Consider the following 121,896-nt stretch of genomic DNA (forward strand, 5'->3'; position numbering starts at 1 on the left):
TATTCTGGGGGCCAAGAAAGTTTTGTGAAAATTATCAAATGGCAACTTTTTTAAAAAAAAACACTGGTCAGGAAAGAGTTAAAATATAAAACAGTAAATGGTAATAAATGGTAATATTAAATGGTAATTGCTTATCAAATAAATTCAGCTTTTCTGAGCATAAAAGGCTTCTTTCAAAAACATTCAGATATCTTACCAACCCCAAACTTATGAACAGAAGAAGTGTCAGCTGAGATGTAAGCATGTCTTCACTTCTTGTGTATTTGGCTGCGCTTTTGTTTAGTCAGATCACCTTTAACATGAAATGCCTTTGCAGGGCCCGATGACTCAAATCCGCACTGTGAGCATTGGTGAGAAAAGACAACCTGTTAACCACACCACTGTCAGCAAACCACACAGCAACAACACCTCTGCTTCCAAACCTACCACTGGAACCAGGTAACCTGTCCGCTGAGTTCATGGCTTCATCATATTTTTGGAGCCTTGCTTCACAGCTAACGGAAACTATGTGAAATATTTCCCCAGGAAACCGCGTGGCGAAGCCAAGAAGTGCCGAAAGGTGTACGGCATGGAGAAGAGGGACCTGTGGTGCACAGCGTGCCGTTGGAAGAAGGCCTGCCAGCGCTTCACTGACTGAGCTTTATCCTTTAGCCCACTTCAAAACGTGCTCTTTTATTGCAGCTGTTCCACGGATTAAGCCCCGATATCTCCTGCACAACTCTCACAGGGGACTTGATGAGCTGAGATGGTGTCCGTCTGAGGCGTGTGGCCTTTTAAATGTCACTGATTCCTCAAGGCCACGAGGGGGTGCTCTTTTCCTACTGCTTCCATAGTGGAACAATGAGACTTTTATTCAGAAAAAAAAAAACTGATAAAAAGCTAAAAAGAGGAAAATACTTTGGAAAAAAAAAAAAAAAGCTTTTTGGCTTTTGCTGCATTGCATAGTAAGGCAAAAAAAAGTTACTTTTTCATAAGTAATCCAGAAATGAAACATTCAAAGCAGATTTTTTCAGGCAGTTTATTATACTTTGATGTTTTGTGAGCATTCTGTGGAATACAGCTAACGATTTTCCATGATTTTAAGTGTGGCAGACTTTATACATAGCAGTTTTTAACTGTTCAAAACTCTGTAAGCTACTTTGACTGGGTATTGAGTATTTTAAACAGTTAACCCTCTCACACCAAGAAACTCAAATTCATTTATGGACATCATTTACTATTTCTGGATTTACCGCTTTATTTTGCCTACAAGCACTTTTAACGGCCATGAAAATCATTTTCCATTTCGATAAAGCAGAGTGCAGTTTAGCATCGCGACTGGCGCGTTCATGTCCGCGGTGAGCGTTTCGCCAAATAGTCAAAAACTGTTTCGACACACATTGCTAAAGTAATACCTCTAAACAAGAATGAGCCTTTCAGAGAGAGGCCTCGGTGTACTTCAGCGCGAGTAGTTGTAGTGCAGGAATGTATAATGGCCTCTCTCTGCTCTTACGCACCGAAACTATTCTGTCCCTCACAGATCAACTGCCTCTTTATAAGCTATGAGGTTTATTCCTGTCAGTCCACAGTATTAATTCAACGGCAGGCACTTTAACCAGCCACACGTCATCCCAGCAGGACATCCCAGTCTAATGTGATTCAGAAATCAAGTGTTTTCCACACAAACACACCTTCCTGCATATGTCGGAGTCTTTGTGGCAAATTCGGGCCGCATTGTGCTTCCTAAGAAATTATTTTCTTCTCGTTCAGCTTATGGATATTATTCACATAAAGGAAACGCTTGCTCTGATAACATGTAGATGTCTTCCACTGTGCTTTCTTTTCATATGGAGGTGATCATGTGATGTCTTCATGTAAACAGGCACACTGTGCTGTCTGACCCTCTCAATATGAGCCAAGCAGCTCTGAGCTGTTACACTGCCAAAAAAATGATCGGCTTTGTATTTTTTCCATTACAAATATCTAAAAGCGCTCAAGATGCATTTACTTAAAGGGATAGTTCACCCATAAATGAAAATTTTGTCATAATTTAACCACCCTCATGTTGTTCCAAACCTGTACGAGTTTCTTTCGTACGTTGAATGCAAAAGAAGATATTTAAAAGAATGTTGGTAATCAAACAGTTGACTTCCATAGCAGGAAAACAAAATACTAAATGGCTACCTGTCAACTGTCAGGTTACCAACATTCTTCAAAATATCTTCTTTTGTGTTCAACAGATGAAAGAAACCTGTACAGGTTTAGAACAACTTGAGGGCGAGTAAGTGACAGAATTTTCATTTTTTTTGGGTGAACTATCCCTTTAAGAATGGAAATGACTCGATATCAAGTCTTAAGGTGATGATACGTGGGGCAGCTTTTTGAGCAATGTTGCTTGGGCACTTTCCTACGGAAGAGGATTAGGGCCAAGCAATAATAAAAAAATAAAACCATCTCGAGATTAAAGTTGTTAAATTTCGAGATAAAATGTTGAGAATAAACTCGTTAAATTACGAGAAAAAACTCGTTAAATTACGAGAAAAAAGTCGAGATAAAATGTTGAGAATAAACTCGTTAAATTACGAGAAAAAACTCGTTAAATTTACGAGAAAAAAGTTCGAGATAAAATGTTGAGAATAAAGCTCATTAAATTATGAGAAAAAAAGTAGTTAAATTACGAGAACAAATTTGTTAAATTACGAATTTGTTCTCATAATTTAACGACTTTTTTCTCGTAATTTAATGACTTTATTCTCATAATTTAATGAGTTTATTCTCAACATTTTATCTCGACTTTTTTCTCGAAATTTAACGATATTTTTCTCATAATTTAACGAATTTGTTCTCGTCATTTAACAACTTCTTTCTCATAATTTAATGAGTTTATTCTCAACATTTTATCTTCGACTTTTTTCTCGAAATTTAACGATATTTTTCTCATAATTTAACGAATTTGTTTTCGTAATTTAACAACTTTTTTCTCATAATTTAATGACTTTATTCTCAACATTTTATCTTCGACTTTTTTCTCGAAATTTTACGAGTTTTTTTCTCGTAATTTAACGAGTTTATTCTCAACATTTTATCTCGACTTTTTTCTCGAAATTTAACGAGTTTTTTTCTCGTAATTTAATGAGTTTATTCTCAACATTTTATTTCGACTTTTTTCTCGAAATTTAACGAGTTTTTTCTCTAAATTTAACAACTTTAATCTCGAGATGGTTTTATTTTTTTTTTATTGCTTGGCCCTAATCCTCTTCCGTACTTTCCCATTGAGAATTGGGCAACACATTTCGATCTAAAGTATCCAGATAGAAATTTGTTGCCAATTCTCAATGGGAAAGTGCCCAAGCAACATCGCTCAAAAAGTTGCCCTGTATCATAACCTTTAGTTTCTGAAAAATATATTTAAATCCAGAAAAAATATTCTTGTTTTACCCCACTTGTTTTAAGCATAAATTCACTTGATGTTTTTCTGAAATAGTCAATGTATCTTGATTTAAGAATGTTTAGACATTTGTACGGGAAAACAAAAATACTGAGTTAGAAAATCCTGTTTTTGCAGTGAACCCATGAAACACTGACAGTGATTGGACATGTGAATGTGATCTGCATCATTAAAGGGATAGAGTTCACCCCAAAATTTACTGACCCTCATCTCCTTCCAAACCTGTATGAATTTTGTGAAATATGGACCTTTTGGACCCCATTGACTTTCATTGTATGGACTAAAATGACATTTTTCGAAATATATTCTTTTGTTTTCCACTGTTTTGGAAAGACATGAGGACTGATGAGGAAATTTTGGGTCAACTATTACTTGGAGGATATTAAAGGAATAGTTCGCTCACTCATTTTTCAATTTTGGGGTGAATTATTCCTTTGAAAAGAAACTCTAATTCCAATCCTAACACTTTGTGTCAAAACATTTATTTTTCACCTTCCAGGTTGAAGATTAAATCTCGTTTTTTTTCGTTTTATCAGACCAAACAAAACTGGCAATCAAAATGTAGCTCCCAAAAATGTAGCGGTTTCAAAGAAACAACTGGGCAAGTGCGTAATTACCAAATGACCGACTCTATCTGTCAAAGTATATTGTCCAATCACGGCTTAGAGCAGCTTTGTCTTTCTTTCCCAGCGGTCAGAAAGGAAAGAGCGTCCCTCTCATGATCATAACCTTCACTAAGTGCCAATGAGAAGAACAAGAGGGAAAAAATGTATAATTGCACTAACTTGTACTGCACAAAACGTATATTTTTATGTACCGTTTTTATACGCAGAAATTGAAGTTTTTAAAAAGCAAAACCGCCGTGCTTCTCTTCATCGGGTCAGGGACGGGGTCTTTTCTCTGACCTCGCAACTATAAGCTTACGTGGCGGTACTTTATGGCGGCGTCGTGCCGGTTCGGGCCTCGCAGCGCGCGACGGTGAGTTTGTGACTGCAGGCTTTGGCAACTAGCCTTTCAAACTCATTTCTAGGGAACGTCACTGTCTTGATTTATAATAAAAATCGTTTCTCGTGTTAAACATTGTTTTTCTTCATAGGAAAAAGAACCATGACGATTTGGATTTTAGGCATCGAAAACCAGGCCGTCAGACAGTGACGCGTTAAATGCGTTCGTCAATTTCATGGCTGCTTTGCCAAGACTTTGATAATATAATATAAAAACCGTAAGAGTGCTTTTTGTTTTAAAGAATGAATATAATATCGTTGTATATTTTGGGGCTGAGGGGAAACGGGGGAAAAAAAGAAGCATCAATGAATGTAAAATCTACAAAATGAATAGCGGCTGTCTCACACAAATTTCTTTTCGTTCTTTTATTTTCTTTCATATCAAGTAGTTAGAACCACTCAGTGTTTTTTCCTTTCGTTTTCATTTTCAGTTGGCGCTTACATTGATGCCTTTTCATTGTTATGCGAGTGTGTACATCATGGTGTATGTGTGTATTATTGTGAGGCAGGACGGACGTTGCTATGTGGATCATTGCGTCAACCTGCCCTGCACATTCCGATAGATGAGTTCGTCTGAGCTTTTGTCTGTCTGTCCCCTGTTATTCTAACTTCACTGACTGCCTGTTGCTTCTTCAGCCAGGATATTAAGCTAAACAACCAAGAAAATGTGTAAAAGCTCCACTTAGTCTCTTTGTAACTTTCGAAACACTTCAGTGTTTAAGAAGCATCTTCACAATAATCCTACTATTCTATACAGCTTTAACATACACCATACGATTCAAACTCTTTCTGCCTTGTTTAACTGTTGAGGTCTTGTCATTGTCAAGCCCTTCCCTTTTCCATTGTTCATTGGTTGAGATTTGATGCATGTCTTGTATCATCTTTGTACTATCTTGCTTTATTGGAACCATTATTGTTTTTCAGAAGTTGATAGTGTCCAGAGTTGAGTGAATGAACGAGAGGATGGAGGTTTTTCTGGTGTTGACTTCGGTTTGTTGGTTGGTTGGTTGGTTGGTTGGTGATGAGAGTGTGATTTCTTGTGGCTGTAATGTGGAGATTGAAATAAACATGGATTTCAGAAATATGTTTGATTGGAATTAAATTTTTTCTTTATTTTTGCAGATGTGTGTGTTGTTCTAGTGCAGTTCTAAAAATAAATCTCCAGTAAATGGTCCTCGAACATCACTCTCAAAGTTTATTATGCCCCTTTTCACAATAAGTCTCTGGTGTCTCCAGAATGTGTCTGTGAAGTTTCAGCTCAAAATACCCCACAGATCATTTATTATAGCTTGTCAAATTTGCCCCTATTTGGGTGTAAGAAAAAACACGGCATTTTTGTGTGTGTCCCTTTAAATGCAAATGAGCTGCTGCTTCCAGAAGAGGGAGGAGCTTTAACAGCTCACGCTTCGGTTGCTCAACAACTACAAAGCTGGAGAATCTCACACAGCCAAAATGAGGATTGTCAGTAACGGTGTTCAGCCTTACATTGTTCAAATCAGAGTCGACACTGATGGAGAGACTCAGGAAGAAGTTACAACTTTTAGAATGAAACTGGACGTTTCTGAACGGTTAGTGGATACATTTATGTAACGTTAGTTGCTGTGGAGTTGATTCAACTCATCCACTAGCATGTGCTGTCATGTTAATTCTTTTGTGCAAAAACCGAATGGACGGCCACTATATATAGCGTACCTGTTTGCCAAACAGAGCCATACACACCAGGCTAACGTTTGTGATTGCTAATATTTTTTCAAACATATCACTCAGTCAGAAACGCTCCTTTTTTTTAGCAATTGAGCTTGCCAGGGTCAACTTACAGGCTAGACTCTAAATAGTGTTCAGTGCTCGTCTGTGCAGCCAACGACAGAACAGTTGACATGCTTTTCTCAAACTTTTGCCATGGCGTTAGAACTGATACACCGTTTTCACTTGCGAAAACAAAATGACTGCGCCATAGGTGGAAACGTGCAGATTAAAGGGACAGTTCACCCAAAAATGAACATTTGATGTGTATCTGCTTACCCCCAGGGCAGATGTGGGTGACTTTGTTTCTTCAGTAGAACACAAATCATGATTTTTAACTCCAACCGTTGCGGTCTGTCAGACGTATAATGTGGGTCAATGGGAACTTCTTTTATAAGAGTAAATAAACACTTGCTTAGACAAATCCAAATTAAACCCTGTGGCTCGTGACGACACATTGATGTCCTTAGACACGAAACGATTGGTTTGTGTGAGAAACCGAACAGTATTTATATAATTTTTTACCTCTAATACGCCACTATTTCCAACTGCGTTCAGCACTCGTTTAGTGAGGTCTGATCATGCTCTGACAACGGCACTGATGTCTCACGCTTATACTTCAATGAGTGCTAGACATTACTTCTGGGGACCCGATGTGAATAGGTGTTTTTTTTTTTACAACTAATAGATATCACCATTCTTCCCCAGTTGATTGATTACATTAAGAATTGCAAAAAGATTTTGTATTGCAAGTTATAAATAAAATATGCACTAATTTACATACAAGTCTAGAACAAAAATCTTAATATTGGATGTCCGGTTCAAAATTCGTTTAATTTTTTTGACAAGTCAAAGGTTTTTACAGAAGGAATTTTGGATATCTATTTTTATTACTCCATACATCAAAAAGTACTATCAACAGCCAGGAAAAAAATAATTTTTTCACCATTTTTTTAGGTAATAAAATGTATAAAATCAGGCAAATTATATATGAACAAATCCCTCAGTAAAAACCTTCAGAATATAGATAGGTATAAAACTGTAAAGTTTGGTGCATGTAAATTCTGCTGAAGTGGAGATTTCTGAGAGAAAAAAAAAAAAACTTCATTTTGAGAAAACAGCCTTTAAAGATATTTACTGTAATTGAAATCAACAGATGCAAATAGATAAAGTGCTATAAAAGATACACTTTATACAAAAGTGTATTTTGGATGTTTTCTTTCCAAGAGTCTGAAAAAACACTTTATGAAAACATGGAAAAAGTAAGATTTTCTTTGTTAATGTATTTTAAAATGTCATTTATTCCAATGATGGAAAACTTCATTACTCCAGTCTTCAGTCACATGATCCTTCAGAAATCATAATATGCTGATTTGGTGCTCAAGAAATATTTCTTATTATTATTTTAATAAAATCAGTTAACATTTTATGTAACTTAAAAAAGAAACATTTTAAAAAAAATCACTTTTATAAAACATTAATGACTACTCACACTCCAACAGATTAACCCTTGAATGAGGTATTAAACATGTACACGAAATCAGCAGTTCAGTCATAGATGTTCCCCACCGATTACATTACTGCATCTTTAGGGAATATTCATCACTAAATCTTGGCGGAAAAGGAATCATACGGGTTAAATTCCCTGGTGTAAGTAGGATGTCATTCTCCTCCAGTCCATTAGGTGGCGCTGTAGTTCAGACCAGCAGTGGGATTGTCCAGCACTGCTACTCCTGCAGCCACACCCCCATCAGCATGCTCAGAGCTCTTGGTCCTCAGCAGGTGGCCCACACATTCATTAAACACCATGTCTTTGCCTTTCCTGTGTGAGAAAAAGATGCAGCGATTTGCTGTAACGCAGTGAATCTTAAAGATGTTTGTACAATAAAAACTGAGAAATGATCCCACCTGACATACGCTCCAAACACGCCCAGTTCACTCAGACAGGAGTTCAGTCTCAGAGGAGCTCCGGGCCTGAGCAGGTAGTTCTGGACCGGGACGGGCTGGATCTTGTCCATCAGGATGTAGGCCGTCCTCTCACTGGAGTTCTTCAGGTTCTCCAGCACCTCACAGATCTCATTGCCGTAAATGTTGTTGCCTGTGACATAGGAAACCTTTGAGCAAGCGTTTGAGATATATACGTGAGTGAGTACACAGGACGTGACATGTGACCACTCACCTCCTCCCTCCCTCTGAGGTTTCAGCACATACTGATCTGGATTGGCCAAAGCCATTGCTACGGTTTTATCACCTTCTTCTCCCTGTGGAAAGACAGGTCGACCAATTAAAATCGGTTTCATAAAAATAAAATTAAAAAATACAGTTTAGTCAACAGTGGTACTCAATCCTGCTTCTGACGTTCAAGCTTTCTGAAAGTTTAGTTCCTACCAAGGTTATCATATCATTAAATAATAATTAGTAAAATACATAAAATTAAGTTTTATGTAATTTCTGTGCCATTATTCGGTCCACAATCAGCTGAAAACAGCCAACAAGCAGCAGATACAGTACACTGGGTCTCATTCACTAATAGTCACGTTATTGAATTTAACGCAGATGAAAACGAGGCTGTGAGGGATAGATTCAGTCTTTACACTACAGGTGCTGGTCATATAATTAGAATATCATCAAAAAGTTGATTTCTTTCACTAATTCCATTCAAAAAGTGAAACTTGTATATTATATTCATTCATTACACACAGACTGATGTATTTCAAATATTTATTTCTTTTAATTTTGATGATTATAACTGACAACTAAGGAAAATCCCAAATTCAGTATCTCAGAAAATTAGAATATTGTGAAAAGGTTCAATATTGAAGACACCTGGTGCCACACTCTAATCAGCTAATTAACTCAAAACACCTGCAAAGGCCTTAAAATGGTCTCTCAGTCTAGTTCTGTAGGCTACACAATCATGGGGAAGACTGCTGACTTGACAATTGTCCAAAAGAAGACCATTGACACCTTGCACAAGGAGGGCAAGACACAAAAGGTCATTGCAAACGAGGCTGGCTGTTCACAGAGCTCTGTGTCCAAGCACATTAATAGAGAGGCGAAGGGAAGGAAAAGATGTGGTAGAAAAAAAGTGTACAAGCAATAGGGATAACCGCACCCTGGAGAGGATTGTGAAACAAAACCCATTTCACAAAGAGTGGACTGCAGCTGGAGTCAGTGTTTCAAGAACCACTACGCACAGACGTATGCAAGACATGGGTTTCAGCTGTCGCATTCCTTGTGTCAAGCCACTCTTGAACAACAGACAGCGCCAGAAGCGTCTCGCCTGGGCTAAAGACAAAAAGGACTGGACTGCTGCAGAGTGGTCCAAAATTATGTTCTCTGATGAAAGTAAATTTTGCATTTCCTTTGGAAATCAGGGTCCCAGAGTCTGGAGGAAGAGTGGAGAGGCACACAATCCCTGTTGCTTGTGGTCCAGTGTAAAGTTTCCACAGTCAGTGATGGTTTGGGGTGCCATGTCATCTGCTGGTGTTGGTCCACTGTGTTTTCTGAGGTCCAAGGTCAATGCAGACATATACCAGGAAGTTTAAGAGCACTTCATGCTTCCTGCTGCTGACCAACTGTATGGAGATGCAGATTTCATTTTCCAACAGGACTTGGCACCTGCACACAGTGTCAAAGCTACCAGTACCTGGTTTAAGGACCATGGTATCCCTGTTCTTAATTGGCCAGCAAACTCGCCTGACCTTAACCCCATAGAAAATCTATGGGGTATTGTGAAGAGGAAGATGAGATACGCCAGACCCAACAATGCAGAAGAGCTGAAGGCCACTATCAGAGCAACCTGGGCTCTCATAACACCTGAGCAGTGCCACAGACTGATCGACTCCATGCCACGCCGCATTGCTGCAGTAATTCAGGCAAAAGGAGCCCCAACTAAGTATTGAGTGCCGTACATGCTCATACTTTTCATGTTCATACTTTTCAGTTGGCCAAGATTTCTAAAAATCCTTTCTTTGTATTGTTCTGAAGTAATATTCTAATTTTCTGAGATACTGAATTTGGGATTTTCTTTAGTTGTCAGGTATAATCATCAAAATGAAAAGAAATAAACATTTGAAATATATCAGTCTGTGTGTAATGAATGAATATAATATACAAGTTTCACTTTTTTGAATGGAATTAGTGAAATAAATCAACTTTTTGATGATATTCTAATTATATGACCAGCACCTGTATATATTCAACATTACTGTTTTGCCTGCATTTGCCTGCACAAGACAACTTCTCACAAAAAAATTGTGAGAAGCTTAATTCACAACATGCATCTATACACAAAAATTTGGTCTTAACCTAATGTTAATGAAATTATGTTATGAAAGTTAATGAATCATGATTTGATCATGAAATTGATTGTACACAGAAATTCCGCACAAATTCATGCATATGCAGAGTTATGGCAAATTTACTCTGCAAAGATGGCACAAGAAGCACTTCCAAAATGGCATTTAGGTGTCTTTAAACAGACTGTTTAATGCTGCTCAGAGGTGGCATAAGTGCATTTACACATCAATCGCAATTGTATACTTTGATACTAGGGGATGAGGTGGGTCAGAGTAGGCATAATTTAGTCTGGTTTTAATCAGGATTGCATCTTTACACTGAATTTTGAGCAGGCACAGAGCGACCTTAAAGGAGTAGACCACTTTTAAATACACTTTTCCTGATAAATTTACTCACCCCCATGTCATCCAAGATGTTCATGTCTTTCTTTCGTCAGTCGAAAAGAAATTAAGGTTTTTGATGAAAACATTCCAGGATTGTTCTTCTTATAGTGTATTTCAATGGCTACCAACAGGTTGAAGGTCCATATTACAGTTTCAGTGCAGCTTCAAGGGCTTTAAACGATACCAGATGAGTAATAAGGGTCTTATCTAGCAAAACGATCGGTCATTTTCGAAAAAAATACAACCGTTTATGCTTTATAAACAAAATATCGCCTTGAACGTACTTTCCGCTTCCGCATTCTTCATAACGCTTACGCTGAATGTCCTACGCCTTCCCTATTCAACTTACGGAAAAAAACGAAACTGGCGCCGCGTTCGTTCCGTAAGTAGAATAGGGAAGGCGCAGGACATTCAGCGTAAGCTTTATGAAGAATGCGGAAGCGGAAAGTACGTTCAAGGCGATATTTTGTTTATAAAGCATAAACGGTTGTATTTTTTTTATAAAATGGCCGATCGATTCGCTAGATAAGACCCTTATTACTCATCTGGTATCGTTTAATTAAAGCCCTTGAAGCTGCACTGAAACTGTAATTTGGACCTTCAACCTGTTGGTAGCCATTGAAATACACTATAAGAAGAATAATCCTGGAAAGTTATCATCAAAAACCTTCATTTCTTTTCGACTGACGAAAGAAAGACATGAACATCTTGGATGACATGGGGGTGAGTAAATTTATCAGGAAAAGTGTATTTAAAAGTGGACTTATCCTTTAACTTGGCTATGTAAAGATGCCTTTAGTGAGTGAGACCCACTGTTTCTTAAGGGATGGTCACACTACACCGTTTGTTCCAGTGACTTCCATTCATTCGAATGTGGGAGACAGGAAACACAAGCTTTTTGCTGCATTCCAAAGTTGAAGTTTGGTGAACTCGGACCCGCAAAATCACGTGAAGACGTGTGACCAACGGAAGATTGATACGCCACGTCATGAGCTCTTAGCTGAATTAAAAGAAAGCAAAATATTTTTATATTTTAGATGTATTATATGTTCATTTTGTGTTTTTAGAAAAGATGCCACAAAGTGTGGCGTAATATAATATACCAAAGAAAATAGTGTGTGCTCTCATGTGACCACAGCTTTACGATGATAAGCCATCTTTCCATAAATCTCTATACTGTAGGTTTATGACGCTAGAATTTCTAACTTTGATACGATAACTAGAAAAATATCGATATTTGATACCATGGGGGAAGACTGCCATATACATTTCCATGTGGATATTTTTAATATTATCTCATAATTTGCACTAGGCAATCAATATTTTCAAGCTTTAAAAAGTAACAGTAATCCATATAAATCCAGCGGTTTAATCCAAGTCTTCTGACGAAACACGACCGCTTTATTTGACGAACAGATTTTAATTTAGGCTTTTATTTGCATATAAACATTCATCAATTACCATTACAATTATCTCACTTAAATCATTGCTAACTCAATGTATTTGTGTTTTTACAATGAGGTAATTGTTGCAAAACTACAGAAATTGAATAAAGTAATCAAATTTATAACACTGGATAGTCTTCATTGTATAAATTAAATATTAATCATAATATAATCCTTACAATTAAAGTTACAAAAGTTATTCTGTCAAGAGCAGTGAGTGATTTTCTCTTTTTCTTTTGTTCTTTGATGAACATTAATGACAGACAGCAGCAGGAATATTAGGCTGCTGTCACTTTAAGACCTTTAAGATGTTACACATGCTATTCTTTCCAAACCGTTAACGTTCATTTAAGACATAACCAACTATGTTTACATGAATACTTGCCAAGATGGGCATTTTGACAATTTTGTGTGCATTTGACTGTTTAAGCGCAATAAGCTGTGGAAAAGAACTCAATTTGGTACTCGTGAGCTGTTTGAGAGGTGGATTTGTGTGTACGCGCTTTCAGTGTGAGAGCAAAACCTGCATGCAATACCCACAATCCCGCGCTGAAATTAAGGCCCTGTAATACCAACACTATTCAACTGGAGCGAATGAGATGAGTGAGTGTGTCGACTCAATGTCGGAGAGGAGAGAGCAAGAAAATGGTATCAGTGTATCAGTACTGCGGAAAATGAGTATTGGAACTATTTCAGATATTTCAGTATCAATACATTTCGAAAAATCAATATTTTTGACAACACTACTATACTGTGAGTGTTCTGTTGATAATAGAGTTTGGTTGAAGTGCTTCATTAGAGTTGGATCTAATCATAGGATCTTATCTACTCAAGCAGGATTCAGCACCACACGTCAACAACGTTGTTCCTCTACCATGTCCAGGGTGTACAGCCCAGCGAAAGTGGCCCGAATCTGAGCAACTGCTTCAGGTTCATCAGAGAAGAAGCGCTCCAGAACCCCCGGCCGGGCCAGTTCCTGCTGCACCTTTTTAGTTCCAGCGAGATGGGTACTGATGTCGGGACACTTCACCGCCAGAGAGCGCTCCATCATCAGACGGGCCTCCCAGCTCTGAAACATACGCCAGGTTACGGGTTTCATTCCCAACGAACACTCAAATCATTTCTGAGAAGAGGAAAACAAAGCCATGTCCTCACCTTCTCTGAGGTATAGTTTTGGGGCATGTATCCGTTACGGAAGTAAACAATGGCAATCTCACGGCCATCTCTGCAGGGTGAATTGAAAAATTAGGTCTTCATTGACATGTTTGTGTACAGTTGTTGAAGCTGGAAAAAATAATCATTTTGACTAAACATTGCTGTCATTTCCAACACATTTCGAATGTGTTACACAGAAGAGAAACGCGTGACACTGAATCACAATCACTCACACAAAGAGCCTCTTGCTCTGATCCAGAGATCCGGTTCTGCAAACATCTTCAAACTGTCTTCTTATTACAGGGATATTTCTGTACATATAAAACAAAAAGATCATCACTATTGTTCTTGGGCAGAGGAAAAAGTAACAGATGCTTTGCTTCACAAACACCACTAATTAACATTAGCTGCTTCACAACAGAATTATATACATTAGTACATGTTGCTCATGACTGGTTCTCAGTACTTACTAATGAAATAACACTAATGTAGTTATATAGTAGTTACATAGTAACTAATGTAAAATAACTTGACACTGAATCCTGATTATAGCAAGACTATCTGACTACATACTGTACCTTTTCCACAGCTCATTCTCGACGTATCGATGGTCATAAATATTCCTCTGAACATCCTCAACCAGAAACATTACCACTGCCCTGTAAGGGACAACATGAAGAAATGACCACTTTATCAGTTCCATTACAAAGTAAACACAGATAAACCAGCAGTGAGTGAAACACTCATTTTCACATTCCAGTTTAAAACAACAACAGTGTCAGTAAAGACATATATAACGTAACAAAAGATCAATATTTTAAATAAATGTTCTTCTGAACTTTATCCATCAATGGCCCTGTTTCCACCTGGTATTAAGATGCGTTTTGATCGATCGGATCACAAGTGGATGATGCTAAATACAGGTGTAAACGGGGTTTAAAATGTTTTGAGCTTGTCCACTTCCAGAGGTAGTCGAAAACGCATCGATCAGCCACTAAAGACCGCCTACTCTTCACCTAAACATTAGCATGTAAATATTATGGGAAGCGCGCTAGCCAGACGGGATTTAATCTTTTGTCAGATGACGACCCAAGTTTGGTTTGAAGACGAAAAACGTATCAAGCACAATGTTCTTTCACCATTTCACCATGTTCGGCCGGTCTTGCGGCTGTCAGAGTGACATTTACCCGCCCATAGACCCACCTTCCCTCGAAGAAATCAGCGGTTGAAAATGGACAAAAAAGATGGATTAAAATACCAGGTGTAAATGTGTGTCTCCCTCATCTACTTGTGATCTGATTGACCAAAACGCATCTTAATACCGGGTGGAAACAGGGCCAATATGAAGCAGCTGTTTTCAACATTGACAATAATAATGTTTCTTAAGCATCAAATCATCATATTAGAATGATTTCTGAAGGATCATGTGACACTGAAGATTGGAGTAATGATGCTGAAAATTCAGCTTTGATCACAGAAATAAATCACATTTTTAAATATATTCAAATAGAAAACAGTTATTTTAAATTGTAATAATATTTCACAATATGACTCTATTTTTTATCAAATAAATGCAGCCTTGGTGAGCATAAGAGACTTCTTTCAGTAACACAGAAAAATCTAACCGACCCCAAACTAAAGTTGAACACACCTCTCAGATCCATAGAGCTCCCAGGCCTTGGCCAAACCTCTCGCCAGACCTGCTGCTGGGTTGTTGTCGAGAACACGATTACACTCCTCTGGCAGGTTTGCGACCTTCAGAATGTGTCTTACAGGATTGAGAAACAGTTTGTCACACCACTGACATTAAAGGATTACTTCACTTCTGAATGAAAATTTCCTGATAATTTCCTCACCCTCATGTCATCCAAGATGTTCAAGTCTTTCTTTCTTCAGTTGAAAAGAAATGAAGGTTTTTGATGAAAACATTCCAGGATTATTCTCCTTATAGTGGACTTCAATGGCCTCCAAACAGTTGAAGGTCCAAATGTCAGTTTCAGTGCAGCTTCAAAGAGCCTACGTCACGCGTGATCTTTCTAAAGTGATTATGTCATGCGTGCAGATCTCAGAGCTAGTGCAAGACGAGCATTTGTGGTTAAAAAGTATATAACTTTTTTTTTTTTTTTTTAGAAAATGACTGATCGTTTTGCTAGATAAGACCCTTATTCCTCGTCTGGTATCGTTTAAAGCTCTTTGAAGCTGCACTTAAACTGACATTTTGACCTTCAACTGTTTGGAGGCCATTGAAGTCCACTATAAGGAGAATAATCCTGGAATGTTTTCATCAAAAACCTTCATTTCTTTTCAACTGAAGAAAGAAAGATATGAACATCTTGGATGACATGGGGGTGAGTAAATTATCAGCAAATTTTCATTCAGAAGTGAACTAATCCTTTAACCCTTATATGATAAACATCATTTAGTCACTTAGTAATAAACCAGTGCATCATTTTAATATAAAATCTCCTCTAGCGGAGTACATTTTTAGAGCTTTTCGAAGATAAAATTTACCATTTATCTCAGACTTACCGATGGACATCTGGTGTCCGTGAAGCAAGACCGCCAAAACTCGCGGCAATAGTGTTGATTTCAATCTGCTTTAGAGAAGTCCCACCGTCTGGTCTGTGGTCCAACATGTAATCGGAACGATTCAGGCCCAGCACTATTGACTTGGGGAAGATATGAGCTATAGTTTAAATAAATGTCTAAAGAACATTTACAATTAGGTTATTAACATCACATTTATAAGAAGTCAGCTGTACTACATGTATAACAGAACATGAACAGTGAAGTAAATGTTTCTAATGTGTAACATGGTATTTTTTTAAACAAAAAATTAATCAACAAACCGCTGGTAAATCATTATACCTGGTGTGGATGTTCCTGTTGAACTTGTTTGTATATGCTGAAAAGTCTGGCTGTAAAATCGTCAACTTTGATAGTGCTGTTGAAAAAAAGAAATATTACACCAAAATTATTATTAAATATTGAGTTCCAGCACTACATGGAATTGCAAAAATACTAACAGAATAAGTTAAAAAGTTAAAGGTGCAATATGTAAGATTTCTGTCCGCTAGAGGCCTATTCAAAACAAAGGCGTAGCTTGATGACGCCAAGTTTGAGCACGGAATCTTGGGACATGTGATCTTCACCTCAACAGACGGTGCAGAAGAATAGGGATAGGACTAGGGAAGAAATCATGTTCATGGATGTGATTATTAACGTTACTGTAGTATGAAGCAGAACAGGAGTGAGTGTTGTGGAGCTGAACGAGGAGCTGGAGCAATTGATCAACACACGCCTCACGAGCAGCAGGACTTTTATTATGACACAGTCGCCGGCGCCACTTCCGCTTTTCCAGTCATGAGTATGAGGTAAAACAGCTCTGTTTATCATATTAGAGACATTTGAGTGTGTTGAAAATGATGTTATAACGTTACTCTGTGCGTTCGCTCGGCGGCTGCCGTGAGACACTGTTACACACTGCAGTAAGATAGATCGATTTTACAATATCATATTAAATGCTGGATGGCTTGTGTTGATAAATGGCATGCAATTAAAACGCATTTTATGATTGAGAAAATTCTGTATTACTGTTACTAAAAATAAAGCTGCATCTGATTATGCTATGTTAGCTACTTGACAAAATAGTGTTTTTCTCTGAGGCATGGTAAAGCATGGTACTCGCAAAAAAAACCAAGAAAATTAGATTTAAACAATAAGACTAAATGTGTTGAGCTATATAACAACAATAATTAGTTTTCTGTCTATAAATATATCAAAACAGTTGTTCCCTTGTCTGATAAAACATGTAATATATTCAAGCGTCTTTGGTGTTTCCATGGTTTCTACAAAATTAAACCGGAAACCGAGGGTAACGCGGGGTGACGCAACTGACAGGCAACTCCTCACACGTCCCGGAGCCTTGGGTAAAATTGAAATTTTCTCACAATTTACAAATAGTTGCAAAGATTTGGGATATTGTAAGTACTCAAGTGAACAAAATATATAACACTGGTCTAGTGGTTTTTGGATATTTTACTGCAAAATTCTTACATATTGCACCTTTAAGTTAAAAAAAAACAATCCCACGTCTTCCATTGGTTGGACAGACAGATAGTCCCGCCCCAAACTCATGCCATTTGCAGAGTCAGTGTTAGTGTCATGATTTCACAAATAATCACAGCAATGTTCTGCATATTAAGATGGGATTTTAACAAATATGACACATTTATTTTAATGACACCATTAAAGTGTGGCAATAAGAAACTTGCAATTAAACAGGGCAGGATTACCAAACTTTATTGTCAGCCAAAACTCACTGACCTAATATATTTTCTTGAATTATTAACTTAAAATCTCAGCAGATACTTCAACAATGTAACAACAACACATTTACATGTTCACGATTCTCTGCAAATGCTCAAATGCTCACATGAAATGCAGGTAATTAGAGTTTTATTTTGATTCCTTTTATTTATTTTACATTTTTCTGATTGGATTAATTATTAGATTTTCATTAACTCACAAATCCCCTGCAGTTCCCTAGTTTAGGAAAACCCAACAACAGAGTAACTCTATCATACCTGGCCAGAGTTTCTTCTAGAAAGGTGGGGTCCTGACTCACCCGGTCCACCAACCGGTTAAAATGTGTCTGTACTGCCAGTGCCTGATGAAAGAGTGCTGTTGGCACCGGTGTGGGAAACAACGTGAACGGCGCATAACTCACCACCTGTCAACAAACACACATTATCATGGCCTGTATCTACACCAGCAGAGCCCTTCAGTCACTCCTGATTCTTTGAGCGAGGGGTATTTGACTCAACGGGGCAGAACTAACTCTCCATAATCCAGAAACAAAACACGGTTGTAGGACAGACAGAATTCCAGACGTGACTGTGAATTAGCTGCAAACTCTGTGACAAGACATCACATGTTTATTTGAAATCATTTTTTCCTGTATTTATGGAATAATGTCCATCTAGGAGTCTTGGTTAGACATCTTAGATCTGGGTTAGGTCTGCAGCACCACCAATATATATAGCACCATGCAATATAGATCTAAAAAAAATAATTATTGTTCATATGAAACAATGACTTACATCAGAAGAGTTTGGTGTTTCTTTGGTCCGCATCAACACCCCATGTAAAAGTGCTGTGTCTTTTGCAATCTCTTGTATATTTTTGACCAGGTTTTCATCTTTCAGGACATCCTCCAGTTTGACAGACATAGCAGAGAATCTACAATCGCAAGGAAACACATTGTAGTCATTACATATGCTTCATGCCACATATTTTCCCAAAAAATCTGGATTTTTAGGGAGATACAGACTTTCAGATAACGTTAGATGTTTTTCTTTTATTGGAAAGATTATATCAAACCATGATATCAATGTTATTATGTATATGTTTATAATAGTAAACTTCCATTTCTCGGACTTTGTGCTGTGAGAAAAGGGAAGTGACTTTACAGTACGTTAATTAGGTCTGAGACTGTACACGATATAACAGTGATGCAATGATCAGATCTCTACTCATCATGACACGGCACAACTGCACTGCACTACTGTTATAGACAGCACACTAAATGTCAACACTAAGTTAGCTCGTGTTAGTTAGCTGTTGAGTTATGGCATACCTGGTGTTCGCGAGCTCTGTTTGGTCACTGCTGTGGCACTGAAGGTCCTTGTTTACAGTGGGTCTGAGGATTATTTAGGTCCAGTTCACCTGCTCAGGTTGAGATGAGTCTGGCAAGTGATTTCAGGCGTGCTAACTGCGGTGCTGCTCGTACACTAACAACAGTTAACCAATCAGTGCACAGAACGCTGATGACGCTACTGTCCACGTGCGCGCGCAGCACCAAGTTCATATTATGCAGAAGCTTTTGGTCTTTTTGACCGTAAAAACTGTAACCGTAACTGTAAAACGGGAACGGGACACCAAAAATCGTATTTTTCCCCGGAAAACGGGCTAGTCTGGTCTAAATCAGAGAGTGAGCAAGCTTCATGAAACTTCGTGAATATTATTTCAAATCAGTGTTTGTTGGAGCGCGATAATACAAACATATATTACGTAGATACTTCATGTTTAATGATATTTGATGGTTTAAGAAAGTGGTTTGTAGAAAAAAAAGAAGTGTTTAATGCACGTTTGGGCTGAGTTTCCGTTGCATTGACACACGTTTGACCAGCAGGGGGCGTGTGGAGTTTCCATCACTAAAGCAGAGAATACACACTAACAAGAAGCGACACTCAATAGAACGTTCCATTGAAACACCGGCGCCCAGCAGCAGCCCTGCGTTTCCGCCATTTGGGGGTGAAAACGAGTCTGCAGTCTACTAGTTTCTATGGCAACATCAGCTGCTTTGTTAAAAAAAACTACATTAAAGCTGAAATCCAACCTGAATGATGACAACACAGAATAAAATACTATCACTAGTGATCATCAAATCCTTTTTAACAGTTTATTTAACACACTTTGTGTTTAAATCTTCCACTTATTTCACAAAACCTTTTTGCTCTCTAGAAACCCAGTCAGTTTGGGTTAAAATTCTTTAAAAGGCTTATAAACACTGAATTATTACCAACATATGAAATTAAATTACGTATACATCAGAAAAATTGGGAATGTTGGACAATAAATATAAGAATATAACAGCTTGATTTTGCAGTGTTGTCTAATGTCCGTTAAACTGTCCAAAAGCGTGAATTATGGGATAACGGACACATCATGTATTATAAGATCATTATGTTTGTAGCGTGATCCATTAAAATGTACAATATATAAATTTGAATTCAGACCTAGATATTATTATATTACTCCACTAGGTCTGAAATATATTGTTTGCTGCAAACATGATGATCTTAAATTTATTAATTATTAATTTACTATTAATAAATGTGTAAAGTTGCATAAAATGGAAATACTCAATAAAGTAGGCTAACTACGTTACCTCAGATGGATGAATGGTTGGATTCCACAACTGGTAAAATAAAACGTATATGAGACAATACAGCATTTACTGTAGGAGCCATACAATTGACTGGTGACTTAATTTAAAAACTGTTCTATTGCGCTTCTGATTTGGCAGTGAAATTCGCCGATTTTGGGTGCGTAAGATGTGAAGGATTCAATGGTCCAGTTAGTATTTTCACCCCATAATGGCGGCCGTGCTACCGGAGCGCCATCTAGTGGCTGTTGCCCAAAATATATCAGAGTGTCGCTTCTTGGGTCCTAAGCTCTTTGACTAAAGTGAGCTGCTGCTGGATAAGAGCACGACACCAAGCGAATCAACAGAATAAAGGCTGCTTTTTCACTTCACTGATTATTTTGAAGATTATAAAAATGCTTTTGTTTAATTTACTTTTTTTTTTTTCTTTTTTTTTTTTTTTGACAAAATTTCACATTCATAAATGCAAGAACCCAACTTTATGTTTTTGTTAACTGAGGTAAAATTGTACATTGAAGGTATCAGAGACTCCTTGAATAAGAAAGCTAAAGATTTGTGAACTATACAATAGTTTTTAATACATGCCTGTATGGGCACTTTTCTTGATTTATGGATTATACAAATAAATTAGGATGATTATAAGGATCAAACAGAATTTTTTTTTAATAATAATGTAGGCCTATGAGTCTTCATGTATTTCTAAACCCTCTGTAATTGTTTCTCTTTGTGAGCTTTGGTTAGAGCAGCTTTACGCACAACTGCCAGCCAGCATGGAGAGACTTCAGAGTCTTCAGCAGCTTCAAGCACCTCAACACTGGCTTTTTTTATAGCTGCCCTTTTACTACAATTAATTTGTTTGACAGAAACTTTCTTTAAAAAGCCTGTTTTTTCTTTGCTCTCAATCACTCACAAATCTTTTGATGGTTTGATAATCTATTCAATTATTGCTAAATATTAGTTGTTTTTATGCCTTTTGCAAGCCATTGCACAATTTCGTGCTTTGCAGCTTTAGAAAGATCTTTCTTCCCTATATTGCACAAGAACTTGCTTAATATTGTGGAACAATCTTTTAAAGTAGGTTTTCCTACCAGAAGACCTGGGAAACTATTTAACAAACCTGTCTGACACTGATAACAGTTATCTAAAAAGATATAAGAAAATAAAACAAACAAACAAACACTTTCTTTGAAAACAAAAAGTCTGAATTTTTATTGTACTGAAATCCTATTGTACTGAAATGTCACTTCCATAATAATCTGGAACACAGTATATAGGCCTAAGTATATAGTGTGTGTGTGTGTGTGTGTGTGTGTGTGTGTGTGTGTGTGTGTGTGTGTGAGTTCTCACTCCTCCACTGACGGATCCTTTCCATTGAATTGATTCCATTGAATCCTTTCATCTGTCTGCGTTGGTAATGCACTTTTACGTCGTTGTTTTTGGTGATTAGGACATCCGCGACATGCACACTTACGCACCATTTTTAAAAATATAGCAGTACCAAAATACAAACAATGTAGAATAGCTTGAAGAAAAAGAAGAAGAATGGAATCAATTCAATGGAAAGGATTCCGGAAGAGAATACAATGCTGAATAAAGTCGTAGTTTTTGTTATTTTTGGACCAAAATGTATTTTTGATGCTTCAAAAACTTCTAACTGACCCACTGATGTCACATGGACTACTTTGATGATGTTTTTATTACCTTTCTGGACATGGACAGTATACCATACATACATTTTCAATGGAGGGACAGAAAGCTCTCGGACTAAATCTAAAATATCTTAAACTGTGTTCTGAAGATGAACGGAGGACTTATGGGTTTGGAACGACATGAGGGTGAGTCATTAATGACATAATTTTCATTTTTGGGTGAACTAACCCTTTAATAAAGGTCTTCTGAAGTGAAGCGATGTGTTTGTGTAAGAAAATATCCATATTTAACACGTTATAAAGTAAAATATCTAGCTTCCGCCAGACCGCCTTCCGTATTCAACTTCATGGATGGATGTACTGTCTTCAGCTTCATACTTGTTGGTCCCGTTCACTGCCATTATAAAGCTCAGATGCATCAAGATATTTATTAATATAACTCTGATTGTGTTCATCAGAAAGAAGAAAGTCATATACATCTAGGATGGCTTGAGGGTGAGTAAAGCTTGGGGTAATTTTCATTTGAAAGTGAACTAATCCTTTAAGTTTATTATTTTGACCCCATCAGCAGATGTTTATAATTGAAACTCCCTTTATTCTGAGCAATTCAAGACTTAATATCTTCAGTCATTTTTCTTCTCCAGTAATTGTATCTTGATTTAAGAATGTTTGGATATTTGTGCTGGAAAACAAGGCAGAAATACTGAGGAAGAACATTATTTCTTGCAGTGCAGGCAATTCGACCAGAATTTTTACGCAGGTAGTGGGAGAAAGACGTCGACATTTTGGATTCGGACGGCAATGAAATGACTGAGTAGACCCTGTTAATGTTAAAAATACCTTGAGAGTGAGATTTTTTTAAATGATTAAATCAAAACAGGACGAGTCAGAAACTATCTGGTGAGCGCAGGATATTTCCCTCGGATCTCCAGCTGTGAAGAATCTCTCGACCGTATCACAGAACACAGTGTTTATACTCTCAGGACGAATCTGATGCACAAACCGCCTTGCTGAGACTCACATTATGCTCGACTTTATGTGTGTGTGATGTAAATTAACCCGTCGTCAATTCATGAAGATATCTGGGGACGTTCCGCCTTTCAGCCCCTGATACATGGCCGTGTTCCAGATCTGCGGGCAGAGGTCAGAGGTCTTGGGTCAGAGGTCAGTACAGGTGTGTGTGAGTTTGTACCGGTTGTCCCTGGTACCATCTGGAATTGTTTTTCTCACTGTTGGACAGACTGAAGGAGGCGTCAAACACGGGGTCGTACATGTTATTATCCACCAGCCCATGTGACTCGGTGTACAGGTTTGTTTTCGTGAATTGTGGAGACATTCCATAGGTGTTATGATTTTATACTGTACAAACCATATTTTCTATCACCCAAAACAAGTATATTCTGTATATATGCTACTACTAATATAATTATTATGCAAGTGACATATGCAGGATTTCAATACAATAAACGTTCAGATTTTTGGTTTTCAAAGACAGTGTTTATTTTATTTCTTATATCTTTTTAGATAACTTGTATCAATCTCAGACAGGTTTGTTAATAGTTTGACAGGTCTTAATGGAAAACTTCTAAAAGGTTGTTCCACATTATTAAGCAAGTTCTTGTGCAATATAGGGAAGAAGGAAGATCTTTCTGAAGAGGAAAAGCACAAATTTGTGCAATGTCTAGCAAAAGGCATAAAAACAACTAATAATTGGCAAAAACTGAATAAAGATCAAATATCAAACTATCAAAAGATTTGTGAGTGATGTGTCACTGCCCCATATGCAGGGCGGTCATTCGGGGGAGTGTGCGTGCATTCATGTCCTGAAGAGCAAACACACACACACACACACACACACACACACAACAACACACTCTGTTGCACTGCTGTGTTATTAGCAAGAACCGTATGGTCTTTTAAAGGATAAATAATGCTGAAAAATACTATTCAAATGGTGTAATCAGCTTCCAAATCAGCATCAGAGATCTTTAAAAAGACTTATTACTTGATATTTGGCTAAACATTAAAGCTACAGAGGTACAAAAGTCCACTTTACATCCAAAGTTGCAATATGAAATATTAGCATCAATTTCACAATGTTTTAGTATTTCGTTTTTCCCATGATTGAATGACAGCATCACTTCATCTGTGAGAATATCTGCACAAAAATGTACTTATTTGATTTGTGATTTAAAAGAAAGTGCATAATTTAAATGATTTTATGTAATAGAAATCCTAAAACTGTTAATTTTCAGGTTTAAATGGGATTTTAAATCCCAGATTTTAAATGTGGACTTTTGGATCCCACTGTACATTAAAATGTGTTACATGCTTGTAAGTTTCTGGACAGCAGGTTGATTTTGTGTCATGCCAAAGTAAACAGCTTTTTGAGAATTTAAAATCTTAAAAACATAAAAATAGAGTTTATCATATTGTATAATAATCTTATTTTATTATCAGTGTATTGACACATTGCACTTATATTTTCATGAATAAAAATAATTTGCATTGCACTTCTTTGTCAAATCTCTGCTTCTGTTACATATTTCCTAAAACTCTTCTTTATGAATCATAGAAATACTTACGTTTTAATCTTTACAGATGAGGATATAACAGTTGAGTGGAAGTTATGCACTAAGAAAACATTTGTGAAGAATAAAGTGCTTATAGACAGATGCCACTTACCAGAAGTCCTCAAATTTGATTGGCTGAGCTCCGATACAACGGTGCTGAAGAAGAATTCAGCCTTGTCACATTAAATATTAAATATTAAACCATCATGTGTTTCCTAGTTCTGTTTGAATGGTTGCTTCCATCGATCCATCAGCAACTTCCACATATAATATGTATGTTTAACCCATTTGGTGAAGTCCACGTGATGGTGTTTTTAATAGAGGTTGCTGGTCTAGTAAAGTTTATCAAACATTCACCTGTTCAGTTTTCACTACATCAAAAGGTCAATCTGTCCAAATTCAGGTGGTTTGTCTTCGTCTGGCATCTCAGCTGAGACCTGTCCACTATGGGTGACCCTACCAGTACTGAAGTACCAGTGGCGTAGCTCTCAGCATCACTGATGCACACAAGCCCTCACAGCACGTCAAGCTGCAAACCATGTGAGGGACCCTAACCTACCCTATCCTAACTCTTTAAAAGCATCCGCATGTCAACCAACCGCTCAAAACTAACTAACAACCACGAAAAACCACTCGGAAGAGTCCAGCAACCGCAGAGCGACACGCTAACAACTGCTCAGAAAACCTCGGCAAACGCATGTCAATAATCAGGAAACCACACAAAACATCCTAACGACCACGGAGCACCACGAAAAACTGCTTAGAACAACCTGGAAACCGCATATCAATGCATTGACAATCATCAAAAACATCCCACCATCCACACAGCAATGAGATAAATCTTACTCTACAAACTGAAACTTACTCTACTAAAAACGTACTGTGTCACTATAGACTATATACAGTATGTACATACGGTGGCCCGGCTGTGATGACTCAGTGTCTGGGCTTCTTTCTCGGCGGTTCCTCTGGCAGCGGCTCTTCACTGATGTCCACATGGACACAAGGAGCGGAGCTTCTTCTTCTGGATGTGGAGAAGCTCTCAGTGACGAGGACGCGTCCATCGGGCTGCTCTGTCTCCAGCAGTGAAGGCCGCTTGAGAGTCTCCCACAGGCGCTGCTTGATCTGCAGTCCCAGCTCAAGGCTGTAGGGACGGTGCCGACCATAGCGTGTCTGTATCATGGGCTCTGCCACAGAGCGGTAGATGTCCTGGTAGCCCTGGACGCTGCAGCCGTGGATGGAGACGGGCTCTTCCTGCGGACACACGTCCACTGAAGAGACTGAGGCTGCTGGACGGACGTCAGGAAGGACAGCAGCGTTCTTCAGGTAGTGTTCGGCCACACTGCTGGATCTTCGAGCTTTGCCAGAGATGCAGCTGTAAGTGTGATCTAACCTGCTTACAGCTGCCAGGTATGAAAGCTCACTGGACTCTTGAGTGGAAGATCCCCCCTCCACCCAGAATCCCCTCAGGTGTGTGGGAAGAGTCCTGGTTCTTCTCCGGTGATGCTTCTCCATGACGATGATGAAGAAACACTTACTGAATTGGACAGATGTCAAGAGCTTGTAGCACGTGTGATCAGGGACAGTTGTGTTGATTTCAAATATAAACTCAAGCTGCTGGACTGACAGAGAATGTTGAGGATCATTTAAATGTAAACAAGTCTTCATATCAGCATTAAGTCAATTAGAGCTGCTTGAGCTCCATGTTACATGTACAAAATACTGCTATATTACCATTAGCATCTTCATAGAGTTGCTGGCCTTTATATATATATATATATATATATATATATATATATATATATATAATATTCATTTAAATATTATATATATATATATATATATATATATATATTCATTTAAATGTAAACAAGTCTTCATCAGCATTAAGTCAATTAGAGCTGCTTGAGCTCCATGTTACATGTACAAAATACTGCTATATTACCATTATCATCCTCATTACCATTCAAAAGTTTGGGATCGGTAAGATTTTTAATATTTTTAAAAGAAGTTTTGTCTGCTCACCAAGATTGCTACATTTATTTAATTAAAAATACAGTAAAAACAGTAATATTGTGAAATATTATTACAATTTAAAATAACTGTTTTCTATTTGGAAATATATTTATAAAATGTAATTTATTTCTGTGTTGGAAAAGCTGAATTTTCATCATCATTACTCCAGTCTTCAGTGTCACATGATCCTTCAGAAATCATTTTAATATGATGATTTGCTGCTCAAGAAACATTTATTATTATTATCAGATGTTACAAAACAGTTGTGTACAATATTTTTTTTCAGGAATTCCTTGATGAATAGAAAGTTCAAAAAAACAGCATTTATTCTGAAATACAAAGCTTTCTGTTAGCATTTATACAATACCGTTCAAACGTTTGGGGTCGATTTAATGAATTTTGCTGAAATTTTTAATTTCTTTGAGAAGAATTCTCAAAGAAATGAATACTTTTATTCAGCAAGGATTGCATTAAATCGATCAAAAGTTTGAACAGTAAAGACATTTAAAATGCTAACAAGAAGCTTTAGTATTTCAAATAAATGCTGTTCTTTTGAACTTTCTATTCATCAAATAATCCTGAAAAAAAATATTGTACACAAATATTTTGTACATCTGTACACAATAAATGTTTCTTGAGCAGCAAGATCAGCATATTAAGAATGATTTCTGAAGGATCATGTGACACTGAAGACTGGAGTAATGATGTTGAAAATTCAGCTTTTGCCAACACAAGAATAAAATACATTTTAAAATATTTTCCAAATAGAAAACAGTTATTTTAAATTGTAATAATATTTCACAATATTACTGATTTTACTGTATTTTTAATTAAATAAATGCAAGCCTTGGTGAGCAGATGAAACTTCTTTTAAAAGACATTAAAAATCTTACCGATCCCAAACTTTTGAATGGTAATGAGGATGATAATGGTAATATAGCAGCATATTGTACATGTAACATGGTGCTCAAGCAGCTCTAATTGACTTAATGCTGATATGAAGATTTGTTTACATTTAAATGAATATATATATATATGTGTGTGTGTGAATGTGTGTGTGTGTGTGTGTGATAGGGCTGTCTATATAGGCCAGCATACTCTATGAAGATGCTAATGGTAATATAGCAGTATTTTGTACATGTAACATGGAGCTCAAGCAGCTCTAATTGACTTAATGCTGATATGAAGACTTGTTTACATTTAAATGATCCTCAACATTCTCTGTCAGTCCAGCAGCTTGAGTTTATATTTGAAATCAACACAACTGTCCTGATCACACGTGCTACAAGCTCTTGACATCTGTCCAATTCAGTAAGTGTTTCTTCATCATCGTCATGGAGAAGCGTCACCGGAGAAGAACCAGGACTCTTCCCACACACCTGAGGGGATTCTGGGTGGAGGGGGGATCTTCCACTCAAGAGTCCAGTGAGCTTTCATACCTGGCAGCTGTAAGCAGGTTAGATCACACTTACAGCTGCATCTCTGGCAAAGCTCGAAGATCCAGCAGTGTGGCCGAACACTACCTGAAGAACGCTGCTGTCCTTCCTGACGTCCGTCCAGCAGCCTCAGTCTCTTCAGTGGACGTGTGTCCGCAGGAAGAGCCCGTCTCCATCCACGGCTGCAGCGTCCAGGGCTACCAGGACATCTACCGCTCTGTGGCAGAGCCCATGATACAGACACGCTATGGTCGGCACCGTCCCTACAGCCTTGAGCTGGGACTGCAGATCAAGCAGCGCCTGTGGGAGACTCTCAAGCGGCCTTCACTGCTGGAGACAGAGCAGCCCGATGGACGCGTCCTCGTCACTGAGAGCTTCTCCACATCCAGAAGAAGAAGCTCCGCTCCTCGTGTCCATGTGGACATCAGTGAAGAGCCGCTGCCAGAGGAACCGCCGAGAAAGAAGCCCAGACACTGAGTCATCACAGCCGGGCCACCGTATGTACATACTGTATATAGTCTATAGTGACACAGTACGTTTTTAGTAGAGTAAGTTTCAGTTTGTAGAGTAAGATTTATCTCATTGCTGTGTGGATGGTGGGATGTTTCTGATGATTGTCAATGCATTGATATGCGGTTTCCAGGTTGTTCTAAGCAGTTTTTCGTGGTGCTCCGTGGTCGTTAGGATGTTTTGTGTGGTTTCCTGATTATTGACTTGCGTTTGCCGAGGTTTTCTGAGCAGTTAGCGTGTCGCTCTGCGGTTGCTGGACTCTTCCGAGTGGTTTTTCGTGGTTGTTAGTTAGTTTTGAGCGGTTGGTTGACATGCGGATGCTTTTAAAGAGTTAGGATAGGGTAGGTTAGGGTCCCTCACATGGTTTGCAGCTTGACGTGCTGTGAGGGCTTGTGTGCATCAGTGATGCTGAGAGCTACGCCACTGGTACTTCAGTACTGGTAGGGTCACCCATAGTGGACAGGTCTCAGCTGAGATGCCAGACGAAGACAAACCACCTGAATTTGGACAGATTGACCTTTTGATGTAGTGAAAACTGAACAGGTGATTGTTTGATAAACTTTACTAGACCAACAACCTCGATTAAAAACACCATCACGTGGACTTCACCAAATGGGTTAAACATACATATTATATGTGGAAGTTGCTGATGGATCGATGGAAGCAACCATTCAATCAGAACTAGGAAACACATGATGGTTTAATATTTAATATTTAATGTGACAAGGCTGAATTCTTCTTCAGCACCGTTGTATCGGAGCTCAGCCAATCAAATTTGAGGACTTCTGGTAAGTGGCATCTGTCTATAAGCACTTTATTCTTCACAAATGTTTTCTTAGTGCATAACTTCCACTCAACTGTTATATCCTCATCTGTAAAGATTAAAATGTAAGTATTTCTATGTTTCATAAAGAAGAGTTTTAGGAAATATGTAACAGAAGCAGAGATTTGACAAAGAAGTGCAATGCAAATTATTTTTATTCATGAAAATATAAGTGCAATGTGTCAATACACTGATAATAAAATAAGATTATTATACAATATGATAAACTCTATTTTTATGTTTTTAAGATTTTAAATTCTCAAAAAGCTGTTTACTTTGGCATGACACAAAATCAACCTGCTGTCCAGAAACTTACAAGCATGTAACACATTTTAATGTACAGTGGGATCCAAAAGTCCACATTTAAAATCTGGGATTTAAAATCCCATTTAAACCTGAAAATTAACAGTTTTAGGATTTCTATTACATAAAATCATTTAGATTCTGAACTTTTTTTTAGATCACAAATCAAATAAGTACATTTTTGTGCAGATATTCTCACAGATGAAGAGATGCTGTCATTCAATCATGGGAAAAACGAAATACTAAAACATTGTGAAATTCATGCTAATATTTCATATTGCAACTTTGGATGTAAAGTGGACTTTTGTACCTCTGTAGCTTTAATGTTTAGCCAAATATCAAGTAATAAGTCTTTTTAAAGATCTCTGATGCTGATTTGGAAGCTGATTACACCATTTGAATAGTATTTTTCAGCATTATTTATCCTTTAAAAGACCATACGGTTCTTGCTAATAACACAGCAGTGCAACAGTGTGTTGCTGTGTGTGTGTGTGTGTGTGTGTGTGTGTTTGCTCTTCAGGACATGAATGCACGCACACTCCCCCGAATGACCGCCCTGCATATGGGGCAGTGACGCAGACTGGCTGCGCAGTCTGTGCAGACGACCAGATGACCACAGGGGATGAAGACCATGGAGACGAGTTTGTCCATGCAGACCTTACAGGTCCTCTCTTCCTGAAGCTGTCTCAGCTGTTCCTCTGGACTCAGATCTGATCGCACTGAAAAACACACAAATACACAGACATTTGAACTCAACCTGGGTCAATTCAGATGATTGATTGAATGATCAGTTCCATCCCAGAGGCTACAAGATAGAGAGAAGATGAAGATACAGCCACACACACACACACACACACACACACACACACTATAAGTGCAATGAGAGCATGTTAATATGGACCTTTCTCCCTGTCTGAGACTTGCGTTCTTGGCGTTCGCGGACTCTCCACAGTCTCTGAGGGAACAAACCATCCACACGTTAGAGGAGGGAACGGCACTTTATCATTTCTTTTTTAATGAACAACACATGGCTCACAATGTAGGTTACGTTAAAGGATTAGTTCACCTAAAAATGAAAATCCAGTCATTAATTACTCACCCTCATGTCGTTTCACACCCGTAAGACCTTCATTCATCTTCAGAACACAAATTAAGATATTTTTGATGAAATCCGATGGCTCAGTGAGGCCTCCATTGACAACAAGATAATTAACACTTTCAATGCCCAGAAAGCTACTAAAGACATATTTAAAACAGTTCATATGACTACAGTGGTTCAACCTTAATATTATAACGTGACGAGAATACTTTTTGTGTGCAAAAAATAAGAAATTACAACTTTATTCAATATAAATTAATATCTAGTGATGGACGATTTCAAAACACTGCTTCATGAAGCTTCGAAGCTTTACGAATCTTTTGTTTCGAATCAGTGGTTTGGAGCACATTTCAGACTGCCAAAGTCACGTGAACCATTGAAATTTCGAAACACTTATGACGTAATGAAGCCTCGTTTACTGAAATCATGTGATTTTGCCGCTCCGAACCACTGATTCGAAACAAAAGATTCGTAAAGCTTCGAAGCTTCATGAAGCAGTGTTTTGAAATCGGCCATCACTAGATATTGTTGAATAAAGTCGCTATTTTGTTATTTTTGGTGTACAAAAAGTATTCTCATCACTTTATAATATTAAAGTTGAACCACTGTACTCACATGAACTGTTTTAAATATATTTTTAGTAGCTTTCTGGGCCTTGAAAAAGGGAATGTCATTGCTGGCGATTCGCCCTCACTGAGCCATCAGATTTCATCAAAAATATCTTAATTTGTGTTCTGAAGATGAACGAAGGTCTTACGGGTGTGGAACGACATGAGGGTGAGTAATAAATGACATTATTTTCATTTTTGGGTGAACTAACCCTTTAAAGGACTAGTTCACACAATAAAAATTAAAATTCTGTCATTATTTACTAACTCTCAAGTCACTTCAAACCTTAGTAGACGTTCATACTCAACACGTATACAAACTAGTGCTGTCAAATCGATTAATTGCGATTAATCGCATCCAACATAAAAGTTTGTGTTTACATATGTGTGTGTGTATATATATTATTATATTTATATAAATGTATGTGTGTGTTTCTCCTTTTGTGGTTCAAAAAAGAAAGAAGGGCATGTGGGCATTAGGCCAGGGTAAATAGTAAATAATGACTGAATTTTCATTTTGGGGTGAACTATGCCTATAAATAATGTCTTCTTCTACAGCATCATGTGAAAGGGGTAGTTCACCCAGAAATGAAATTTCTGTCATCATTTACTCAAGAAGATATTCTGAAGAATGTCAATAACCAAAAGGTTTATGGGCTTCATTAACTTCCATAGTATTGGAAAAAACACTATGGAGGTCAGTGGGGTCCATCGACTGTTTGGTTATTTACATTCTTCAAAATATCTTCTTTTGTGTCCAGCAGAAGAAATTCATACAGTTTTGGAACAACCTGAGGGTGAGTAAATGATGACAGAGTTTTCATTTTTGGGTGAACTATCCCTTTAAACATAGGTTTGATCTGTTTTGAAGGATGGATGAGTTTGGAAACACCTGGTCTGGGCTCCCCCGTCTGCCTTTCCTCCTCCTCGGCCTGCAGGACGTCGGTCACCAGGTCAGAGACTGTGGTGTAGTGTGAGCCGGTGAGCAGGTAGCGTGACTGCACCAGGCTCTCCACTAGTGAGCGCTGGAAACCCATCTGCAGCACCGCCTGCACCACAGGAGACAACATGGCTGCCGCCACTGAGCTCTGCCCACCCAACACCTCTGCCAGCAGGAACAAAACAGGCCAAAGGTGTCTTTAAGGGTGTAGTTATTCGCTTAATGTAATAAAATGTACAAAAAAGGTCTTTTCTTGGTCCTCACAAGTAGAAATGTAAGCAGAGCTTGTGGGTACAATATATTATTCACACTATGATGTCACTTTGTAGGCCAATCGGCAGTTCGCATCACACTGGTGCTAAAAACCCAATAGGATTTTTCCATAGGCTTTTGGATTATCTAAAAAAAATAAGTTTTATGATCAACAAAATACATGATACGTACATGTTTTGTCCATCAAGATAATTTTCACAGATGAACACAACTTTTATGAATTCTGAAGCCTAAATGAAGTCACCAGAAGTAAAAAGCTAAAGGTAGCCCATAAGCGAACTACACCACGGTCGCATGACTTCAACGTCACCAATACTAAGCTTCCGCCAACTGTTTATCTAAAGACATTTTCCCTGAAATTATGAAATACAATAGTTTGTAAGAGCGCAAGAATAAGCATACTGAGGCTGTAAAAGCGGACTGAGTTTACCTGTTCGGCGTGATGGCGTTTAATGTCACCGACAGCCTCTGCAGTCCGATTTAGCCACTTGTTAGCAACATTTTCAAGACATGTAACAGCTTAAAAAAAATAACGCGTGGGGTAATACTGATGTATTTTATGTCTTAGAATAAAACATGAAAGTATCTTAAGCTTGTGTTTACCACGGCCCTTATTTCAGCCATTTATACCTGAACCGGAAGTGCTAAAATGCTAACTCGCTTCCGGGTTTTGGCCTACAAAAATGAGTCATAGTTCCACAACTCTGTTATACAATCATTTAAAACTTTTCTCCTTATATAGAACCTTTTTGGCATAAAGTATCTTTAAAACCCCAGGGTTTTCTATAAGAACCCGGTAACACTTTACAATAAGGTTCATTAGTTAAACATTAGTTAATGTATTAACTAACACAAACTAACCATTAGCAACACATTTGTTGCTGTATTTACTAATCTTTGTTAACGTTAGTTAATGAAAATACAGTTGTTCATTGTTTGTTCCTGTTAGTTCACAGTGCATAACTAATGTTAACAAGATTTTAATAATGAATTAGTAAATGTTGAAATTAAAGGTGCCCAAGGATGCTTTTTCACAAGATGTAATATAAGTCTAAGGTGTCCCCTGAATGCGTCTGTGAAGTTTCAGCTCAAAATACCCCATAGATTTCTTTAAATTAATTTTTTTAACTGCCTATTTTGGGGCATCATTAAATATGCACTGAGTTTTTCAGCACGCCGCCCCTTTAATTCGCGTGCTCCCTGCCACACGAGCTCTCGATTATATTACAGCACATTTACAAAGTTCACACAGCTAATATAACCCTCAAATGGATCTTTACAAGATGTTCGTCATGCATGCTGTATGCATGCTTCGAATTATGTGAGTAAAGTATTTATTTTGATGTTTATATTTGATTCTCTATGAGTTTGAGGCTGTGCTCCGTGGCTAACGGCTAATGCTACACTGTTGGAGAGATTTATAAAGAATGAAGTTGTGTTTATGAATTATACAGACTGCAAGTGTTTAAAAATGAAAATAGCGACGGCTCTCTTGTCTCCGTGAATTCAGTAAGAAACGATGGTAACTTTAACCACATTTAACAGTACATTAGCAACATGCTAACGAAACATTTAGATAGACAATTTACAAATATCACTAAAAATATCATGTTATCATGGATTATGTCAGTTATTATTGCTCCATCTGCCATTTTCGCTGTTGTTCTTGCTTACCTAGTCTGTTGATTCACCTGTGCAGATCCAGACGTTCTGCCCTTGTCTAATGCCTTTCATAATGTTGGGAACATGGGCTGGCATATGCAAATATTGGGGGCACACATATTAATGATCCCGACTGTTACGTAACAGTCGGTGTTATGTTGAGATCCGCGTGTTTTCCGGAAGTCTTTTAAACAAATGAGATTTACATAAGAAAGAGAAAGCAATGGAGTTTGAAACTCAATGTATGTCTTTTCCATGTACTGAACTCTTGTTATTCAACTATGCAGAGGTAAATTCAAATTTTGATTCTAGGGCACCTTTAACATTAACAAAGATTAATAAATGCTGTATAAGTGCAGTTCATTATTAGTTCATGTTATAACTAATGCACCTTATTGTAAACTGTTACTAAAAACCCTTTCTTCTAAGAATAAGAGCAAAATATTGCTTCAGGTCATTTATTCTGTGATTTATGCAAAGAATCAGTTCAGGTGTGTTTGTTTACCAGCAGCGTACAGTGATTTAAAGCTTCAAAAATCACAAAAGACTAAAAGTTAGGGTAACACTGATCATCATCATTGTTAGTTGAAGAAAAGGAGATGTGGGTGAGATGAAAACTGTGAGAGCTGGAAGAATAACAACAACTCCTGAGGAGCATAAAATGCAAAGCAGCATAAAACACAGCCTGATATTATCCTGCTTATTACACGGCTCTTTGCACAAAAAATAAATACAGGAAATATTGATTTGAGTTGAAATAATTTTATTTTTTTACTGTGGAAAGACAGAAATGAGCACAGCTATGTAGCAAACACGGATTTCCAGGACAAGCAGTAAGTTATACTGTGTCAGGGATGGACAATGGTTATTATTCAGAAATATCTGACTGCTGAATGTTGTGAATGACCAATCAGAATCAAGTATTCCAGAAAGCCGTGTAATAAACACACATAAGAGTCTGTTGATCCATTGAACACATGCACTTCTCACAACAATGAAACATTTTATGAGACTTTCGAATTGCAGAGAATCCATAAAGTCAGGAGTTTTCAAACTGGGGCCTGTGGACACCCAAGCGGAAATGTATGTCTAATATCTATTTTGTTTTTGTACACAGCATAAATGGATCTGGACATTAAATTTAACTGTCATTATACTTGTAGGGGGATCATCATATTTGGGTGTCCTTAGCATTTAAACATTTGAAAACCCCTGCACTGTTACACCTTTGAAAAGAAGTCATGGCGCGACTCACCTGATGTAATGTTTCCTGCAGTTGATGACAGAGATCCACCCTTTAAAACAAACCAAAACAAAACATTTAAAGCCCATAGCAATCATAGCTGATAAACTGATGGTTAGGTGCATCAGTATTACTTACCACTCTCTCATTCATGTTGAAGTAAGACTGCTGGATATTGCTCACATATTCCCGTCCTCTGGATTGAAGCAAATATTCACATCTTTGGAAGCACATGATAGACCAAATTAATAATGAGCATACATGCACTGAAAACAATAAAACATCATCCATTTGTATTAAGCAATACATGTTTGTAACATTCCCTTTAGTACTTGATTACACAGTATTGTATTTAAAGGGTTAGTTCACCCAAAAATGAAAACTGTGTCATTAATTACTCACCCTCATGTCATCCCACACCTGTTAGACCTTCATTCATCTTCAGAACACAAATTAAGATATTTTTGATGAAATCCGAGAGATTTATGACTCATTGACAATAATATAATCAACACTTTTAAGGTCCAGAAAGGTACTAAAGACATTGTTAAAACAGTTGACGTGACTGCGGTGGTTCAACCTTAACGTAATGAAGCGACGCGAATACTTTTTGTGCGCAAAAACGAAACAAAAATAACAACTTTATTAAACAATAACTTCTCTTCTGTGTCATTCTCATACGTTGTTTATGTCCAGCGCTTCCAGGATCTACGTCAGAATGCCGACTCGTTATTGGCTGGCTCCTGCGTCAGTATCACACGCATGCGTCGTGCTGCTCATGTGACCAGAGCCGGCCAGTACTGAGCCGGCATTCGCACGTAAACATGGAAGCCTTCACTGTGGCAACTGCATAAGGATAATGACAGGGAAAAAAAGAGATTGTTGAATAAAGTCGTTATTTTGTTATTTTTGGCGCACAAAAAGTATTCTCATCACTTTATAACATTAAGGTTGAACCACTGCAGTCACGTAGGCTTTTTTAACAATGTCTTTAGTACATTTCTGGACCTTGAAAGATTATATTGCTGTCTATGGACATATACCTCCAATTTGTGTTCCGAAGGTCTTAAGGCACCAAACCGACAGCCGACGGCCAAGTAGCACGTCCGTTCTGCGCCTGCGTAAGATAAAATGCCTTTCCATACCAGCAGGTGGCAGTAGCTGAACAGCCAATCAGAATGATCAGACGGACCGACGAGCTCCGACGCAGATTCAACATGTCGAATCGGCCGAAAAAAAGCAGACGAGGACCAACTTCAGCCGACGGTGCGGAAGACACTGAGAAAACTTAGTCGGCCGATGAACAAAAACTGCCAGACGGCCGACCGTCACCGGCTTGGTGTGTTCCTGCCTTTACGGGTGTGGAACGACATGAGGGTGAGTAATTAATGACAGAAATTTCATTTTTGGATGAACTAACCCTTTAATGTGGGATAAAAAACTTCCTGTTTAAAGTAGAAAGAGAATAGAAATAATTCAGCACTCACTGTGGAAACCATTTGGCGTGTTCCTGCCAAGGGTCATCACCTGGTTCCCAGTTCCTCAGACCACCATCACAGAAGAAACACTTCACATTGTCACCATGACCTAAGAAAACAATCTCTTGATATTACTATCTTCTAAAAAAACACTATATTATTTATTTTAAAGATACAGAGTACAATATATAAATCATTTTTGCCATTTCTTATCAGTTTTGAGCTCCACCTTAAAAGGTGCAATATGTAAGATTTCTGTCCGCTAGAGGTGGCTAGAGGCCTATTCAAAACAAAGGCGTAGGAATCTTGGGACATGTGATCTTCACCTCACAGCCGGTGGAAAATAATCAGGATAGGACTCGAGAAGACATCATGTTCATGGATGCGATTATTAACGTTACTGTAGTGTGAAGCAGAACAGTAGCGAGTGTTGTGGAGCTGAACGAGGAGCTGGAGCGATTGATCAACACACGCCTCACGAGCAGCGGGACTTTTATTATGACACAGTCGCCGGCGCCGCTTCCGCTTTTCCGGTCATGAGTATGAGGTAACGCAGCTCTGTTTATCATATTAGATACATTTGAGTGTGTTGAAAATGATGTTATAACGTTACTCTGTGCGTTCACTCGGCGGCTGCTGTGAGACACTGTTACACACTGCAGTAAGATAGATCGATTTTACAATATCAGATTAAATGCTGGATGGCTTGTGTTGATAAATGGCATGCAACTAATTTTAAAACGTATTGTATGATGGAGAAAATGCTGTATTACTGTTACTAAAAATAAAGCTGCATCTGATTATGCTATGTTAGTTACTTCACAAAATAGTGTTTTTCTCTGAGGCATGGTAAAGCATGGTACTCGCAAAAAATCAAGAAAATTAGATTTAAACAATAAGACTAAACATGTTGAGCTATATAACAATAATTATTTTTCTGTTAGTAAATATATCAAAACAGTTGTTCCCTTGTCTAATAAAACATGTAATATATTAAAGCGTCTTTGGTGTTTCCATGGTTTCTACAAAATTAAACCGGAAATCGAGGGTAACGCGGGTATGACGCAATAGACAGGTGACTCCTCACACGTCCCGGAGCCTTGATTAAAATTGCAATTTTCTCACGATTTACAAATAGTTGCAAACATTTGGGATATTTTAAATACTCAAGTGAACAAAATATATAACACTGGTTTTTGGATATTTTACAGCAAAATTCTTACATATTGCACCTTTAATGCTCTTTATCAGTAATAAATTTAAAGGATTAGTTCACTTTCAAATAAAATTTTCCTGATAATTTACTCACCCCCATGTCATCCAAGATGTTCATGTCCTTCTTTCTTCAGTCAAAAAGAAATGAAGGTTTTTGATGAAAACATTCTAGGATTTTTCTCCATATTGTGGACTTCAATGGACTCCAAATGGTTGAAGGTCAAAATGTCAGTTTCAGTGCAGCTTCAAAGAGCTTTAAACGATACCAGACGAGGATTAAGGGTCTTATCTAGCAAAACGATCATTCATTTTCTAAAAAAATAATAATAATTTTATACGTTTTAACCATGAATGCTCATCTTAAACTAGCTCTCTTCTTCTTCTTCTCTATTAGAATTCCAGCAGTGAGACACTGCTAAGTGTATTACTGCCCTCCACAGGTCAAAGTTTGAACTAAATTGTCATATACAATATGCTAGTGCAAGTATATAACAATAAGTTCAAACTTTGACCAAGAAGAGAGCTAGTTCAAGATGAGCATTTGTGGTTAAAACATATAATTTTTTTTTTTTTAGAAAATGAGTGATGGTTTCCGTAGATAAGACCCTTATTTCTCGTCTGGGATCGTGTAGAATGCTTTAAAGCTGCACTGAAACTGTAATTTTGACCTTCAGCCTTTTGGGCTCCATTGAAGTCCACTATAAGGAGAATAATCCTGGAATGTTTTCCTCAAAAACCTTCATTTCTTTTCAACTGAAGAAAGAAGGACATGAACATCTTGGATAACATGGGAGTGAGTAAATTATCAGCAAATTTTAATTTAAAACTGAACTAATCCTTTAATGTGGTCAAAACATGTTGAGAATTTTGAAGTTGACAGAATTAATTGTTTTGTTCTTTACTGAGAACAAACAATGATATGCCATTTTGAATGCATATTATTTGTATAAGAAATAGGCAGAAACACACTGTTGCTTTCAGAATAATGAGCAGCACGCGCTGCTGTGAGGCTGGGCTGCACTGCGCTCGCGGCCTCTCGTTCATTCCGTTCATTCACAGTGCGCATGACCGCCGCGCGCGTGACTGTGAGCGCAGAAAGCAGAAGCAACTAAGTTTTGGTCCTGTGATGAACCAAAACCACATACAATCCCAATACATTTGAGTTGCAGTTTCTTTTCCCAAAACATCCCTTTAGCCAGAGACACACCTGTATAGAAGAATCCAGCTCGCGCCAGAGCATCGGGCTGCACTGATGCTCCTGTGGGCCAGTTCTGGTAGGTGGACAACCTGTTGTCCTCTGACTCCATCTCCGGATACGCCGCCTGCCCGGACAACACCTGCTCGTCCACGGTCAGCCGCTGCAGTTGACTCAAGAGCTGCCCATCCACAGAGTCGGACGAGCCCAGCGGAACATTCCCCACATCCCTGCCCATCATTAAGCCGCACGCGGGGAAGTGCCTCTCGTGCTCCCCGCGCGGAGTGTCTCCATGAACCCAGTGCCTCAGGATCCCATCACAGCAGAAGCACTGCACCGTGTCCCCGTATCCCAGATAGTGAAAGCCAGCCCGGGCAAGCTCAGCAGGGCTCACGGGCGCATCTCCGGGCCAGTTGTGGAAAGTCTGGAGTCTTTCCTCCTCACTCCGCATCCCGAGCCGAACCCCCGCCTCCATCCGCGCGCTGCTCTCGCGCTCATGTCCACGATCTCCCCTCATCCTGCTCACCTTCCATAATGGACTGTTCAAGTGTGCTCCAGCTCCCCCTTCGCTGGCCATATAGCCTATTATTCCCTGTAACAGAGCAGCGTTTACTATAGCACACACATTTCCAGAATAAGCAGTTGTTAAAATGATCTGCCCTGTGGCCAAGCCCTGAATAACATGTACAATAGACGCCTTTCATGGGGATTTTTTTTTCTTCCAAATTTCACATGTGGCTGGCTTAATAACAACCTAGTGGGTATACATTTTAAAGTCAACATGAAATTAAAATGGACTATTTGTATGAAATATAGCGTGTTTATTATAGGCCTAAATGATTTATAATAATTTAAACTTAATTTAAAATGTTACAACAAAAGCATAAAATAAATACATTTTAGGAAACAGAATTCTCCTTTACATTATTATTATTATAGCAAATTCAGGGGCCGGTTGCATAAACCACTTGGACTAGTCTTAAAAGTTAAAGGATTGGTTCACTTTTAAATAAAATTGTTCCTGATAATTTACTCACTCTCATGTCATCCAAGATGTTCATGTCTTTCTTTCTTCAGTCGAAAAGAAATTAAGGTTTTTGATGAAAACATTCCAGGATTTTCTCCTTATAGTGGACTTCAATGGACTCCAAACGGTTGAAGGTCAAAATGACAGTTTCAGTGCAGCTTCAAAGGGCTTTAAACGATACCAGACGATGAATAAGGGTCTTATCTAGAAAAACGATTGGTCATTTTTAAAAAAAATACAACTGTATATGCTTTATAAACACAAAATATTGCCTTGAACGTACTTCCGCTTTCAGCATTCTTCAAAAAGCTTACGCTGTATGTCCTACGCATTCCTTATTCAACTTACGAAAAAAAGTAACTGGCTCCGCGTTTGTTCCGTAAGTAGAATAGGGAAGGCGTAGGACATTCAGCGTAAACTTTTTGAAGAATACGAAAAAGTGCAGTTTTGGCAGAAGCACTTGGAAGGCGAACGTTTGTTTATAAAAAGTATATACACTTGTATTTTTTTTTTCGAAAATGACCAAATCGTTTCGCTAGATAAGACCCTTATTCCTTGTCTGGGATTGTTTAAAGCTCTTTGAAGCTGCACTGAAACTGTAATTTTGACCTTCAACCCGATGAACCCCACTGAAGTCCACTATAAGGAGAATAATCCTGGAAAGTTTTCATCAAAAACCTTAATTTCTTTTCGACTGACGAAAGAAAGACATGAACATCTTGGATGACATGGGGGTGAGTAAATTATCAGGAAATTTTTATTTAAAAGTGTACTAATCCTTTAAGACACTATTTTTTTCTTGAAGAGTGGTCCTAATTTTTTAAAGTCTGTTACATAAAAAGGTAGATTGGAGTAATTGGAATAGGGAAAATAACATTGATTACCCCTTGGTTAACTGCAAGTTGGTCAAACTAGTTCTTAAGGCACAGTCTTAATATAATGACTAAGTTTATGCAACTGGCCCCAGGGCTTTGGAAAGTAGTTTTGGACTACATCTCCCACAATCCCTCACAGGAAGTCCGTCATATGTTGACGCCAAACAAAATGGCGGCTTAGTGAAACGCACAGGCTTCGCAAGCGTCTTGATTCTGATCCCTAAAGTAAGTAACTGCATGAAATTTCTTCTATTTTTTAATATCAGCACAGTTGACGTGTTCTTAATAAATTTGTTTTACTCGTTATAGTCTTGTTCTGGTTCTTAAAGGTTTTGTTTATTGAAGGCAGCAGGCCATTGCTGTGTTCAGAGCTGCGCCTGTGTGGAGTTAGACGATATTATGAAAACTCCAGTGCGTTTTGTCATTATTGCACGTGTAATTGTATAGTTACATATTTCAGCTGTGTTTTAATGACTGCACTTAATGTAATATGACGAATTTTGCCTAAACAAGCAGTGTTGTTTGGAAACAAACATATATCCAAAATGTATGCGTGATATATAACAATTAGTCTTGCACTTAAAATCAGATTAGCTGTAACTTGTCTCATAAACATGCGTCACAACATAATGCATCTGGCCTTGTTTTCCTCCTCTGTCCAGATGGCTGGCGAGTCTTCTGACAAGAAGGAGCTGGACAGCGCAGTGAAGGAGCGGGAGGCCCGTAAGCGCAGTCGCTCTCGCTCCCGAGACCGCGATCGGAAGGGATCTCCGGGCAGAGAACGCAAACGGCATCGGTCTCGTGAACGCAAGCGCTCCCGCAGCAGATCCAAATCTCCAGACCGGTGTGTAGGGCTTTATACTCTCCTTTTCTCATGTGATTGATGATAATCACTTGTAATCTAACTCTAGCTCTGCTTATCTGTTTTTAGAGATCGTCGTCAAAAAGACAAAGAAAGAGACAGAGAGAAGGACAGAGACAGGGACCGCAAAGACAGAGAGAGAATCAGGGACAGACGGGACAAAGACCGATCCAAGAAATCAAGGTTTGAATCATACTTGCCTCACAAACCTTTTCAGGGCTGAACAATAAGGATGTCAAGAAGATGCTTGCAAATTTGAATGTTTTTGGTGATGTACTGAACATTGTTTTTGCAAAATACTGCGGCTTTACTTGTCACCAAGGTCACCAGTTAAAGTCCCCCTGTAGTCAATAATTTTATTCCTTAAAACTCATATTTGATCACCAAAATGACACATTTAATGTTTTTTCCTGTGAAAAAAAAAAAAATCTTCATGCCTTAAAATAGCTTGACTGTAACTCTACACTCTTGCCTGGTTTAAAGGTGCCGTAGAATGCGTTTTCAAAAGATGTAATATAAGTCTGAGGTGTCCCCTGAATGTGTCTGTGAAGTTTCAGCTCAAAATACCCCATAGATTTTTTTAAATAAATTTTTTTAACTGCCTATTTTGGGCCATCATTAAATATGCGCTGATTCAGGCTGCTGCCCCTTTAAATTCTCGTGCATAAACAGAGTTCACACAGCTAATATTACCCTCAAAATGGATCTTTACAAAGTGTTCGTCATGCAGCATGTCAAATTGCATAAGTACAGTATTTATTTGGATGTTTACATTTGATTCTGAATGAGTTTGGTAGTGCTCCGTGGCTAAAGCTAACATTACACACTGTTGGAGAGATTTATAAAGAATGAAGTTATGAATTATTTATGAATTATACAGACTGCAAGTGTTTAAAAATGAAAATAGCGATGGCTTTCTTGTCTCCGTGAATACAGTAAGAAACGATGGTAACTTTAACCACATTTAACAGTACATTAGCAACATGCTAACGAAACATTTAGAAAGACAATTTACAAATATCACTAAAAATATCATGTTATCATGGATTATGTCAGTTATTATTGCTCCATCTGCCATTTTTCGCTATTGTCCTTGCTTGCTTACCTAGTCTGATGATTCAGCTGTGCAGGTAATCGCTGCACATTGGTATCATTTTTTGCAACATCGGACACATAACAGTAATTAATATGATTAGCCTTTTGCTTAAATATTGGTGCTTTTCCACTGCGTGGAACGACTCGGTTTGGTTCAGCACGGCTCGGAGCGCTTTACCTCAAAAGAGGTGGAACTATTTAAAGGTGCAGTAAGCAATTTCTGAAAATCTCTGTTGATATTTGAATTCACCAAAACAAACTTAAAAGGATCACACCCTTATCTTGATAGCTCCGCCCCAAATTCACAAACACACTATGCAGCACAGGCACCTCCCCCCTAATGAGTTGACACGCCCCTTACTGCTGATTGACTACAAGTTTGTTTTGGTGCTTGGTCTGATCCGCTTTCAACAGCGTTTCTCAGATATTGCTTACTGCACTTTTAAGCGAGCCTTCCCATGCAGTGGAAAAGCGCCATATGTTATCAAACAGCTAATAACAAACAGCTAAGCGCCATATGTTATCAAACCCCTGTATGTATGTGTATATATTTATATATTTTGTGTGTATATATATATATGGGCAATATATCGCATGCGATTCTCACGCGCATTTCGTCAGTAAAGCCGGTTCCCTGATTACCGTTAAATCGCCATCACCTGCTTTCAAATGGAGCGCCATTTAACAGACAGAGCCGTAGTTCACTGATAAGCCACGCAATATCACGTTCATATCGCAGATGAATCGCCTTCGATAATGAACACGATATTTGCGTGGCTTATCAGTGAACTACGGCTCTGTTTATTAAATGCCGCTCCATTTGAAAGCAGGTGATGGCGATTTAACGGTAATCAGGGAACCGGCTTTACTGACGAAATGCGCGTGAGAATCGCATGCGATATATCGCCCATCCCTAATAAATAAATATATATATATATATATACACATACATACAGGGGTTTGACAAAATGTGAACAACACCCATTATTATAGGGGTTAATTTGTATAGGCTACAGTGAAAAAAAATCTGTGTGTGTATATATAGATATATGCATACAATGTCTAGATATTTTAAATATTTAAATTAAAATAATGTAAATATGTTAGTACTTAGTTATAAAGTGTTTTTTTTCTTCTCTCAGGAGCAATTCTCCAAAATCCAAGGATTTGAAATTAAAGAGGGATAAGGATGTGAAAAAAGAGGAAGATGAGGAAGATGAGAAGAAGAAAAAGAAGGTGCCCTATTAGAAGACATTTCAAGTTTGAAAGTTGTATATTGTGTACTTTTTTGACTTGGACTTTTCTGCAATCTGTTTCAGGTGCAGCCTCTCTCTCTTGAAGAGCTGCTTGCAAAGAAGAAGGCAGAAGAAGAGGCAGAGTCTAAGGTAAAGTGGTTCTATATATTCATGCAAATTAGTGCACTCCATTTTTTTTTTTTCTTAAACATATCCTCCTGTTGCAGCCCAAGTTCTTGTCCAAAGCGGAGCGAGAAGCTGAAGCCATCAAACGGAGAGAGCAGCAGACAGAGGAACGCCGCAGACAGGTGGAGGATGAGAGGAAGAAAAGAAGAGTATTTCAGGACATTGGCAGAAAGATGCTAGGTGAGAGGCTAGAACAAATAATAGCGTCTGTAGAAACACGGTTATACTTTTATTATTGGAGTTTTGTAGCATTTAGTTTGTCTATTAGCTTTGAAGCCATCTATATGCTAGTGCACTCCTGAATGTTGACTATAATTTTTGGTTTTTATCTTTTCTTCTCATCATCTTGCTTTATCTAATTTGCAGAGGATCCGCAGGAGCGTGAACGGCGGGAAAGAAGGGAGCGGATGGAAAGAGAGAACAATGGGAATGATGAGGATGATGGACGGCAGAAGATTAGAGAAGAAAAAGACAAAGGAAAAGAGCTGCAGGCCATTAAGGTGATGAGTTTGACACCTATTCAGCAGGAGAAAACACTAACCAATTCTTTAGATCTTTGTCTTGAATGAGAGTAATCTTAAAGGCAAATAAAATAGTATTTAAACTAGGGCTGTCAATTTAGTGTGTTCATTTAATTAATTAGTTATGGGGAAAAATAACTCGTTAAAAGTGACGCATGTAACGCACCCGCCCCAGACCTACGTAGGTCATCTTACATTTGATAAAGTTGATTGGTGACGAACATGAAGCAGGGCAACAATCACCGTGTGATGGAGCCTATAGAACGCTGTTATATGCCCCCAAAATTCAAGATATCAGAGCAAAGCCCGTTTTTTCTCATATTTATATCATGATATAAATCACACGAGTGCTGTTTTTGTCCCAAATACCCAAAGAGTGCAAATGTGATATTGATTTTATACAACAGTTCAATAAATAAGTTAACAGGGTCCTTAAAAAGTCTTAAAATGTCTGAAATAAAGTTTTCCTAATAAAAGGCCTTAAAAAGTATTAAATTGTCTTAAATTCTGATTCGATGGGTCTTAAATAGTTTTGGTCACATCACCGCAAAAAAAAAAAAAAAAAAGTCTGATGAACTCGATGACAGTTTACAATCATTGAACAGACTGAAGAATGTTTTTCCCGCTATGGATACTGCATCATCAAAGAGAACTGAGGGAGCAGAATATAGGTCGAATTACAGTTAGCTGACCAGTCTCCTGGCTTTAAAACGGGTAAATTAATGTTTATTGAAAAATGGCTCGAGAATGATGAGTCCATGCGACCACAATTCGCCTGTCTTTTAAACTTTTGACAAAATCACACCGGAACATTCAAATCTGCGTTTGCGCTGCGCTGAGCCAGAGAGAGCAGTTAGGTATGAAACAGCTTCACAAACAGTCTTGTCAACAACACAGTCGTTATTTCTGTGTAACAAATATTCATATTATCATAGAAGAATGGGGATAAAAGTGTATAGTTCGTATATATAAACCCTAGGACTGTCAAAATTAACGCGTTATTAACTCGTTAACGCAAATTAACGCAGCATGCATTTTCTGTTTGACCCGTGGCCTAGCACGTAGTTGGAGAAATGGAGATGCAGCCATAGGGGGCATTCACGTCGCATCTAAAAATGCGTGGAAAGTGCAGACGCACCGCTTTCATCTTATCCAAAGCACCCGTGGCGTCTGTCGTTGCTATGCAACCATGAGCTGCATTCTCCACAATGATGAGGAAGTTTCAGCAAAGGATAACCCCACAATGATGACAATTGTTATTGTTCTTTCAAACATTTGAAAAAATAAATAAATAAATAAATAAAAAGGCAAAGGATAACCCCAATTGATTTCTAGCCCTTGCATTAGCTCTACTACCAGATATATTTATGCAGATGAGAAATAAAAACCCGCCCTGTACAGCTATGATCAGCTGTTTGGTTGAGCTTTAGATGTTTTATGGAAATAATGTAAAGATACAAATTATTATTATTTTTTTTAATTTAAGTTTTTATTGGAAAAAGATACAATTTCACAATATCAGTTTGACATTTGTCACTTTTACAGCATTTCAAAGAAAAAAAAAAAAAAAAAAACTGCTCAAAGGTCTTCGACAAAAACCGATCAATATATCTCGTTAAATTATATTCCAATTTTAGCAAAAACTATTTACAAAAGAAAGTGGGTGTAGACACAATATTTATATAAACACAAAACATATGATCTATAACAAAAAAATATTTGGTTCAATGGGGGTTATAAACTCAATCCATTTAGACCAAAAATCAACAAACATATCTTTTTGGTTATTTATACAGAAAGTAATTTTCTCCATAATAAAAATACTTCTTACAATGTCAATCCATTCCGGTATTTGTGGTGGGTTAGGTTTGTACCAGCATCTAGTAATAGCTTTTTTACTTGAAGCAAGAATAATTCTGTACATATATTTGTTTTTCTTAACCCAGGAAACCATTGACACCTTTCCCATGTAGAGTGCCTCAAAACTGAAATCAACTGAAATGTCTAAAATTTTTTCCAATACATTATGTATATCTTTCCAAAAACTTTTGATGATAGGACAACCCCAAAATATGTGAAAATGGTTAGCGTCCTGTGAGCCGCAAAGTCTCCAACAATTTGAGTTGCCCAGAAATTTATTTTTCTGTTTTGGAGTAATGAAAAACCGAATAGCGTTTTTCCAGCAAAATTCTCTCCAATAAGAAGAACGAGAAGCTGCCCATTGAAATTCACATATATTTTTCCAGTCTTCAGTTGAGATGGTGATACCACTTTCTTTCTCCCATCTCTCCTTGATGTACAGAGATGAATCTCCTTGCATATCCATCAGAGCTCCATATAGTTTAGTAATAGTCTTTAACATTGGTTCAGCCTTATAAGCTGAACAGAATATTTTAACTAGAGGACTCTTAATTGGATCTTCATCAGTCCCCTTTTTAATTTTCTGACAGAAATGATGTCGGAGCTGAAGGTATCTGAAAAAATCCTTGGACTCTAAATTAAATTTTTCTTTTAGAGAATTAAAGTCTATCAATTGCCCTTTATCTATAATTGAACAATAAGCAGTGATCCCTTTCTTGGCCCATAGTCTAAACCGCATGTCTAAAGTATTTGGTTTAAAATCCGAATCATATGAAGCCCATTTCGTAAAGATACAAATTAAAATATGCAATTAATCACAAGTCAACACATGACAATCATGCAATTAATCGTGATTAAATATTTTAATCGATTGACAGCCCTAACAAACACTGATGTCTAAGCAATCAAAATAGAGTGAATCACCTTTTGAAAGTAACTATTTTATCAATTACATCGTTATGCCACTAGGTGGTGATGAGACTGTTTAAAAATGTATTTTGCATTGAATCATTCATTCAAGAAATTTGTTAAAAAAAAAAAAAGTACTTATAAGTCATTGAATTATTCATTCAAAGCAATTAGCACTTTGTCAGAACCTCTAGTAAATGTTTTGTTTAGTAGTCTGTTCAGAATTGTGGGAGAATCGTGATCTCTGTTTGAAAAAAATTGTTTCTTAATTTATCCAGAATCGTGCAGGTCTAATATATAGGCTATCATGCGTATTTCTATCGCAGGTTTGGTCTTAAATTTCATATACGGTGTTATTAAAAAGGTCTTAAAAAGGTCTTAAATTTAACTTGTTTATATCTGTAGACACCCTGGTTAATATTGTTATAATATAGACAATTTTGTCTACTTTTGCTCAGATTTGCCTGTTATTCCTTGTGGGGTGTAAAATACTGTAATATCTCTCTTTCTTTGTAATCTAACAGTTACTTTTCATGAGACCGCCTCAATGAAGTATGCGGTCGACAAATGCGACCTCCGGAGGACGCAGCCTTCGAAATGAGACGCAGCTATTGACTTACTCATTTAGACATTTACCGCCACCTACTGGCAGTTTTAGTTTCTTATTTAGAGTATTATTTTCATTAAAAAAAAAAATATTTCATTTTTTCATATTAATAAAAATCCTATTAAAGGTATAGTTCAACCAAAATTTAAAATTTTGTCATCATTTACTCACCCTCATGGCTGTTAATGCCTAAAAGTTTGTGTAATAAATTCTATGTTGAATCAAATAAAATATTTTTTTTTTCTAAAGCTACTTTTTGTAATGTCTATTTGATGCTTTTCTCATTTAACACAATAATGACTTTAAGTTACTCAGTTAAATTTAATGTGCAATTAAATTAGATTAATCGCCACATTGTGTAATTCGATTAAAAAATGTAATCACTTGACAGCCCTATTTTAAACATACACCTATATTACCTATGCCAGACCGGGTATTGGTAAAAATGTAGAAATACTAGATTGCACAGAATTAGCAGAGTGTGTCAGGTAGAAAAAGAGTTAAGTTTTTAATATTGAGTAAACTGTTACTAAATATGCCTTTGGGTATATGTAAAGCAAATGTTGGCCAAAGAAAAATCTATGAAATTCATTTGCACGTTTAGAGCAGTTTCTGCCCACAGAATATCATCTTTCCATGTATTTTTCCCTTTCCCTGCTGTGCATTGAAGTGCATTGGGTGGATATGTGTCTTTGACAAATAGTGAACCGATACTTATTTTCTCTTTAGGAGCGATATCTTGGTGGGATGAAGAAACGGCGGCGTACTCGCCATCTGAACGACAGGAAGTTTGTCTTTGAGTGGGATGCGTCTGAAGACACATCAACCGACTACAATCCAATGTAAGCATGTATTGAGACACCTCAAATTACTGCACATGAATGTCCAGATTATTTTTTGTATATTTTATTGCATTGCATTTGGTCATGACTTCCTCAGGTCACTCGTTTTACATATGTATGTATGTATAGTATATGTGAGAGAGGAGCTAAAGAGTTAGTTAACAACACAAGGCTGTTTGTGTTTAGCTATAAAGAAAAGCATCAAGTTCAGCTGTACGGCCGAGGCTTCATCGCCGGCATCGACCTCAAGCAGCAGAAGAGAGACCAGTCCCGATTCTATGGAGACCTGATGGAGAAGAGACGAACACTTGAAGAGAAGGAGCAAGAAGAGTAAGATCCACACACTTCATTCAGTATTCAGTATATACCTCATTTGGGCTCAGTTTTTTTTTTTTTTTTTTTTTTTTTTAAAGAAATTAATACTATTCAACAGGGATGCATTAAATCATTAATATCAAATGTGACTAACATTTATAATGTCACAATTTTCTATTGCAAATAAATGTTCTTTTGATATTTTGAGTCTCGAAAAAAGCATCACATTTGCAGAAAAATATTTGGTACAACTGTTTTCAACATTGATAATGATAATAAAAGTTTCTTGAGCATCAAATCATCATATTAGAATGATTTCTGAAGGATCATGTGACACTGAAGACTGGAGTAATGATGCTGAAAATTCAGATTTGACATCACAGGAATAAATTACATTTTAAACTGTATTAAATAGACAACAATTATGTTAAATCGTAAAAACAGCAATTTTGTGAAATAATTTATGTTTTCAACAAAAACACCCAATGACAGGGTTGTATGATACAAGGGAGAGCTAATGCTTCCATTATGGAAAATGGAAATTATAATCAAATGTTCAGTTTTAATGATATGATATTAATTATGTAATTTCACAGACTGAGGCTGAAGAAAGTCCGAAAGAAGGAGGCTAAGCAGCGCTGGGATGACCGACACTGGTCTCAGAAGAAGCTGGATGAGATGACAGACAGAGACTGGAGAATTTTCAGAGAGGACTACAGCATCACCACCAAAGGAGGGAAGATCCCCAACCCCATCCGCAACTGGAAGGAGTATTCACTGCCACCACACATTCTGGAGGTCATCGAAAAGTGTGGCTATAAGGTCAGTGTGTTTCTGTTTGCTGACATGATTAGATTGTTCTGCGAATGTTTAAAAATGCTCATGACGTATGGCATCCATCCATGTAAATGTGTTTTTGTATATATTAAAAATGTTTTCTTTAAATGTTCATTCTTCGTCAGGATCCTACACCTATCCAGAGGCAGGCCATTCCTATTGGTCTACAGAACCGCGACATCATTGGTGTGGCCGAGACTGGTAGCGGTAAAACCGCCGCCTTCCTCATTCCCTTGTTGGTCTGGATCACCACTCTACCTAAGATTGACAGGTGAGCTCACTTTTTTCTGTCACACTTTTATGTGCCAACACATGTTTTGAGGAATCAGATAAAATATGGGAAACTTTGTGTGTGTGTTTGACTGTAGGATTGAGGACTCTGATCAGGGACCTTATGCTGTAATTCTGGCCCCAACTCGTGAGCTGGCACAGCAGATCGAGGAGGAGACCATAAAATTCGGCAAACCGCTGGGGATCCGGACAGTAGCCGTGATTGGTGGAATATCCAGAGAGGATCAAGGGTTCAAACTCAGGATGGGTTGCGAGGTGAGTGTAAAATACCTTCCATTAGCCAATTGTTATTAATTATTCATGTTTAATCATTTTATGCTGCTGTTGTCAGGGTTATTACGCTTAAACATTTTGTTACTTGAAATAAATATATATAACTTATTTCGGCTAGTTGCCAAAGCAACATTTTCATTTAGTTTAACTTGTAGTAAAATAACTAAAACTGAAATAAGTTGCTAAAAAGTATATAGACATTAAAAATAAATAAGTAAATAAATAAATAAAAATGACGAACAACATTACTAAAATGAAAACAAAAAATACAAAAATAAAAACTAATTAACAGCATCTCTATATTTAGTGATATTAAAATAACACTGGTCGATGTCTGTATTCGTAATAGGGCTGTCAAAAAAAAATTCCAATTTCAAATATTCCTCGAATAAAAAAAAAAAAGAAAAAAAAGGCACATTCGAATGTAAAACCCGTGCATTCGAATTTTTGCACTGTCAAGAGGAGCGCAGGCCACGATGGCCTAACTGAAGCAGCTTGTTTATGTTATCCAGTACAGCGTGGTGCAGGGTGCATTAATTGATAAATATAAGGATCAAAAATGAGCGCGCTGAAGTTGACGCAAGAAAAAAAAAACTGCGCTGTCTGCTATGGCCAACCAGTTCACGGCATATGCAGTCAGACCCTAAGCAGTGCTGAAAAGGCATCAGGCCTTTGGAGCAGATGGATATGTATGAAAGAGAAGCTACGCTACCCGCTGACAAAAACCCTCTCAGTTGGTGGCAAAAACAGTGCGGTATGTTTGTTTCCACATATTGCGCAGCTGGCAAAGATACTTGACCATACCTGCCACAACGGTCAGGGGTGCGTTTCCCAAAGCGAACTATGGTCGCAAGTTCCGTCGTTACCAAGAGAGTTCAGTGGGACTTAAGGCCATAGTTGACTAACGATGCTTTCGGGAAACACACCCCCAGAGCTGAGCGCGTGTTTTCATCAGCTGGAAACATTGTCAAAAAAAAAAAAAAACCATCTGGTGTTTTGACGAGCAATATGTGTAGTGAGCGGATTGTTTCTGAATGGCAGGTCGCTATTTTGTGTTCATGTAGTACAAACATTACGCTGTCTGTTGAAGCGTGTTTTCTCAGTTTAGTGTCGTGATGTACTTACAGTTTTTATGCACTTTTAAAAACAGTTGTTTGAAAAAAAAAAAGTGAATTTCATTTCAATAAAAGATGCGATGCTTGATTTGGTGTATATTTGCTTATTGCGCTCGCTTGCGCTCTCTTATGGGCATAGCAGACAATAAAGTACTTTTTCCTCTAACATTAAGTATTGCCTTTAGAATTCGAATATAATTCGAATTTTGCAAATATTTCAGAAAGAATTTCGAATTTAGCTTTTCAGCCATTTTGACAGCCCTAATTGGTAATAGATAAGCTCACTGTAGTTGTAGATCTGATGTGTTTTGCTTCCTCATTCTCAGATCGTCATAGCCACACCTGGTCGTTTGATCGATGTGTTGGAAAACCGATACCTCGTCCTGAGCAGGTGCACGTATGTAGTACTGGATGAAGCCGACAGAATGATTGACATGGGCTTTGAACCCGACGTCCAGAAGATTCTGGAGTACATTCCTGTGACTAATCAGAAGCCAGACACAGATGATGCTGAGGACCCCGAAAAAATGATGCAGAACTTTGAGTCAGGCAAACACAAATACAGACAGGTAACAGATACTGAGTTATCACAGTTTAAAAAGGAAATAACTGATTCTGATTCCCCATTATGAAATGAAGTCACATATTCTATTGCTTACTTTAGTTCCCTTTTTCCTCTTTTAATTTCATATTATTGCACGTCCCTTCGTTTTCTCAGACGGTCATGTTTACAGCCACTATGCCTCCTGCAGTGGAGCGTTTGGCCAGAAGTTACCTCCGACGGCCTGCGGTTGTGTACATCGGCTCTGCTGGCAAACCACACGAGAGAGTGGAGCAGAAGGTCATCCTCATGTCTGAGGGTGAAAAGAGGTCAGAGCGCACACGTCAACTGTAACCCCTCATATTCAAGTGGAAGCTGTCATTAGAAATATACTAAACCTTTTCTTGCAAATGTTCTTGTGTGGTAAACAGGAAGAAGCTGCTTGAAGTTTTGGCAAGTGGCTTCGAGCCGCCCATCATCATCTTCGTTAACCAAAAGAAGGGTTGTGATGTGCTGGCTAAGTCTCTGGAGAAGATGGGAGTGAGTACACAGTGTTTATTACTGTCTGTAATTCTTTATAGAAATAACTTTCAGTCAATAACTCTCAATCGTTCTTTTCCTCTCTTGTGCAGTACAATGCTTGTACACTTCATGGTGGTAAAGGTCAGGAACAGAGAGAGTTCGCCCTGTCCAACCTGAAGGCCGGAGCTAAGGACATCCTGGTGGCCACAGATGTGGCAGGCAGAGGTATCGACATCCACGATGTCTCCATGGTCCTCAACTACGACATGGCCAAGAACATTGAGGGTAAGTCCGACATCATTTCTGTCACTTTATCCATTAAACCTTTTTCCCTTTAGAACTGTTAAATTGTTATTTCAGGGGACATCCTGTTTACTGTGCCCATTTTGAGGATTAATTTTTAACGTTGCTTTTCTCAGACTATATCCATCGTATTGGCCGAACGGGTCGTGCTGGAAAGAGTGGTATGGCGATGACATTCCTGACCAAAGAAGACTCTTCTGTGTTCTACGACCTGAAACAGGCCATCTTAGAAAGCCCCGTGTCCACTTGCCCGCCCGAGCTGGCCAATCACCCAGAAGCCCAGCACAAGCCCGGCACCATCCTTACCAAGAAGAGGAGAGAGGAGACCATCTTTGCTTGAGCCAAACCCCTCACACATGTTGTTGTTTTTCTTTTGTGCATCTTGTGACTGTGCTGTTTCTTCTCACCAGATTCTTCATAAGAGACACTCAGTAATGCATGGGATCATAAATCACCGTTTTCTGACAGATAAACCAGTGATAAACAAGTGTAGAACTCTGTGATGAAACTGCGGTAGAGAGAAATCATCCCTTGACACCATCAGATGGACAGTTGGTTAAACGTAAAAATGGTAGAACAGCACACCTCCTTTTGTTTTTTACACATTACGTGTAATTGTGTTGTGTAATTTTTAAATTGTGTAAAAATACCAATTCATTAATGCATTTGTAGATAACCCCATTTCAGTCAGAGGATGAGTAAAACTGTTCATTCACTCTGTGGATTAATAATAAAGTCCTTTAGACTGAATAATGTGTTGTTTGAAGTTTATTTGATTATATTTCTCTAGCACAAACTTTGGTACAGCAAACACAAGATGGAAAGATTTGATGATGGAGAAAATCAGTAGTGACAAAGTCCCTTTCAGCCAAATTTACAACCCGTCCATTCACCTCAGCCTTTCCGACATTACGGTTCATACCCCCTATTCTCTCATCTACATGGTTAGCAGAAAAACGACCAACTTTTATCTACATCTTCCATCTTAACTCCTTCCTCAGTCCATATAACCTTTTTCTGAAAGCGTTCATTCCAGGTACACTGATCTTGCATCACCTCAAGAACCACTCTTTTTTTTTTCTGAAACCAGGAAAATGCCCACTACCAAACTATTCCTGAACAGAAAGAATAGAAGGAAAACTAAAAACAAAAACACCTCATGGAAGAGCATTTTATTTTGTTGTTTAATACATTCAGGACAGAATGAGCCAGTGATGGTTCTGTAACGTCCAGTCTATAAAATCGAACACAAGTGTGAGGCGAAGCCCAACTTAATGCTGCACATATGTTCTGAACTAAAACGCCCTTAAACAGTACCCATGAGGTAGCCATACCTCTGGTAGAATGAGCTCTCAGCCCTTCCAGAGGACCAAGACCCATGCTATTATAACCTAATATAACCGCTTCCACCACCCACTGGGACAGGCACTGGCGTGAAATAGGTTTACCCTTATTCCTTAGTGCCTTCATTCTGTTCACATAGTGATGCAAAGCAAGGACAGGGCACAAACAAAGAAGCCTCTCATCTTCCGATGAGGAAAAAGTCGGTGAATGAAAAGCCAGTAAATCCACCTGCTTACAGGTGAGAGCTGACTCGCTCACTTTAGGCACAAAAGCTGGATTAGTTTTGAGAGTTACTTTAGAGTAATCCGTAGCAAACAGCATACAAGTTTTGAACAAAAAAAGCATGAGGTTCACTAACCCACTTAATAGTCAATAGAGCCAATAATAAAGCAACCTTTAGCAAAAGGAGCTATAAATCAATACTCTCTATAGGCTCAAAAGGGGACTGAGATAAGGCATTAAGGACCACAGATTCCACCGCAGAATCAGTGGCTTTGAAACCCTGTTCTATCGCTGCACACCTCCATACGAGCTGGTGTTGACCTATGGTGTTTCTGTCAATCGCCACATGGCATGCAGAAACTGGAGCCAGATATACATTATTTCTTGTAGGATAGCTTTGCCCTTGTTTAAAAGCTCCTGCAGGAAGTAAAAAACATCCACAACTGAACAGAGAAAAGGAACAATGTGTCTGTACGCACCATTGCTCAAACAAATTCCATTTCCCACCATACGGAGAGCACTTTGAAGCTGCTTTTGCGCTCTTAATTGTTTCAATCACCCTTGGAGGCAAACTCATAATGCTTAAGTCTCATGGGCCAAGCTAAGAGAGCCACTTTGTCCATGGCTGGGTGAAAGATCTCCCCACGCAACAGGAGAGGCCTAGGCTGGTCGCATAGGAGTTGAATATCTCTGTCAGCCACAACTTCCCTGGCCAGTTCAGGACTCTTCTTAGAATAGGCATGATCAGACTCAGTGGAGGAAATGTGTACCACAGTGCATTTGGCCACAGGTGAACCAGAGCATCCACACCCATAGGCACATCATCTCTCACCAGAGAGAAGAATAGAGGGCACTGAGGGTTTTTGTGCAAGGAAACGAGATCTATGGCAGCTCGGCCGAACATCTCTCACAACTGGCTCACTACCTGAGGGTGCAGAGTCCATTCCCCTTAGAGAGCATTTGCTCTGGATAGGAGATCCACCCCTGCATTCATTATTCCTGGCATATGCGTCGCCCGTAATGAATAAAAATGCCTCACATGATCAGTTTCCGGCCAGACTGTAAAGCTGAGGGTTGTCTGATCTGATCAAAATGTGGTGGTTCAGTAGGAACTGCACAAAATTTTTCAATGCCAGAAACATTGTTAAAAGTTCCTGGAAGTGCATTCTAGATTGAGACAGGCTATTTACCTTTCTCTATCCTGTCCTCACACACTGCACCCCAACCTGTGAGCGATGCATCCACCTTTCTCAGAGAAACTGGCCCCAGCAGAGTCCCAGACTCGAGAAAAGAACAATCTCTCCATCTCTCCATTGAGCGATCTCTCCATTGACAGAGAATGTGCATGCAGAATGCGCAACACGTTCATGAGTTTGCAATTACATATAATCAGATATAGTAATAAAATATGCATATTTGGTGGGCTGTCCGAGGAGAGTGCTCTGAGTTCAGAATTTGGCCCAAACCCAGAGTACTCCCCCATCCCTGGCTAGGATAGGAGTGAGGAGTTAGGGTGGAGGAGGGATGCTGTAAAAAACTGTCATGGAACAGAGGTAAGTCAGCTCTATATATAAGCTTCCTCTTGCATTGACTGGATAGATAATCTGAATGTGCTCCTTCCGAACTTTGTTAATAAAACATAATTTCATGAGTTTGTACTTGCAAATATTTAGATAGAGTATAAAATATGCCACGAGTTGGCAGATTGGCATTAATGAGGAGATTGTCTGCTTGACTGAGAGGGCTCACTAAGCATCCAATGGGAGCCTGCAGCTCATTGCATTGGACAGCTAAGCCCCACCAGCAATTAAACTCGGGGGTCCGAGCGATTCCCAACTGCCTAAAAGGAAGGTCTCGCACAGCATCTGACGAAAGCCTGAAGCTCACAACATCACACAGGTGTGCCCTATCAGCAGTCAAACGGGTGCTAGTGATTTTGCCACCCGACTGGAGGGGTCTTTCAGCATCTGATGGGAGCCTGCAGCTCACAGCATCGGACAGGTAAGTGGCCGGACGGGCACACAAGTCTCCAACCTCCAAACCGGGAAGGCTTGTGCAGCATCTGACGGGAGCCTGCCTGGGCACAAGTGGTTTTAACCGCCCGACTTGAGGGCTTGCACAGCATCCAACAGGAGCCTGCAGCTCACACCATCAGACAGGTCAGCCCTGCCAGGCACCGTACGGGCACACAAGTCTCCAACGACCCGACTGAACGTGGGTGCTATAGGTTGAGTGGAGGGCAAAGAAGAGTTTGGCTTTTCACTTGGCGGAATCTGGGGCGCGGTCCAGGCTTGCTGAAGGCATACTGCTCCAGCCCTGTGCACTAAAAGGGCATGATCTTGTGCAGAAGGAAGGCGGTGATGCTGCAAGATGAAAGTTTGGGGCCCTATGGGTTTTGCTCACTTGATTGGTCGCTCTGGAGGCTGGAGTGGATCTAGGAGTTGGCTGACTGTAGGGAGACATATAGGTTGCACAACTGTGCTTTGTTCAATCTTCTTGAAAAGTGAACATCTGAGTTAATTAGTCCTCAGTCCGATGTCCACACGATGTAGCCGGGGGCTTGGCAGCGGTGTCTTTAGATCAAATTAAATGATACTAAGCATGGGCATTCTGAATTTGTACTTCCTGGGGTGTTTTTTTCTGTGAGGTTCCACAAATCCAGAATGGGACAAAGACCTCCTACTCTCTTGGGAATGACAAAGTACCAGGAGTAAAAGCTGCGATGGCTGTCACCCAGCAACACAATCCAAATTGCTCTTTTGCTCAAAAAAGAGGCTATATCTTCCTCTAAAATTTGAGCTGACTTCAGCACACTGTTGAAAAGTGGTGTTTTTACAGCAAACTGCACACCCTGATTTATTGTGGATAAAACCAAAGGGTGTTCTGTGCGACAGCACCATCCAGCGGCGGAGCTGGGATTTGCAGTTCTGATCTGAATAATTTTGTTTTTGTGTTTTTATTTTCAAACATTGCTGTGCCCTCAGTGCACTGCCTGGATGCCTAGGGAATTTGTTAATTATTTTCACACCACACATTCTTTTGAAAACTGCCCTCTGCTCTCCATGTAACCCCATGGGTGGAGGGAGAGAATTTCTCTGTGGGGCACTGGGCGAACTGGTGCCAACTTCACACTTGAACTGGTCGTAAGGTAACATTGTGATATTTCTGAGAAAATGTTTGAAAGAGAACCATCAAAATTCAGGTGCCACTCCCACATATACATGCATCAAAGTACCCAGAGCAACTTTTTTCTATTTACGGATATGACGAGACAGGCACAGGTGAGTGACATATGTATGCAATTTCCCATGAAAACCATCCCGTCCAGTCTAAAATATAAACACTTTTAATAGGCTTACCATAGTGAATCAGGGTAAGACAAAAACACTGTTTGGAAGGATTGATGTATTGACTCATTATTTAATTGTTTATTTTGAACAAAAAAAAATGTACATAGTGTAACTTTAACATTTGTTAATGCATTAAGACAGGTGTCCTGGGGGAGTTAAGCCAGAATGACTTGATTAGCTGGATCAGGTGTGTTTCATTAAGGTTGAATCTAAACTCTGCAGGGATGTGGCCCAGGAACTGAGTTTGACACCCCTGCATTAAGAACTATAGTTTACATCTTTAAATTAACCAACATTAATACAGGCTGTAAAGCATTAACTTATGCTTATAGAACTTCAAAGTAACATGTTACTGGTGCTTTCACACTAGCTTATTTGGTGTAGACCAATCAAACTTTTCGTTACATAGTGAGAATGAAACAGTTGCATAGACTGGTGGCAGAGATGCTTCAAATTATAACATTCTTATCACTGATCTGCTTTCTCAGTTTTTAAACTTTCTCTGTAATAATCTGAATGGTGTTCTACATAAGAGCTGTTGGTATTTTACCACAGGGAGGCAGTGTGAACTGATTTAACAATGATTTAAATGGCCAAATATTGTATCTACATACAACATGTACCATGTTAGCTTTGGACTACTGCTGACTTTCCTATGCAAGTGACACTTTGCAAATGAACTTATTGTCCCTATACATATCAATAGTAGAACAAACAACAAATCATGAACACTTACAGAATACATGGTAATTAAATCAAATTTGTATGTCACATTTTACAATAACTCACTTGATGAGCCTCTCCTTCACAACACATTTAGTTTATTCTTAATAACAGACAGACTCTAAAATCATTCTCCACATTCAGACGAGCCTTGTACTTAGTCTTCTTTGCAGCCAAAGTGAAGAACGATAGGTAAGTGGATGGAAATGGGGACAATATTCTCATGGCCTTGGCAGTGAGTTCAGGATACTCGTGAGAGGGAGGGCCAAAAGTGTGCATGAGGCCCCTGCTGAAATCAGACCTTTACAGAATTAGTCCAACAGCTGCCTTATCAGTAAGGCCACTTGTTGCAGCTGGGGCAAAAGGATCCCACACCCATTCCCAGGCATTTGAGTTCACAAGTGAGGTGAGAGGTAACTACCTTGGCCAAAGACAAGTTGTTTGTGTGGAAAAACTCAGTAAGATGGGGGAACATTGCTGTTTTCTTCATGAAGGCAGTGATTTTGTTGCTGATTAGATACTTGCCCAACACTGGTTGCTGATAGATGCATAGCCTCCTTGGATAGAAAGGTTTGGACTGTTGAGCAAGCTGAATATAGCAGTAAGATATGCCAGTTTGGTTTGTACATTCTCATAAATTCTGACATCTAACTGCGTAGCTCAAACACACGTTGCAAAACTTTCCCATGAGAGAACCATCACACTTCTGTGTGGTATAGCAGTGTGTCACGCCCAGTGTTCATTTCCCTACAAAGTTGTCTAAGCATATGTGACTGCATTGCTCTTGACTCCACAAAATGTCCTTGCCACTGCACCATCCATTCATTTTTCCCAGCCTCAGTCACGAAAACATCCAGGAGTCTTAATATTCCTCACTCGTTGTCCTGCCAGGCATCTCCTTGCAGAACAGAAAGTCCTCCCAGAAAATCTTCTCTCCCCAAGGATAGTGAACCGGGCCACACTGGCGATGTCTGTTGATTCATCCAACTGAATAGAAATGTCAGGTATTATCAGACTCAGAGAGATGATGGTGAACCCAAGTGTAGGTATTTATTGAACACAACACAATGACAACAGGTGAGAATGAGAAACATATGGTAGATTGGCAGATTGCAATGATGATAATAGACTGGATGTCTTTCTCCATGTAACAAAGGAGCACACACAGAGGATCAGAGGAGATACAGGAGAACACAGGGACTGGACTAGGAGATTGCTGGAGACTAGTAAGTACCACAAGAAAACATAACAGGTAAGCCTTACAGGTAAGAGAGTTTCCAATGGAGGCCAGATACTGAATGGTGGTGTGTGCTCCTATAGGGACTGGGATTACGATGAGGATGAGGGACAGGTGCATGTGATTAGTACTCTGGGGAGTGAGAGGGCTGTGTATGTGTGGTGGGGGAGCCTGGCGTGAAAATTCCTCACAGGAATACAATCTATCCAGTAGCTGACTGAATGTCAAAAAGAGTTCTTCAATTCTCCTCCTCATGGTGTCATTTGAAAGACGTACAGATTTCAGCTTATTAATTGCCTCTGTGCCAAGCATAACTACACACATTTCAGCGGTCGCTAGAGTTCCTTTGCTATTGTGTGTGTTTCTTACTTTTAGCAATCCGTTGAGCTGTCATAAAAGAAGCCTTCTGTGCTTTCTCTGAAGCTGTGGCCAGGTTCACCATCCATGTTTTCCGGTGGATGCATTCCTTGCTCTTTCAAAGGAAAAAAAAAAAAACTTTTGTTTTGCCCTTATATCCTGGGTGCTTTGTAATCAAATGGCACTTTAACTTGGCAGGTTTCTTGGCTTGGTTTGCTAGCACCTGAAGACAAAAGGAGCATTTTGGTCTCCCTTCGCTGTTCTCAATAAAACCAAGCAAATATAATTGTCACTGTATTTTCTCAAGTTAGATAGGTCTTAGCTTCACTTGTGGAATTCAAATATTTCTTCATGCTCGCCAGTTCACGAGTTGACACTTACAAATAATCAGATAGAGTAAAAAAGTATGTGTATTTGGCGTCCTGTCCGAGGAGAAGGTCTTTGAGCTCGGTATTTTGGCCCAAACCCAGAGTATTTCCCCTGTATTTCTGATTGAGGAGACGGGGTGGTGGAGGTATGCTGAAAACTGTTGAGAAATATAGGTCACTTTGTCACAACATAGTCGACTGTGTGTGTGTATATATATATATATATATATATATATATATATATATATATATATATATGTCTCCACTCATGCTGATTGGGTCGACATATTGATTGCTGATTGCTGACTGCTGGTTGGAATGATGTGATGATCAGTTAGATCATTTGAACATATTCCTCCCGAACTTTGTTAATAAAACATCATTTAGCAGCAGGAACGGTTCATTGCATTCTGATTGAAGAGGTTTTTTCATGAGTGAAATGAGTGGTTCATCACAGATTGTTATAATATATCTCAAACTCTCAATCATATCACAGTTTCTATTGGCCCAAAGTTAATGTGGGTGGGAGTAAAGAACACAATATGCTTGTTTTATTGGCTCAAATGGTCCCCTTTTGTAAATATGCACTTTTTAACAATACAGTACAATTTTATATTTTATAATTCAAGGCAAGAGAGTAAAGGTTATGCATATTTGGCATGCTGTCCGAGAGGAGGGCTCTGAGCTCAGAATTTGGCCCGAACCCAGAGTACTGCTCTCTAAAACTCACTAGTATCGGTGTGATTTACATAAAACTTAGATACGATCATGTTAATCCACGTTGATAGATGTCAGTGCAGCGTCTTCTGACAACACTGTGGTATCACTACTTAAAGCACACAATGTGAATGCTAATGCTAGCTAAAGAACTAGTGGTTGATTACATGTTGTATACTGACTGTATACTTGTATGTATTCATGTTATATAGCAACTTCATGTAAAGCGTCCTTGGGTTCCTGAAAGGCGCTAAATAAATAAAACATATTATTATTATTATTACTGAATACACCTTAATATCAAGGTATTTGGATAGGAAGGGATGTAAAATTGAGAGGGCTAGGTGACATATTTTGTTGAAAGATTATGATAGGCATAATGGGCACTAAATAAGACCAAGAAAGTGTACTAAGATGTGCTTTGAAAGACAAAACAACAGTGATGCATAAAGTGATGCAAAAAACACTTGCAATGAAATGTGAGCAATGATCAAACAATTTGAGACACAACTGGAGTGTTAAAAGTACATAAAATGTTTTTTGTTTTTTTATTATAACTAGTGCCATTTTCTTTAAATAGAAAGCATATACAGCATCAGGCAGGATTTTATTTTTCATGTAGTCAGAAAGATGAAGGGGCGAGAGAGAGAGAGAGAGAGTGTGTGCCTACATCACGTCTGAGGACCAATTAAGTGTCCATTGCAATTATTATTCTACCTAGTGCATTTATTGCATTACAAAGAAGACATCAAAAAAGAAAAAAAAAGAAAAAAAAATAGTGCAATATCTTTTTCTCTACTTACACAGAAGAGGAAGTGTTAATGTTCTAAGGCGTTTTCTTTCCATGTTTGTATTGCATACAGAATCGAAGACAAAGGACTCAAATTATACCCATTGGAAATATTGTGCTTCTTAATACCTCAGAAAGGAAAAAAAAATCTACTTTGTTATGGATGCTGTATTGGTCCGCTAGAAAACAATGCAATGCCATAACAGATAAGGGAAAAACAATGTATCATGTACATTTACATGTATTAAGACATGCAAACCTAAAATAGTAGACCTTATACAGTACACATCCCACCAAAGCTCTTTTACATTGTGGATAATACACATCGTCTTAATATCAGTCCAACTACAACAATGCAAGTTCTTGCCTTATAAAAAAAGTAGCTGAATTCATATCCTACTGGTCCTGATAAATGCTATTTAAAAGAATGTCCCAGGTAAAAAACAAAAACAAAAAAAAACAAATTAGGTTCTATTGACTGTGCCAATCTCTCAAAAATCTCATGTACAGTAATGGACTTACAATAGAATAAGTCTATATGGCAAAAAAGCAGAAATGTGCAGCTTGTATTTTTGTTTAAGTGCTTATATAAAAAACTTTTGGTAATTCCTCTGAGTGGAGTGTGAAAGTTTTACATGATCATGACAGGAGTTTAATATTAAATATAACTTTACATAGACAAAGTTAGTAAGCAATTTTTCTTTCACTAGTCTATGTATAAAGTTTATGCATCATGTTTACGTCTTGTGGCTTTACTTTGGAAACTGTTTATCATTTATTCGGTGTAATGCCTTACCCCTTAGACTCCCATTGTAAGTCTATTACTGTATGCATTTTTACAAACTTAGGGATGAGTTATAATTTTCAACATGTCACAGATTCTGTCAGTACAGCTGAACTTGAACTTGGAACTTTCCTTTATTACATCAATCTAAATATGTGTTATGGTTAAGCGTTAACAAAAAACAATAACAGTGGAGGTACTGAAGCTCATGAGATTGAAAAGGAGCTTTTTCGAAGAAAATGAACTTTGCGGCAGCAGCCCAATTGTCTGTGTTCAGTATAAAAGAGGGTGAATTGTCTTACTAAATAGAATAATACTTACAACAAGAATCAATGCAATACTAAAGTAGATCAGAAAGAAACGATCAGATCTCATGCAACACTTGCATAGAATTTTTTTTCAGTCATGCTCTGATTTTCTTTGTTTTTTTTAAATATAGAACAATAGATTAAAGTGAGACATGTTAATAGCAAATAAAGATGCAGTACACTAAAAGAGAGGATTGGTCAAGGCATTTGTTAAAGTGGACTTTTACCCTGACTTCCACACCCCAGAACATGTACATTTCCCATGACCCTCTAAACAGCCTATGCAAGGTTTTGCTTCAAGATCGGTGCTGTAAACACAATGTTCAGGACTGTGACATACAATCTATGTCAGTTTGATCTTATGTTAGAAAGGCAAGAGATACAATGACTCGTCTAATGACCTGAGATCAACACGTGACGTGGGTTGTTAACAGGTAATTGTGTGATTTCTTTAATCTGACATGGAAAGACTCTTTTAGTCCTGAAACATACCCTACATACTCATACTACGTGAACTCATATGCTTATAGCTACATAATTTGCATTACATTCTTAGTATTGCCACAAGGGGCACTGTACCTGTGCATTAGCATAAACTGTCTTCTTCTATGGTAAGTTTTCTCTTTCATGTCAACAACTGTCAAGGATGGAGCAACAGTTTGAAGGTAATTGAGGTCTGATGCATTTTGCGCTCTCACACTTGAGTATGTTTCAGGCTTTAGCATTTACAATGTCAGTGTAATGAAGTAGTCACTAGTAGGTGTTGTTTCCCCTGTTTGGATTTCAGAGTATTTCAGGCCTACACAAAAAACCCTATGATGAACATACTATGGTTGTGATGTAATACTACTCAATCTTCAGAATAGGCATCAATTTTGGTCGATAAGACAAGTCTTTACAATCTAATATGAGGGAGGATGTTTCTAAAAGTGCATTCTGGGAGTGTACGGATCCAGTACAATCAACGCAACACAATCAATTGAGGGACAGTCAATTCAGCACCGTCCCTCTGGAGGACAATACATTAGTGCTGAGGGCAAGAGGTGTTAAGGCATGCAACTATACATTCACTCAAGTCTCTGTGCATGTTTGGAAAGAACTGTGTAGTCTACGTTAAATCATACTTTAATACACATCCGATCTATAAACAATGCGTTAAGGTTAGTTGTAAAGAAAAATAAGGATTTCTCTTGCTGGATGGCGATGTTTGGATATGTACTGAAATCTAGAGGCCATCACAACAAATTAACAAATCATTTATTTAGATGTTTTAATTGCAAGTTTTCTCGCAAAAGACCCAAACCAATAACTACAGCGCTACATGAGAGTGTACTGCAACTTTATGCGACTTCACATAACCGTACAACAACTGACGTCACACATACTTCAATGCGCCTCACGTCAACAATCTCTGAGTGAGAGCAATCCTGACTTTGTAAACATAGCAACATTTGTGAAAAACAATACAGATCCATAAATACAAAGTAAAGTAACGTTCTAAAGAATTATATTCAGGATCTGGTGAAATTTCATTCGATATATATACACTAGCTATTCTTAGATGCGTTACTAATATTCTGTTGCAGATTTTAAATTAAACAAAAAACTGAGTAGATTTTTCTACTCATACTTAAAGTTTTCTAAAAGTCCTGTTTCAACCCTAATGTGCAAATAGTCCTAAATAGTTGTATTTGAGACATGCAGTGGTATAGATATACAGGTAAGTATTAAGGCCAGTTTGAATTGTCCTACACTGGATAAACCTTAGCCTAAGCTGCTACAGGTAACATCCGAGTCTAAGGTCATGATAATGAGAAAAGGGAGAAACTTTCTTGGATTTGGTCGTAACACAACCTGGTTGATATATGCTAATGTAATCACCAATAAGGTCATTAAACTAGCTAGCAGTCAACGTATCATCAACGCAAGATGTGACGCTATGTTTTTAAGTAGGCCGCGGTAACCGCCCCCTTAGATGCCCAGCGCCTCGGAGAGGAAAGAGTGGCGAGAAACAGAGGACAGAGGAAGATCACTCGCTAGTTAGATCTACGTTCTTCTTGGTAAAGACAAAGTCCTTCTGAGGCAGTTCACTCGGCGGCCATTTTGGTAATGCTAGTACAACTCCTATCTACTTAAATAGGGGTAACGCTTTGCCAAACCTTTCAAATGTTAAAATCACCCAAAAACAGTTACACAATTTTATTTTAGCTTCTTTAGCTTTATAAATCAGGGTAGCTAATCTAGCTAATTTGCATGCATATTCTAGACAAAACAGAAGAGGATGCGTTTGACCCCTTTAACTGAAAGACGCCATTTTGAGTGTTATGATTTCTCATGATTCATTTATTCTTTTCCTTACACTGTCTCTGATAAGTTCAACCAATAGATGACTTGCAAATGTGTAAAATGGTAAAAAGTATGAACCTAGACCAATTTTCAGCTGTCAAGTCACAGAGGAACAACATAACTATCCCAAAACGGACACCATCATCTACTTCTATAAAAAAGCTAGTATATGGGCACTGTTGGGTGATAAAATAACTCCAGTTTTCAGTCCTTCTCATTTCCCAGAAAAAGAAACCAATGACACTGACCTAATTAGGTTCTTTCTTTATGCGGCAGTACGGAAATGCAGGAAGATCGACTGCTTCTCTTCATTTTGGAGTTGAAATTCACCTCATGTGCAAACCCAGACTATAGTCCCAATAATTTTTGTACTCTACGACAGCAAAGCGTAACCCTGATTTCCTTTCCTACATATACCGCATTTACATGGTGCTTGTGCAAGCGCCAATGTGTGCTACATCTATGAATGTGACCATGAAATGACTGTTCATGTCCGTTGCCTGAATAATGTTCAGAGGTGTACCAATAAACAACTGATAATGGTAAGACTAGAGGGCATGAACCAAACAATAGTGAGTAATATGCACATTTACAAGAGCGCTAGAAAAAAAAGAAGCCATTAAAGATGCAACAAAATGCTACAACATCTTTCATTGTGACTCACATCCCATGCTATAAAAGTGCTTTTCATTTTCCCATAATGCCTTCTGTGCTCATTAGGTTAAGGGAGAGTGTATAATACGCAAAATAATAAAGTAATATTTGACTCGGGTGGGGTAAGGGTTTCTAGAGGAAGCTCAAATATTGTTTTGATATGAACATGCATTTGATCTTAAAGGAGAAAACTGCCCTGTCTTTAAAAAGCAAATGTAGTGCAATGCCTCAAACAATAACAACCACATAAGCTTAGAAAACAGGAAATTTTCGTCAACCATAGGCAGCTTTATCCAGCAACACACATACACACACATTGTGCGTTTCCAGTTCCTCACCAATTCCCATCACCCCGATTCACGACCCAACCCTCTCTTCCAGACTCCTGCAGGCTGACGGTCAGTAGTTGTCTCTCGGCCAGGCTCTCACGCGCTGGCGGTTGTTTCGTTGGTTGTGTCCGTCCTGCGAGTCTCGCTGCTGCAGGAGTCGGTCCTGTGACTCATGTCCATTAGCGTTGTGGATGCCACCGGGGTTGTTACGGTTGGGCGGGTACACGTCCCGGTACGGGTGAGAGTGGTGGTGGGGATCGTAATCATCTTCCTCTTCTTCCTCCTCCTCCTCCTCCTCTTCTTCCTCGTCCTCCGGGGGGTGCAGGGAGCTAGAGCCGCCTCGGCGGAGGGAGCGAGAGTCACTGGCCTCGTCGGAGGGCATGAGGCTGTCCTGCTCCCCCTGCTCCTCCTCCTCCACTCCCCCTCCACCCCCGGCGGGCGACAACTGCTGGTTCTGAGACAGAAAGAGAGAGATGACCACTCTAAACCATACTGAGGTCAAGTTTCCTCTTTCTGTTTCACTCCAAAGAAAAATGACTCATTTAGGAGATTGGTATACACATAAACACATAAATATAAAACATGTAATGTGCAGTGAGGTGGGGAGAAGTCTCCCCAATGACATCAGGAAATTTGAAGTGATTACTACGGCTTTGTTCATACTGCACACAAATTGGACTAACTGTCCAAACTCTGTGAATGTAGTTTGGCATGGGGTTTATCAGATGTGTTTTACTGTTCAGGCTGAATTGATTTGAGTGATTAAAAAAAAACGTACATATATTTTGTGGCCTGTCTGAACAAAGCCTCTTTGGTTGCTGAGATCTGAGATCAAACTGCTGTGCATTAAAGATTGCTACGCATTTTCCTCTGGAGCAAAAAGATTCAGGTTAGTTTTAGAAACAAGGAGGTTGCATTCAAAGGGAAGTTAGAAGGGTTATCACATTCACAAAGCATCAGTCTCTGTGGTCAGATACAGCCTGTTTTCCAAAGTCATAAAATCAATGTGTTTCATTATAACGCAGGAAAACAAGCAGCTGTATCTGCTTTGTGAACCCATCTTATGTAGGTCCTATGGTGTTAATATCAATCAGCAAGGTGCAAAAACAGAACAGTCTGAGATGACTGTGTGTGCAGCTCGTTCTGATGACAGCAAATTAAGCAAAAAGTGTAGGGGGGAGGTGCATAACACAATAGAAATCATAGAAAAATAGGCCTTGTCAAATGGAAAGTTTGCACTGCCATATGGGATTTTACATCATTTGACAGAAAAAGTTTAAGGAGTGAAATGGACAGCTAGAAAGTGAAAGAAAGCATGTGGCTACTGCCTTGAATTTAATCCAGTTCAGTTCTAAACTCCAAACTATAGGCACGCTGCCTACACCTTTAGAAATGTTGCCTACACCTTTAGAAACGTTGCCTACACCTTGAAATGTGCCACCCACCCCGTTATAAATGCTGTATACAGCTTAAAAACACTACCTACACCTTTTAAAGCATTGCCTACAACTTTAAAAATGCTGTCTACAGTTTTAGAAAAAGCTGTCCTTTAGAAACATTGCCCACAACTTGAGACATGCCACCTACACTCTTACAAATGCTGTTTATACCTTTATAAATGCTGCCTACACCTTTAGAAAAGTTGCCTACAACTTTGGATACACTGTCAACAGCTTTACAAATGCTGCCTACACCCTAAGACTGGCTGCCTACATCTTTAGAAAAGCTGCCTACACCTTTACAAACACTGTTGACACCTTCAGAAATTCAGCCTAAACTTTACAAATGTTCTCTGCAGCTTTAGAAAAGCTGTCAGCACCTTTTGAAACGTTGCCCACACCTTGAGACATGCCACCTACACTCTTACAAATGCTGTCTATATCTTTACAAACACTGCTTACACCTTCAGAAATCTGGCCTACACTTTTACAAAGATTCTCTGCTGCTTTAGAAAAACTGTCTACATCTTCAGAAAAGCTGCCTATACCTTTACAAACACTGTCTACACCTTCAGAAATGCGGCCTAAACTTTTACAAAAGTTCTCTGCAGCTTTAGAAAAGCTGTCTACACCTTTAAAAAAGTTGCCTACACCTTGAAACATGCCGCCTACACCCTTACAAATGCTGTCTATATCTTTACAAACACTGCCTACACCTTCAGAAATGTGGCCTATACTTTTACAAACATTCTCTGCTGCTTTAGAAAAGCTGCCTACACCTTTAGAAACATTGCCTACACCTTGAAGCATGACACCTACACCCTTACAAATGCTGTCTACAACATAAAAACACTGCCTACACCTTTAGAAACATTGCCTACAACTTTAAAAATGCTGTCTGCAGTTTTAGGAAAAGCTGTCCTTTAGAAACATTGCCCACAACTTGAGACATGCCACCTACACTCTTACAAATGCTGTTTATACCTTTACAAATGCTGCCTACACCTTTAGAAAAGTTGCCTACAACTTTGGATACACTGCAAACAGCTTTACAAATGCTGCCTACACCCTAAGACTGGCTGTCTAAATCTTTAGAAAAGCTGCCTACACCTTTACAAACACTGTCTACACCTTCAGAAATTCAGCTTAAACTTTACAAATGTTCTTTGCAGCTTTAGAAAAGCTGTCTACAGCTTTAGAAAAGCTGTCTACACCTTTAGAAAAGTTGCCTACACCTTGTGACATGCCGCCTACACCCTTACAAATGCTGTTTATATCTTTACAAACACTGCTTACACCTTCAGAAATCTGGCCTACACTTTTACAAAGATTCTCTGCTGCTTTAGAAAAAACTGCCTACACCTTTAGAAACATTGCCTACATCTTCAGAAAAGCTGTCTACACCTTTACAAACACTGTCTACACCTTCAGAAATGCGGCCTAAACTTTTACAAATGTTCTCTGCAGCTTTAGAAAAACTGTCTACATGTTTAGAAAAGTTGCCTACACCTTGAGACATGCCGCCTACACCCTTACAAATGCTGTCTATATCTTTACAAACACTGCCTACACCTTCAGAAATGCGGCCTACACTTTTACAAACATTCTCTGCTGCTTTAGAAGAGCTGCCTACACCTTTAGAAACGTTGCCTACACCTTGAAGCATGACACCTACACCCTTACAAATGCTGTCTACAATTTAAAAACACTGCCTACACCTTTAGAAACATTGCCTACAACTTTAAAAAAGCTGTCTACAGATTTAGAAAAACTGACTACACCTTTAGGACATTGCCAACACCTTAAGACATGCTGCCTACACCCTTACAAATGCTGTCTATATCTTTACAAACACTGCCTACACCTTCAGAAATGCGGCCTACACTTTTACAAACATTCTCTGCTGCTTTAGAAGAGCTGCCTACACCTTTAGAAACGTTGCCTACACCTTGAAGCATGACACCTACACCCTTACAAATGCTGTCTACAATTTAAAAACACTGCCTACACCTTTAGAAACATTGCCTACAACTTTAAAAATGCTGTCTACAGATTTAGAAAAACTGACTACACCTTTAGGACATTGCCAACACCTTAAGACATGCTGCCTACACCCTTACAAATGCTGTCTATACCTTTGCAAATGCTGCCTACACCTTTAGAATAGTTGCCTACAACATAGGATACACTGCCTACAGCTTTACAAATGCTGCCTACACCTTAAGACCCGCTGCCTACATCTTCAGAAAAGCAGCTTGCACCTTTACAAACACTGTCTACACCTTCAGAAATGCAGCCTACACTTTTACAAATGTTCTCTGCAGCTTTAGAAAAGCTGTCAACACCTTTTGAAATGTTGCCCACACCTTGAGACATGCCGCCTACACTCTTAGAAATGCTGACTACACCTTTACAAATGCTTTCTATATCTTTACAAACACTGCCTACACCATCAGAAATGCGGCCTACACCATAAGACCTGCTGCCTACATCTTCAGAAAAGCTGTCTACACCTTTACAAATACTGTCTACACCAGGGGTGTCCAGAGTCGGTCCTGGAGGGCCACTGTCCTGCAGAGTTTTGCTCAAACCAGCTCCAAAACACCTGCCTATAAGTTTCTAGTAGACCTAGTTAGACCTTGATTAGCTGGTTCAGGTGTGTTTAACTAGGGTTGGAGCCAAACTCTGCAGGACAGTGGCCCTGCAGGACTGAGTTTTGACACCCCTGGTCTACACCTTCAGAAATGCAGCCTACACTTTTACAAACATTCTCTGCAGCTTCAGAAAAGCTGCCTACACCTTTAGAAATGCTGCCTACACCTGAGGATACACTACCTACAGCTTTACAAATGCTGCCTACACCTTAAGGCCCACAGCCTACATCTTCAGAAAAGGTGTACCTTTACAAACACTGCTTATACCTTCAAAAAATGCAGCCTACACATTTTACAAATGCTATCTATAACTTTACAAACACTGCCTACATCTTTAGAAACATTGTCTACAACTTTAAAAATGCTGTCTACAGTTTTAGAAAAGCTGTCTAAACCTTTAGAATGTTGCTCACACCTTAAGACATGCAGCCTACATCCTTACAAATGCTGTCTATACCTTTACAAACACTGCCTACACCTTAGGATACACTGCCTACAGTTTTACAATGCTATCTATACCTTTAGAAATGCTGCCTACACATTTTACAAATGCTGTCTATACCTTTCAAACACTGCCTACACCTTTAGAAAAGTTGCCTACACCTGAGGATACACTACCTATAGCTTTAAAAATACTGCCTACACCTTAAGACCCACTGCCTACATCTTCAGAAAAACTGCCTACAGCATTAAAAACACTGCCTACAGCTTTAAAAAGCCTTCTTTAATTCTTCAATCCAACTTATTTTGCAATTTGGAAGTAAGCTAAGTAAGCGAGACTTATGATTCATTAGCAGCTATACTGTAGGTAAATAACTAGAAGAATAACAAAGTGCAGTACACGGTAAAACAAGTTGCGCTAAAAACTAGTGTTTATAATTACGACACTACATTACAATTAGCTAAAAAATAACTGGGAGCAGCTGACACCGGAAGCCAAATATATTCAATATACAAATGGGTGTGCCTGCTCTTACATTAAAAATAACGTGGATAAATGTGCGACCTACATGTTAACAAACGCTGCACACCCTTAAAGACGTGCTACCTACACCTTTAGAAAACCTGCCTACATCATAAGATGTGCTGACTACATATTAAGAAGAACATTTAAATGTGGATTCAATGGACCTTTTAATGCGCTTTTGGAGTTTTCTTGAACATTAAAGGCATTTTAAGGCCTGCATAACATAAAGCTTTTGTATTACTACCTTTTACCCAACTTTGCATTGCCACATTGAAACATAAAACTGAATGCGCTACATGTCTTACCAACAACAGCATAACAAAATCATATATTTGCATATATGATTTCCTTTTTTCAAATTAACTGTTTTTCCAATGGGATACCAGATGGCCATTTCCATTTGGAGGGTTTAAAGGAATTGGAGGATGTAAAGAATATCAGGGTGGGGTTTTGATTTACAGTCAGAGTGGGGAAGGCAGATTGACTGTCTCACCTACTCACCGCAGGTTTGTAAGCGTTCATTCAATTAATTCCTGTGTTTCAGAGAACTGCAAAGATGTCAGGCATGAATGAGACACAGAACAGACAGATTGAGACTTACAACATGTCAGTATTACAAGTATTTGTGGACCCAAGACAACTAAAGGACAGAGTGAAAATATGGAGTGGAGGAAAAGACAGACCAGACAAATGTTTACAACTACTTTCCTGTTGGACAATTATAATCAATTCTTTTAAATTACATATCTGATTTGTTAAATGCAAAGTAGGACTGACCAATTATTGCTTGCATGAAATGATTAAAGCAGAACAGATCTGTCACTGGAGTGACATGTTTTGAATAAACAGGGGCTCCAAAACTCAACCTTTATTTAGCAGTTTTTATTTACAAATGAAAATGCATTAAAACAAAGTTCCACAGTTCCTGTCTACCTTTAAAACTGTGCCCCATACACCAGTGAAAATCAGCTGTGACCTAAACCCATTTTCTGTGAAACTGCAACATCCTGACTTTTGAGGTCAGCTGTATAATTTAAATTTAATTAATTTCAAAGGATCTTGAATAAAGTGGATACAGACATGAATCCACACGTCACAGATATAAGATATATTTCTCAAATCTGATACATATGGCATTTTATATTCTCAATGATTATGTTTAGCACAGTCTCTGGACTACTTTCCTGGCTGATCGATGAGGAAACATTCTGTACTAAGTCTGGTGGACTCTGGTCTAACTAGGTCAATGCATATATGACTGCAAAACACAAAACTTGTTCCTTTTCATGAATGTATTCATCTGCATGATGAAATTTAGAAGAATATATTGAATATTTACGATATATTAATGATGACTTTGCTCATATTGTGAATGTCACATTTGAATGTGCCATTTAAATTTCCTTAAATATGTCATTGCACTAGTTCTGAAAGCTGCTTTGATTATCTTGAGAGCCAAAGGCACATGAGAACTAACATATAGTTCTTCTATATATCTTCATATAAAATGCTCTTTAAATGTTTCGGCCCATCCACACAGAGCCACCTCACCTGAAGACTGGAGATTGCCGAGGGTGGGGTCATCAGATTTTGCTCCAATAGGGGGTTAATAGGGGTGGTGCCTGGCAGATGAGTGGCACGCCAGTAGACCTCCAGATATTCAGCGAGGTGCTCACAGGCGTCCTCCAACTGGTTCTCGTCCAAAATGACATCAAACATCTCCTGATGGGGAGACAGGGTGGAGGAGAAGATGACATGCGGGGGATGGAATTAGAAGATATTATATAAAATATCTTATGATGGTGGTCAGGTGATGGGAGATGACGTTGAGCGACAGGTAGGATAATGGCTCTATGGAACAACATGCAACATGACTTTTGTCAGAATGTGGTTTGGAAAAGCAAGCGTTTGCATCACTAACTGTAGCAAGACCAGTCTTAATAAGTTTAGTTTAGAACTAAGCAACGTATGGGGTTTCTTTAAAAAGTTGGAGCAGTCAAACAAGTGAGAATGAAGAACAAACATTTAAAATTACACCAGTTCACTAACAATGTGAGACACAAATTTACCTTCATTTCCAAATTAATACACAATAAAAAGACAATGTTGTCAGAAAGATGTGCCCTAAATGAAATGCTCTAAAACCTGCAGTTCTCATACAATCCTAAGTCAGTCATTGACAGTTTTAGTGAAAACAAATCTAACTTCACTTTATTTAGGGCTGTCAGAGTTTGATAGGTAATCAGGTCTATTTAAACAGAGGAAAAACAGCCAAAAATATAAATTCTGTCATCATTTTCTCACCCTTGAGTATTTCCAAAAAGTACTTGTTTCTCTTTTCAGTGCAATTGCAATGAATGGGTACTTTCAAGCTTCAAAAAGGAAGCAAAAGCACCACACAAGTCCTGCATATGCTATACTTCAAGTTTTCTCAAACCAAACCATAGCTTTGTGTGAAAAACATACAACAAAGGTTGTTATTCACTGAAAATTACGAGCCAGATCAACCAATCCATAACAAAGATCACTGAAAAAGATTTGTAAGTCATACTTTTATGGGGCTTTAGTATCTTTCTTAAAACTCCAGTCCCTATTCATTGTAATTGCCTAGAAAAGAGCAACCAGTACAGTTTCTCAAAATATCTTCCATGTTCCACAGAAGAAAGAAAATCATATGTATTATGAACAAAATTAGGGAGAGTAAATAATCATTTTTGGACAGCTGTTCTTTCTATACCCTTTTGGGTTTATATTCTAGACAAGTGCATTGCTGTACACCAGGGGTGTCCAATCATGCTCCTGGAGACTCCATCATACCTGCCAAGAAGTTTCTAGTGTTCCTGAAGACATAGGTTGCATCCCAAATGATACACTGTGTACTTATGCACTTATGTACTCATCCATGTAGTGTATGAATGTTATAAAGTTATTTTGTCATTCAACATTGAAGTCTAATAGCCCCTCCCCCTCCGCTACATAATTACAGCTGCGACAGTTGAGTGCATGAAGTGTCCAACATTCCACACTTCATTTTTTCCATTAATTCAGTGCATTATCCGGGTATTTAAAGTGCACTTTTTCTTTTTGGAATTTTCTGCGAAAAACGTCATAGAATAGTGCATAAGTACGCGGATTGGGACCCACCTATAGGCTGTGTTCGAAATCGCCCCCTATACCCTTAAATAGGGGCGATTTCAAACACAGCCCTTGATTAGCTGGTTCAGGTGTGTTTAATTAGGGCTCGAGCTAAACTCTGCTAGAAAGTGGCCCTCAAGGATCAGGACTGGACACCCCTGCTGTACATGCATTACTCATTTATCAAGTAGCAGGACCCATCCCATAATGTACTATGGCAGCCTAGCTCTTTAAGACCTTTTCAAGTACCTTTTATACTAAAAAGACAAAACTATCCAATTATATTTGTGAAATGGATCCTGACAACATTTACTAACACTAATGTTGAATCTACAATGTTCTTAAAATCTTGTAACAGTTTATAGAGATGTGTGTGCATGTGTGTGTGTCTGTGTGAACTTACAGGAGGACACTGAGCCAGTTTATCTGCTGCCATCATCTGAACATTGAGGTGTTTGCTCTGTGATTTACCCCTCGACTTTATCAACCGCTGCAGGACCTGCCAAAAGAGAGGAACAATGAGAATCAAAGAAAGAGTGTTAGCTTTTAAAATGAATGATCTGTTCTTCTGTCAATAGAGCTGAAGATATTTTTGAGAATATTTTCAGCTATTCCTTGCAACAGTGCACATGTGATCATGAGACTCACCTTTGGAGAGGTGACCTTGACATACACTATGATGGGAGCTAGCGAGGTTTTAGCTAGCTGTGCTGGATGGTTAATGGTGTCCGCATCCAGAACCACCAGTTGAAGGGTTTTGGCCAACTCAAATATTCTCTCGATCTCACTCTGTACCTCCGCTGGGTGCACAAACACACAAACAGCACCCACAAAACATGAAGCCAGAGAAAAAAACGCTCGGTTTTTATTTTTGAACATTTTTTCATACCTATTCTCACAATTTTGTCAAGACCTTGTTAACCAGCTAGATAATGTAAATTGCAATGTGAATTTGCAACAACAGTTTCAGTGCATCAAATAAAAACAATTGTTAAGTATGCAATTTGATGTTACGGCCTTCAGCAAATCTTATTGTTGAGCTCTGATGGGTGTACAGTATAGCAATTTTTTAGTGAGTTAATGTTCTCACCCAAACTGGTCCGTGTGTTAGACCTCTCCATGATAGGTCTTTTGTTGAGAACTGATCTCTTGGCCAAAGAAAGGTCAGCGGTCACTCGGGTTATAGAAATCCTGTCAGCATAACAATACTTCAGCCACTTAATGACATGAAAGATTGCAGATCACTGAATATCCTGTCTCCAGCATAGTAATTGATTATGATGTGCCAATTCTATTTTATATAACTTATAGTTGGGTCTGTTCCTCGTATAAAGCTATCGTATGGCTTTAGAAGACATGAAATATAGTCACATTAATTGTATGAACTTCTTTTATAAATGTTTTTTGGAGCTTGTCATTATGCTGTCACCATTGATTTTCATTGTAAGTACATGAGTATAAACAACGATTATTCATACACATACACTAAATTAATTTTTTTTAATGTTTTTATAAAAGAAGTGTCTTAAGTTTACCAAGGTTACATTTATTTAAGAAAAACAAAACAAAACGTAAAAACAGTAATATTGTGAAATATTCCAAATATTCCTCAAGAAACCATTTTTATTATTATTATCAACACTGAAAACAGTTAATATTTTTGTAAAAACCTGTGATACATTCAAAAGTCTGAGTTAAGTAAAATACTTAATAATAATAATACTTTTATTCAGCAAAAGACAGATAAAAGACATTTATAATGTTACAAAACATTTATATTTCAAATAAATGCTGTTGTTTGAACTTTCTTTTCATCAAAGAATCCTGAAAAATATTATTCCACAAAAATATTAAGCAGCAAAAAAGTTATCCACATTGATAATAATAATAACCATTATTAATAATTGAGCACCAATATTAATTGATAAAAAATTAAGCATCAAATCATCATTTTAGAATGATTTCTGAAGGATCATGTGACACTGAAGACTGGAGTAATGATGCTGAAATTTCAGCTTTGATCACAGTGATAAATTACATTTTAAAACATTAAAAAAAAAATAAAGTTATTTTAATTTATAATAATACTTCACAATATTACTGTTTTAACTGTACTTTTGATCAAATAAATGTAGCCTTTGTAAGCAGAAGAGACTTCTTTAAAAAATAAAAAACAAAAAACATAAAAAAATCCTAATTATTCCAAACTTTTTACCGATAGTGTATATCTTATACATATACAATCGAGAAATGTGCCAAGATGTCTTTTAGAGCTCACCGTCCATCAAAGCGATGTTTGAGAAAGTCAAACAGAGCTTTCTGCATCATATCTGTCACCTGTCGACAGACACGACACATGAGACAACAGATTTCAAAGACGAATTCAGAGGGTTGTATGATGTCTTGTACTCACCTCATAGCCCTTCAGTGAAGGCCCAACCAGAACCACAGGCCTCATGGACGGCACCACATCATATGGAGGAATGTGTTCAGTCTAATTGAGAAAGACAAGAACGGCACTGTCACACAGAACCACAGCATCAAGTGCAACCAGAACAAACCGGACTTAAAGCAGTATCAGTAATGTATCAGCACAGACTGGTAACAATGCTGGAATTGTCATGCATATATATTTTCTGAGATGCATAAAATGTTTTCAGATACTTTCCTACTGTTTACATTAACTAGAGCTGTCACAGTGCCAAGTGTGAGCCCCCAAATCACCTATTTTCATTCACTAAATAAAATTATTTCGGCAGACACTACCGTTCAAAAGTTTGGGGTTAGTAAGATTATTTTTTTAAGGCTAATAATTTTATTCAGCAAGGACACATTAAATTGATCAAATAAAAAAATGAAGCAGCACAACTGTTTTCAACATTGATAACAATAATAAATGTTCCTTGAGCATCAAATCATCATATTAGAATTATTTCTGAAGGATCATGTGACACTGAAGACTGAAGTAATGATGCTGAAAATTCAGCTTTGATCACAGGAATAAATTTCATTTTAAAATATATAAAAACAGCTATTTCAAATTGTAATAATATTTCACAATATTACTGTATTTTTGAATAAATAAATGTAGCCTTGGTGAGCATAAAACAGAACATTAAAAAAATCTTATAAACTCTAAATTTTTGAACAGTAGTGTAAGTGTATTTTTGGCCATTTTGTGTGTATTTTTGGCAGTGATGCCAAAACTGGGGCTTCCTATAAATATCTTGTTAAATCATTTGCTCAAATATGTTATATCCTGTCTGAGTCTGACCAATCGCAAGCAGAGATTATCATACGATATCTAACACATAGCCATATCAATACACCTACCTGCTTAAGCTTCTGTTTGGCTTTTGAAAATGAGAGAACACATCAGAATCAGCATTCAGAAAATAGTAGAAGAAGAATTGCTTATATTGTACTGTACTCTGAACTTTTACAGGTGTCATCCTACTGTATTTGACAGTGGAAGCTTAATCTGCGACAGAATGTGTCATGCATTATGTTAAGAAGAGGAGGAAAGAATAAGAACAAAAGCAAGGGAAGAATAAACTCACTGATCTTCAGCCCTACTGATAGTTTGCTCATTTGGGGCAGCATTCCCAGTCACACACTTCCCCTGCAAAGCAGCATGGTGCCCAGGCCCTGTCATACTCACTCTCACCTGCAGATGGCGGCGTGGATCTCCAACCTCCTGATACCATATCGCCCAGGCTTGAGGAAGAGTTACCACTTTTCCTGCGGAGAAAGAAAAGCTTCATCAGCCTATGACACCACATGCCTTCACAGAGCTGGTAAGCTATCTGGATATTACCAGAATTGTCAGCTTTATTAAGACTAAATATTGTCATAGTCATACTTTTGGCATCTGTAGTCTGTAATCTCAGTTTGTATAGCTAGACAGAATGCAAAAACAATACAGTAGGGGAACAATACATGACATGCTGCATGTGCTGAGATTCTAAACTGTGCAATCAGAGAACAATTTGCTTTCCCATAGGGGAAAAAGGGGGCTGATTTGTTTTTACACAGTGTTAGGTGTGAGTAAATCTTAACCTGATACTAATATTAGATGTGCAACAAAAATTGTACCTTATTCAAATGATTAACCCTGTAAAGCCTGACACACTGTATAAAAATAATAGTAAGAAAAATCTAGTTTTATTCAGAGGCCCAAACTGAGCAAAAAAATAAGCAATTTTCTGCAGTTGCTGATATTTATTTGGCCAAAAAAAAAAAAAAAGAAGGATGAAATTATGATAGCTTGCAAATTAAATCAAAGAGATCTTTATAACAGTATAGCAGATACTTAAATAAAATGCATATGAATATCAGTTACTCTATTTCTCCTAATAATACTTCTTATTAAGATGATATTTAAATGCTTAGTTTTATGATGAGAATTACAGAGAAAGCTCTGTAATTTTTATTGTAGGGGCAAAACATATAATGCAATGCAATACAAAGATTATTGAGAGATGGAAAAAAACATTCCTCAAAAGCCAAATGTATCATATTTAATACTCGCATATTAAAATTATTTTTCTAAAAAAAAAAAAAAAAAAAAATTAAGCTATATTATCAAAATAGTCAAGTAAATCTAAGTTGCTTCAGTCCAGTAAATGTTCATCTTGAAATATTTATAACAATATGAAAAGTTATTCTTACATTTACTTTATAAAACTTCACAGCAAAACGACACATGAACCATGACCTGAAGAGGGATGTTTTTACAATTATACTAAAAGGCGTTTTACTTGGTAAGAGTATAAACTATCAAGCAGACGACAAAAGGAATGTATTAGATTGTGTACAACAGGCTTTTACAAAGCTTTGATAATGTTGGTTATATAGATGCCTTAGAAATATGTGTATAAAAATATGATACAGTAGGCATTATAGGGTTAAGAAAAACAGAAGAAATTTGATAACACTTTACAATAGTTAAAATTACATTACATTACAACGTAGGGCTGGGCGAGTATCGAAGCTTTTTCACGCGCATTTCTTCATAAAGCCGGTTCCCTGATGTAAATGCCATCACCTGCTTTCAAATGGAGCGGCATTTATAGACAGAGCCGTGCCTTAGAAATATGTGTATAAAAATATGATACAGTAGGCATTATAGGGTTAAGAAAAACAAAAGAAATTTGATAACACTTTACAATAGTTCAGGGAACCGGTTAAAATGCGCGTGACAAAACATTATCGCCCAGTACAACGTAATATGAATTAACAATGAGCACATTTACATGCACACCAAAACCCCAGAGTATTTCAAAATATCAGCGAGAAATTTGCACAAACTCATTCTTCTCTCATATTTGAAGTTTCTACAAATATTTCTTAGGTCAAGAAAAAGTTGGAGTTTGTGATATATTTCTCCTCCCTTAGCGCAAAACACTCTCTGTGGCTGGATGTGCTTAAATCTGCCATATAAGAACACTCTTCTGTCACATATTACACATGCACACTTCAATAAACCAACAGAAAGGAGGCAAAAATCTAGCTCTGTCAATCGGCTTATTCTTAAGCCGTTTATGACCTTACGTCAATAAAGGCAAATATCTCAGGTTACAACTGTAACCCTTGTTCCCTGAGAACGGAACAAGACGGTGCATCACAGGTGGGGACATCCTTATTGCAATCCAATCCTTATTGGTGCTGCGTCATGACGTAACTAGTGATGTGGCTTGTGACGGTGTACACAGAAGCTACAAAGGGACGCCGGCACACAATAGAGTCAGCTTCTGATAGGTTGAAGCAAGTCGCTCTCAGGCATCCAATGGTGTGGCAAAGGGACGCAGTGTCTTGTTCCATTCTCAGGGAACAAGGGTTACAGTCATAACCAGAGACGTTCCCTTTTGAGGGATCTCGTGCTGCGTTGTATGACGACACTAATGCCTGTCCTAGTGTGACACTGTCCAGGCAGAGCTTAGGGCGAGAGCACCTGTGTACCTGGCGTAGAAGGAAGGTGCAGACTATAAAACCTCATGTACGTAAGCAGAGTGGCCCACCCCGCCGCATCACATATCTCCTGCAGGAAGAGCCCAGAGAGCAGGGCTTTAGAAGAAGCCATGCTTCTGGTAGAATGAGCCCTTATGGCCAGAGGTGAAGGCATATCACACACCTGGTAGGCCAAAGAAATCGCCTCAACAATCCAGTTGCTGATTGTTTTCTTGGAAGCCAGTGATCCCTTCCTAGGTGACCAAAAGCATACTAGTAATTGGTCTGACTTCCTCCAGTGAGAAGACATCTGAACATATCACTCTAAGGCCTGCACAGGGCAGATTGAAGTCTTTCTTTTTCACATGCGGTGGAGGATTGAAGGCCTGAATGATCATAGACTGAGCCATGTTAAAAGGCACTTTAGGCACGAAGCCTGGTTTAGGATGCAGGATAGATTCCACCCTCCCAGGAGCATATTCCAAGCAGGGAGAGGAAATTGAAAGAGCTTGAAGGTCCCCAACTCTCTTGAGGGACGTAATGGCCATCAGAAAAGCTATCTTTAGCATGAGATACTTCTCAGATGCTGACTCAAGCAGTTTGAAGAGGGCCAGGGATAACCCCTCAAGAACCACAGCCAGATCCCAGGCTGGTACTCTGGTATGAGCCGCAGGCCTCATCCTCCATGCTCCACAGGTCCATCACTTAACGGAGTGTGGAAAGTCACAATTAAGTGTGGATGGGGTAAGACCAGCAGAGAAGTGATCTTGAAGGAACTCCAGCAAATAGAACTCTATAGTTGAGCATAGTCTCGACCACTCCGGCTGTGAGACCATCCTCTAGGTACTGAGCCACCTTAGGGGCCAGACCCACAGTTTCCACAACTCTGGTCGAGGGTGATATATTGTGCCCCCAGCCTGGAAAAGCAGGTCCCTTCTGAGGGGAATCTTGCACAGAGGGCCTGCCAGGAGTGATATAATGTCTGAGGACCATACTCAGGCCGGCCAGAACAGGGCTACCAATAGCTGACTGACCCCGTCCTGACATACCCTCTCTAGAACTCCCAGGAGAAGAGCAATCAGGGAAAATGCATACAGACGCAGCCTCAGCCACGTCTGTACCACTGAGTCCAGCCCCAGTGGGGCCAGAGGTGTGAGAGAGAACCACAGCAGACGAATATTAATAGATCCACTTCCGCTTGGCCAAACCTCTCCTATATCGACTTCATGGGTGGGGTGGAGTCTCCATTCCCTGGGCCTCAGCCCCTGCCTCAACAGGATGTCTACTCCCAAATCCCTGGGGACATAGATTGCTCTGAGAGACAACAGTTTCCCCTGGGACCACAGGGGGATATGGTGCGCCAGTCTGCAAAGAGGGCACGAACTAGAACGTGGTGGCCCCTGAGGCCTGGGAGAAAACTCTTCAGAGCCCTGAATACAGCCAACATCTGTGCCACAGATCTTCCACGAAAGATGATGGTCCCCCCATAGACCCTTTGAGAAGGGGCCATCCATGACCGCGCCCCACCCCGTGAGGGATGTGTCTATCTAGTTGATTTTCCATCAACACTGCGCTCCCAACACTGGGCCTTGGGACAGAAACTAAGGCTTCTTCCATATCACCAGGGAACAAAGGCATCTACACGTTACTCTGATTGCCTCCTCTAGCAAAACCCCTTGATTTTCAACCACCACTGCAGGGGTCTCAGGTACAAAAGGCTAAAAGGTATAACGTTGCATGCAGCTGCCATGAGCCCGAGTAACTTCTGAAAATGCTTTACAGTGATGGCATGGCCTAGCTTCATCCTGGACACCGTGGCCAGGATGGTCTCGATACGTACAGGAGACAATTGTTCCCGCATCGTAGTTGAGTCCCATACCACCCCCAGGCTTGTTGTTCTCTGTGAAGGTGTCAACATGCTCTTTTACTTGTTGAGTCTCAACCCCGAGACCTGAACTGTAGTCTGTAACATTTCTCTACAGTGCGAAGGACCTACTGAGATACATTCGCAATGCCCTTCCATGCCTCCAAAAAAAATCTACTAGGGGAATTAGCCTCTCGAGGCCAACCTCGGGTGCTTTGTTTGTGTTGACTTCGGTACCCTGAAGCGGAAGACCAGCAGGGAAAAAACTAATTTGATTTTCGATGTGCAGACGCAAGCACTTCACTGACACTGCAGCGTGCATTCACTGGAAGCTGATGTGTCCCGAAGTGTACTGGAACTTGTATCCCGGAGAGACAGGTCTGCAGCCCGACGCAGCTTTTTAATGTCATCGGACTCAACCCTCTCGCCCTCATCAAGGTCCCTTAACAGGTCAGCCTGGTACTCCTGCATGATGGCTGTAGTGTGCAGGCACGCACCAAAATGACCCACCGCCATATATGCTTTTCCCACCAAAGTAGATGTAGTGCGGCAGGGATTGGTGGGAAGCATTTGGCTTTGAGGGATGACGCAGCGTCAGGTGAGCCTGCAACACGTGGCATCGTCCCATAACCTTTCATTCTAGAGGAGAACAGTCTTTTCCATGATCTACACAACTTATTATGCAGAATGGCAAGAATGGAAAAGAATGGTAAGCCCCATTCTAGCTTATCTAGTTTACTTTTCTTTTGCGCTTCCTGCTTCTCACGGGGCCACTCGATATTCAACTTTGCCACAGCGTGAGTCACAAACTCCACGAGTTTCTCATAAGCAGAGGGATGAAGTGGCGAGTCTTCAAACTCTATGCAAACGTCCTGGGTGGACATCCTCAGATGCAGACAGCTCAAGCATCAAGCCCCCGTCCTGGGTGGAAGAAACCGCAGAGCGGGCTTCTGTGTTGGGATCAGGAGCGTGAGAGCTGTCTGATGTGCATGAGACTGCTGCGGCACTTTCTCAGCACTCCTCAGCCAGCTCTGATGCTCCAGATCCCGACGCGGAAGCCCACTCCATTTGCGATCCCCACAACATCAGATGCTGCCTCGGCGGACTCGAGACCCAGGCCACGGAGAGCGCAAGCCTGGCCAGCCTCATCGAACAAGGCCAGGCGGGAGCGGACCACTCTGAGCGGCAGCAACTCACAGTGCGCACAAGCAGCCCCCTCAAGAGCTGCCCATGCATGCTCCACTGTGTACACACAGCTCGTGTATGTCCCCACCTGTGATGTATCTAGGGCAGCTTAAACTGCTTTTCACTCCCCATTATATCTTTTTCTTGTTTTATATATATGCTTTGTGTTACTGATACAATCACTCCTGTCTAAGGATGCACAAACACCAAATAAGACAGTTTCACAAATAGTGCTTGCTGAAGAGCAGAAGCTGATGCTATTGTGTGCCGGCATCCCTTTGTAGCTTCCGTGTATGCCGTCACATGCCACGTCACTAGTTACATCATGACACAGCACCAATCAGAACTGGACTAGTTTCACACATGCTTCAGATGCTTGCACGCCGAAGGCGTTCCCCAAAGTGCCATCATACGACGCAGTGCGAATTCCCTTGAAAGGGAATGGTTTAATGCATTTACATGACCACACGCTTTGTCAGATTATTAAGCATAATCGGTTTTAGAAAGTGCATGTAAACGCACTCAGTGACAAATACCTCTAAATCATGTATTAATCTTATTTAATGTAAATTTTAATATTTACTATAACATAATTAAAATGAAAAGATGTATTTGTTAGTATTATTTGAGATAACATGAACTTACAATTAAAAGTTGTTTTTATTAACATTACCGACATTAACAAAAACTAACAAATGTATTGCAAGTTAATGTTAGTTAATGCATAACTAATGTTAACTCATGGGGCATTATTGTAAAGTGTTATCAGAAATGCATATAAAATGTATTTTAACTGTATTTTTGTCATGCATCCAAATGTAATCCAACTTTTTCATTGATACAACTTCTGAAATAGATATAGAATACAGTTGTGCACAATCTTGGCAGAGAGAGAGAGAGAGACCTCTGTTGTTTTTGCTCCTGTTTGAGTCTCATGGCCTCCAGTCGGAGGGGGCTGGGAATGAAGCTGATGTCTGCCCCCTCTTTCACCAGCCTTCCAATCCACCAGTCATTATTGTACTTCTGCAACACAAGGAAAAACACACTCAGCACTATTACGAAGAGCCATTATGGTATTATGGGCATTGTTAGCCAATAGAACTGACCAGCAGAATTTTCCACACATTTGTCTGCATGTATTGTACGTGCAGCTCACCTCTTTAATGTGCAGAAAGTCTTTGGCTTCAAAGTTTATGGCAGCACCCTGAACAGGACAGTCCTCATCTAGAGCCCCGCAATAATTCACATTCGTCTTCACTGCGAACGCTACAGGTTTGGACTGCCAGAGAAAGAAATGTTAATAATCACACAGCAATGTGTGTGTGTGAGGCTGCTTTTTAATGCTAAAAATATGCCATTTGTTAAACTCAGTCATTTTTCGAATCTATATAATCTAGATAAGAGGTTTTCAATCTTTACAGACTCAGGGACCTTCCACCCAAACTCTCAGTCAGCCCATGGCCCCGATATTAAAAAAGCTAGATTATCTCAATACCTGCATTTTAACTGTATAAATAATTATCTAATATAAATAATGCATACAAGTAATTAAAATAGAAAATAACATTACATTATATAATGCTTACCAGGTGATTAGTTATGCACATTCAATTAGAAAGTAAATGAATAGAATTCAGTTACATTTTAATGAATTTATATGAATTTTACATGAAAGTGAACCATTGTTAGTATTTTTGTGTACAATGTGGGACAAAATGTTGTAAAAGGTCCCAATTTATATTAAGTCTTTAACTACTATGTACTAAAATTTTAAAATATCTGAATGTAATTACAGCTGTAATTAATTTCTGTACTTGCATCTATAATTGCACTGCTGATCTTTTCCTTACCTTTTAACCCACCCTTACAACCACCCTTTCCTACCCATACAACCAAACCTGTCCCTAACCTTACCCATATCCACCTCAATAGCAACACAAGTACAATACAACAACAACACAATAGTATACATTGTACATAATTATTATTTTTGATGTAAGTACATGGTAAATACACCTAATATAAAGTGTTTACATTTGCATTTATTTAGTTCAGCAGACATTTGTCTGCAGCAATAAGTACTTCAACATTAGCAAATATCAAGAAACAATGAAATGATCCTTTTAAAGTTTACAATATTGATCTACATGCTAAGTTACTTGAACCAATGTTGTTACTTAATGTTGTTACTTAAACCAATTTTTATGGATGATGCTCTGTCCCAACACATTTCTAAAGCGACATGCAGACAGACACTTTGTTGCTTCCTATTATGCAAAGCAATAGTAAAAGGCCAGAACCTTGGCTCTCTCGAGCTGCAGCTGGGCCTGGCGTTCGGCTTCACGCCGATACGCCTCGCGGTCCTCCTCCGCTGACAGGTCGGAATCCGAAGGTCTGCTCGTGTACGAATCGGCTGAACCCTGCGGGACGGGAAATGGAGGAAACCAAGAATGTTTGGTATAATGGAGAAATGAAAAAGTACAATAAATAGCCCATAACGTGTAGTGTAAAGATAGCTTAGCTAGTCATAACACTCTCATCAATCACCACAAAACATACAGCTACAGTAAGACAGAAAAATAAAAATGAAACATTGTTGGCATGTGATCCATTACAACAAAACTCTTTTGCACTCTAGAAAATGGCTAAAAGTTTACGATGAAGTGACAAAAGAAAGTGCATATAGACTTTACAGTATAACATCTTGAAACAATTAACAATAGGCGTATATATTGAAAGTTAAACAGTATATATGACATGCAAAGTTAAATGCACAGTATCTGTTCTACTTTATATGTGAAACATACATTTGTCAAAAGTGCTCTTATTTATGTGGTACTTAAAAAAATGGAAATTAATGAGAGCTGCAGAGCTCAGAGAACACATAATACATGCAAAATTACAAAAGTCCTTTAAAATAAACCTTTATAAATAAACAATTTTTAAAGTATATACTATATTGTAGATTTATAAAGTGTCTGCTAAATTAATGAATGTATAGTAGATACCTTATTAAAATGTATATTTAAACACTGTGTGAACACTTAAAGAGTGTGATTTACAATATTATACACTATAGCCAATTTGTAAGATTGTTAGAATTTTAGTGTACATGTGGGAAAAATGTTGTTAAATGTTAAGATAAAATGTAACATTTAGAGATTGTAGAACAGAAGTCGTCACCATGAAATCGTGGCGGGGCAAACGCCAGAAAACCACTACCATCCAACCATCCAATCAATTCCCCATGGACAGAATCAAGTCCGTTTCAAGTACATTTGCTCTTGTTCAAGAAGCAGTTTCACTCGGATATACATCACAGTAGGGAAGAAAAGAGTATTGCAACTTCCGTTTCATGTCGACTTTAACAGCTATGATGACACACTAAAAGAAATAAGGTAAAGTCTAACAGTTGACAATACATTACATAACCAATTACTTATAAAAAGTAAAAAGTTACTTGTCACTGATTTAACACTTCGTACACTCTTAGAAAGGATGTGATAAAAATGACACAACCTGTGTTACATTTTTACACATTAATGAGAGTTCCAGGACCACTAGCGCTGTGTTAATTTTAACTCACTCACTGTGTGTTAATGAGTTTAACACAATAAATGTGTCAGAAAGTTTAACATCGGGCAGTCCGGAGCCCTGAGTAAACTACAGCTTTATATATATATATATATATATATATATATATATATATATATATATATATATATATATATATATATATATATATATATATAGAGTACATTTTGTACACAAATTAAGTAGAAACAAAATGTTCAGCAATTGTGTTGCTGTGACTCATTTTAATTAAGTAAATTTAACAACTGTCAAAAAATCATCTTTTACAGTGTACAATTAACCAACACCAGAGCTGAAATGCTTATGGTCAGTGAGTCATCAAATGCTGCTCCAGTGGTCTGTACAGTCCTAATGGGCACAGCTGGCTTTAAACCATCCAAAGAAACACATATCTAACAGATTCCACAGGGGTAAAATGGAGCCTGTACACTACAAATGTTGGTAATTCATTAAAAGCATTAAATACAACTGTGATCTGTGGCTAGGATAATGATCCTCTTAGATTTCATCTGTACGGCCTCTAAGGTGACAGATTACTACAGCACTGGAGCTGTGAGCCCGAGGCAGTCGTGTAATGATTCGACTATAAATAATAAAACAAAAATCACACAAATATGCCAATAACAGTGGAATTTGCATTTCAAAACGATACCAACATCTTCCACGACCATGACAATAATGAGGTGAAAGGCAGTTTGTTCAATTCGTGCATCCAGATCAACAACAATCTTACAAAACTTACAAATCTTCAAAATCACCTCTGTCTGGCATTCAAAGTCATCATCTCTTTGCAAAATCATAACCAGGTAAATTCCACCTACCTTCTTCAGGACAATGGTACGAGGTGTGTTTTTAACGCTATCTCATTCTCTCTGAGCTCAAGAGAGACTCCAGTACTCTCAAAGCATAGTCTTGTGGTTGGTGGCCCTTCCCTGGTCCACTCTGAAGAGCAAGAACGATCAACGCCAATCAAAAACAACACCAAGATCCAGCTCCCAAAACAGAGCAGTCATGACTGCCCTCAGAACCTCACAGCAGGGAGGGAGGAAGACGAAAGACAGAAAGAGAGCAGAGAGAGAGAGAGAGAGAGAGAGAGGAACTCAGGAGACAAATGAATTGCAAGCGGGCGGTACAAGCTGTTAGAAGAAGAAAAAATGGAGGGAGGGTTGAAAATGAACACCTCAGGACTAGCCGAGCTGCAGTGAGCACAATGCTTTGGGGGAAAATGACTCAATCTCACTGTGGTTGGGAATAAGAAAGCTTAACAAACACTGTACTGTAAAAAATGCTGGGTTAAAAACCCAAGTTGGGTTGAAAATGGACAAACCCAGCGGTTGGGTTAAATGTTTGCCCATTGTGCTGGGCAGTTTTATTTAACCCAACTATTGTTTAAAAATTACGCTACTATATGGCTGGCTTAAAATGAACCCAAAATAGGTTGGAAATTAAAAATCAGTTACTAGATGAAACAATAACAATCAAAAGGTGAACATTTATTAATAAGCAATTTAATAAATGTTTATTGTTTAATTATTATTCATTAAACTTATTAATAAATGTTAATTTCCAACATACCTTGGGTTCATTTTAATCAAGCCATAAAGTAATTTTAAACAATAGTTGAGTTAAATAAAACTACCCAGCAGGTTGGGCAAACATTTAACCCAACTGCTGGGTTAAAACTACCCAATTGTTGCGTTTGTCCATTTTCAACCCAACTTGGGTTGTTTTTAACCAAGCATTTTTTAGATTGTGTATTAGAATCATCACCAACAACAACAACTTTTTTCAGCTACACTGAAGACTTGCATCAGCATTTACTCTTTCCACCATGATTACATCATCATTTGAAACAACCATCTTTGACGTTTCAACGTTGTCAAAGGAAAACTTTCCAAAACTGTGGTTTAGAAAATAGCATTCAAAATAGCATTTAAAAAAGGAAAAAAAATTTAGAACAAAAAAATAAACAAAATCAATAAGAATCATATAAGTTTTATAACATTACATAAATACTATAATAAGGGCTGTCAATGTTAATGCATGTGAGTAATCCATAATCCTCAACGAGTTAAAATAATTTAATGCAAATAAATTACTGAAGCATGTAGTACTGCATCATTAATGTAATTTACATCACAAGGTTATATGATCTTAGAAGTTTGGAAGAATTAGAAGAATTTCTATTCTAACCATTTAACCTGAGCTCAGTCATATTCTGCGATTGTTTCTGAAAAGTGCGAGCCCTCACGCATCACGCTGTGTGAAATACAGACTGAACAGATCATCAAAACATACCTCCGCTGTATGACCAGATGATACACAAACTACGTTTCTCAGCTGGATAAAGCAAACCAGCGTCTTGCTAGTAAAATTTTGATGGATGAGGATTGCAATCAAGGTAAAAAAGATTGCGGTGATGTATAGAAGTCGTACAGTAAGCATACACGAGTCTGTTATTTGGAAAGACACCTAAATTTACCTTGAAAAAAAGCTTGCTGAAAATACAGTTTTGTGAGAATCACCTGATTTACTTCGCTGGATAGTGGATATATGACAAATGATGACAAAATGAATGTGTTAAATAAGATAAATGGCGTATGCTTAATTTCACGGTTAGTGTGGGATTAATTAAATTAAATTATTAATTGAATTAAAAATGTTTCTCTATTGACAGCCCTAATTATAATATAATTAAAATATATATAATTATATTCTGCAATATTTCTAGGTCACCAATCAAATAAGTAAATTTGCAATATTGACCATGTGGCACTTGCTTGCCATTGAAGCACTGAAGATGGATCATTATTTTTATGATAATATATAATTTGCAATCCCCCACCAAAAAAAGAAAAATGTAAAATATAAACATTTACATAAGTGTTTTCAGACTTTTGGACCCCACTGTACATAATAAATTGTAATGATAGCAAATACAATATAAAACTACATCAACTCGCTGAAATGAATTCATGCATACATATTTAACTCAATGAATTTAAATGAATACACATTTTACTCAATCATTTTATATTGTAAATAAATATCTGTTTACTCAAAATTGACTATAAATATAAGGCAATGTGCACTATCCATTGGTCACTTCTGTTAATTAGCCAATCTGGCACAGTTCCTGGTTAATGCTGGCAATCTCAAAATTGCCAAATATCTCAATTAATCAGCCAGACCAATATATATATATAAAAACACATGGCTCCATAATGCATCCCAGTGAAAATCAGTGCCATCTACCCAGTGTTCTCACATTTTGTTTTAACAATACCATATTGACGAGGAATGAGGTAAAGCACACGCACACACCCTTATCGACTATATTCACGACAGCACACAGAAGAAAAAAGGCGAGAAAGTGCAGACATTAGCATATTTAACTCTCTCCAGCTCTGAACAGAAGGCTTGTTTTTGCAGATTCAGCTATTTTATAGTGAGCTGTGTGTCATCGCCACTGTCTCTGTGTAGCATTCATCCAACATTAGTAATTAATCTTCCTCATAACAAAAACATAATTGAGCATTTCGAGAACAACCGTGCTGTTCTCTTTTTGGCGAAGGATATTGATTTGAAGGAGATATATTGGTTAGCGCACAGAAAACAACACAAAGAAAAGATGTAGGCTATTGTGTTTGTACATTTTAATAATTTTGTGTGTGCATTCAGTTCCAAAATTAAGCTACATTTTTACATATCCTTGTATGTCACTGATAGGTTGTTGTGGATGGTTGCCAGCACACTGATGTTGTTGCTAGGGTGTTCTGAGTGTTTTAGCACATTGCTAAGTGTCTGCTAGGATGTTAAGAGTTTTCTAGCGTGTTGCTATGCAGTTGGTGTTTTAGGTTGTTGCTAGGTGGTTGCTTATTGGGCCATTTCTGGGCCATCTCCTTATATATGACTTACAATGTATGTCTTCAAGTCTATTTAAGTGTGTTTATTTGTCTGGCCTTTTATCATGCAAAAAAATTATGACATATTTGCTAGAGTATTGTATATGTATATGTAGTATATGTAGTATATGTAGAGTATTAGTCTTAGGGGTTTGTTCAAATAATAAAGAGAAATAATTATTTGCCACACAAAGCAAGCAAGCTCATATAAAAATCATATAACCAAGGCCTAAAACTAACTTTTTGCCACACCTTCCCATGGCCGGTGACCTACAAAAATTTACCAGCCATAAATATTTTTTTACTGGCCATGAAAGTTATGACACCAAAATTTTAGATACCAGTGAAAACTGTAATTTTTCATGTACAGAAATTTTAATTTAAGTAAACCAAATGTAAAATAACACTGCATAGTCTTCACTGTATTCCTCATTGAAGTTATAAAAGTTATTCAGTCAAAAGCAGTGAGTGATTTTTCCCCTTTTTTTGTTTGATTAACATTAAAATGCCCCTATTATGCTTTTTCGAATATTACCTTTCTTGCAATGTGTAATATAGCTGTCTGTGAATGTAAACGATCTGCAAAGTTGTGTAAAGTGAAAGTGCAGATAAATAAAGTTATTGTCTCCCAAAACAAAGAATCGACTCTGAACCACCTAAACAAGTCGTTAGGAATTCAATCCCACTTCCGCGACGGCCTGCCTACATGTCACAAAGTAACACATTTGCCCAATGCACGCCTATGGTTCTTCATTGGCTGTCCACGAACAAAGTCTACTTTGACCCACCCTCAAACGCTGTAGCTGGTTCGTATTGTGTACGTCAAAAAGTATAACGTTTTGATGATTGCTTCTCAAATCTCCATGAGGTCTAAATGGGATTTACGAAACGCCATTAAAGATAGGACAATAGCCACTTTATTTGGACCAACTTGCTCCTCACAGCCTGTAAGTATGATTAATTATTGATGTATATATTTTATACCGAGTATTCAAAATACATTTTTATATTGTGCCAGATCTCCGGCTAACCGGCTAACTTACGTTATCACCGTTTTACTAAAATACTTCTGCAAATCAGCTATGGCTCATTATTACCTAAAATTGTGTCCATTAATACAGATTGTCATTATTACTAAGTATAAGAGTAATGATAAAGGATGGAGCAAGATTTGTTTTACAAACTTTAATGTTACATCAGTCATTCACGTGCTTGGCTAACGTTAGCACTATTACTGACACAGTCAATAATGCAGTTCCCACATATGCACCACAATAAATTAGAAATATACACATTGGTTTGTTGATGGACATACACTTGTTTAATGCTGATGGTGACAAATCACAGTTGCAACATCTCATGATGACCGTCAAACTGAGTAGTGTATCACTGAGAAACGTCATGCTCAAGTCGTTGTTGTGATGGAGGATTCCGGTTGAATAATTGCTTCTTCCAATATTTCATCATCGGACTCGCGTTCAGATTGATAAGGTAAAATCAACGCCATCATTACTGTCTTTACAGTGTGTACAATCGCTGAGCTCCAGAAGCCTCCGGAGCTGAATCAGTTATGGTAATGGGCATTTGTTTCCGCACGTGGTTTAAGTGGTAGACCAATCACAACAGACTGGGCCATCTGGCCAATCAGTTCAGAGCAGGCTTGCGGCAAAGGAGGGATTTAGAGCATCGAACGAGTCATTTGAGAATCATTGAAAAATGTGGTGATGTGCAATGTATATTATGAGAAAATGAAAGCATTTTTTGAACTTTTATGCATCTAAACCTGTTATAGGAGACCTCCAAAACAAAATTAAGAACCTTTAAAATAGCATAATATGTGCACTTAAAAATTAGGCTGCTGTCACTTTAAGACCTAATGCACGGATCCAATATTCTGATACACATGCCTTTTTTCTCAACTGTTTACGTTCACTTAAGACATAACCGACTTATGTTTACTAGGATACTCGCCAAGACAGGGTTTTATTTATGTTTTTTACATACTTTTGTGTGAATTTGTCACGCCGTTTGAGACGTGGCTTTCTGGGCACGCGCTTTCAAATGTTAATAGCCTACTAAACTTCCAAACCCAGCACGCAAGTAATTGCGTTCTCTTTAGGGTCTTCTTGCCCTTGAATATTTATGTGCATGCATGTGACGATGCAGCACTGGCCTGTCAACTGTCTGGAGCATCGTTCAAGTTTGTTTACGTTCATGCTCTCATAACATTGCATTGTTAGAATGTAAAATGTTACTTGCTAACTGGTGATTGACATTGTTTCATATACTCGCCAACGCCGATTTTTTCTCGCGTTTGACGCTTGTTAATTTTAGGCCCTGCATATAAATGTTCATTATTGCATCCTCATTATACTCGTCTGCTACCATTATGACATCATTGTTTTGGAAATAAATGGAACTTGATTTGCTTCCCCAACAAAAGCCCACATCCACACCCTCTTTTTCCTCCCGTGTCCAAAGCTGTGTGCAGATGTTTACCCCCACCCCCTTTCTTAGCGAGGCTCTGATGGCAGATGAAGTTGGTTCACACCCACTCACGCTTTCACTGCAACACCAAATATAGAACACAATCCCCCCCTCCCACCCCCCGGCTTCTCCTTTCCCCTTACAGCACATAGATCATCTCCCTCTCCGTGTGTAATCTCCATAGATTCACTGCATCATGGATATCATTTATCCATCGGACACATTCATATTTTAACATCAACATACGCCCGGGGTTCTCAAACAATACCACCTCGTTGTGAAGCAGGTGGAAATAAAAGGGAATAACAAGACCTCGATAAGACATATTACTGTGAAGATAAGCAAATGCCTCCTGCTGTGTGTAAAACCATATTGCCGTGGGTGGATTGATAAAGGTGGTGGCTGGAATCAATGTAGTTGATAGAGGAGAAAATGAATGGAAGTTCTGGGCTGGTGGAAGACGTTCTTCTGGTTGGTGAGGCCATGGTGATGCTTCCTCCTATATTTGAAACTCAGCCCTGATTCTGTCAGCTCCAAATAACAGCCTCAAACAAAGCGAGCAGTACACATGGGAGGGAGGAGAGGAAGACAAGGAAAAAGAGAGAGAGAGAGAGAGAGAGAGAGAGACAGGTATGGGAAGAGAGACAGAGACCAACGTGACCAAAAGTCCCATGAAAAAAGGACGTCTCTTGAGATGCTCACATACAACCCAAACAACAACCGTATCTCAAATGCAAATTAAGCTGAGTAATATTTTCCATCTTAATGTCTTACTTTGAATTAAACAGTCAATGTTAAAATGGTTTTAAACAGTTCACTTCACTGGATGGTGTTAGATTTATGCTTAAAGCAAACAAACAAAAAAATTCCAAAAAGGTAAAAATAAGAAATATTCAAGATATATTAAAGATATAAAAGCCTGTTCACACCAAAAACAATAACTATAATGATGTTAGCATCCACATCAACACACAATAACCACAGGCGGAGGGTAAACCAACTCTAGGTGAAGGCTAAGGAGATGCACGCAGGATTGCCAGGTTTTCACAACAAAAACTCGCCCAATTGCTACTCAAAACTAACCCAAATCTAGCCAATCGCATTCTGGGGGTAAAATCTGCATTTTTGGCAGGGTTGCCTGGTGAAATTCGCATTCCAGGGGCTAAATATCTTGTTATTTGACATGAAAAACAACCCACGGCAACAGTATTAAAGTAACCCAATTCTGCAGGAAAACCGCAGACTTGGCAACTCTGGCTGCATGTCCTCTTTAAAAACACATTTAAATACAATTTCATGAAATAGTTTCAAGTTACATTTTGCCTAGCAACAACCTACACATCCCAGCATAAACGCTCACGATAAATTATTTGTCATTAAAGCGGCTACGTTCATAAACCACTATATTTTGAACAGAAAAGCAAGCATACTGTATGCATGATTTGGCATTCTAAAAATTCTAAAAATAATGGATTAAATATCGCCTCCCCTTTATAATTACTGAAAAGCTGTCACTCATCTCAATTCATCACAATCTCACAAAGTTCTGCTATAATAAATGAAGTGAACAATGAACAATGAATCTCTTATTTAGCTTACATAATGGCTACACTTTGTTATAAGTTAATTTATAACGAGAGAATTTGCGAGAGTGCAGAACTCAGTACAGGACAAAAACGCTGGCGTTTTAAGCAGTGAGTAGATTCTAATTTAAACACATTTGACTGGCCATTGTGTTAAAGAAATCAACAGATATGTTTGTGATTGGCAACAATGCTCAACGCTGCAAAACACACGTAAATAGAAACATATCATTCCTCTGTGTCCTTACTGTTATAGTTATGGACTCCTTTTTCTCATAGAATTAGATTATTAAAACTTTACTGTTAATAAGTTACTGTTCTTGGTGTGAACCGCCCTTAAGTATTCAAAATATAATATAATCAAGTAAATTTACCTTGTTTCGAGAATATATATTTTTTGACTAGACAAAAGATGAATAAACTGATTATAAAAATTATTTTTGCAGTGTTTTCCAATTGAGGACATCCCTGAAAGTCCCCAAAGAGAGGTTTTATTTTATTTAGCTCACTTCTGGGAATAAATTTGTCCCCAAACTATGACTAAACACACAGACACTGACACACACACACACACACACACCATCTGTAGGCAGCTCTGCAGTAGAGATGTAACATAACAGGCCGAGTGAGAGCGAATGATCTTGATATCATCACCACAGCTCGCTGCAGTAATTATCACATACATTACACTGATTTTGATGTTTGCTAAGGCAGCATCACTTTAAATATCACATACTGTATATGAGTTATAATAATATGATATGAACAAAACCCTAGTTATAAGTATTATATTTCAGGACTTCAAGTAACCATGACATCACAACTAACACAACCTTCTGTTTAAAGTGACTTTAACTTGCCTATCACTGCTATGGATATGATACTTCAAATCATGTGGTTTGTTGTCTGAATACTGTTGAAAACCTCATTTGTTTGACATTATTTAGCTAGCAATATATGTAAATATATAAATAAACATGGTTAAAAACTGCATTAAACTAAATTTAAAAACAAAATACAAATGAAGCCTAATTAACTAAGTACATTTGCCATAAATTGTAGAATAATAAATAAAAATAATTATGTTTTACTTCTTGGGTGTCACAATTTTAAAGACCCAGTGAAATCAAAATGAACGTTTTGCTGGTTTGAAAATGTTTGGAATGTTACAATTTTGTAATGGAGGAAAATTATGCGGTAACAGGGTAATATGCGACATGTGGGACAAGGATATTATATTGCATGGAACCGATCTTACTGATGTATACCACAAAGTGATGATGTCCTGATCACCTTGTAACACGTGAACTGCATGCTGCTGACATTTGCCTCATTTAGAGGTCTTTAGATTCACATGGAAAGACAACATTTCCCAATATAAAAAGGCTCTAAAATCCACCAGGGCCGAGCATCTCCGCAAACTCATAGAAAATAACCAAAACAATCCAAGGCTTTTATTTAGTAAAGTGGTTAGATGAACAGATGTCACCTGAACTGAATATTTCAGCAGTTTAGTAGTAATGACTTTATGAATTTCTACACTGAAAAAATCAAAAGCATCAGAAATACAATTGCAAATATGCAATCTTTGACGTTTTATAATCGTTTATAAGCGTTTTATAATTCAGCCTCAATTATCGCCCCTAAAGAACAATTGCAGTGCTTTACAACTATAGTACAGGAAGAGCTAAATAAACGTATTGCATCTAAACCATCTAAACCAACAACGTGTCCATAATCCACTAAACTACTGAAAGAGTTGTTACCATTAGCAGAAGAGCCCCTTCTCAATATTAACTCCTCTCTATGTCTTGGTCATGTCCCAAGACCCTTCGAGCTGGCAGTTATTAAAGGGATAGTTCACCCAAAAATGAAAATTATCCCATAATTTACTCACCCTCAAGCCACGTGTATATCTTCTTTCTGACAAACCCAATCAGAGTTATATTAAAAAATATCCTGGCTCTTCCAAGCTTTATAATGGTAGTGAATGGGGTGCTGTATTTGGAAGCCCAAAAAGGTGTATCCATCCATCATAAATGTAATCCATACAGCTCCAGGGGGTTAATAAAGGCCTTCTGAAGCAAAGCAATGGGGTTTTGTAAGAAAAATTCCATATTTAAAACTTTATAAAATATATTATCTAGCTTCCGGCAAATGGCCGTACGCATCGAGTTATGCTGGAAGAGTAACCTTTGACTATAGATCATGACAAACTTTTAGATTGATTACAAAATTGCATTGGTATTCAGGAACAGGCATTGAGGTGGTTTAGATCATACCTTTCTGACGTTACCATTTTGTTTTTTAAAGGTGCCCTAGAATTAAAAATTGAATTTACCTTGGCATAGTTAAATAACAAGAGTTCAAGTACATGGAAATGACATACAGTGAGTCTCAAACCCCATTGTTTCCTCCTTTCTTATATAAATCTCATTTGTTTAAAAGACCTCCTGAAGAACAGGCAAATCTCAACATAACACCGACTGTTACACGTAACAGTCGGGATCATTAATATGTACGCCCCCAATATTTGCATATGCCAGCTCATGTTCAAGGCATTAGACAAGGGCAGGACGTCTGGATCTGCACAGCTGAATCATCAGACTAGGTAAGCAAGCAAGACAATAGCGAAAAATGGCAGATGGAGCAATAATAACTGACATGATCCATGATAACATGATATTTTTAGTCATATTTGTAAACTGTCTTTCTAAATGTTTCGTTAACATGTTGCTAATGTACTGTTAAATGTGGTTAAAGTTAACATTGTTTCTTACTGTATTCACGGAGACAAGAGCCGTCGCTATTTTCATTTTTAAACACTTGCAGTCTGTATAATTCATAAACACAACTTCATTCTTTATAAATCTCTCCAACAGTGTAGCATTAGCCGTTAGCCACGGAGCACTATCAAACTCATTCAGAATCAAATGTAAACATCCAAATAAATACTGTACTTACGCGATTAGACATGCTGCATGATGAACACTTTGTAAAGATCCATTTTGAGGGTTATATTAGCTGTGTGAACTTTGTTTATGCTGTTTAAGGCAGTCACGAGCTCGGGGGGCAGGGAGCACAAGAATTTAAAGGGGAAGCAGCCTGAATCGGCACATATTTAATGATGCCCCAAAATAGGCAGTTAAAAAAAAATGAATAAAAAAAATCTATGGGGTATTTTGAGCTGAAACTTCAAAGACACATTCAGGGGACACCTTAGACTTATATTACATCTTTTGAAAACACGTTCTACGGCACCTTTAAAAGGGGAATTATCCTATTAAGTTAATTATGTAGCATTTTATGTAAATTATAGAGTGCTTTTAAGCCCTCAGCTGTTTTCATAATATTATTAGAAAATATGGAATTAGTTTCCACTGTTATGCAGATGATACTCAGTTTTATATTTTATCACGTCCAGATGAAATCTCTAAATTATCCAAGCTGACAGGTGTGTTAAAGATATAAAATATTTTATGACCAGTAATTTTCATTTATTAAACTTTGGATAAGACTAAGGTATTACTTTCTGGACCAAAAAAGTGTACACAGAATATCTTAGAATACAATTTGCATCTAGAAGGATGTACTGTACTTCATCCTCTACAGTTAAAGACCTAGGTGTTGTATTAGCCCCCAGGCCTAATGGTTTTTAGGCTCCTAAACTCTGGAATAGCCTTCCTGATAATGTTCGGGGCTCAGACCCACTCAGTTTAAATCTAGATTAAAGACACATCTCTTTAGCCAAGCATTCACATAATGCATCTCATAACCTTGTACTCCATTTATATCAGATCAAAAGCACATGACTATCTATTGCTTGAAATGCATTTGCTTTTCTGTTTCTACCTCAGGATGTCCATCCTAAGGTAACTAGAGATTACACCAGCTCCAGTTTGGATCCAGCCTCTTACGAAGATTTCAGATGATCCAACACCTGTGAAGAGATGATGCCAACCCTTGCAAGGACTGCAACTCTGAATCAACATACACAACTGCCAAATTTCCCATATATTGTAATAATTATGATCACAACTTGTAATAATTGCTTTAATGAACTCATTTATTCTGCCTAAATAAATACATGATGTTAGCTAACTGCATGATTTGTATTATCCTAGAACTGTACATTTTCTGTAAGGTGCTTTAAATATGAATTGTGAAAAGCGCTATACAAATAAATGTGAATTTAAGTTTTTCTCACAACAAAACAACATGGAAGTTATTCCTCTAATAATTTAAAAAAGTAATAGCACACCAAAGTGTACTGTATTCATGGAATGTGCCAGCAACAAAAACGTAAGATGACAAAGAGCTATTGAGTTCTTGGGGACCGCAAACATGTAGGGCAATAGAAAAATGCATGGGACAAACTCTTGGTTTACTAAGGAGAGGAGGAGGCAGACATAGGAATGAAGCACCCATATATCTACACATTACGCCCCTGTGTTTATGGCCTGTGCGTGGCACAAGCGGGAAAAGTGCTCCTGCTAAGTGATCCTTAATGATGTTATGGCCGTTTGTGAACTGTCAGAGCGACCATTTCCCATCCATTATTAATGCGATGGATTTCACCACTGCTCTCAGTGCTACACACCCAATATCTGAGCTTTCCTTCACATTTCATAATTCCATGTGGAAAACACTGAGAAAAAAAACACCACCATCATCAGTATTTTCTCTCAAAAGTGAGCAGGAGATGTTTGTGTTCAGGAGATGCTCTAAGTCTTTGTGTCTGTCTGATATAAAGATGTTCTTCAGTCTAAATTTAGCCTATTCCCGTCTGATTATTAGTCAGCAGAATTCAGATCTGGACAGATACAGGCTTAGTCCAAACTTTATACTACCCAAGCTTTGGTTTCGTAGAGAAAATAAAACTTGTTGACTAGTTAGCAGCTTACTTTTTTTTTTTTTAAATATAAATTGCTACACAACTGAAGATGATTAAAATTATATTTAAATGATATTATGTTATTGTCATACTTTTACTGTAACTTCCAAAAATGGGAAGGCACACTGTGCAAAAATACATCCACATCAGTTCTTCATGACAGGTGTTGTTTAGTCAAACAATGGTGGACAGTAACAAAGTATTTTTTTCTTTATTACTGTACTTAAGTACATTTTTCAAGTATCTTCAATTTGCTCCACTCCATTTCATAAAAACATTTCGTTCCTTATTATTTTGAACTCTGAGATGCAATTAGTGGTGTCCATTTTTTGAATGATTCTTTTCAGTTAACCTGTTAAATCAGTTCGCAAATCACACTCGTAAATTGGACCAATCTGATTGCATCTGTTTTCGAGTCAAAAAACTCACTGATTCTGGGGTGCGTTTCGTTAACCAAATGACATGGCAATTTCTAACGAGTTGGTGTTTCCCGAAACCACAGTTCAAACGAACATTAGCAAACAAACATTCGGAAACTTGTGGTTGGAGCGACAGCTCTCGAGCTGTGGTTAGAAGCATAGTTTCTTGTTTTTATGACGTGGACTTAATAAATCATTATTTTGAGCAAAATAAGCAAGCTGACATTAAGTACAATGTATATATTTTTTTCAAATATATACAAATGTCATTTACACATTTTAGTTTTTCAAGAGATTTTAAGCACCGTTTTTGAAGAGTGCTCATGTGCGTACATGCTCTAGTCTGTAAGAACAAGCCTATTGCCGCATTACGGGCAACCCGTAACCCGTGTTTGTCCAACCTTCTACCCGTGAAAGTGCACTGGAACAGCAGTCAAACCCGTGAACTCGTACTAGATTGATGTACTCCCAGTTACGGGTATCACATAGCCCGCGAAACAACAATGGCAGCCCCTATGGATGCTGTGTTTATGCAAGTGCACGGTAAAATAACATAAAATACATAAAAAGTACATCGATCTAGTACGAGTTCACGGGTGGGAAGTCACGGGTTTGACTGCCGTTCCAGTGCACTTTCACGGGTAGAAGATTGGAAAAACACGGGTTACGGGTTTCCTGGAACGCGGCATTAGTCCTCAAATGCCAAATCCGTACTTTATAGCAAAATATCTAGCATTAATTCGATCTCAAATGGATTAATTAAAAGAAGTTATTTCTCACCACCTGTGTGACATCATTGACCAACGTAGCTGAACAAGAGGTTTCTGACAATACAGTTTCGGGAAACAGTCGTGACTAGCTAGTTGATTTGTTCAACGATGCATCGTGCTATGGTAGTTCAGCAGCGAGTTACATCGGTGTATGGCAAATGCACCCTAGAGCGAGTCTCCAGTTAATTCACCGAATTCACAAGTCTGACTCAAAACGAGCCAAGAACAGGAGATCCTTACTAATGCCGAATTTTAGGATTTATTGTAAATGTAAATATATTTAGGTCATGACTGCCAGCTGTTTGTGAACGAAATCAGGTGTCCGTTCTTCATACCTCGCTTAATACATCTGAGATGATTTGACAGATGCAGATCTTCTAATCGTCATAACTGATCTCCGGCTAATTTGGTTCTTAAAACGAATTTGCAGATTAAAATATCTGTGTAACACAGTTTGTAGATACAGGAAGAAGAAGGCGGGAACCGGCGAACGTTCAACAAAACTTGAATTCAAAATAAACAAATACAAAACGAAAGTAACACAAACATCATAAAACATAAAATAAAGTCCAGGTCTGGTCCTCTCTCGTCCTTCACTGTCGTCGCTCCTCCTTTTATGCTTCCGGTGCTCCTCCATGAGAGACTCAAGGCCGGTGCGCCTCGCAGGTGGAGCTCATGATCTCTCGCTTCACCGGCCTCGCGTTCCCTCACGGCTCTCGCCTGCCCTGCTCGTCACAATCTGGATTAAGTTGTCTAAAATTACTGCGTGTTCTCGTGTTCCATGAAAAGGGCAGATGTATCGATACTCGAAACCACGATCAGCAATGCAGCGATTGGCTGGAGTCAAGACAGCAAAGTAATTACATCATAGAATTAGAAAAGACACCTGACAAAAAACTTGACGAATTTCTAGACATTTATAAGGAAACAGCTAAGCGAATAAAATGACAGAAGAACGACATAAATGCTATAATAGATAAATGAAATGTGCACTGTTTTTTTTTTTTTAAATTTTTGCATGTTTACCCAATTATTTAGGCTATATTCACGATTTCTAGTATTTGTACAGGCACTTTTTCATTTCAATGTTGTAAATAGCAACTAATTTACCTTTGAAGCAGATTTGACAGCATTAATTAAAGTTTCTTAAGGGTCAAGATCAAGTTATCTACATCTCCTGCGCTTCATCAAGCCACTCCCATAATAGCTGTTGTGGTTCAAATTAATGCACGCACGTCTTTGACTATCTGTACATCATGTGTGTAAGACTCCAATAAAATTATTTGGTATTCCTTCACGAATGAATTTCTTAATGAGTAAAACTGGTGGTGTCTATGTTATGATATACTACACGACATTATAATATTATTTGCAAATTTATTTTTAAATCATATTGTCCCTGGTTTACATTAGGGTACTCTTGTCTGAAAGTAGCAGTGGCTGGGACAAACTTTGAGCATCACCAAGTCCAGGATGAGCGTCGAAGAACCGAACAATCCAAGATCATGCCAACATCGTCATCAATCAAATCCAGCTAACTGAGTTAGCCACATACGAAGAATGGGCCCCTGCTGTAAAAGAGTGAGCTGTTTAAAGGGTTAGTTCACCCAAAAATGAAAATTCTGTCATTTATTACTTACCCTCATGCCGTTCCACACCCGTAAGACCTTCGTTCATCTTCGAATGAATCAGCGTATCGAATCTGCTGTTCGGAGCGCCAAAGTCACGTGATTTCAGCCGTTGGCAGTTTGACATGTGATCTGAATCATGATTCGATACACTGATTCATTTGTGCTCCAAATCTTCCTGAAGCAGTGTTTTGAAATCGGCCATCACTAAATAAGTCGTTATTTTGTTTTTTTGGCACACTAAAAATATTATCATCGCTTTATAATATTAATATTCAACCACTGTACCCACATGAACCGATTTAAATATGTTTTTAGTATCTTTATGGATCTTGAAAGAGGAAATGTCATTGCTGGCTATGGAGGCCTCACTGAGGCATCGGATTTCATCAAAAATATCTTAATTTGTGTTCTGAAGATCAACGAAGGTCTTACGGGTGTGGAACAGCATGAGGGTGAGTAATAAATGACAGAATTTTCATTTTTGGGTGAACTAACCCTTTAAATATGAAATGCATGAATGTGAATATGTCCATATTTGTGTAGCCTATTATCATCTGAACGGGGTAGGTTTTAGGTAAAAACTAAACATAACATTAAAACAACGCAAATCAATCCTCATGCATCTTAGCTGTTTCAAATGATATAAACCTATGTTTGCATAGCGAACTTCTTAAAATCTTAACACATTTTGCCCCATTTGACGCTGTTTTATATTTTACATTTGTCAACACACATTTACATACATTTTGTTGTTTTTCTTAATTTCTTTGTACTATATGGTATATTTTGTTATTTTCACTTGAATTATCAATAGGGTAGCTATCAGTATATGACAAGTTTTGGTAATAAAAATGATATGTCTGAATAATCTTCCTTATTGCATGTGAAAATGTGAAAATGCTCTCCCTCCTTTAGTGGACTTAGATATCCAAGGTATACCAAAAGTCCAGAGTTTTGTGACCTTAAAGAGCGTGATGGATTGTGGATCAGTTAAAATACACAGAAACTGAACCATTTAGACCAATGGTCTCAAACTCAGTTCCTGGAGGGCCACTGTCCTGCAGAGTTTAGCTCAAACCCTAAATAAACACACCCGATCCAGCTAATCAAGGTCTTCAAGATTACGAGAAACTTCCAGGCAGGTGTTTTGGAGCTGGTAGGAGCTAAACTCAAACTCATGGCTGATAAGGAATTTTTTTGGCAACGGAAGTGAATTTTCTCAATTCAGTCACCACTGGCAAAAATTTACTTTTAGACCCTCTTATGACCTGGATATAGGATCCTAAGAGAGAAAAATTTACTCAGCCTAAGAAATATGAATATATACTTTGAATGAATGAAAGAATGAATGAATATATCTAGCCAAACTGGAAACGACTGAACATGAAGCCTTTAATAAGAAAACTAAATTGCATGATTCTTTCATGTCAGCACAGAAAATAAAATCACTTTTTACATTATTAAATGAACAGTGAATAGTGAGACAGTAATTAATAGTATTTGACAAGTATGTCCTTCAAACATGAAAAAGGAAAGGAAAGGAAAGGAAAATTTACCAACATCTACTTGACTGGTAGATGTTGGACATGTTGTTTATATATTCATATCTTTCCATCAGCAGCTCACACACGTGCTATTCTGCTGTATGTACAGATACAATCTGTTTCTCTGACCTTCATCACCATCTGACATCACAGATCCCGCCCCCTCGTTAATGCTAATGACATCACATTATCAGCCTTCTCATGTGTGTATGTGTTTTGTGTCCAGTCTACTAGATTCATCCATCTATTCTGAATCAAGCCATGATCATGCATCAACTATAAATAAAAAAAACGCATAATATTGCAAATATTAACTATTTTTTTTCTTCAAAATATAAATAACATGTAAGTGGTCCTTGTGACAAAGAAGTGCACTTAATTGCATTGAATGTGCACTTATAATGTATATTTTAAAAAAAACTTGCAGATAATATAGCATTATTTCAATAAAAGGCCACTTAATAGAGTACACTTTCATTTCTGCACTTTTAAAAAGTGAACTTTGTAATAATGTAAATTAAAAGTTCTACTTTAAAGTGCATTTTGTTTTAAAAAGTACTTGATTATCATTTTAACTGTAGTGTGTCTGTGCGTCTCTCACGGCAGCAGTGTTTCTACTAATAGTGAAACTATAAGTTTTCATCCTATATTTATTTGCTTGGTCGGTGTCATTGTGGGTTTTTGTTTTCTTTTGTGGTTGTAGGCTGTAAGGACCTTTTGAAATAACTGAAATCATTTGGCGAAGTGATATTGAACTGTAATGTGGTCAAGACCTGCTGAACTACTTTAGCCGTGCGTTTCCCTGAAAATAATTGCACACCTTAGAACATAGGTCAACCAATCAGATTTGAGCATTCAATGGCCCCCGTATTATAACATATTAAATATATTAACTAAATTGCAACATCATCATTACAAACGTAATTCATGACATAAAAATTTCAATGGAAAGGCATTCAAGTATATTTTAGTTTACCATAAATGCTTGTCAGTACATTTCAAAGACAATAGAAGTAATTAAGAAATGACATAAAGATGTACTGAAGTCCTAAAAAACGCTCTAAAGTTCAGCTAATTGAATTTAACACATTTTCATTTAATTGCAATTAACATGCAATGATGTGTCCGAAAACATTACATTCAGTATGCACTTAAGTATATTCTTTTAAAGTTTAGTATTTCTGTAGGCTACTGAAGTGTAGGCTATGAAAATTGGTGCTTAACATAAACTGCACCGTTTGTGCTACGTCAGTAGAGATTTATCGGTTGATATATCGATTTACCGATATTTTCCCTGATATTTAAGCATTTTACCATAATCGGATATCGGTTTTGTAATATCGGATTTACCAATAAACGGCGCCATCTTGTGGGTGTTTTGAGAATTGCGCACAGGATCGCCATTACAGCGCATCTGAGGGGAGACGAGACAACGGCGTGCACAGGTAAACTTACCTGCTTTGCTGTAATTAGTAAACTTTATTTAACATAACAGCCATTAATGCACAAATTAGATGTGTTACATAAATGTCTGAAATGTAGCTAGTTTATGCAGCTTGTTTCTAAGAAATAGAGACAAGCTCACGGAGCAACGTAAGATAATCCGTCAAGTCCTGTCCCAATAAAGATGTAACTTTGCATGAATTAAATAATACAGGTATGAATGAGCACATGTTGGAAATAAAAGCGCTGAATTTAATTCTCTCTCCTTTGTCTATGCTCATCATTAGTCTCGTGAAGTCGTCTGCATTTTGCTGTTCACTCAGTGGGTTGATGCTCAGGAAATGCTCCACGGCCACCGCATGTAACTTTTATCAAGATTCACTTGTTTAAAACACCGTAATTTACTATATAACCATTAATTCGCTAATAAACATCCAAGTGTAAACAACTCTATGGAAATTAATTATTTATTATCTCCATGAGCGATCGCAGTTTAAGTATAGTTCAGTGTAAATGCATAGATAAACAGCGCTTTGTCAGCAGATATTTCATAATCTAGAACGACAAAAACATAATAATAATTCTGACATAACATACCAGTTGAGAAATGCAATAAAATACAATGTTTATTTTGTTATATTCCAATATTCCAGAGATTATTATTCAGTTATTTAACATTATCCAGCAAATTATTCTTCACTCTTTAGCCTATTAAACAGCTTATAAATCTACTAAAACTTAAAATGAAATATTGCATTTCTGCAAAGTTGATATGATTACTGTCTTTCATTTATTTTCTCCATTTGAAAACAGACATTCTACATTTATTTTGCTTATTGTTAACATTAGTGTTGCTGCTGATGCTTTTTATAAATAAAATTATTTTTGTAATATAAAGATTAAAATTAACAAAATTTATTGGTGTATAAATAAGATTTGTTTTCTATGCAAGGAGGGAGTGATTGTTATAAATAAAATGGTTTGTTCAGTTCAGTGGTGTTGTAATTGTGTCAAAAACAGAAGTATAACAGTAAATATCGGTTCTGCATATCGGTTATCGGGCACATAAACACAAATTATCGGTATCGGTTCTAAAAAATCAATATCGGTCGATCACTATACGTGAGGTGGTCTATTATTGTTCCAAGCAATCAGATAATAATCTACACCTGGTTCATATTTTGACTTCACACATTAAAACGGAACAGCACAAATACACCGGCACGTGTCTATTATCCGTATTTAACTGCACCACATAAAAAACCTGATTTCCACTCTGTGTCCAAACTGGGCCACTTGAGAGCGGTTGAGAGTTTGTTATGCAATGTCTGTTTAGCAAGGTGTCAGAAAGAGAATCACTACACAGCATCGCACTCAATGCCTTCTCTTCCCAGAGTGTCCTGAAGTGCTCTGGAGTGGGAGGGGCTGAAGGACGCATGGACGTGCACGTTATGTAAGCCTTCAGATCAAGAGTCCTCCTTCACAGAAAAGCAGCTACTGTGGTGGTACCATGGTACAGAAATGGTATCAGATGGTAATACTATGGTACATGATGTATACTGCAGAACATATTAATGTACCATTATATTTACAAAAAAATACTTTTTTACTATTATGGTATTTGTCCAAAAATTGCATCATCTTGGTTTACAAAAGTAATATAAAATAAAATAAATTTTAATACCATTGTTAATGCTGGAAGTGAGATGTAGCTCAAATTATGTAAATATTCCTCATCTGCATCAAGACTCATAGAGCAGAGAAGGAGGAACAATACAATGCATAGAAATGATCAAATGCAAGGAAACCAAAGAGAGAGAGAGAGAGAGACTGTTGTATATCGTAAGGCTTATACCCACAGTTCTGTAAGGCTATATATGCTTTTAATCAATAATAATTTCCATGCAAAAACTGAACACCCCTAGAAGCTGCCACGAGTCCATATATAAGAGATGGTTCACGTGAGGTTTCCATACAATAAGAAAGCAGATGGGATCGGATTGAGTCTTGAAATAGATCCTCTCAACAGCAGCAGGTAAATGCCACTGTTTCTCCTGCAGAGATGAGTCACAATCCAGCAAGACAACCCCACCCGAGTCAAAGGAAAGATTTCTGGAAGTCAAAACAAAGCCACAGCTACAGAAGAGCACAAACAGGGTGAAACCACTTTTAGAGGAGCTCCAGTCAAAAAACAATAAACAACACACACACACACATGCTGGGTTTCCATGTTTTATGGGGACTTTCAATAGACATAATGATTTAATATTGTACAAAACTGTATATTCTATCCCCTAATCCCTAAATCTACCCAACACAGAAAATTGTCTGCATTTTTACATTTTCAAAACATATCACTTAGTATGATTTATAAGCTGTTTTACAGAACAAAAATGTGTCCACAAGAACAAGGATTTTGAATATTGCCATCTTTGTGGGGACATTTTGTCCCCATAACATAGGGTTTACCAGGACATCACACACACACACACATATACACACACACACACAGATTTGTTTTGCTATCTTAGTGAGGCCATTCCATAGACGTAATGGTTTTTATACTGTACAAACTGTATATTCTACCCCCCCTACACTACCCCTACCCCTAAACCTACCCATCACAGAATTTTAAATATGAGAAATGTTCTCATATTTCATGTTTACTTCGTAATACCAGTGTCATTATACAAATTTGTGTCCTCATTAATCACAAAAATGTGTGCACGCACACACACACACAAAGAGAGAGAGATAGAGAACCAAACCCTTTCATTTTAAAGGGTTAGTTCACCCAAAAATTAATTACTCACCCTCATGTCGTTCCAAACCCGTAAGACCTTCGTTCATCTTCAGAACACAAATTAAGATTTTTTTTTGATGAACTCTGAGAGGTTTATGACTCATCTATAGACAGTAATATAATCAACACTTTCCAGGTCCAGAAAGGTACTAAATACATTGTTAAAAAAATAGTCAACGTGACTGCAGTAATTCAACCTTAATGTTATGAAGTGACCAGAATACTTTTTGTGCGCAAAAACAAAACAAAAATAATGACTTCATTCAACAATCTCTTCTTTTCCCTGTAAGCACAGTGCAGAGCTTCCGAGTTTACGGCTCAGTATTGGCCGGCTCTGGTCACATGAGCAGCATGATGCATGCGTGTGATACTGACACAGGAGGCGGCAAATAACGAGTCAGCGTTCTGACGTAGAACCTGGAAGTGCTGGACGTAAACAACGTATGAGAATGACACAGAATAGGAGATATTATTGAATAATGTTGTTTTTGTTTTGTTTTTGGCGCTCAAAAAGTATTCTTGTCACTTCATTACATTGATGTTGAACCACTGCAGTCACGTGGACTGTTTTAACGATGTCTTTAGTACCTTTCTGGACCTTGAAAGTGGTGGTTATATTGCTGTCTATGGACGAGTCATATACCTTTCAGATTTCATCAAAAATATCTTAATTTGTCTTCTGAAGATGAACAAAGGTCTTATGGGTTTGGAACGACATGAGGGTGAGTAATAAATGACAGAATTTTTTTCTTTTTGGGTGAACTAACCCTTTAAGGTCCTTAAAACAGTGCTTATATTGTCTATAACTCTAAGAATAGTAATAATAGTTAATTAAGGGTCCACCAAACGGCTGGGGCGTATATTTCCCACGATGTTCATACAAAATTGCCATTAAAGGTGCCGTAGAACGTCTTTTCAAAAGATGTAATATAAGTGTAAGGTGTCCCCTGAATGTGTCTGTGAAGTTTCAGCTCAAAATACACCATAGATTTTTTTTAAATTAATTTTTTTAACTGCCTATTTTGAGGCATCATTAACTATGCGCCAATTCAGGCTGCGCGGCCCCTTTAAATCTCTCACTCCCTGCCCTCCCGAGCTCTCGACTATAAGTGCAGTTATACAGTGCATAAACAAAGTTCACACAGCTAATATAACCCTCAAATGGGTCTTTACAAGATGTTCGTCATGCATGCTGCATGCATGGATCAGATCATATGAGTATAGTATTTATTTGGATGTTAACATTTGATTCTGAATGAGTTTGATAGTGCTCCGTGTCTAAAGCTAAGACTACACACTGTTGGAGAGATTTATAAAGATTGAAGTTGTGTTTATGAATTATACAGACTGCAAGTGTTTAAAAATGAAAATAGCGACGGCTCTTGTCTCCATGAATACAGTAAGAAACGATGGTAACTTTAACCACATTTAACAGTACATTAGCAACATGCTAACGAAACATTTAGAAAGACAATTTTACAAATATCACTAAAAATATTATGTAATCATGGATCATGTCAGTTATTATTGCTCCATCTGCCATTTTTCACTATTGTTCTTGCTTGCTTACCTAGTCTGATGATTCAGCTGTGCACAGATCCAGACGTTAATACTGGCTGCCCTTGTCTAATGCCTTGAACATGAGCTGACATATGCAAATATTGGGGGCGTACACCCCGACTGTTACGTAACAGTCGGTGTTATGTTGAGATTCGCCTGTTCTTTGGAGGTCTTTTAAACAAATGAGATTTACGTAAGAAGGAGGAAACAATGGAGTCTGAGACTCACTGTATGTCATTTCCATGTACTGAACTCTCGTTATTCAACTATGCCGAGGTAAATTCAATTTTTGATTCTAGGGCACCTTTAAACTATACCATGATAAAGCAGCAGTGTCATCATTCTGCACCAAGCAGATTTATCTATGTTTAGTAAATATAAAATTATATAATAGTAGATGTTTTACCAGTGTCCAATAGGGGTGGGAGAAAAAAAATCTATCCATCGATGCATCGTGATTCTCTATCCAACGATTCTGGTTCAATTCTGAGAATTTCATCATTTATGTCGTTTGGAATGCAGCGGGCTTACATATTTAAAATATGAAACTCACTTACAGAAGGCTGTTTTCAATTTTGCTGACGCTTTGTTTGTGAAGATTGCTCACGCATGCGGCTGTGTGCGACTCCGTGTAAGTGGTTTATGTACTTGCGTCTCAAAATGGTTTTATAACACAAAATTAATGCAGCCTAAACACAGCCAGTTTTGTCTTAAGGGATTAATTGGACAGGACATACCACATTACATATTATATTTCAAAAGAGATCCGTGCGTGAATGCAACATTAGATCTCCCGCTGTCATGATGTAACAATCAAACGACAGTAAACGTGAGAAAGAAAACATTCAGATAATCTTAAATACAGAAAGCACTCTTTGTTTATTGCTTGTAATATGTTTTGTTGCTCCTCTTTATTATTTGCTACTTGCTTATATGTTCTGAAGTTATATTAGTTTAAAATTCTTAACATACAGTTGTTTTAATTAAATTTTTTCAATTTGTATTTATTTTAAAAAGTAGGCCTACTTATTAATTACTTATGCAAATGAAAGGATTTTAAGGATTTTAAGTTGGCAAACTAATTAATTAAAGGTGTTATAGAGGATGTTTTCGATGACTGAGAAACCAAAGACTGTTAGTGAGTTTTTGAAATGAGCGCATGCGTAAGAACAACCCCCCTCCTTCACAGCTCATTTCGAGGGAACGCCTCCCAAAACTCGTGCACGAGTATTGGAACACGAGTGTTTACCACCGGCATTCACTGTGTCGCGTTAGTGGATACATTATGTCACCGTAGGTAACTCATACAGTGGGTATGGAAAGTATTCAGACCCCCTTAAATTTTTCACTCTTTGTTATATTGCAGCCATTTGCTAAAATCATTTAAGTTCATTTTTTTCTTCATTAATGTACACACAGCAGAAAAACACAGAATTGTTGACATTTTTGCATATTTATTAAAAAAGAAAAACTGAAATATCACATTGTCCTAAGTATTCAGACCCTTTGCTGTGACACTCATATATTTAACTCAGATGCTGTCCATTTCTTCTGATCATCCTTGAGATGGTTCTACACCTTCATTTGAGTCCAGCTGTGTTTGATTATACTGATTGGACTTGATTAGGAAAGCCACACACCTGTCTATATAAGACCGTACAGCTCACAGTGCATGTCAGAGCAAATGAGAATCATGAGGTCAAAGGAACTGCCTGAAGAGCTCAGAGACAGAATTGTGGCAAGGCACAGATCTGGCCAAGGTTACAAAAAAAATTCTGCTGCACTTAAGGTTCCTAAGAGCACAGTTGCCTCCATAATCCTTACATGGAAGACGTTTGGGACGACCAGAACCCTTCCTAGAGCTGGCCGTCCGGCCAAACTGAGCTATCGGGGGAGAAGAGCCTTGGTGAGAGAGGTAAAGAAGATGGGAGAAAGTTGTAGAAAGTCAACCATCACTGCAGCCCCTCCACCAGTCGGGGCTTTATGGCAGAGTGGCCCGACGGAAGCCTCTCCTCAGTGCAAGACACATGAAAGCCTGCATGGAGTTTGCCAAGATGGTGAGAAATAAGATTCTCTGGTCTGATGAGACCAAGATTAATTCTAAGCGGTATGTGTGGAGAAAACCAGGCACTGCTCATCACCTGTCCAATACAGTGCCAACAGTGAAGCATGGTGGTGGCAGCATCATGCTGTGGGGGTGTTTTTCAGCTGCAGGGACAGGACAACTGGTTGCAATCGAGGGAAAGATGAATGCGGCCAAGTACAGGGATATCCTGGACGAAAACCTTCTCCAGAGTGCTCAGGACCTCAGACTGGGCCGAAGGTTTACCTTCCAACAAGACAATGACCCTAAGCACACAGCTAAATAACGAAGGAGTGGCTTCACAACAACTCCATGACTGTTCTTGAATGGCCCAGCCAGAGCCCTGACTTAAACCCAATTGAGCATCTCTGGAGAGACCTAAAAATGGCTGTCCACCAACGTTTACCATCCAACCTGACAGAACTGGAGAGGATCTGCAAGGAGGAATGGCAGAGGATTCCCAAATCCAGGTGTGAAAAACTTGTTGCATCTTTCCCAAAATGACTCATGGCTGTATTAGATCAAAAGGGTGCTTCTACTAAATACTGAGCAAAGGGTCTGAATACTTAGGACCATGTGATATTTCAGTTTTTCTTTTTTAATAAATCTGCAAAAATGTCAACAATTCTGTGTTTTTCTGTCAATATGGGGTGCTGTGTGTACATTAATGAGGAAAAAAATGAACTTAAATGATTTTAGCAAATGGCTGCAATATAACAGAGTGAAAAATTTAAGGGGTCTGAATACTTTCCGTACCCACTGTAATCTGCAGTTGTTACTCCTGAAAAAAACATTGCATGCGGTGCCTGTGGAGTGTGGAAAGTTACTGGAGCGCGCAGCCGCGCACGTCTCTCACAAGGAACGTCATGGCAGTGATTGACAAGCCAGAGGGCCAATCGTTTATGCGATGATCACACAAACAATTGGCTGATGTTTTTAAGGCCCTACCTCGTGCACAGATGATGTATATTGATATTATTCCTTTCAGTGCACCTAATAAATAGTCTTTTATCAGTTAGTAAAGACAGTTTCAAGTAATATTGCAAAAAGGTATAAAACAAAACATCCTCTATAGCACCTTTAATAAGAAAAAAAGTAGTTCAAGAATCGTTTTGGAATCGGATCGTGACTCCCAGAATCGGAATCGGATAGGACCGTGAGGCGACTAAAGACTCCCACCCCTAGTGTCCAATCACAAAATCTGGTCAGAACTGAGTGATTAGCAAAGATTGTGTACTGCCATTTAAATAGTAACTACATGGGAATGCTAACAAGCCTGGCACAAACAAACTTTTTTTTGAAAGAAATTAATATTTTTATTCAGCAAGAACACATTCAATTGATCAAAAAGATCAAATTAAACTGATACAAAATATTTTTATTTCAAATAATGCTGCTCTTTTGAACTTTCTTCTAAAAAAAAAAATCCTGTATCACGGTTTCCACAGAAATATGAAGCAGCACAACAGTTTTCAACATTGATAAAAATAGTAAGAAATATTTCTTGAGCATCATCATATCTGAATAATTTCTGAAGGATCATGTGATACTGAAGACTGGAGTTATGATGCTGAAAATTCAGCTTTGATCACAGGAATAAATTATGTTTTAAAACATATATTTTAAATTATAATATTTCACAATATTTCTGTTGTGCTGTATTTTTGATCAAATAAATTCAGCCTTGGTGAGTAGAAGACACTTCTTTCAAAAACATTCAAAAAGCCTATACTGACCCCAAACTTTTGAGCGTTAATGTGAATGTAAACTGCCATTTGCAAACCACTTTACTTCCATAATCCATTGCGTTTCATACTTAATAATGCCTTTTACCAGTGACTGTAGTATATTCACAACATAGCATCACCCTTTCTGCCTTATTGCTTAAAAATGAAAGTTCTGTCATAATTTACTCCCTCTCAAGTTGTTTCAAACCTGTACAGATTTCTTTTTTCTGCTTAGGAAAGAATATGGGTTACCAAACAGTTGATGGACCCCATTAACTTCCATAGTATGGAAAAAAATAACAACAACTTTCAGATTTTTCATTTTTGGGTGAACTATTCCTTTAAGTATATCATCCATTTATCAAATACAGCACATTCACCACTGTCTTTATCCACATAAGGATTCCATGATGTACGTCACAGATGCTTTTTTCAGGTACGCCATCACGGCACGAGTTTTATGACCAAAGAGAGAAGATCTAACATTCACCAGCATTCTCCACTCCAAATGAGCTCCATTAATATTTTACTATTTTAATATTTTAGGAACTGTGATATTTTGGGAGAAAATTGAAACTGCCACGACCTCCTGGTCATGAAAATTAACAACCCGCTCAATATGCCATCTCTTCTTTCCACACACACACACACACACACACACACACACATTTACAAATTCTCCATTTCTTTTTCTCACAGGTTAGCACATTAAGAGCTGCATAGACAATTGTCCCCGTTAATGCCATTTAAACCTTGTCTGTAAACTTCCGAACAGAAGAATTTGGAGTAGGTATCTAAGGGTGTCACATTTGATAGGCTGAGTATAAAGACAAATGAGCTTATATGGTGTGAGCAGAACAAACTGAAGAATTTGGGTCACTCATTACAGAGGAAATTAATTGATGTAACGACGCTGACATAGATTTTGAAGTGTGCCATGGAGAAATTCAGTGCGCTTGTCATAACCTAATTTTTCTTTTTGGTGTTTTCAAAAGATTCTCTTAAATAATACATGAAGACGCTGCAGGAGAGTAATGGAACTGCCTCCATCTAGCGGCCACGTCTTGAATTACAGCACAAATGAGATGTATAGCTATAATCAGTTATTACACCGGACGGAGGCATTACACAAGTTGTTTAGACATACGTATCAAAACTGAATAAATCAAAAGGGAAATTTAAGGACACGTACAGTCATTCAGACACAAGTGTCCTTGTTACACATGACTTACAGTAGTAATAACAGTAAATTACATGCAACTAACCCTAAACCATAATTCTAACCCTATAGTAAGTGCATGTACTTAATTAATATTACTCAGTACTTAAATGTATAATTACACAGTAACAAGGTCAACAACATAAAGTGCAACCAGATATTTTTACAAAGACGCTTTTTCTAAATGTTTTAATGTAACCTGGCAACAACCTTTCATAACCTTTTATTAAAGATGAAATACACCACAAATACAGCATATTTTAGTCTAAGTCTAAAGCCAACAGAATGTTCCTAAAATTTCTGACAAGTCAAACTCCGTGGACATGACTAGAAGGTAAAGTGTAGGAAAAAAAAATAGTACACTGTAAACTTACATCAAAATAATGTATTGATCCATCAAGTGTCAATATCTGAACAGAATTATTGTAATCTCCATGCTCTTATTTTGTTTTTACTTTTATTTTAAGGCAAAAACAAACACTTTGTAAAGTTTGTGGGTTTAAAACCAACGGTATATATAAATATATGTGAAGTTTATATTATGTAAAAGACATATATATATATATATATATATATATATATATATATATATATATATATATATATATATATATATATATATATATATAAATTAGGGGTGTGACAAGATCTCGTGACATAAGATCTCGCAAGATTAAAATGTGACGAGATTTTTCGTAGCGTTAAATATTGCCATGACGTGAATGTGAGGGTGAAATTAGGACAGAATATGCCACCGCTACATTTACATTATGCCTCCACTGTCGTTTTGCTTTTTATAGAAATTAAAACCATTTAATTCAGTTGGATAACGGTCACTTCAATTCCATCCAGTTCATCCAACACGAGCAGCAGAATCATACACAGTGCAGCAGGAATCAGAGTTCACTGATCACGTGACGAGATGACTGACAAGACCATGGCGGAGGATTCGTACTCATAACGTCATAATTCATACTCATAAGGTCGAACTGAAATGACGTTCATTACAAGATGATTAGTTAAAACATTCACCTCCAGACTATTTTTCTAGTCATGTATTTCATCATTGAGGATTTCTTAAAAATACTGTGTAAAAATCTCGTTCTCGTGAACTCAATCTAGGGTGTCGTCTCGTCTCGTGAGCTAATTGTCTCGTCACACCCCTTATTTATGTATATAAGAAGATTCACATGTTGTCAAAATAAGACAGCTGTTGAAGTCACTACACAACCTCAATAGCTACTAAAGCAGAGACCACTCAAACAACCCCACAGGAATACATAATGACAGAAACAACACGCTGGCATCTGAATGAATATGGACGTGCTGATTGATGAAGCAGAGTCTTACCTGTCGTTTGATGAAGCTGGAGGTGGTGTCAGACGAGGTGCTGCCATCTGAGCGTTTAAAACGACCCTTGCGCTTCGGCAACTTTCGTGGTAGCTATATAGAGACGACCACATCAAAACAAACAGTCACCCGGTTATAGTAACATCAGACACAAGATGCCTTGTCTGCTCTTCATAAAACAGGTGCTGTAGCTGGAAAACTGGGCTAGGACACCAGATGTACTGTAAGAGTTTCTGCAGCTGCAGTAGATGAATGTTCACATCATAGCAAATGGGTCTGGATTAACTGTAAGCTCTTTTAATAGTTGAAAGTACTAGTAAAATCTTATAATAAGACATAGATATAATGTTGTACCTTATCTAGTCATCAGCTCCTGAATACCTTTGATGTAAGTTCTCAAGATGCAGTCTTAACATAGTGGCTATATTTAGGCAACTGGCCCCCAGGACTACTCTACCTTTAGTCTACTCTACAGGTACATTATCTTTCTTGTTCAGAACCAAATCTTTTTATTTATGGTATCGGCAGTGTTGTGGGTAACTCATTACAAGTAATGCAAGTTACGTAATCAGATTACTTTCAAGTAACTAGTAAAGTAACACATTACTTTTATATTTACAACAAAATATCTGAGTTACTTTTTCAAATAAGTAACTCAAGTTACTTTGTTTTCCCATTTATTGACAGACAGATATATTGTGTGCACTGTGTGAACATGATGGTTATTCTAGACTAGTTCTGGGCTAAGGCCACATCCACAGAGCTTTCCCTATCCTATCTTTTTTTCCTCACTCTAAAAAAAAAATCCGTAAACACGGCGTCATCTCAAGAAATATCTGTGTACACACGAAACCACTGAAACGACTCAAAACGATGTAGTATACATGCCAGACCAGTATGTGGCGCTGTGATTCTGCCACAGAGATACACTAAAAATGGAGAAGACGGCGCATGCGCATAAAGCTTGCGCGCTGAATACAAACTTTAGTAAAGCTAATAGGCTGAGTAGCTTCTGCAGCACGAACACAAGCATGTAGTCCGCTATAGTTGCTGTTAGATGACGTAGCGACGTCTGACTAGGGTCGAGACGTGGGGTGATGACATCATCGTTTCACAAAACATATGGATTGGCTGTACACACGAAAACGATTTATCCACTCTGGGACCCGGTATCAAAAAATAGCGGTTTCAGGGTCCCAAAAAGGAGGGTTTGTCTGGACGAAACGCCGATACCATACAAAATTTTCACGTATACAGCTAAACGCATCTCTGTGTGGACAGGCTCTAAATGTGAGCATACATTTACTCATTTACTTCTTCACCTGCAGCCTATTCTTCTGTAGCCTGACGTGGTCATACTCAATTCTAGTCAGAATATGAGTCTGATACTGCTCCATTGGGACGCGATGGCGGAATCTACACATCTCAGTTCTTCAACAACAGCCATCATTGTTGTAAACTAATTGACCTTTCGCAAAGACCCGCCCCCCTTAGTTACTGTTGCTTTGTCCGACAAGCCGTGGCGCTGTCACGCCACACAGAGTGGAAAATACATCGCGGAGCAAAGAGGAAACTGACAACACGTCGACAGACAAGACAGAGCAGGTTACTTATGATATTAAACAAAGTCCCAGCTTTCAAACTGTGTAGTTATTTAAAAAATTCAAACAATAAAAACCGTTTTGTGGCTCTTTAATGGGTTGTGACCATGATCGTGACAGATTGCTGTAGCGCCTCAGCTCAAGAGGCTCGTGAACCGATCATCTCTTCCTACTAGTCCATTTATAGCATCAAATAAACATGAATGAACATGAGAATGAATGTTGTTTCAAACGCGGAAAGACGTCAATATGCACAATTTTTCAAGTTTAACTCCACCGAGGTTAATCTTCTAACTCCTGACTGCTTTGTCGGACAAAAAATGGCGGATGCGGCGTTCTGATTGGTTAGATCGCTTGTCAATCAAACTCCCCAAGCGCTCTTTGATGACGTGGCTGATTACGTTTCTGGTGATAATCTGTCAATCATCGCCATGACAATGTGATTGGTCCGAACAGTTTCTGTTCGGGCATAATTACTCCTCTACGGATCGAGTCCAGACCGAACTCCCCGACCTCAAAATGTTGTGGGCGGGGCTAAATTCGGCTGGCATCCAGGCTAATTCTTCTGTATTCCAGAATGGCAGCACAGCTGAAAGGCTTGTTTGAACTGCGCCCTCTACTGTACAGGCATGAATTTGCATTTCCTTCAGCCTGAGGCTTATTCATTTAAAGGAACACTCTACTTTTTTTGAAAATAGGCTCATTTTCCAACTCCCCTAGAGTTAAACAGTTGAGTTTTAGTGTATTCGAATCCATTCAGCCGATCTCCGGGTCTGGCGGTACCACTTTTAGCATAGCTTAGCATAGTTCATTGAATCTGATTAGAACAGTAGCATCTCGCTCAAAAAAATGACCAAAGAGTTTCGATATTTTTTCTATTTAAAACTTGACTCTTCTGTAGTTACATCGTGTACTAAGACCGACGGAAAATGAAAAGTTGTGATTTTCTAGGCCGATATGGCTAGGAACTATACTATCATTCCGGCGTAATAATCAAGGAACTTTGCTGCCGTACCATGGGTGCAGCAGGCGCAATGATATTACACAGCGGCTGTGCACAGGGAGCATGCCTTGCAACCATGGAGACATTTTTGAGAGGTGCTGCGTAATATCATTACTTTTTTAAGGAGTAACGCAATATTGTAATGCATTACTTTTAAAAGTAACTTTCCCCAACACTGGGTATTAGACAATATTTCTGTAGAAAAATCCAACCTGATCACACAGGAAAACTTAGCTACGTGCTGGCAATTTTATATGAATTCATACACTGTGAATTATATGAAAACATACAATTTTTAGGAAAAAAGTAAGCATGAAGGTCCACCCCTAAACATAACCGTTACTGTGTAACGGCATAGGCAGATTGTACAAAAATGTACAAATGAGGTTGTACGAATTCAGACAAATTAGCCAAAATGTTGTGAAATTGCCATGTAATTGTGTTGGAAAATCCAGGTTAAGATGGTTGTGTTTTGGAACATGGTCTATGATAGTCATTCATTGATACAAGCTGGTTATTAGCTTACCAAACAGACACCATTTCCCAAAAATCACCGGTATGACCAGCTGGTATTGTTTCTGGTCCAAGATGGTACCAGCTAATAACCAGCTTCTAATGACCATTTTGGACCAACTAATAACCAACTTAGACCTGCTAAAAACAGCTATCATGTTCAAAAACACAGCTACTATATGGTATTTGAAACAGGGGTAGGACAGGTGACCGTGGGACTTAGGTTGGCTACAGGTGAGACCCATGCCATGCCATAGTGAGGGTTCACCATTTTAATGCCGTTTATCCTTACTAACAAGTAAAAACCGACAGAGAAAAGTGTTTGAACAGTTAAATGAACAGTACAGATGCCTGGCCCGAAGGACAAGGCCTTGGTTGCGGTTGGAAATCTCAGGGCGGAGGAAAAACAGGAATTGGGAGTTTTCGCGGATGGTGGAGGAGCATCAAACATCTTATCAACATCTCGTCTCCGCTCATTAAAAACAACTGCGCGTGTCTGATTAAAGGCGCGATAAAAGCGATATTACACGGGCAGATTGTGTAGCTGTAGCGCTCTGCGGATATATGAAGCGCTTCAATGCACGACTGCTCAACAACAAGTAGCCAAAATTAACCATTTAAGAGAACATATACAAATCCCCCCAAAAGTCTTACCTGGAAATAGTGCGACTGAGAAGCGCTTTCTACACCAGACAAAGGGTCTGCGGAAGATTTGGACATCTTTACTTGCACCATCTATTTGAGAGCGCAGGGAGGCGGGTGCATGCATGCATTGGTGCTTACTGGAAGAAACGGCGATACGAAATACATATGCCTGCCGAGGAAGAAGAGAGTATCACGATTGAACAGTGACTTGAGCGGTATACGCAGAGATCATAAGATATATTCCCTCGCGCGGGTTATCATAAACCAAGATAGTAATACAGGTGTATAATTGCAATGTGTCTGTTTCTTGTGCATGCGCCTTTTGTAATGATGTGTCTCGCGCTACCGTGTGTGCGCTGCGTTCTCTCTCTCCCTCCCTCTTCCCACTCTTTCCCCAGAGCTTGCTATATTTGCCTCTCTTGTACAGTACATGCATGGAGATTTGTCTTCCAGCAATACAAATTTCCCACTCAAAACTCATTAGATAAAAAAGATCGTAACAGTTCGAGATTACAGTATCTGAGATTTCTCAAATAATCTGCAGTGCAACAACTCTGTAATGTGATGTTAGGTAATTTAAAGATGCTGAGAGCTATTTTCTAAAGTAACACGAATGAAATGTCCCACTAAAATAGGTATACTGGAGAAATTACACTTATTTAACACCCATAGGCTCTGTAAATAGCAAGAAAGTAGGTTATTTGAAAGCAGCCCGAGAAATTTAACCAATCAGAAAACGTTAAAGGCACAACA

At 38.2% G+C, this 121,896-nt stretch overlaps 5 protein-coding genes and 1 long non-coding RNA gene across 10 annotated transcripts in view; 3 read left to right on the plus strand and 3 right to left on the minus strand.

The window, feature by feature from the left end:
- slc2a4rg (SLC2A4 regulator) overlaps positions 1-2,416 on the plus strand; it is an 83,374-nt gene extending 80,958 nt beyond the window's left edge. For both annotated transcript variants that reach the window (XM_048178215.1, XM_048178216.1), the window contains 2 exons: positions 317-438; positions 526-2,416. In XM_048178215.1, the coding sequence (XP_048034172.1) occupies positions 317-438; positions 526-637 (234 nt within the window). In that variant the 3' untranslated portion in view covers positions 638-2,416. The remainder of the gene's footprint in view (positions 1-316; positions 439-525) is intronic.
- A 5,146-nt stretch (positions 2,417-7,562) lies between these two features.
- Positions 7,563-19,269, minus strand: gss (glutathione synthetase). Its single transcript, XM_048178517.1, has 13 exons — positions 19,098-19,269; positions 18,562-18,700; positions 18,046-18,191; positions 16,328-16,403; positions 15,989-16,128; positions 15,111-15,227; positions 14,038-14,118; positions 13,693-13,770; positions 13,460-13,529; positions 13,179-13,373; positions 8,354-8,435; positions 8,083-8,272; positions 7,563-7,996 (listed from the first exon to the last, which is right to left on the minus strand). The coding sequence occupies exons 2-13, from the start codon at positions 18,688-18,690 to the stop codon at positions 7,855-7,857; spliced, it is 1,446 nt and encodes a 481-aa protein (XP_048034474.1). The 5' UTR covers positions 18,691-18,700; positions 19,098-19,269; the 3' UTR covers positions 7,563-7,854.
- Positions 19,270-22,202: 2,933 nt separating this feature from the next.
- LOC125260104 lies at positions 22,203-24,570 on the plus strand. Its single transcript, XR_007182973.1, has 2 exons — positions 22,203-22,243; positions 22,516-24,570. It is a non-coding gene; the product is annotated as an uncharacterized LOC125260104 (long non-coding RNA).
- A 4,982-nt stretch (positions 24,571-29,552) lies between these two features.
- Positions 29,553-40,143, minus strand: birc7 (baculoviral IAP repeat containing 7). Its single transcript, XM_048178834.1, has 7 exons — positions 39,444-40,143; positions 37,031-37,130; positions 35,682-35,763; positions 35,556-35,595; positions 32,318-32,530; positions 30,620-30,673; positions 29,553-30,437 (listed from the first exon to the last, which is right to left on the minus strand). The coding sequence occupies exons 1-7, from the start codon at positions 40,006-40,008 to the stop codon at positions 30,235-30,237; spliced, it is 1,257 nt and encodes a 418-aa protein (XP_048034791.1). The 5' UTR covers positions 40,009-40,143; the 3' UTR covers positions 29,553-30,234.
- Positions 40,144-41,405: 1,262 nt separating this feature from the next.
- ddx23 (DEAD (Asp-Glu-Ala-Asp) box polypeptide 23) lies at positions 41,406-54,397 on the plus strand. The gene is made up of 17 exons (XM_048177493.1): positions 41,406-41,558; positions 41,996-42,177; positions 42,265-42,378; positions 44,433-44,526; positions 44,610-44,675; positions 44,753-44,891; positions 45,078-45,211; positions 49,338-49,450; positions 49,637-49,780; positions 50,362-50,587; positions 50,728-50,873; positions 50,971-51,148; positions 52,608-52,850; positions 53,000-53,151; positions 53,254-53,362; positions 53,455-53,629; positions 53,764-54,397. Exons 2-17 carry the CDS (start codon positions 41,996-41,998, stop codon positions 53,985-53,987), a joined length of 2,439 nt encoding a protein of 812 aa, XP_048033450.1. The 5' UTR covers positions 41,406-41,558; the 3' UTR covers positions 53,988-54,397.
- A 4,970-nt stretch (positions 54,398-59,367) lies between these two features.
- On the minus strand, positions 59,368-121,672 carry cacnb3a (calcium channel, voltage-dependent, beta 3a). 4 transcript variants are annotated; one of them, XM_048177494.1, is made up of 14 exons: positions 121,153-121,656; positions 117,382-117,474; positions 86,670-86,789; positions 85,526-85,648; positions 85,274-85,392; positions 79,033-79,112; positions 78,705-78,724; positions 77,785-77,865; positions 77,650-77,708; positions 76,462-76,562; positions 76,020-76,171; positions 75,775-75,870; positions 73,788-73,958; positions 59,368-67,630 (listed from the first exon to the last, which is right to left on the minus strand). In XM_048177494.1, exons 1-14 carry the CDS (start codon positions 121,231-121,233, stop codon positions 67,247-67,249), a joined length of 1,680 nt encoding a protein of 559 aa, XP_048033451.1. In that variant the 5' UTR covers positions 121,234-121,656; the 3' UTR covers positions 59,368-67,246. The 4 variants fall into 4 exon arrangements, with proteins under 4 accessions (XP_048033451.1, XP_048033453.1, XP_048033454.1 ...); XM_048177496.1 differs by having other exon boundaries at positions 79,039-79,112; positions 121,153-121,655; XM_048177497.1 differs by lacking the exon at positions 59,368-67,630 and adding an exon at positions 72,370-72,784 and having other exon boundaries at positions 121,153-121,672.
- Positions 121,673-121,896: the final 224 nt, after the last annotated feature.

The sequence above is a fragment of the Megalobrama amblycephala genome, linkage group LG24 (assembly GCF_018812025.1).
Source record: "Megalobrama amblycephala isolate DHTTF-2021 linkage group LG24, ASM1881202v1, whole genome shotgun sequence".
NCBI lineage: Eukaryota > Metazoa > Chordata > Actinopteri > Cypriniformes > Xenocyprididae > Megalobrama > Megalobrama amblycephala.

Bases quoted from the DNA above. Each gene is read 5' to 3' on its own strand.
- gss (XM_048178517.1), bottom strand. From the start codon at position 18,690: ATGTCTGTCAAACTGGAGGATGTCCTGAAAGATGAAAACCTGGTCAAA. The intron at 18,192-18,561 runs GTAAGTCATTGT...GTTTGTTGACAG, and splicing joins AAACACCAAACTCTTCTGAT to GTGGTGAGTTATGCGCCGTT. The intron at 13,374-13,459 runs GTGAGGACATGG...CGTATGTTTCAG, and splicing joins AAAACTATACCTCAGAGAAG to AGCTGGGAGGCCCGTCTGAT.
- birc7 (XM_048178834.1), bottom strand. From the start codon at position 40,008: ATGGCCAGCGAAGGGGGAGCTGGAGCACACTTGAACAGTCCATTATGG. The intron at 35,596-35,681 runs GTAAGTAATACT...TTTGTTTTAAAG, and splicing joins TCAACATGAATGAGAGAGTG to GGTGGATCTCTGTCATCAAC. The intron at 32,531-35,555 runs GTGAGTCGCGCC...TCCTGCTGGCAG, and splicing joins TGCAGGAAACATTACATCAG to AGGTGTTGGGTGGGCAGAGC.
- ddx23 (XM_048177493.1), top strand. From the start codon at position 41,996: ATGGCTGGCGAGTCTTCTGACAAGAAGGAGCTGGACAGCGCAGTGAAG. The intron at 49,451-49,636 runs GTAAGCATGTAT...GTTTGTGTTTAG, and splicing joins TCAACCGACTACAATCCAAT to CTATAAAGAAAAGCATCAAG. The intron at 49,781-50,361 runs GTAAGATCCACA...GTAATTTCACAG, and splicing joins GAAGAGAAGGAGCAAGAAGA to ACTGAGGCTGAAGAAAGTCC.
- cacnb3a (XM_048177494.1), bottom strand. From the start codon at position 121,233: ATGGTGCAAGTAAAGATGTCCAAATCTTCCGCAGACCCTTTGTCTGGT. The intron at 86,790-117,381 runs GTAAGACTCTGC...CCCGTCCCGCAG, and splicing joins CCAGCTTCATCAAACGACAG to GGTTCAGCCGATTCGTACAC. The intron at 67,631-73,787 runs GTGAGGTGGCTC...TTTCTGTCTCAG, and splicing joins CGGCAATCTCCAGTCTTCAG to AACCAGCAGTTGTCGCCCGC.